General features: G+C 44.4%; 2 protein-coding genes across 5 annotated transcripts; one reads left to right on the top strand and one right to left on the bottom strand.

Annotated features, from left to right (window-relative positions):
* Nucleotides 1–314: 314 nt before the first annotated feature.
* Nucleotides 315–74596, top strand: LOC137521933 (enolase-phosphatase E1-like). Of its 4 annotated transcripts, XR_011022238.1 has the most exons (9): nucleotides 315–457; nucleotides 6960–6992; nucleotides 29955–33691; nucleotides 37589–37645; nucleotides 40190–40249; nucleotides 40944–41195; nucleotides 50325–50514; nucleotides 53620–53934; nucleotides 74432–74596. XR_011022238.1 is itself a non-coding variant. In XM_068241879.1 (8 exons), coding segments are annotated over exons 1-8 (4404 nt in total). In that variant the 5' UTR covers nucleotides 315–455; the 3' UTR covers nucleotides 53789–55551. The 4 variants fall into 4 exon arrangements, 3 of the variants coding, with proteins under 3 accessions (XP_068097980.1, XP_068097978.1, XP_068097979.1); XM_068241879.1 differs by lacking the exon at nucleotides 74432–74596 and having other exon boundaries at nucleotides 50421–50514; nucleotides 53620–55551; XM_068241877.1 differs by lacking the exon at nucleotides 74432–74596 and having other exon boundaries at nucleotides 53620–55551.
* A 3391-nt stretch (nucleotides 74597–77987) lies between these two features.
* On the bottom strand, nucleotides 77988–108967 carry LOC137523054 (beta-1,3-galactosyltransferase 2-like). The gene is made up of 2 exons (XM_068243247.1): nucleotides 108924–108967; nucleotides 77988–79785 (listed from the first exon to the last, which is right to left on the bottom strand). The coding sequence occupies exon 2, from the start codon at nucleotides 79677–79679 to the stop codon at nucleotides 78516–78518; it is 1164 nt and encodes a 387-aa protein (XP_068099348.1). The 5' UTR covers nucleotides 79680–79785; nucleotides 108924–108967; the 3' UTR covers nucleotides 77988–78515.
* Nucleotides 108968–121896: the final 12929 nt, after the last annotated feature.

Raw genomic sequence — 121896 nt, 5'->3', positions numbered from 1 at the left:
CAGTCAGTGACATGACTATGTACTCTGTAAAGTGCTGCAGAAAAATCTGAGTTCTTTGATAATAAATAATAATGAAGGTGCAAAGAACTGAATACACTGATGTATTACATGAACATACAGTACATACTATGTATATGTAGATGTGTGTGTGTGTGTGTGTTGGGCACATATAACTGCAAATAATACAGAGGTGGGTGTGTTCATCCAGAAATGACTACATGTTCCGTGAGCCTCCAGGTGAGCATGTGACTGCTGACCTTTTTCCTGACAGTTGTATCTCTTCCGGGTTGTATCTCTTCCGGTTGCCAGCCACGATGAGCATGCAAAATAGCCCGTGAAGTGATTGCAGATTTTCGTAATCTTCTACAACGTGCTGATGCAACGGGAGGTGAACTTTGTCCTACTCTGGTAGTTGCTTAAGGCGGAAAAGCTTGCTCGGTCATCTTGAACTAAACATGTGAGTAATTCCAACTTGTTGTGACGCCATGTGTGTATGAAGTAGGCTCGCCTCATCCATAAACAGACGGGAGCTAACAGCAGCAAGAAATGATAAATATTGTACTTCCTTGACAGTCTGCTATTCCAAAAATGCAACTGTATGATGGGTAGCAGGAAAAAGAGGCGCAGTGAGAGGGTGGACGAAAAAGGGTGCCACCATAGACTTCAACGCAATTATCATTATTAGTATAGTGAAAAAAAGCAGGTAAAAGGGCGCAGTGAAAAATATTGTTAACAACATTAGAACATTACAGTTTTTGAAGTATGTTATCGTTTTAGAAGCTTGCAATGTTATAGTTTTTGTCATATTATTTAGTTTATATGTACAGACTTTACATTATCAAAGATATTATCGTTTCTATGTGTAAAAGGATGTTCTGCAGAGGGGGTGGTTAGGGTTAGGCTACACCAGGGGGGTGGTTAGGGTTAGGCACCACCGGGGGGGTGGTTAGGATTAGGCACCACCGGGGGGATTAGGATTAGGCAAAACCAGTGGGGTGGGTAGGGTTAGGCACCACTGGGGGGGGGGTGGTTAGGCATCCCTCCCTTCCATTCCACGTGTATTATGCATGTACTGTAGTCCCCCTCTTTCATGAACAGCTCCCTTTGACATCCCTTTTTCGTGAGTTGCTCCCAAGGCCGGTTCTAGACTTTTTGCTGCCCGAGGCAAACTTGTGAGCATGCGCCCCCTCCTCAGTCAGGACAGCAGTGTCACCTCCTCCCTTCTGCTGCGCAAGTCAAATTAACACTGCTACCCTCCTGCCTCCCCCCTCTTCACTCACTGTCAGACTTCTCACACAGCACAACAAGCTGTTTTCCCCAATGATGCTCTCCTGCCTCCCCTCTCCTCACTCACTGTCAGACTCCTCACACAGCACAACAAGCTGTTTTCCCCAATGCTGCTCTCCTGCCTCCCCCCTCCTCACTCACTGTCAGACTCCTCACACAGCACAACAAGCTGCTTTTCCCCAATGATGATCTCTTCACCTCGCTCTCCTCACATCTCCTCCTACTCAGACTGCATGACTTTAGTGTAAACACAGTACATACTGCCCTTGTAATCTCTGCTGCCTGATGCAAGTGTTTCACCTTGCTTCATGAGAGAACCGGCCCTGGTTGCTCCCTATTTCCAGCCTCCTCTTTCATATGTAGCAGCCCCTCTTTCATGTGCAGGTGCCCCCGCGGGCTGTAGCCACCCAAGGCCCGAGCCTTCGCGGCCTTCCCAGAAATCTGGCCCTGCTCACATCGCAGCTATGCCAGCATCACGAGATGCGGGCCGAGCCCAGTGCAGGGCCATTTCTAGTGCAGGGGAACCATGTGTCTATATATGACCTGCATGTAATGTATTAAGAGAATCAAATAGTGCATGGTGACCTTTATTCCAAAGACTGATTTGGACCATTTTCTGTAAGCCCTAGAGATTGTTGGGCGTGAAAATCCCAGTAGATCAGCAATTTCTGAAATACCCAGACCAGCCCTTGTGGCACCAACAACTATGCCTCATTCAGAGTCACTTAAAACCCCCTTTCTTCCCGATTACGAGGTTCTCAGCAACTTGTCTTCACCATGTCTATATACCTAAATGCATTGAGCTTCTGCCATGTGATTGGCTGTTTAGCTCTCAGTGATAACACGCAAGAAAGTGAACAGGTGTAGTACCTAATGAAATGGTCAATGAGTATTTATTGAAATGAATAAAGAGAAAAGCAAATAAAGCAATCAACATAGCAAACAAGCTCATGCAAGGTTCAGAGAATCAGAGAACATAACCACTATTAGGGCCAGAGCAAATGGGCTTTTAAGGGCTTCATTTAAAACCGGGATCAACAGACACCCGCATTGCGATGAATGGGAGCGTTTATCTCAAATTCTCAATGTGTTTACCTCCAGTGTTGGGGCTTGGGTCCCTGGTGCTCAGTCAGGAGCTTAGTGGTTGCACTTTTGGCAAACTTGAGTTATGCTAGGTACACAACACACCATACAATTTTGTGTTAGATAGATGGTTCGATAGATCATTTCTGACATGTCCGATCATATTTTTGATCGTTTTTTTTTATTGATTTCTCATAGAAGTGAATGGAAATAGATAAGAAAAGATAAGTAAATCGAATATTGATCGGAAAATCGAATCGGAAATTGATCGAATGGAAAATCATCAAAAAAAAGCATTGTGTGTACCTAGCATTTGTTTTATTGGAATAAAGCGCCAAAGAGGTGTGAACAGTACACAACTGGTGGACAGAGGTACCTAATAGCATATGAAAGGATTAGAAACAGTTTAAAAGGTGAATCGCCCATGTCTTACTGCATACCCAAGGCACTTGATCACTTTTTTTATTGACCTGAGGAAGCAGGAAATACCTGCAAAATGTGTTGTCCCAATAAAATGAATATCCAAGAAGTGATTGGCGCATATCATCAAGAGAGCTAAGCCAACAATTACCTCTACTTTTAAATTGTTTCTAATCCTTCTATACTGTATACACTTGGGCACCTCCAATCACCAGTTAAGCACAAATTATATGCTTAAAGAAAACCTGAACTGAAAATTAAAAGTCAAAATAAGCATACACAAGTCATACTTACCTCCCATGTAGTCTACTCCTCAATCTCTTTCTCTTCTCCCGCGTCCTGTTTGTCCACTGTGATCAAGGGAATTCTCCATCCTCCATTTTGAAAATGGCCATTACCCCCTAACAGCTTTCTGGTCAGCACACTGTTAAACTGTAACATCGCCCACTTGAGCCATAGGGAAACATGGACATTACCGGGCACATCAGTTCTCCCCTCAGCTATAACTGACAGCAACTGATCTATAACTGACAGCAACTGATATATTTCAGTTCTGACAAAATGTTGTCAGAACTGGAAGGGATCATACTCAGAAGAAAATGAAGAGTTTCTGAGAGGAACTAATGGCAAGGTAACTATTTAATGTTCATTTGAAGTTACCTCATGTGTTTATTTGAAATAATTTTACTCAGTACAGGTTCTCTTTAAAGAGGAACTCCAGTGAAAAGAATGTAATAAAAAAATGCTTCATTTATACAATAATTATGTATAAATGATTTAGACAGTGTTTGCCTATTGTAAAATATTTCCTCTCCCTGATTTACATTCTGACATTTGGTGAAATTCTGACATCACATTGTGACATTTTTACTGCTGGCAGGTGATGTCAGTGGAAGTAGCTGCTGCTTGCTATTTTTCCAGTTGGAAACAGCTGTAAACAACTATTTCCCACATTGCAACGAGAGTCACACACAGGAAACTACCAGGACCATGGCCTCACAGTTTCCTGTGGGAGGGGTTTCACCACAATATCAGCCATACAGAGCCTCCTGATGATCCGTTTGTGAAAAGGAATAGATTTCTCCTGGGAAAGGGGGTATCAGCTACTGATTGGGATGAAGTTCAATTCTTGGTCTGAGTTTCTCTTTAAGGAGAAAAAGAGAAAGACCTGTGCTTAAAGAGCTTGGGGAACCAAAACAACCCACTTGTAAACTTGGCCTACTGAGAGGGTATTACAGCCTAGTGGTGAATGTCTTAGATAGAGATGGTCGAGTAGATGCAAACAACTTAGAGTTGATGCAAATTTATGCAATTTTTATGCACATTTATGCAGCTTGACATTGCATAAATTTGCATCAACTCAAAGTGATTTACATCTACTTGACCATCACTAGTGTTAGCAATAACCAATAGTGCCTTAGGACTGGTGATGAACATAAGACCAGGCAAAATTTGTTTACCACCTATTATCCAATTTTGGTGAGCCTGTCCAGCTTATAGCCTCAGTTTCCTGTTCTTAGCTGACAGGAGTGGTATCCAAGGCATGGTCTTCTGCTGCTGTAGCCCATCTGCTTAAGGTTTGATGTGTTGTATGTTCAGATGGTTTTCTTCATACCATGGGTGTAACGAGTGGTTATCTGAGCGACTGTTGCTTTTCAGTCTTCTTGAACCAGTTTGCTCATTCTCCTCTGACAACAATTCATTGTCGTCCCCACCACTGCCATTCACTGGATATTTTTTTTACTTTTTTTTGAATGATTCTCTGTAAAACCTGGAATTGGCACCTACATTCAAAAAGGGCGCTGGAGGAAGCTGCTAGTGGCATAAAATTACTGCTACTCAATTTCTGAAGTGGAACATGGGCACTTTTTATGATCCAACTAACCTGAAGCGAGGAAATCTGCTTCATGAGTACCCGAGCTGAAGCTCTGGAACAAAATTAGATACTTACCTAAAGAGAAAAAAGCCTCAGGATCCTATTGAGGCTTCCTTCTGTATTCTAACGCCCCCATCGCTGAACGCGGCCCCCCAAACCATTATTGACAAGGCACTGTTGCTAATCACATCGGTGCTGTGCAGTTCCTCTTCCTTAGGCCGGGTTCACATTAGGATGCATCCACCCGTATGCTTGCATTCCGCTCTGTGAGCAGAGAGGGAACGCAAGGTCCCGACATGTCGGGATGTCCGCTCCGATGAGCGGAACGCAGGTAACGGAACAGAGCGGAAAGTAGCAATGTGAACTTTCCCATAGGGAAAGCTTTGCTGCCGCTGACTGCTGCATTCCGCTCATCGGAGCAGAACGTAGGCTGAAAACAGCCTAATGTGAACCGAGCCTTAATACTGGCCGTGCAATAGCCGACTGAGCCCGCCCACGCATGAGCTGTGAGCCGCGGGCTCCGAGATAGTGCGCATGAGCAAGCAGGCTCGTGTGACTACAGCACGGCCATGAACAAGAAAAGAAAGTGGAGCTGCACGGCCCCGATGTGGAGGGGGCCGCGGTCTGCAACTGGGGAGCTTTAGCCAAGCTAGAGAAGCCTCAATAGGATCGTGAGGCTTCCCTCTCTTCAGTGTAAAATCTCGTTTTGAACTCAAGCTACGGCTCGGGTTTACTTTCAGGTTAGAAACTCACCTATGTAGTGGGAAGGCTCTGGATCCTGCTCAGCCTTCTCTGTCCTCGGTGACAGGAAAAAAGGGCACCGGCTGAGAGTGGATGAAAAGGGCGCCACCATGGACTTTAATGAATTTATCGTTAATACGGAGCCCAAAGCAGAAAAAAGGGCACCCTATAAATATCGTTAACAACATTAAAGTTTTTGAAATGTGTTATCGTTTTAGAAGCTTGCACCGTTATAGTTTGTGTCATGTTATTTCGCTTATATGTACAGATTTTACGTTATCAAAGATATTATCATTTCTATTTGTAAGAGGGTGTTTCTGCCGAGGGAGTGGTTAGGGTTAGGAACCACCCGGGGGGGCGTTTAGGGTTATTCAACACCGGGAGGGTGGGGGGTTAGGAACCACCGAGGGGGTTAGGCACCACCAGGGGGGGTGGTTAGGGTTAGGCACCACCAGGGGGTAGTTAGGGTTAGGCACCACCGGGGGAGGGGGTGGTTAGGGTTAGGCACCACAAGGGAAGTGATTAGTTTTAGGCATCACCAGGGAGGGTTCTGTGTGAGAGTAGAGTTGGGTTAAGCTGTATTGTTGAATTACGTAACAATTTTTTTACATTAATATATTTTTGTTATCATCTCGAGTCTGTTTTAAAACTGTATTTATTGTTAACCAATTTTATTAACAATGTTTATCTTTATTGAGATTTGGTTATCCACTGGCCCCAGTTTGTTATCCAGCCGAGCCCTTTTTTCCTGGCGCCCTTTTTTCATGCAACCTTGTCCTCCATGTCCCCTCATTTCACCGCAGTCACTCGGTGAAGTTGCACAACTTCGGGACTCCTCAGCAATCTTTGAAAGTACTTGCGTTCCTGTACGAATGTGCTCGCCATCAGTAGTACTCAGGGATGCAAATACTTCAGACAGCAGCCAGAGGAGGAACAGGGCATTTTTGACCAAGCTGGTGGAAGAACTTCACCAGGACCCTGCGCTGGAACAATGAGATGGAGAGAGGACTGGGTAGGCTAACCTCCACATTGGTTACATAAGTATGTCATTATTATTTTTTCTTCGCTTCAGGTTACTTAAAGAGAAGCCGTGACCAAGAATTGAACTTCATCCCAATCAGTAGCTGATACCCCCTTTACATGAGAAATCTATTCCATCCTTTTCACAAACGGATCATCAGGGGGCTCTGTATGGCCGATTTTGTGGTGAAACCCCTCCCACAGGAAACCGAAAGAACCATGGTCTTGGCAGTTTCCTGTCTGTGAACCTCGTTGCATTGTGGGAAATAGCTGTTTACAGCTGTTTCCAACTGCTAAAAAAGCAAGCAGCAGCTACTTCCACTGACATCACTTGCCAGTAGTAAAAATGTCGCCATGTGATAAATGTCAGAATGTAAATCAGGGAGAGGAAAGCTCTTACAATGAGCAAACACTGACTAAATAATTTATACATAATTATTGTAAAAATGAAGCACTTTTTTATTACATTATTTTCACTGAAGTTCCTCTTTAAATATTTTTTGTACTAATTTTTTCCCCCTATTTTTAACAGGGAGAAGCTTGCAGAACCTGTTCAGGATACAAGGTAAGTTTAAAGCACCAATATTATCTTTAAATCAGCCAACAGGAAGAGGGGTTAGAAGATTATATTGTTAGTTAAATAATATTCTTGTATGAGGATTGGACCTGTCCTCTCGTGTCATTGTGTGACCTAGAGCAGGACTCAGAGCTGGGACAAGGTCCTCCAGCACCCAAGGCTGAGACACCAAAGTGCGCCTCTCCATCCCTCCCACCCCAGCCGTCACACACTGATTGCTATTAGACTAAGAGGGCCACAGGGCCCACAACCTCCCCAACACCTTAATATCTAGTTATCTGGCTTGCAGTCACTGCTATGTATCCCCTTTTCTTATTTCTTTCTGTTTCATACACAATTAAGAATGACAGCTGAATGAATTGTGCTCCCCCTCCTACACTGCGCCCTGAGGCTGGAGCCTCTCCAGCCTATGCCTCGTCCCGGCCCTGGCAGGACTGCTGTGTGACAAGGACAGTGCCATGATATCAGGCGGTACATGTGAAGAATAAAGAGGTTTAGAGTCAAATAGTGTAAGGAGCAGAGTCCACCAGCAGCACAGAGTATATCAGGAGCATGGGCGTATCAGGGTAATATAGCGCCTATGGCAAACACTAAAATTGCGCCCCCTCAGTCAGACCACCTTGTCCCATAATAACAGCTTATTTTCTTGCAATGATACAAGACACCACCCCCCCCCCCCCCCCCAACATAAGTTCCAGAACCAGAAATTCCGAATTACGCCAATGCTGATTACCGAATTCACGGATTTCCGATCGGTTTCCAATTTCCGAGTTTGGATTTCCGAATTCAGGATAGTGGTTTTTTTTTTGTCATTTTTTGCATTCTCTGATTGGACAAATACTTTCGAGTTGTTTCTGCGTTCTCTGATTGGTCCATTGATTTCGAGTTCTGTAATTGGACTAAAATTACCGAATTGCAGTAATGCAGTATTTCTGCAGAAATCCGATTTCCGAGTTCCGTTTCCGATCAGAAATTTGGAAATTTAAATTCCGCAAAATCTGAATGAGCATCCCTATTACTGAGAGGGGATAGCAGCCTAGCTGTAACGATTGGTGTCAGCAAGAGGCACAAATATCTGATTAAGTGGTGATATACAGAATCACCACTAATGCAGATATGTTAGAGTGAAATAGTCAGTATCTTCCTGATGGTAAATCAGCGGAAGGCTCACTAACACGGTAAGTGCCTGAAATGATCTACTCAGACCAGTGTTACACCCCGAACCTTGATTATTGGGGATCCGCAGTATCGCCAATAATACAAGGATAGACCCGATTATATAGCAATCTGCGGAATTGCTAATAATGCGGGTAGATGTAAAGCAGTGGACACACGATCAACATGGAAATAAACAAAGCAGTAAATATTCACAAAGTTGTGGAAATATCCACCACACGGCAATTCCTCAGAGGTGTGGTTACCTCTGAATGGGAACCCCGTGTGTGAGATCCCCCAAAGTGGCAGTGGAGGAATCTCGGCCTCTGGCAGTAACGGTCTGCTAGGGCCGGCGTCTCAGGGAGGCAAGCCTCAGATAATAACCCAACAGTGGGAGACGTTCCACTGAAGGGAGCAAGGTCAGACAGAAAGAGGTTCGGCAACAGTACAGGCGGCAACAGTACAGAGACGTGAGACGAGAGAATAGTCAGGAACCAAGCCAATAGTCATTAAAGGTACGGGCTGGCAGAGTACAGAATCAGGAAGCAGAAGAGAAGTCAAGACAGGCACAGAATCATACACAGAAAATCAATAACAATAATAATCTCCTAGTCTAGGTGTGAAGTCCTTGGTTTCAACACCTGGGATCTAGTCTAAGGTCTGAGTGCTGACACAGGGTATCGCAAACACAGACGAAGTGTGACTGAAGAGCACTTCCTTATATACTGCCTGGGAGAGAAGTCTCCACCCCAGGCAGCAACCAATCAGAGCAGGCTAAAATGTCAGCTGACCTCCAGAGTATAAAGGCGTGTCTGGCGTGCGGCCGCACCCCCTAGAGGCAAGATGGCAGAACCCTGGTGAACAGCATGTTGGTGAGTTTGGAGCAGAGTGCTCGGACGGGTGTGCGCAGCGGATGCGGACGAATTTCCGCATCCCGCGTTGGAAGGTCCGCTTGCCGGACTGGATGTGACCATATTTCCGCAATCCATCCGGCGTTGCAGATTTTTCGTTACAGTACCCCTCCCTCTAGGCGTGGACTCCGGACACGTCCCACCTGGCCTGTCAGGATGGAGCTCATGGAACCGTCTCCTAAGTTTATCAGCATGTAAATCACCTGCTTTGACCCAGGATCTTTCCTCTAGACCGTACCCTCTCCAATGCACCAAATACTGCACTGAACCCTGAACTCGTCTGGAGTCCAAGATCTCCTCAACCTCCCATTCAGGCTCACCATCAACCATGACAGGGTGAGGCGGGAGGGAGTCCACCTGAACAGCTGGTTTCAGGAGTGACACATGAAAGGCTTTCCCCACCTTTAGAGAATGCGGTAACCTGACTCTGTAAGTAACACGATTAACCCTTTCAGAAATTGGATATGGTCCAATATACCTGGGCCCCAGTTTCGCGGATGGCTGCCTCAGAGCTATATGACGAGTTGATACCCAAACCTTGTCTCCTGGTTTAAACTCCCACTCCGCAGACCGTCTCTTATCTGCCTGCCTCTTCTGTATGATGAAAGCCTTTTTTAAATTTTCTCCGACATTAGCCCAAATCCTCTTGAAAGATTCCTGCCACTCCTCCAGGACAGGGAATGGAGAGGTCGACACTGGCAAAGGAGAAAATTTGGGAGATTTCCCATTGACAATTTGAAAAGACGCATAACCAGAGGACTCATTCCTGAGATTGTTATGTGCGAACTCAGCAAATGGTAGAAACTCCGCCCACTGGTGTTGGGCGTCCGCCACATAACATCTCAGGAACTGTTCCAAAGATTGATTGGTCCTCTCTGTCTGGCCGTTGGTCTGTGGATGGTAACCTTATGAAAAGGACAACGACATACCCATCCTCTTACAGAAGGCCCGCCAGAACCTAGAGACAAACTGGACCCCTCTGTCTGAGACAACATTCTCTGGAATGCCGTGTAATTTAAAGATATTTTGAATGAAAAGATCTGCTAGTTTTTGAGCAGTAGGGAAACCACTCAAAGGCACAAAGTGGGCCATCTTACTGAATCTGTCTGTGACCACCCATATGACAGTCTTTCCATTGGAATCTGGAAGTTCTCCCACGAAGTCCATGGAAATATGTGTCCATGGCTCCTGAGGGGAGGGCAGAGACTGCAAAGTTCCAACTGGAGCCAGTCGGGAGGGTTTGCTCCTGGCACAGACGGTACAGGTCTTAACAAATTCCTTGCAATCTTGTTGTAGAGATGGCCACCAGACAGATCTACACAACAATTCTTGGGTTCGGGTAATGCCAGGGTGTCCAGCATTCTTGTGTCCATGAAACAACTGCAGCACTTTGGGACGTAAAGTACAAGGGACATAAAGAACCCCTCTTGGTTTCCCTTCTGGGACTTCTAATTGAAAAGGACTTAAGAGGCTAGGAAGGTCTTCAACTATCTCAGTGGCTGCCAGGATGATCTCTTTCGACAGAATACTTTCTGAGGAAGGAGATGGAGCAGTTTCAGGTTCAAAACAACGAGAAAGGGCGTCCGCTTTAACGTTCTTACTCCCTGGTGTGAATGTAATTATAAAATTAAAACGGCAGAAAAAGAGAGCCCATCTAGCCTGTCTGGGGGTGAGTCTTTTAGCTTTTTCAATGTACTGTAAATTTTTATGATCCGTGTACACAGTAATTACATGCTCCGCCCCCTCTAACCAGTGGCGCCACTCCTCAAAAGCAAGCTTGATGGCTAATAATTCCCTGTTTCCAACATCATAATTTCTCTGGGCAGGGGAGAATTTTCTGGAAAAAAAAGCACAGGGATGAAGCTTGCCCTGAAGTCCTGAACGTTGAGACAATACTGCTCCTACTCCAACCTCCGAGGCATCCACCTCCACTATAAATGGGTAAGCAACATCTACATGACGTAATATGGGAGCAGAACAGAATGCCTCTTTCAGAGAGGAAAATGCCACAACTGCTTCTTCTGACCAATAAGTGGCATCAGCCCCTTTTTTTGTCAAATTAGTAAGCGGAGACACCACCGAAGAGAACCCCTTGATAAATTTTCTATAATAATTTGCGAATCCCAAGAATCTCTGTAGTGCTTTAAGCCCAGATGGTTGTGGCCAATCCCTTACAGCAGAGACCTTCTTGGGATCCATGGACAACCCTGATGTAGAGATAATGTAACCAAGAAAGGCAATCTCCTTTACCTCGAAAACACATTTCTCTAATTTCGCAAACAATTGATTCTCCCTGAGTCTTTGTAACACATACTTTACATGTTGGCGGTGTTCCGTGATATTTTTAGAAAATATCAAGATATCATCTAAGTAGACGATTACAAAGCGACCCAGTACCTCCCTAAAAATCTCGTTGACGAACTCCTGAAAAACTGCAGGAGCGTTACACAACCCAAAGGGCATCACCAAGTATTCGTAATGCCCCTTGGGAGTGTTGAATGCCGTCTTCCATTCATCTTCCTCCCTGATACGGATCAAATTGTAGGCCCCCCTTAGATCCAACTTAGTGAAAACAGAAGCCCCGGGAACCTGTGTAAATAAATTGTCGATTAGCGGTAGTGGATACCGATTCTTAATCGTGATCTTATTTAGACCCCTGTAGTCAATACAGGGGCGCAAACCACCATCTTTTTTCTGAACGAAAAAGAATCCCGCTCCTGCAGGAGATCTTGAAGGGCGGATGAAACCCTTCTGCAAATTTTCCTGAATATACTCGTCCATGGCCAATTTTTCCGGGGACGAGAGGTTGTATAGGTGGCCCCTGGGTGGCATGGTTCCTGGTTTCAAATCTATTGGGCAATCAAAAGGTCTATGGGGGGGTAATTGATCTGCTGCCCTAGGACAAAAGACATCAGCATATTCCTGATATTGTGGAGGTACTCTTTCCACTTGAATCTTAGTAGAACACAAAACTACATTCTGTAAACAATGTTGTGTACAATAAGGCGACCAAGTAGTCAACTGCCCATTCCCCCAATCAAACTGAGAAGAATGTAATCGTAACCAGGGCAACCCTAGTATCACCGTAGAGGTAGACATCTTTAAAACGAAAAACTGTATGACCTCCCTGTGCAGAGCTCCCACTTGCAGCGAGAGGGGAGGTGTCTGACACAGTGGGGACTTTCCTTGCAAAGGAGTGTCATCAATCGCTGTAACATATAAATGTCTTCCTACCGGAAGTACAGGGATATTTAAACTTAAAGCAATGCTTAAATCTAAAAAGTTAGCTGTTGACCCGGAATCTACAAATGCTGTGGTAGGAAATTTCTGCCCTTCCCAATATAGGGAACAGGGCAATAAAAATTTTTCTTGTTTTGGAGGTAAAACAATTCCGCTTAGGGTGGTACCCCCTACCACACCTAAGCCGAGGAGTTTCCCGACTTCCTACCACAGTTTTGTGCAATGTGGCCCTTTTCCCCACAGTACATGCAAAGACCCTCTCTGCGTCTTCTTGACCTTTCCGCCTCCGTGAGGCGCCCGTGGCCTAACTGCATCGGCTCCTCAGTCTCAACTGCTGCCGAGCTACTGGCCCCAGAAGTCCTAGAGTACATGGGGTACCTGCCCTTCTTGTTGTACCTCAGACGCCTATCTATTTTAATAGACAGCGTAATAGCCTCATTTAGATCTTTGGGTTCCGGATGACTAACCATCACGTCAGTTACTGCTTCTGACAACCCATCTAGGTATCTATCCAAGAGTGCATATCGCTCCCATCTAGAGGACACAGCCCACTTCCTAAACTCTGACGCATACTCCTCAGCAGTACTGCGTCCTTGTCTAAGGTTTTTGAGCTTACGTTCGGCCGTGGCGGCACTATCTGGATCATCGTAGATGACCGCCATGGCCTTAAAAAACTCCTGGACAGAAGACAGAGCAGGATGCTCATCAGGTAAGCCATAAGCCCACGTCTGGGAATCTGCATGCAATAGAGTCTTGATAAGAGTGACCTTCTGAGCCTCGGTTCCCGAGGACACAGGTTTCATCTCAAAGTAAGACAGCACTCTGTGACGGAAATTCTGGAAATCTGACCTTGTGCCTGAAACGTTCTCAGGAATGTTCATTTTAGGCTCGCTAAGAGCCGGGGGAGGTAGAACGTTAAGTGGTGATTGTAACCTTTGGACAGTCTCAATTAACTGAGTAATCTAAGCCTGCTGTGCAGTTACAGTAATCTTCAGCTGTTCTAACTCTGCCCTTACAGTCTGAAGCTGGTTTATCACCCCCTCCATCTTACTTCTTTATGGTCTGTGTTTCTGTAACGATTGGTGTCAGCAAGAGGCACAAATATCTGATTAAGTGGTGATATACAGAATCACCACTAATGCAGATATGTTAGAGTGAAATAGTCAGTATCTTCCTGATGGTAAATCAGCGGAAGGCTCACTAACACGGTAAGTGCCTGAAATGATCTACTCAGACCAGTGTTACACCCCGAACCTTGATTATTGGGGATCCGCAGTATCGACAATAATACAAGGATAGACCCGATTATATAGCAATCTGCGGAATTGCTAATAATGCGGGTAGATGTAAAGCAGTGGACACACGATCAACATGGAAATAAACAAAGCAGTAAATATTCACAAAGTTGTGGAAATATTCACCACACGGCAATTCCTCAGAGATGTGGTTACCTCTGAATGGGAACCCCGTGTGTGAGATCCCCCAAAGTGGCAGTGGAGGAATCTCGGCCTCTGGCAGTAACGGTCTGCTAGGGCCGGCGTCTCAGGGAGGCAAGCCTCAGATAATAACCCAACAGTGGGAGACGTTCCACTGAAGGGAGCAAGGTCAGACAGAAAGAGGTTCGGCAACAGTACAGGCGGCAACAGTACAGAGACGTGAGACGAGAGAATAGTCAGGAACCAAGCCAATAGTCGTTAACGGTACGGGCTGGCAGAGTACAGAATCAGGAAGCAGAAGAGAAGTCAAGACAGGCACAGAATCATACACAGAAAATCAATAACAATAAAAATCTCCTAGTCTAGGTGTGAAGTCCTTGGTTTCAACACCTGGGATCTAGTCTAAGGTCTGAGTGCTGACACAGGGTATCGCAAACACAGACGAAGTGTGACTGAAAAGCACTTCCTTATATACTGCCTGGGAGAGAAGTCTCCACCCCAGGCAGCAACCAATCAGAGCAGGCTAAAATGTCAGCTGACCTTCAGGTCAGCTGACACGCTTTCTAAGAGTATAAAGGCGTGTCTGGCGTGCGGCCGCACCCCCTAGAGGCAAGATGGCAGAACCCTGGTGAACAGCATGTTGGTGAGTTTGGAGCAGAGTGCTCGGACGGGTGTGCGCAGCGGAGGCGGACGAATTTCCGCATCCCGCGTTAGAAGGTCCGCTTGCCGAACTGGATGTGACCATATTTCCGCAATCCTTCCGGCGTTGCAGATTTTTCGTTACACTAGCGGTAAATGTGTTAGCAAACATTGTCGTGCCTGTAGCAATTAGTGATGAACATAAGACCAGGCAGAATTTTTTACCCACCTGTTATGCAATTTTGGTGAGCCTGTCTAGCTTATAGCCTCAGTCTTCTGTTCTTAGCTGACAAGAGTAGTGCCCAACACGTGGTCTTCTGCTGCTGCAGCCCATCTGCTTTAAGGTTCGATGTGTTGTATGTTCAGAGATGGTTTTCTTCATACCATGGGTGTAACGAGTGGTTATCTGAGCGACTGTTGCTTTTCAGGCTTCGTTGTTGCTCATTCTCCTCTGACAACAATTCATTGTCGTCCACACCACTGCCATTCACTGGATACTTTTTTTTACCTTTTTTGAATGATTCTCTGTAAACCCTGGAATTGGCACCTACATTCAAAAAGGGCGCTGGAGAAAGCTGCTAGTGGCATAAAATTGCCAATATTCTGCTATTTCATTTCCAAAGTGCCCACTATTTGTGGCTGCAGTTTGTACAGCAAGTGGCCCCAGTACCCCCCAGGCCCCAGCATTGGCTAATTTCCAATTACAGCCACTCATCACGGCTATTAACATGGGCAGCTTGTGATCCAACTTCTTATATCTAACCTAAAGCGAGCAAATCTGCTTCAGTAGCCGAGCTGAAGCTCTGGTACAAAATGAGATACTTACCTAAAGAGGGAAGCCTTAGGATCCTACTGAGGCTTCCTTCTGTATTCTAATGTCCTTTGTTGCTGAGCGCAGCCCTCCAGAAGATTAGTGACAAGGCATTGTCACTAATCAGATCGGTGCTGTGCAACTCCTCTTCCTTATTCCTGGCCGTGCAATAGCCGACTGAGCCCGCCCACGCATGAGCTGTCAGCCGCGGGCTCTGTGCTACTGCGCATGAGCAAGCAGGCTCGCGTGACTACAGCACGGCCGTCGGCCAGGAACAAGGAAGTGGAGCTACGCGGCCCCGATGTGGAGGGGGCCACGGTCTGCAACGGGGAGGGGAGCTTTAGACAAGCGAGAGAAGCCTCAATAGGATTGTGAGGCTTCCCTCTCGTTTTGAACCTGACTCGGGTTCACTTTCAGCTTATATGTTCACCTATGTAGAGGAAAGGCTCTGGATCCTGTAGAGCCTTCCCTATTCTCGGTGACAGGAAAAAAGGGCGTTGGCTGAGGGTGGACCAAAAGGGCGCCGCCATAGACTCTAATGCAATTATCGTTAATACGGTGCCCAAAGTAGAATAAATATCGTTAACAATATTAGAACATTACAGTTTTTCAAATAGGTTATCGTTTTAGAAGCTTTCAACGATATAGTTTTTGTCATCTTATTTTGTTTGCATATACAGATTTTACGTTATCAAATATATTATTGTTTCTATAAGTAAAAGGGTGTTTCTGCAGAGGGAGTGGTTAGTGTTAGGCAACAGCAGGGGGAGTGGTTAGGATTAGGCACCACCCGGGGGGTTTAGACATCACCGGGGGTGTGGTTATGGTTAGACATCACCAGGGGGGTTATGGTTAGGCACCACAATGGGGTGGTTAGGGTTAGGCACCATTGGGAGAGTGGTTACGTTACGGTTAGGCAACATTAGGGGAGTGGTTAGGGTTAGGCACCACCAGGGGGAGTGGTTAGTTTTAGGCATCACCAGGGGAAGGTTCTGTGTGAGAGTAGAGTTGGGTTAAGCTCTATTGTTAAATTATGTTACGATTTTTAACATTAATATATTTTTCTTATCGTCTCGAGTCTGTTTTAAAATGGTATTTATCGTTAACCAATTTTGTTAACAACGTTTATCGTTATTGAGATTTCGTTATCCACTGGCGCCAATTTGTTATCCAGACGGGCCCTTTTTTCCTGGTGCCCTTTTTTCATGCAACCTTGTCCTCCATGTCCCCTCATTTCACCGCAGTCACTGGGTGAAGTTGCACACCTTCGGGACTCCTCAGCAATCTTTGAAAGTACTTGCGTTCCTGTACGAATGTGCTCGCCATCAGTAGTACTCAGGGATGCAAATACTTCAGACAGCAGCCAGAGGAGGAACAGGGCATTTTTGACCAAGCTGGTGGAAGAACTTCACCAGGACCCTGCGCTGGAACAATGGCCTCAATTCACTAAGCTTATATCCTGCCTCAATAACGTTTCTAGAGTTGTCACCATGGTGAGGCATGTAGTATTCAGGAAACATTTTACCTCAGGCAAACCTAAAGGTAAGGCCCGGTTCACACTTGCGGTTCTCTGCCAAACGGACCGGATGACCTGACCGGATCCGGACCGGATCCGGATCGGAACCGTACGGTTCTGATCCGGATCCGATTCGGATCCGGTCAGTTTGCATCAGGTGTTCATCAGGATGCGATCCGGATCCGTTTGGCAAAAGATAGTAGAAAAGGAATAAAAATGTTGGGGTCTGGGAGGTCAGCAGAAGGTGGACCTGTGGAATCAGGCCCTCCGCTGTTTAGCACTCACCTCCACCTCCGACATACTGCCAACATCTCCAGCACGTTTAAAATCACTGCTGCTCCACTCCAAAATGCTTGCCCATGTGTCCCCATCCAAAATCGCCGCTTCAATACGCATAGGAAGTGGGGTAGAACATCCGGATTTTTAGCCAGTGTGTTGTGCGCTCTCCGGTTCTCATAGCTTTGTATTGGCCGGATGGTGCAGTCCGGCTCCGCCCCGGATACGGCTGCCGGAGGAGCCGGACCAAAAAATAGCGCATGTTGGAACGGACGCCGGAGTCCGGATCCGGTCCGGATCCGGTCCGGATCCGGTCCGGCAGAACGGACGCATGTGAACGGACGCATAGGCTTTCATTGCTATGCCGTGCGTCCGTTCCGTCCGTTCTGCAAGCGGTCCGGCTCCGGCACGGCGATTCCGGACGGCCACCGCTAATGTGAACCGGGCCTAAATCTTCTGTCTTTAAGTTAAGTCTTTAATCCTTAAAATAACTCCAGAATTCTAGACAGGCTGTTAATTAACTGCGTGTGAAAATAACTACAAAGGCGGTAACTTAACTACAGAGGCGGTAACTTAATTACAGAGGAGGTAACTTAACTACAGAGGAGGCAACTTAAAGAGGAACTGTCGCGAAAATCTTAAAATTTAAAACACATACAAATAAGAAGTACATTTCTTTCAGAGTAAAATGATCCATAAAATACTTTTCTCCTATGTTCCTGTCACTTACAATAAGAAGTAGAAATTTGTTATTACCAACAGATTTTGGACTAGCCCATCTTCTCATAGGGGGGTTCTCAGGGTTTTCTTTATTTTTAAAAGCACTTAGTGAATGGCAGTTGCTTCGTCCAACTGCCAAAATAGTGCACAGCAAGCAGGGAAGCTGGCCAGCATCAGTGTATACATCTTTTTCAGGGAATGTCTTTATAAAGAATAAAGGCCATGCTGAGAATCCCTTATGGAGAGATGGACTAGCCCAAAACCTGTCGGTAATGTCAGATTTCTACTACATACTGTAAGTGACAGCAACATAGGAGAGAAGTAATTTATGGTTCCTTTTACTTTTAGAGATAAGATAACTCTCTCACTGCGTGGTGTCAAGTTTTCTCTTGCCTTATTATCTCCAGCATGATCTTAGTGAATGGAGGCCAATACGATGGAATAGAGGAACTCCAGTGAAAATAATGTAGTAAAAAAAGTATATCAGGAGAGGAGAGTTAGATAGAGTAAGGAGCAGAGCCCTCCAGCAGCAGAGAGTATATCAGGAGAGGAGAGTTAGAGGAAGGAGCAGAGTCCTCCAGCAGCATAGAGTATATCAGGAGAGGAGAGGTAGATAGAGGAAGGAGCAGAGTCCTCCAGCAGCACAGAGTATATCAGGAGAGGAGAGTTAGAGGAAGGAGCAGAGTCCTCCAGCAGCACAGAGTATATCAGGAGAGGAGAGTTAGATAGAGGAAGGAGCAGAGTCCTCCAGCAACACAGAGTATAACGGGAGAGGAGTATTAGATAGTGGGAGGGGCAGAGTACTCCAGCAGCACATAGTATCATGAGAGGAGAGTTAGATAAAGGAAGGAGCAGAGTCCTCCAGCAGCACAGAGTATATCAGGAGAGGAGAGTTAAATAGAGAAAGGGGCAGAGTCCCTAGGTAAGTATCTTTTATTTTTTTACACTTCAGACTTTAAAGGAGTTCTGTGGGGGGTTGTGGAAGAGAAAAACGGACACTTACCTTTGGCTTCTATCAGCCCCGTGCAGCGGTAATGTCCCACGCCGTCCTCCTCCCATCTGCCATTCTCCGCCGCCGGCCCCGGTCTAAGCGGCATGGGATCCAACTGCGGCTGCGCTAGAGTGGCCGCGCACCCGCTCGCTTCCGCCTGCGTCATCGAAAGCTTACTGCGCAAGCGCAGTACAAGGCTCCGTTGTACTGCGCCTGCGCAGTAAGCTTCAGATGACGCGAGCGGAGGCACGGCAATGCGCATTATTCGTCTGTATGTCAGACGAATAATAGCCCGGTGCCGGCTGCGGGGAACGGCGGATGGGAGCAGGACGTCGTGGGACATTACCGCTGCATGGGGCTCATAGAAGCCCAAGGTAAGTGGCAGTTTTTCTCTTCAGAAACCCCCACAGAACCCCTTTAAGAGTCACAGTGTATATTCCTTATTCAATTAACCACTTGCCGACCGCACACTCATACCGTGCGGCGGCAAAGTGGTAGCTGGAGGACCAGCGACGCACATCTGCGTCGCCAGGTGCCTCCCTAATTAATCAGCAAAGGCTGATCGCGGCTCGCAGACTAAATGTAAACACAGGAGACATTCGTCTCCTTTGTTTACATTGAACAGTGCTGCTGCTACAGCAGCGCCGTAAGGCAGATCGGCGATCCCCGGCCAATCAGCGGCCGGGGATCGCCGCCATGTGACAGAGGACAGCCTGTCACAGGCTGCACAGGACGGATAGCGTCCTGTGCAGCCCCAATCACCAGGGGTGAGAGGGAGGAGAGGGAGGGGGGATTTCACCGCGGAGGGGGGCTTTGAGGTGCCCCCCCGCAACACCCAGGCAGGCAGGAGCGATCAGACCCCCCCTGCACATCATCCCCATAGGGTGGAAAAAAGGGGGGCGATCTGATCGCTCTGCCTGCAACCTGACCTGTGCTGGGGGCTGCAGAGCCCACCCAGCACAGATCATAAAAAAACACGCTGGTCCTTAAGGGGGGGGGGGGGGGGGGGTAAAGGCTGAGTCCTCAAGTGGTTAACTTTTTTTTCTGAGTTTTTTCCTAGCAGATCAGGGCCACCTATAGAGTGATCACAGAGCACCCAACAATTTGCACTGCTTACTATAGTCATGGTGCAGCAAAAAAAACCCTCCTCAACCTCAGTATAAGTAGGTAGGTAGCCAGATTTAGGTGCCCGCAGTATAGATAGCCAGTTATAGGTGCACCCAGTATAGGAAGCCAGGTATAGGTGCTCCCAGTATAGGTGCCTCCAGTATAGGTGGCCAGGTATAGTTGCCCCCAATGTACGTAGCCAAGTATAGTTGCCCCCAGTATAGGAAACCAGGTATAGGTGCCCTCAGTATAGATATCCAAGTATAGGTGCCACTAGTATAGCTAGCCAAGTATAGGCACCCCCCATATAGATAGCCAGGTACTGGTGCCCCCAGTAAATGTAGCCAGGCATAGCTGCCCCCAGAATAAGTGTTTTGCACAACATACATTTATTATTGGTTTGATATTACTTCATGTTTTTCTGAAAGCTAATCATGGCACGTTTGGCACTTAATCTTGTACACAGCTTCCCCCCTTGCTTTTGCAACCTGGGTTCACATACTGACACACTGGGCTTGATTCACAAAACGGATCTAACATAGTTAGCACGCCTAAAATCTTTAAACGTGCTAACTAGGGTGCTAAGTGGTTAACACATGCAAACTACTTAGCACCGTAGTTAGCATGTACAAACTTAGCAGCGTAGTTAGCACATGCAAACTACTTAGCACCGTAGTCAGCACATGCAAACTACTACTTAGCACCATGCTAACTAGAGTGCTAAGTAGTTTGTAGGGATGGGACGAATCCACAATTTCTTCGAATCCGGATCCGAATCTAAAAAGGTTCTCGAATATCTCGAACCTTTCGAATACCGAATCTAACGAATCCTGCACATAAAAATTGTGCGATCCGTGGTATAGTTGCCCGCAGTATAGGTACCCAGGCATAGGTAGCGAGGTAAAGGTGCCTTCAGTATAGCTAGCTAGGTATGGGTGCCTTCAATATTGGTAGCTTTCAGTATAGGTAGCAAGGTATAGGGTCCTGCAGTATAGGTAGCAAGGTATATGGGCCTTCAGTGTAGGTAGCAGGGTATATGGGCCTTCAGTATAGGTAGCAGGGTATATGGGCCTTCAGCATAGGTAGCAGGGTATATGGGCCTTCAGTATAGGTGTCAGGGAATATGGGCCTTCAGTATAGGTAGCAGGGTATATGTGCCTTCAGTATAGGTAGCAGGGTATATGTGCCTTCAGTATAGGTAGGTAGCTAGGTATAGGGGCCTTCAGTATAGGTAGTAAGGTACATGTGCCTTCAGTGTAGGTAGGTAGGTAGGTAGGTAAAGGGACCTTCAGTATAGGTAGCAGGGTATAGGGCCTTAAGTATAGGTAGGTAGGTAGGTATAGGGGCCTTTAGGTAGGTAGGTAGGTAAAGGGACCTTCAGTATAGGTAGCAGAGTATAGGGCCTTAAGTATAGGTAGGTATGTAGGTAGGCAGGTATAGGTAGGTATAGGTGCCTTTAGGTAGGTAGGTACGTATAGGGGGCCTGTAGGTAGGTAGGTATTGAGGCCTGTAGGTAGGTATAGTGGCCTGTAGGTAGGTAGGTAGGTATAGGGGCCTTTAGGTAGGTAGGTAGGTATAGGGGCCTTTAGGTAGGTAGGTAGGTACGTATAGGGGGCCTTTAGGTAGGTATAGGGGCCTTTAGGTAGGTGGGTATAGCGGCCTGTAGGTAGGTAGGTAGGTAGGTAAGGATAGTGGCCGGTAGGTAGGTAGGTATAGTGGCCTGTAGGTAGGTATAGTTGCCTGTAGGTAGGTATAGGTGCCTTTAGGTAGGTAGGTATAGGTGCCTTTAGGTAGGTAGGTATGTATAGGAGGCCTGTAGGTAGGTGGGTAGGTATTGAGGCCTGTGGGTAGGTATAGTGGCCTGTAGGTAGGTAGGTATAGGGGCCTTTAGGTAGGTAGGTAGGTAGGTAGGTATAGGGGCCTTTAGGTAGGTAGGTATAGGGGCCTTTAGGTAGGTAGGTAGGTAGGTAGGTATAGGGGCCTTTAGGTAGGTAGGTATAGGGGCCTGTAGGTAGGTATAGGGGCCTGTAGGTAGGTAGGTATAGCGGCCTGTAGGTAGGTAGGTATAGCGGCCTGTAGGTAGGTAGGTATAGCGGCCTGTAGGTAGGTAGGTATAGCGGCCTGTAGGTAGGTAGGGAGGTATAGAGGCCTGTAGGTAGGTAGGGAGGTATAGAGGCCTGTAGATAGGTAGGGATAGTGGTAGGTAGGTAGGTAGGTAGGTCGAAATCCCTCGCCCTAACGCCAACCCCCCCACGGCCCCCTCCGCCCCCCGTGCCTCCTCCGCTCACCCCTGCAAGAATCTACTCACCTTTCCCGTGGAGCGCAGAGCGGCAGACCTCTTCGTTACATCTTTGTTCCCTCTAGTGGCCGGACCGGCTCTTACTGATGACGTCCTTGTAAGAGCCGGTCACTAGGGGAAACCAGGAAGTCGGCGAGAGGTCTGCCGCTCTGCGCTCCGCGATAGGTGAGTGGATGGAAACTATGCGGGCAGGGGGGGCGAGCGGAGGAGGCGCGGGGGGGGGGGTCGGAGGAGGACGAATGCGAGCGGCGGATGCGCGGCGATGCGGCGTCGGGATTCGGCGGTTTCGTATTGTGGAAAATGGCGTCGGGATTCGAATCCACAAATCTCGAATATTTCCTAATATTCGAGGGATTCGTGGATTCGCAGGATTCGTCGTCCCACCCCTAGTAGTTTGCATGTGCTAACTAAGGTGCTAAGTGGCCACAACTCTGATTACCTTCTTTAGTCCACCTCGCTAGGTCTCAGATCAGCAGTGACCTGCAGGGCCACATTGAAGAGACAGAAGAGCGTTTTCCCTGGTAACAGTGCATATAAAACTACTTCCTGTATATGCACCGCTACGGGAACTGCTCCTCTGTCTGCATCTGGTTCTGATCTGGGGTCTAGCGAGGCGCACTGCCGACTCAAGAAGATAAATGAGCGGAGGGGGAAGGAATGCCATCCCTTGGAAGATGTCACCTGACGCAAGTCAATCGGGCAGCTTCAGGAGCGGACCACCCTGTAGGAGATCGTTTTTCAACTTTTTTTTTTTAAATATATTTTCACCACTTTGCATTGCAAAAAGTCACAAAATTTGATGAAAAAGCTTTATCAAAATTATTTTGTATTTTTTCTTGCTTGCTGGGGGTAGTGTTGGGCGAACAGTGTTCGCCACTGTTCGGGTTCTGCAGAACATCACCCTGTTCGGGTGATGTTCGAGTTCGGCCGAACACCTGACGGTGCTCGGCCAAACCGTTCGGCCATATGGCCGAACTAAGAGCGCATGGCCGAACGTTCCCCGAACGTTCGGCTAGCGCTGTGATTGGCCGAACGGGTCACGTGGTTCGGACCCGAACGCGCTCTGATTGGCCGAACGGTCACGTGGTTCGGGTAAATAAATACCCGAACCACGTCATATCTCCGCCATTTGTCTGTGGGTTTAGCTTTGGGTAGGCAGGCAGGGTAGTTCGCGCTCCAGCCACGCTAGCCAGGGTCCCCCCTGTCATTGTGTCACTGCTGGGAACAGTAGTACACCGCTTGCTCAGCCACACTATATAGCATTCTGTTTACTGCCACTCTGTGTACCTCGCTCAGCCACACTATATAGCATTCTGTTTACTGCCACTCTGTGTCTGCTGGGAATAGTAGTACACCGCTTGCTCAGCCACACTATATAGCATTCTGTTTACTGCCACTCTGTGTACCTCGCTCAGCCACACTATATAGCATTCTGTTTACTGCCACTCTGTGTCTGCTGGGAATAGTGGTACACCGCTCGCTCAGCCACACTATATAGCATTCTGTTCACTGTTCTGTGTCTGCTTGGAATAGTGGTACACCGCTCGCTCAGCCACACTATATAGCATTCTGTTTACTGTTCTGTGTCTGCTGGGAATAGTGGTACACCGCTCGCTCAGCCACACTATATAGCATTCTGTTTACTGTTCTGTGTCTGCTGGGAATAGTGGTACACCGCTCGCTCAGCCACACTATATAGCATTCTGTGCACTGTTCTGTGTCTGCTGGGAATAGTGGTACACCGCTCGCTCAGCCACACTATATAGCATTCTGTTCACTGTTCTGTGTCTGCTGGGAATAGTGGTACACCGCTCGCTCAGCCACACTATATAGCATTCTGTTTACTGTTCTGTGTCTGCTGGGAATAGTGGTACACCGCTCGCTCATCCACACTATATAGCATTCTGTTCACTGTTCTGTGTCTGCTGGGAATAGTGGTACACCGCCCGCTCAGCCACACTATATAGCATTCTGTTCACTGTTCTGTGTCTGCTGGGAATAGTGGTACACCGCTCGCTCAGCCACACTATATAGCATTCTGTTCACTGTTCTGTGTCTGCTGGGAACAGTAGTACACCGCTCGCTCAGCCAGAGTATATAGCATTGTGTTTACTGCCACTCTGTGTACACCGCTCAGCCAGACTATATACCATTGTTTACTGACACTCTGTGTACACCGCTCAGCCAGACTATATACCATTGTTTACTGACACTCTGTGTACACCGCTCAGCCAGACTATATACCATTGTTTACTGCCACTCTGATTCTGCTGGGAACAGTAGTACACCGCTCGCTCAGCCAGACTATATAGCATTGTGTTTACTGCCACTCTGTGTACACCGCTCAGCCAGACTATATACCATTGTTTACTGACACTCTGTGTACACCGCTCAGCCAGACTATATACCATTGTTTACTGAAACTCTGTGTACACCGCTCAGCCAGACTATATACCATTGTTTACTGCCACTCTGATTCTGCTGGGAACAGTAGTACACCGCTCGCTCAGCCAGACTATATACCATTGTTTACTGACACTATATAGCAGACTATATAGCATTGTGTGTACACCGCTCAGCCAGACTATATACCATTGTTTACTGACACTCTGTGTACACCGCTCAGCCAGACTATATACCATTGTTTACTGCCACTCTGATTCTGCTGGGAACAGTAGTACACCGCTCGCTCAGCCAGACTATATACCATTGTTTACTGACACTCTGTGTACACCGCTCAGCCAGACTATATACCATTGTTTACTGCCACTCTGATTCTGCTGGGAACAGTAGTACACCGCTCGCTCAGCCAGACTATATACCATTGTTTACTGACACTATATAGCAGACTATATAGCATTGTGTGTACACCGCTCAGCCAGACTATATACCATTGTTTACTGACACTCTGTGTACACCGCTCAGCCAGACTATATACCATTGTTTACTGCCACTCTGATTCTGCTGGGAACAGTAGTACACCGCTCGCTCAGCCAGACTATATACCATTGTTTACTGACACTCTGTGTACACCGCTCAGCCAGACTATATACCATTGTTTACTGCCACTCTGATTCTGCTGGGAACAGTAGTACACCGCTCGCTCAGCCAGACTATATACCATTGTTTACTGACACTCTGTGTACACCGCTCAGCCAGACTATATACCATTGTTTACTGCCACTCTGATTCTGCTGGGAACAGTAGTACACCGCTCGCTCAGCCAGACTATATACCATTGTTTACTGACACTATATAGCAGACTATATAGCATTGTGTGTACACCGCTCAGCCAGACTATATACCATTGTTTACTGCCACTCTGATTCTGCTGGGAACAGTAGTACACCGCTCGCTCAGCCAGACTATATAGCATTGTGTTTACTGCCACTCTGTGTACACCGCTCAGCCAGACTATATACCATTGTTTACTGACACTCTGTGTACACCGCTCAGCCAGACTATATACCATTGTTTACTGAAACTCTGTGTACACCGCTCAGCCAGACTATATACCATTGTTTACTGCCACTCTGATTCTGCTGGGAACAGTAGTACACCGCTCGCTCAGCCAGACTATATACCATTGTTTACTGACACTCTGTGTACACCGCTCAGCCAGACTATATACCATTGTTTACTGCCACTCTGATTCTGCTGGGAACAGTAGTACACCGCTCGCTCAGCCAGACTATATACCATTGTTTACTGACACTCTGTGTACACCGCTCAGCCAGACTATATACCATTGTTTACTGCCACTCTGATTCTGCTGGGAACAGTAGTACACCGCTCGCTCAGCCAGACTATATAGCATTGTGTTTACTGCCACTCTGTGTACACCGCTCAGCCACACTATATAGCATTGCGTACTCTGCCAGTCAGTGTGTATATTGCTGGGATCAGTAATACTCCACTCACCGTCAACCACTATATGAGCTCAACATGAGTTCCCCAGAGACCTCCGCTGTGAGCAGCACTCCCAACAACAGCAACAGCCAACGCCCCACGCAAGCTATAACATCCACCCCAGCAGCCAGTGGTCAGCAGCAGCCCTCCCCGGAGGAGAACGTTGTGTCCATCAGTCCGTCGCCAGAGCGATTAATGAGGGCTGCCATTGAGGAGATGATGGGGCCTGATGTGGAGGAGGAGGTCTGGCTCAGGCCAGCATCCCAAGTTAATGTTGAGGACGATGAGGGGTCTGTGTCTGGGGATGTTGGGGTGGCAGAGGTGGTGGGTGGGTCAGACTCAGGAGAAGAGTTGTATGATGAGGATGATGATCGGGACCATCTGTATGTGCCTCAGAGTCCGACCCCGGAAAACATGTTGTATCGTGTGTTTAGGTACTAAAATCTGCGTTCCCTCCCAGTAGTGTTGGGCGAACAGTGTTTGCCACTGTTCGGGTTCTGCAGAACATCACCCTGTTCGGGGTGACTATATAGCAGACTATATAGCATTGTGTTTAATGCCACTCTGTGTACACGGCTCAGCCACACTATATAGCATTGTGTTTACTTCCACTCTGTGTCTGCTGGGAACAGTAGTACACCGCTCACCCGCCACTGTATAGCATTGTGCTCTGTGTCACTGCTGACAATAGTGGTACACCGCTCACCCACCACTGTATAGCATTTCTGTACTGCCACTGTACTGCTGCCAGTCAGCGTGTACTTTAAGGATAAGTGAAATGAGGAAGAAATCCGGTGAAAGAGGGAGGGGCAAGGGAAGAGGTGTTTCCCCTGACGGTTCACGTACAGGCCACAGGGGAGCACCCAAGAAAACCCACTCAATACTGCCCATGTTGTCCAGGACAACAACCCTCACAGATCCAAAAGAACAGGACCAGATAATTACTTGGATGACCTCTCAAGCGTCCAGCAGTGGGTTAAGCAGCACCAGCACATCACGCACGAGGTCCGAGTCCTCAGCCAGTTAAAGTCTGGGCTTTCTTTGAAGACTGCACTGAGGATGTTACCATGGCGATTTGCAAGGTGTGCAAGACCCGCCTGAGCAGGGGGAAAAGTATTAACAACCTCTCCACCACCAGCATGAGCCGCCACATTCTATCCAAACATCCCACTCTGTGGGCAAACGCGGCAGGACAGGGTACCACCAGCAACACTGCCTCCCTTGGGTTCACCAGACTCACCACCAGACCCGCCTCAGCAGCAGCAGTAGCCCAGCCATTGCGTGGTTCACAACATTCACAAACATCAGACGATGCTGACACTGTCACTTTCCGGACTAGTGCTCTTGAGGTCTCCCAGTGTTCATCAAACACAACAACCAACAGCCCTTCGGTGTGCAGCGCTACGGTTGAGTTGTCTGTCTCTGAGATGTTTGAGCACAAGAGGAAATTGCCAGCAAATGACCCCCGGGCCGTGGCAGTAACAGCCAGCCAGCATAGCCAAGCTTCTGGCCTGCGAAATGCTGCCATATCGAGTGGTGGAGACAAACAGCTTCAAGGGCATGATGTCAGTGGCCATCCCACGTTACGTTGTTCCCAGCCGCTACCACTTTGCGCGCTCTGCAGTGCCTGAGTTGCATGAGCACGTGGTCAGCTAAATAACCCGAAGCTTGAAGAATGCCGTTGCCTGCAAGGTTCACCTCACCACTGACACCTGGACGAGTGCGTTCGGCCAGGGTCGATACATCTCCCTTACCGCGCACTGGGTGAACCTTGTGGAGCCTGGCAGCGATTCCTCACCTGCTACGGCGCGGGTGTTGCCCACGCCGCAAACAGCTGGATAACAACAGCAGCACCTACCTCTCTGACTCCTTCTCCTCCAACGCATCTCAAAGCTGTACCTCATCCGGAAATGCTAACCCAGCACCAGCAGCAGTAGGATCGTGGAAGCAGTGCAGCACAGCTGTTGGCATGCGTCAGCAAGCGTTGCTGAAGCTGATCTGCCTTGGGGATAAGCAGCACACAGGGGAGGAAATTTGGAGGGGAATAAAGGAACAGACGGATTTGTGGCTGGCACCGCTGGACCTGAAACCGGGCATGAAGCTAGACACCTGGCACGAACTGGCAATGTACGCAATAGAGGTGCTGGCTTGCCCGGCAGCCAGCGTTATGTCGGAACGCTGTTTCAGTGCTGCCGGAGGCATCATCACAGATCGGCGTATCCGCCTCTCCACAGAAAATGCAGACCGTCTGACTCAAATTAAAATGAATCAATCCTGGATTGGAAACGACTACGCAACACTCCTGGACCCCAACCAAGTAACATGACCGATGAACATCTGGGATGGTTTAGCGTTTCCGGTCCCTGTTTATTGAACCTCTCATCTGTATTACATTTATGACTGCATGGCGGCAAAAAGCATTGCTGCTATATCCGCACGCTTTTTGTCCTCATGCAAGGCCTGGGTTGTTGTGTCTCACAAAGCGTGGCCTTCTCCTCCTGCGCCTCCTCCTGTTCCATCACGTGTGCTGCTGCTGCTGCTGCTGCTGCTGGGTTACCGTTGCCGCGTGGTCCCTGTTTATGGAACCTCTTATCTTTATTACATTTATGACTACATGGCGGTACAAAGCATGCTATCCGCACGCTTTTTGTCCTCATGCAAGGCCTGGGTTGTTGTGTCTCACAAAGCGTGGCCTTCTCCTCCTGCGCCTCCTCCTGTTCCATCACGTGTGCTGCTGCTGCTGCTGCTGCTGGGTTAGCGTTGCCGGTCCCTGTTTATGGAACCTCTTATCTTTATTACATTTATGACTACATGGCGGTACAAAGCATGCTATCCGCACGCTTTTTGTCCTCATGCAAGGCCTGGGTTGTTGTGTCTCACAAAGCGTGGCCTTCTCCTCCTGCGCCTCCTCCTGTTCCATCACGTGTGCTGCTGCTGCTGCTGCTGCTGGGTTAGCGTTGCCGCGTGGTCCCTGTTTATTGAACCTCTTATCTTTATTACATTTATGACTACATGGCGGTACAAAGCATGCTCTCCGCACGCTTTTTGTCCTCATGCAAGGCCTGGGTTGTTGTGTCTCACAAAGCGTGGCCTTCTCCTCCTGCGCCTCCTCCTGTTCCATCACGTGTGCTGCTGCTGGGTTAGCGTTGCCGCGTGGTCCCTGTTTATTGAACCACTTATCTTTATTACATTTATGACTGCATGGTGGTACAAAGCATGCTATCCGCACGCTTCTTGTCCTCATGCAAGGCCTGGGTTGTTGTGTCTCAAAGCGTGGCCTTCTCCTCCTGCGCCACCCTCCTCCTGTTCCATCACGTGTGCTGCTGCTGGGTTAGCATTACCGGTCCCTTTTCCTGGAACCTCTTATATGTATTACATTTATGACTGCATGCCGACAAAAAGCATGTTACCTGTGCAAAGAAAACAGACATTTCCCGCATTTAAAAGACAGTTTTCCCTTTGAAACTTTAAAATCGATTTTCTCAAAAACTATAAGCTCTTTTTGCTAAATTTTTTTTTCCTCTTGTACCCACTCCCAAGGTGCACATACCCTGTAAATTTGGGGTATGTAGCATGTAAGGAGGCTTTACAAAGCACAAAAGTTCGGGTCCCCATTGACTTCCATTATGTTCGGAGTTCGGGTCGAACACCCGAACATCGCGGACATGTTCGGCCTGTTCGGCCCGAACCCGAACATCTAGATGTTCGCCCAACACTAGCTGGGGGTTAGAAGCCATTTTATTGACATGGTGTGAAAAGATCAACTATGATAAAACTCAGGAAAACAAGAGAATTACATAGACTGTTGAGGAGACTGGAATAAGCTATCACATCTGGATAATAAATGTCTGTGATAGGGATTTTATTGCACTGAATGTACATTAATATAGCATTCGTTCATATTTTTAACTATGTACTGTATCTTGTGTCTATTTTTCAGTTTTCCTACAGATCCCGATCAACATTGTTTCAAACACATTGAAGAAACTCAACTAAAAAATAGCATCCCGGCACAACAACAAGGAACGACACCATTCCGTGATCCGAACAACTCATGGTTCATACTTCGCCAAAACCAATATGCAAAACCTAAGAACAAGGTTGAGGAATCAAATGTTCCTACAAACAAACAGCAGGTAGAATCAAATGCTGAGCATCTCACCAGCGAGAAGCAGACCAAGAAAAACATTGAACCACACAGTCTGAAAAGTCCACTGAAGGACCAAGTAGAACTTTTGAAAAATGAGAAAGCCAGTCAACAATATGATGCACACATTGAAGACCCCAATAAATCAAACAAGAAATCGGATAAGGTTGTTCTGGGCACCCAGCCTTTTGTGGAAGTAGAGCAGGTTGTGACTCCTGATGAGGATATTAAAACCTGTGGTGTAAGAAACAGTTTACCTAAAACTGAAACAAAACAAGTTACAAAGCTAGATGGAGAAGAGTCCACTGGAAACAATGCTTTTATTTCACATCAAAGCAAGTATGTATCTGAAGAACTCAGTTCAGCTACATCTTCTTCTGATGGGTTTGATGGAAGGCCAGCCATGCAGGAAAGGTTTGAAGGGACCAGTCCAGCAACATTATCTTCTGAAGAACTTGAAGGCAGGTCATCAAATCAGGAGGGAGTTGAAGAAACCAATTTGGCTAGAGTATCTTCAGATGAGCTTGAAGACAAGTCATCAAAGCAGAAGAGAGTTAGTCAGGCTACATTGTCTTCTGATCGACCTGAAGGGATCCCAACAAAACATGAAAAGGTTGAAGAAACCAATCTGACTACAGTATCTTCTGAACAACTTGAAGGCAAGTTATCAAAGCAGGAGAGATTTGAGGAAACCAGTCTGGCTGCAGTTCCTTTTGATAGACTTGAAGGCTGCCCAGAAGAGCCGGAAAGGGGTAAAGAAATAATTTTGGCTACAGTATCTTCTGAAGAGTTTGATAGCATCCCAAAAAAGTCAGAGAGGTTTAGAGAAACCAATCGTGTTACAGTGTTTTCTGATGAGCTTGAAGGAAGGCCAACTATTCAAGAAATATTTGAAGAGATTGGTCAAGCTACAGGGTCTCCTGATGAACTTGAAAGAAGGTCATCAAAACACGAAAGAGTTGTAAAAAGCAGTCAGGCTACAGTGTCATTTGATGGACCTGAAGGGAGACCAACAAAGTGGGAAAGGGTTATAGAGAATGATCCCGCTACAGTGTCCTGTATGTTTGAAGACAGGCCATCAAAGCAGGAAAGAATTGAGGAAATCAGTTTGGTTACAGTGTCTTCTGAAGAGCTTGACAACATTCCAACAAACCTAGAAAGGTTAAAAGAAACCGATCCTGTAATAGTGTCTTCTGAGGAGTTTGAAGAAAGGCCAACCATGCAGGAAAGGCTTGAAGAAAACAATCCAGCCACAGTATCTTCCGAACAACTTGAAGGCAAGTTATCAAAGCAGGAGAGCGTTGAAGAAACCAGTCTTGCTGCAGTGCCTTTTGATAGGCTCAAAGGCTGGCCAGCAGAGCAGGAAAGGATCAAAGAAGTCATTTTGGCTACAGTATCTTCCGAAGAGCTTGACAGCATCTCAACTAAGCCAGAAAAGTTTAGAGAAGTCAATCCTGTTACAGTGTTTTCTGATGAGCTTAAAGAGGTTTTAGCCATGCAGGAAAGGTTTGAAGAGACCAGTCCAGCAACAGTATCTCCTGAAGAACTTGAAGACAAGTCATCAAAGCAGGAGAGATTTAAAGAAACCAGTCACTTTACAATGTCTTCTGATCGACCTGAAGGGATCCCAACAAAGCAGGAAAGGGTTGAAGAAACCAATCTGACAACAGTGTCTTCTGAACAACTTGAAGGCAGGTCATCAAAGCAGGAGATATTTGAGGAAACCAGTGTGGCTGCAGTGCCTTTTGATAGACTTGAAGGCTGCCCAGCAGAGCAGGAAAGGGTTGAACATATCAATTTGGCTACAGTATCTTCTGAAGAGCTTTACAGCATCCCAGCAAAGCCAGAGAGGTTTAGAAAAATCAATCCTGTTACAAAGTTTTCTGATGAGCTTGACGAAAGGACAACTATTCAAGAAATGCTTGAAGATATTGGTCAAGCTAAGGTGTTTTCTGATGAACTTGAAGGCAGGTCATCAAAGCAGGAAAGAGTTAAAGAAACCAGTCAAGTGTCTTTTAATGTACTTAAAGACATCCAAACAAAGTCAGAAAAAATGGAAGAAACCAAACTGGGTAGATTGTTTTCTGATGAGCTTGAAGGCAGGTCATCAAAGCAGGAAAGAATTGAGGAAATCAGTTTGGTTACAGTGTCTTCTGAAGAGCTTGACAACATTCCAACAAACCTAGAAAGGTTAAAAGAAACCGATCCTGTAATAGTGTCTTCTGAGGAGTTTGAAGAAAGGCCAACCATGCAGGAAAGGCTTGAAGAAAACAATCCAGCCACAGTATCTTCCGAACAACTTGAAGGCAAGTTATCAAAGCAGGAGAGCGTTGAAGAAACCAGTCTTGCTGCAGTGCCTTTTGATAGGCTCAAAGGCTGGCCAGCAGAGCAGGAAAGGGTCAAAGAAGTCATTTTGGCTACAGTATCTTCCGAAGAGCTTGACAGCATCTCAACTAAGCCAGAAAAGTTTAGAGAAGTCAATCCTGTTACAGTGTTTTCTGATGAGCTTAAAGAGGTTTTAGCCATGCAGGAAAGGTTTGAAGAGACCAGTCCAGCAACAGTATCTCCTGAAGAACTTGAAGACAAGTCATCAAAGCAGGAGAGATTTAAAGAAACCAGTCACTTTACAATGTCTTCTGATCGACCTGAAGGGATCCCAACAAAGCAGGAAAGGGTTGAAGAAACCAATCTGACAACAGTGTCTTCTGAACAACTTGAAGGCAGGTCATCAAAGCAGGAGATATTTGAGGAAACCAGTCTGGCTGCAGTGCCTTTTGATAGACTTGAAGGCTGCCCAGCAGAGCAGGAAAGGGTTGAACATATCAATTTGGCTACAGTATCTTCTGAAGAGCTTTACAGCATCCCAGCAAAGCCAGAGAGGTTTAGAAAAATCAATCCTGTTACAAAGTTTTTTGATGAGCTTGACGAAAGGACAACTATTCAAGAAATGCTTGAAGATATTGGTCAAGCTAAGGTGTTTTCTGATGAACTTGAAGGCAGGTCATCAAAGCAGAAAAGAGTTAAAGAAACCAGTCAAGTGTCTTTTAATGTACTTAAAGACATCCAAACAAAGTCAGAAAAAATGGAAGAAACCAAACTGGGTAGATTGTTTTCTGATGAGCTTGAAGGCAGGTCATCAAAGCAGGAAGGAATTGAAGAAACCAGTCAGGCTACAGAGTCTTCTGATAGACTCAAAGGGAGCCTAATAAAGCAGAAAAGGGTTAAAGAACCCAATCTGGCTACAGTTTCTCGTGAGCTTGAAGGCAGGCCATCAAAGCCAACAAGATTTGAAGAAAACAGTATGGCTACAATGTCTCATGTCAGGCTTAAAGGCTGTTCAGTCAACCTTGATGGTGATGTAGAAAGTCCCACGTCAGAATCATCGCATCCCACACCAACACAAAGAAACCTTGAATATGATGGGGAGACCTATGAAAACAAAAGGCACAACACCAGTCATGGGCATGGACAGGAAGAAACATGGTCTGATCTTCCATGGAAGATATTCAATGGCCTCAGACAGATACTCGGTAAGTGCATTGTTTTTGTTTTAATTTATAACAAGTAATCACAACCCTTTTTGTATTTCTCTGAATAAAACAACGGTTGGAACAGTTACTATGACAGCATAATCATTAATTAGTCCAACAACTAGTATAGGAAAATCCCAACTTTTATTATATGTCTTCACACAGAACACGTTTTTTTTTTTGCCAATGTGCCCACCTCAGATGTGGCAAAAGAGAGTTGGAAAAAAACCTTTTCTCCATTGTCTGTTTATTATACAGGGTGGGAGGAGGCACCCCTGTATGAGTGAGCAATAAACAATAATCATAGTATTAGTAAGGAACAGTCTTAGCTCGATATGGAGGTTAAAGTTTTCATTTATTGGACATCAATACAAACAACGCATTTCTCGGGATACACCTGCTTGGTGCCTATGCCAGGCGCTCGTCATCTGTGCTTTTGTGGAAAGCAACACTGTTTTATTAACCTGAAGAAGCCAGTGAATCCCGAGAAATGCATTGTTTATTTTGGTGTCCAATAAATGAAATCTTTAACCTCTGTATTGAAGTAAGACTGTTACTTACTAACACCATCATTACGGTTCATTATTCACTCATTGTTGGGTGCCTCCTCCCATCCTGTATAGTCTAGTTTCTCCTTCAGAGGCAATGCCTGTAACCGATTTCCAGTGTTTCCAGAGGACTATTCAGTTGGAGTGTGACCCAAGTCCATAAGAGGATCGCTCCCTCGCCATCCTCCTCCGCTCCTGGGTCATCTGGAATTGGCTTGGCAAAGTCCTGTAGTCTGGAGCATACTGCACATGTGCGGCCCGGCTGTGCACCCCTTCGCACTCCCGCGTGGCCAAAGGGGCCCAACTTTAGGACTTTGTGGGGCCAATTCCAGATGATCCAGGTAGGTCAGGAGGATGCAGATGGATCGATTAGCCCAGAGGGTTTGGAAGAAGACCCAGGTATGTATATATATCTCTCCACTGCTGATCTCAGGTACCCTTTAAAGGGACTCAAAAATGGTAAAAAAATGTAGCGAACAATCGTATTTTCGATCAGATCATTCAGATAAAACTACATTAAAAGAAATAAGCTGATGGACTCAATGAATCCCCAAATCATTTATTTGAAGAAGTGATTGATTGGCATGGTGGATTTTTAAATATTAATAATTATGACTGGTTTTGATATTGTGAATACTTTGGACCTGTTAATGTTATAGATTGATTAAATACTGTGTGATCTGAATGTTCTGATTGAAAATATGATAGTTTTTTTAAATATACTACTGTTAATAAACAGCTTTACACTTTAAAGGACAACTGAAGCAAGAGTTATAGGGAGGCTGCCATATTTATTTCCTTTTCAACAGTACCAGTTGCCTGGCAGCCCTGCTGATCCTCTGTCTCTAATAAGTTTAGCCACAGACCCTGAACAAGCATGCAGCATATCAATTGTTTATAGCATTATTGTCAGATCTGACAAGATTAGCTGCATGCTTGTTTCTGGTGTGATACAGACACTACTGCAGCCAAATAGACCAGGAGGGCTGCCAGGCAACTGGTATTGTTTAACAGGAAACAAATATGGAAGCCTCCATATACGTCTCACTTCAAAACATTTCTTCCAAAGTCAGCACAGCCATCAGCCAGGAAATGGTAGCACATGTCATGCTTCCCTCTGCTGTCGTGCTTTATGGAGATGCTGATTTCATTTTCCAGCAGGACTTGTCACTTGCCCATCCTGCCAAAAGCACCAATACCTGGTTTAATGGCAATGGCATCACTGTGCTTGAGTGGCCAGCCAATTCGCCTGACCTAAATCCCACAGAGAATCTGTAGGGTAGTGTCAAGAGGAAGATGAGAGACATCAGACCACACCTCCCAACTTTTTGAGATGAGAAAGGACACTTAAGCCACACCCCTGATCACGCCCCTTCACAACCCTAGTCACGCATACCATAAAGATTTCATAAGACAAATATGTTATTTTATAATTCAAACCACACTGGTCCTTTCTATCCTGGTTAATTTTCCTTCATATTAACATTTTAAAATTAGTAATATATCAATTTAAAGGATGGAAATAAAGTTTAGAGTCAATCAAACACATTTTTTAGTAGAGAAATATACATAGAAAGAGGGACAAAGTCCAGAAAGAGGGACAAATGAGGGAGAAAGAGGGACAGGGCTCCCAAAGAGGGACTGTCCCTCCAAAAGAGGGACAGTTGGGAGCTATGCATCAGACCCAAAAATGAGCTGAAGGCAGCTATTAATAGGGCTGGTGCTACCAAAGAAAGTCTAGAGGGCAATTGCCCCAGGGCCCTAAATGCTGCTGCCCCCCCCCCCCTCAGGTCTCCCTGTAAGCATAGCAACTCACCTGTCCTACCGCACTGCTATGAGGGGAGATCTTGGGGGGAGGGGGTGGCAGGGGAGTCTACCAGGGCCTCATTGTGGGTGGCTATCAAAGCATCCTTGGCCTTCCATAACACCTCATAACACCTAGCCACAGGCTAATCGCCTCCATGCCACGCCGCACGGAAGGAGTCGTTTGTGCAAAAGGAGCTCCACCCAAGTATTGAGTGCGTACATGGACCTAGTAGAGATGGGACTAATCTTAAACTTTCTCGAATATGAATCCAAAAAGTTTCTCAAGTTTTTTGAATCTAACAAATCCTGTATATACTGTAAGAATTGTGTGATATATGTAAAGGTGGCCACACACCATACCATTTTTCAAATATCTGTTCAATTTCAGAATTGTTATCAATTTTTCTGACTGATTGTAACATTTCAGAAATATGACCAATGTACCACACACCTATGTTCAATTTTTCCCCAATTATGATAAAAATGATTGGAAACTCTGAGAAAGTTGCTAGGATGTGTATATTAAGAAATTGACAATCTAACACACACCATACAATCTTTAGAAAAGCTGAAGAAAATTTTCCAGCATTACGGATCGCTAAAAATCAAAAAGAAAACGGGAAATCCGATCGGATTTTTTTTAAGTCGAATGAAAAAAAAAAGTTTTTTGATTTTGTTCGGGAGATCCGATCATATTTATCGAATTTTTGTAAAATTGGATCATTTTATTGTATTGTGTGTGTGGCCACCTTAAGAGTAGTAGTTAGATTTAGAATAGTATTTTCTAAAGGTGGCCACACACCATACAATTTTTCAAATATCTGTTCAATTTAAGAATTGCATTAAAATTTTCTGACTGATGGTAACATTCAAAAATATGACTAATGTACCACACACCTATGTTCAATTTTCCCCCAATTATGATAAAACTGATTGGAAACTGAGAAAATTGCTAGGGTGTGTATATTAATAAAGTGACAATCTAACACACCCCAGACAATCTTTAGAAAAATTGAAGAACATTTTCCAGCATTCCGGATCGATAAAAATTGAAAAGAAAACGGGAAATCCGATTGGATTTTTAAGTCAAATGAAAAAAAAAACTTTAGATTTTTTTTAGGGTCAATTTATTGTATCGTGTGTGGCCTTTGGTCTAACTACTATTCTTATACGGGTCACACAAATCTTATGTGCAGGATTCGTTAGATTCGAAAAACTCAAGAAAATTGAGAATCTTTTTAGATTCAGATTTGGGATTTGCCCAGTCTCTGCTATATGGTAGACCAACATTTCTGTATTAAAATCATTTTCTTTTAGTTGTATTATGCAATACTTAATTTCACTTTTTGAATTGAATTACTGACGAAAATGAACTTGTCAATGCTATTCTAATTAATTGAGATACACCTCATAGCGCATCATTTACTTGTCAAGTAATGTGCTTAGGAGTAAACCAGTGTGGGCACTAAATACCTTGCTTTTGTTTGTTATTTATTTTCTTTTTTTTTTTAGGTATCATTTTGAAATTTCTTCTCTTCCTCAGGTCCACTGATGCGTTCATGTTTGATGTGTTTAATGTCCCAGCCCAGGAGGGCACATAGTAAGTTATTCACACACCACATGTGCACATTACCGATTGGCTACAAATAAATACAGCATAGATGAACTCAAATGTGCCCTATTTCTCGGAGTATAAGATGCTCCAGAATATAAGAGGCACCTAGGTTTAGAGTGCAAAAACCAAGGAAAACATTACTAAACCTGGTGCGGCCATAGTCCAGGAGCATATTGTACATGTTCTCCCTCAATTATTGTGTCCTCCTGTGTCTCCTTCTATCCCGAGTGTGTCACTTCCTGTCCCCAGTGTGGCTCCTTTTGTCCCCTGCTTTGCCTCCTCTGTCCCCCATTTTGCCTCCACTCCCGGCACCCCCCTTGCCGTGTGTCTGAGACTTCCCTGTGTAGTTGCCTCTGCCCCCGTATGTAAGTATGACAAGCGGCAGTCAGGGGCGTAACTAGGACCCGCTGGGCCCTGCAGAAATTCTGAGCGGGCCCCCCCCCTCTGGGGCCCGCTCAGGTCTGTTTTGGGGGGCTGGAGGGGTCGCAGCATAAGGGGAAAGCCATACTGCACATCGGCGGGGAGGGGGGACAGTTCCCCCCCTCGCCTTGGGCTTTCCCCTCTGCTCTCCAGCATCAATAAGCGTGTATGCAGGCGGAGGGCAGCGGCAGATCCACATACCTTCCTTGTGTTCCAGCGCGCATGTTTCTCTTTCTAGTGTCTGATGCTACTTCCTGTTTATGCCGGAAGAGGAACATCCACAATGGAATGCAAGGAAGGTATGTGGATCTGCCGCTGCCGGCACACACACGCTTATTGATGCTGGAGGGGAGCGCAGAGGGGAGAGCCCGAGATATGGGGAGGAGGGACTGTCCCCCCTCCCCGCTGAACTATAGCATAGCTTTCCCCCCATGCTGCGACCCCTCCAGCCCCCCAAAATGGCCCTGAGCTGGTGAACACAGTCCTCTCCTGCACAGCTCCCCTAGTGTCTGCTTCGTGCAGGAATGGAAAGGTCTGTGTTCGCTGCTGGAACTGCTGATGAGGTGAGCTACACTGCCACTTCTCATACTTCCACACAGGGGCAGAGGACGATACAGGGGGAGTGGGAGACTTGGGGAGGGGGGGAGGGGCAATGCAAGGAGTCCCGATGTTGCGGTGCGTTGGCGGTTCATTTCAGCAGCGTTCATAATTTGGGTACTCCCTGTATTCTTCATATAAGACGCAGGGACTTTTTCTCACCATTTTTGGGGGAGAAAAAGTGCATATTATATGCTGAAAAAAATACGGCAATTCTACAGTAGCCTCCAACTTGAATCGCAGTAAACACAAAAATATGTTACACTGTCATCACCACTATGCAGATTAATGAAACTTTTTGTAATGCCCTGTGGTGGTCCTCTTGATTGAGGATTCTTTCATATTATATCATTGCAGTTGCGCATGCAAAACCACATGTGAACAAAAAGACATGTGACTATCAAGCTCAACCTCCGTGCACCTCCAATCAGAGGAAGAAAAAGTGAATGCATGAAGTGGCCTTGTGATGCTGCATCTGCCACTTTGCCCGCCCGACGAAGCCCTTCATGTAATATGCACCCGACTCCACCTGCCAAAAGCTTTATCTCAAAAAAAATCTCAAAAAGCATGTATGGGAGCTTTGCTATTAACCGGCAAAGACGGCACAAATTGATACGAAATTATGGATGGATTACCTTTCCATGCAAAATTAATCACGCATTTCCCTGAAATTTGCATCGTAATTGAGAAGTACAATGCAAAATTACGATTATGCAAAATTTTTGCTCATCTATAGCCTCTACCTGTGATTTTAGTATCCTCCCCCTCCTGGTAGTCCAGAATCATACCGTAATGTTCAAAAAGTAAAACTGTTGCTGCCGTTTGTAGCACCCCCGACAATGATTCAGCTCTTGGTAGACTCAGACATCAAACATATGCCAAGCAGTATGCTTAACTCTCCTGGCGGCAGCCCTGAGCTACGCTCGAGCTAGCCGCCGCAGAGGATCACAGGGCCCCGGGTGGATTTTTTAAAATAAAATTTGCTCTTTATGCTTAAGCTAGCACTTGGCTAGCTAACTATGTCCCCCAAGTTTCGCAGCTCTCCACCGATCCCCCCTGATCGCCGCCGGTATATGTACCCCCCAGGGATTCCACAATGGCGCAGCCTCCCAATCAGCTCCAGGCTTTGCTATGGGGAGGATCGGGACTGCGCATGACGTCATGACGTCAGACATCATGTCCGATCGTCCCCATAGCAACGAGTGAAGCTGAATGGTGAAGCTGCGGCTCTCGCGGGATCGCGGAGGGGTAAATATTGGCGGCGGCGATCGAGGGTTTAGATAGGTGCGGCGGGGCTTGGGGGACATAGTTAGCTAGCGAAGTGTTAGCTGAACCATTACAAAACACATTTTTTTTAAAAAAAATCCTCACGCGGACGCAGCCTCTGAAACTGCGTACCGCCAGGGAGGTTAAGGGGAAAACTGGTCTCAAAATACCTTGTGTGCTTTTTATTTTTTCTAATTTGTATTGGTGGTATTTGGAAATAGCTGATACCACCCTTTTCTTCCTCAGGTCTCTTACTTGGCAGCTTCTTGATGTGTTTTTTTATCTCCCAGCTCCCAGGGGTCCAAGGTAAGTTTATTCAAGCAACACTTGTGCAAATTGCTGATTGGCTAAAACACTGCACAGATAATGGAGATGTAATCAAAAAAGAGGATGTATATGGTTGGCACCAAACGCTAGCTGACAGCTGACACAATGTGGTTGCTCCTATTGCTGGCCGTGCTCACAGTCCAGAGGTATAATTCACAGGGTAGCAGAAAGAACAGAGATGGAGCACCGGCTCTTGCTATTCGGATTTTATTGCAAACACATAGGCATTACAGGTAACCAGATAGGTGAGGGTGAAGGTACCGGCCTGACAGCCGTTTCGCGGCAACTGCCGCTTTCTCAAAGGCACAAAAGGTATCCGTTTTTTTCTCAAAAGGCACAAAAGGTATACCTTTTGTGCCTTTGAGAAAGCGGCAGTTGCCGCGAAACGGCTGTCAGGCCGGTACCTTCACCCTCACCTATCTGGTTACCTGTAATGCCTATGTGTTTGCAATAAAATCCGAATAGCAAGAGCCGGTGCTCCATCTCTGTTCTTTCTGCTACCCTGTGGATAATGGAGATGTCTTTCCAGACTCCCAAACCTGCTCAAAGGCCTTGTTCACATTATAAATTGGCAGCGCTATCGAAAGCGCTGAGCGATTAATGTGCTTTTTTTAAAATACTACATTCAGAATGCTGCATTTTGCTTTACTTTCATATTTCTCTTATTTTGCAGCTGAAGATGCTGTGTGGTTGATTCTCTGGTTCTGCAGGGAAAGTTCCCTATATGGGAAGAGCCTGGAAGTCAAAAATGGCATTGACTTCTTTTGTAAGATCCCTGAGGCTGAAGGACCTGTGAATGTGACTTGTGAAGATGGGGTATCTCAGGCTTTTTTGATGTCAAACTGCACAGCTGTCCTCACTCCAGATACAGACCGAACGTTCTTCTTAGAAGGAGTTGGTTATCAGATTGTTATAACTGGCAAAGGTAAGTCCATTGCCATTCACTATGATATCAGTGGCACAATCAGAAGAGCTGTTGAGTGTGTGGACAAGTTATTATCTCTTATATGGGTGGGCAAGTGGGGGCACCCGAGACAACCTCTCTATATCTGCTTGAGAAAATGATTGGAGTGGGAAGGGGGTTGTGCATGCAGTCAAGGTCTGGCAGGTGTGTGCGTAGGGCCTTGGATGTAGAGGAACCTTGTCCCAACAATGTTTGGGAAGCACCAAAATGGGGCCTGTAAACTGAAGAGCAATATAAAGGGGCGACAGAAGACATGTACTGAGAAGTGGGAACCTCTAAAAGCTGTGATGGGAGGAGGTAGAAAGGGGACAATGTGATGGTGGGACATACTTTTAGACACTGGTTGGCCAGGGTATACTGTGGGACATAAACTTCAAATACATGCCCTCTTTTGTTCAGATGCCAAGCACTGCCTTTTTTCCTAGCATGGTTCCTGCTGGTCTCCAGGTCTGGTTACTTCTACCGTGACAACCCTCCAACTCCACTTCCAATATGTCTGCTTTGCCATGCACCTTCCAGCTGCAGTTACCAGTGGTGGTTACTAAAGTCCATTTGTTATCAGCTTTGGATATTTTGTCACAGGATGAAGCTGAAAAATGGCTCATGCAGCTCCTGTACAAACTCTGGACCTGTGCTCATTTCTATTTCCCTTCCGAGTTGTAGCAGCTTGGGGGGACACGTAACGCCAGCGGCTGAATTACCCTTTTATTTTTACTAATTTGTGCAGTGCTGAGCTGTAACTCCGAGCACGCATATCAGGCACACAGGTCTGGTGCTAAAACGATCGTCGCAGGGTTGTGCCGAAATCAGCTGCTACGAGTTACTATGTGGTTATATAGGGACAGGAGGAGCAGGACAGGCAGGCTCTAAAGGTGCATTCAGAGAATCCATGATTTGCCAACATCTTCCGAGGTGCTTCTGGGGAATAAAGCTGAGTGGATATCTGCCATCTGAACCCCCCCCCCCCCTTCCCATGTGTTTATTTTTCATGCCTGGAAATACACAAATATGATCAATGTTACATTAACGGTTATGACAAGACTAACTGATCCACAAGACAGCTCAAAGCACAGCAAGGTTTTTATGTATATTTATGAGTTTCTTATACTTAGTGTTCTTACTCTGTATCACATATGCAAAGTAGGAAAGTTCAAATACGCTCTACCCCCCTCACCTCCAACCGGTCGGTGCAGGATCTGGGAAGCCAAACCAGTCAATATGTGAAGAAGGATCCGCAGACCAGACCAGGTAGATGAAAAAGGCTGGAAAAATTTTATTTGAAAAATTCCACAAACAGTGCAATAAAAAAGACAGAAAGTGCTAACGCGTATCGGGCCTACAATCTGCCCTTAATCATAGCTGAAGTAAATCTGCCTAAAAAGGGCTTATATGCAGGTGGGGAAAGGAAAAACTCCACCCACTCACCATACAGCCCAAATCTTAAAGGTGCAATACAATGTTATAATACACAAACATGTTACAGACGTATTTAATAACAACAGTATAGAATTTAAGAAAAAGTAAAAAAGGGTTACCACTGAGTATATGTATATATGATACTAGCTGATTGCCCGGCGTTGCCCGGGTATGTATTTGGCTAGTGTTGGCTCCGCCCACTTTTTCTAACCATAACACACAATTACTCAATGACCAAGTTTGTGAGCTTTGCGGTCTTTGGAAACAATAATTTGCATTGAAATGAAAAAAATCTGATTGGCTGTTTGTGGCTCCACCCCTTTTCTGAATTTGAACCCCAGTCACCCAATGACCAACTGTAGCAGGTTTGAGGCCTGTGCCATTAACAGTGCAAGAATGGCAGCAATTAAATATTCCCCTTGAGAAGCAATAGGTGAAGTTTGATTCACTTTTGTAGGCTCCACCCACTTTTCTGAATATTTAACCCAGTCACCCAGTGACCAACTGTGCAAAGTTTGAGAACCCTACCATTAACAGTGTAAGTATGGCTGCAGTTTACATTTTCCCAGTGAAATTTGCATTTGTCTCCACCCACTAATGACGTGGAACTGCCTGTGTATGTATTTGACCGGTTTTGGCTCCGCCCACTTTTTCTAACCCTAATGCACGAACACTCAATGACCAAGTTTGTGAACTTCGGGGTCTTTGGCATCAATAATTTGTATATTCCCATAGAAATTAAACAAATCAGATTGGCTGTCTGTGGCTGCACTCCTCTCCAACATTTGAACCCCAGTCACCCAATGACCAACTATAGCAGGTTTGAGGCATCTGCTACAGCCCCGTTTCTATGGGTGTGTGATACGTGCAATCGCCCGGGGTGCTTTATTGTGCGGCAGGAGGGGGGGCGCCGGAGCGGGGGAACGGACATAATAGTTATAACTCACCTTCTTCATCCGTTCCCCGCAGTTTCAATATCTTTCCTCTCCCGGCGTCCGTCGCCTGGTAACAGCGCCCCCTGTGATGACATACCGCATGTCATCACAGGAAGCACTGTGACTAATGAGATAGATGCCGGGAAAGGAAGGACATTGAAGCAGCGCGGGTTCGGCGGAAGCAGGTGAGTTATTACTATTATGTTCGCTCCCCCCGCTCCTGCGCCCAACTCATACCGCCCATACCAACTAACCTAAACTGTGGGAACCTACCTAACTAACCTAAACTGCAGGAACCTACCTATTTATCCTACACTGCAGGAACCTACCTACCTAACTAACCTATACTGTGGGAACCTACCTAACTAACCTATACTGCGGGAACCTACCTAACTAACCTATACTGCGGGAACCTACCTAACTAACCTATACTGCGGGAACCTACCTAGCCAAGCTATACTGTAGGAACCTACCTAACTATCCTATACTGCGGGAACCTACCTAACTAACCTATACTGCGGGAACCTACCTAACTAACCTATACTGTGGGAACCTACCTAACTAACCTATACTGCGAGAACCTACCTAGCCAAGCTATACTGTGGGAACCTACCTAACTATCCTATACTGCGGGAACTTACCTAACTAACCTATACTGCGGGAACCTACCTAACTAACCTATACTGCGGGAACCTACCTAGCCAAGCTATACTGCGGGAACCTACCTAACTATCCTAAACTGCAGGAACCTACCTATCTAACCCATACTGGGGGGACCTACCTATCTAACCTATACTGGGGGAACCTACCTATTGAACCTATACTGGGGGAACCTACCGATCTAACCCATACTGGGGGAACCTACCTATCGAACCTATACTGCGGGAACCTACCTATCTAACCTATACTGCGGGCACCTACCTATCTAAACTATACTGGGGGCACCTACCTATCTAACCCACACTGGTGGCAACTATACGGGCTACCCTATACTGGAGGCACCAACGTAGATAACCTATAAAGCAGGCACCTACCTATCTAACCTACACTGGGGGCAACTATGCAGGCTACCCTATACTGGAGGCACCTACGTAGCTAACCTGTTCAACCTGTACTGCGGGCACCTATGCCTGGCTCCATGGGGGTGGGGTGGGGGGCGATTTTTACACCCTCGCCCTGGGTGAAATTTAGCCTAGAAACTGCTCTGATCTGCTAATACCAGTGTAAAAATGGCAGCAATTTAAATATTCCTTTTGAAAATCAACAGGTGAATTTTGACTATTTTGGCTATTTTGGCTATTATAGGCTCCACCCACTTCCCTGAATATTAATCTCAGTCACCCAGTGACCATCTTGGCAAAGTTTGAGATCCCTGCCATTAACAGTGAAGAAGGGCTGCAGTTTACATTTTCCCATTGAAATTTGTTTTTGGCTCCGCCCACTTTTTGTAAACTGGACACACAGTCACTCAATGACCATGTTTGTGAGCTTTGGGTCCTTGGCATCAATAATTTGTATTTTCCCAGTGAAATGAAACATCTGATTGGCTGTTTGTGGCTCTATCACAGGCATGGGCAAACTTGGCCCTCCAGCTGTTAAGGAACTACAAATCCCACAATGCATTTGCCTTTATGAGTCATGACTGTGGCTGTCAGACTCCTGCAATGCATTGTGGGACTTGTAGTTCCTCAACAGCTGGAGGGCCAAGTTTGCCCATGCCTCCTCTATCCCCTTTTCTGAATTTGAACCCCAGTGACCCAATGATCAACTGTACCAGGTTTGAGGCTTGTGCCATTAACAGTGCAAGAATGGCAGCAATTTTAATATTCCCTTTGAAAATCAACAGGTGAATTTTGATTGTTTTTTTTAGGCTCCACCCACTTTTCTGTATAATAATCTGTGCCATTAACAGTGCAAGAATGGCAGCAATGTAAATATTCCCCTTGAAAATCAAAAGATGAATTTTGATTGGCTGCTGTACACTCCACCCACTTTCCTAAATATTAATCCTAGTCACCCAGTGGCCAACTGTGTCAAGTTTGAGAACCCTGCCAATAACAGAATGGCTGAAATCAATCTAACAAATCTGATTGGCTGTTTGTGGCTCCACCGCCTTTAGTGAATTTGGTCCCCAGTCACCCAATTACTGACTGTATCAGGTTTGAGGCCTCTGCCATTAACAGTGTAAGAATGGTAGCAATGTAAATATTCCCCATGAAAATCAATAGCTGAATTTTGATTGGCTGTTGTAGGCTCCACCCACATTTCTGAATAATAATCCCAGGCACCCAGTGGCCAATTGTATCAAGTTTGGGAACCCTGCCATGTAAAAAATTAAGTTTCTGGCACCGCCCACTTTTTGTAACCTTGACATATAGTCACTCAATTACCAAGTTTATCAGCTTTGGGATCCTTGGTATCAATACTTTGTATATCTGATTGGCTGTTTGTGGCTCCGCCCCTTTCTGAATTTGAACCCCAGTCACCCAGTGCCCAGCTGTACCAGGTTTGAGGCATCTGCTATTAACAGTATAAGAATGGTTGCAGTTTAAATATTCCCTTTGACAATCAAAAGTTGAATTTTGATTGGCTGTTGTAGGCTCTACCCACTTCCCAAAATCCTAATCACATTCACTCAATGACCAACTGTGCAAAGTTTGACAACCCTGCCATTAACAGTGTAAGAATGGCTGCAGTTTATATTTTCCCAGTAAAATGTGTTTTTGGCTCCACCCACTTTGTGTAACCTTGTCACACAGTCACTCAATGACCAATTTTGTGAGCTTTCAGGTTCCTGGCATCAAAATTGTGTGAATGGAAGCAGTTTATCCAGCAAAGAAATCTGATTGGCTGTTTGTGGCCCCGCCCCTTTAGTGAATTTGGACCCCAGTCACCTAATGACTGACTGCAGCAAGTCTGAAGCCTCTGCCATAAACAGTGTAAGAATGGCAGCAGTTTAAATATTCCCCTTTAAACGCAATAGGTGAATTTTGATTGGCTGTTGTAGGCTCCACCCACTTTCCAAAATCTTAATCTTATTCACCCAGTGGCGAAGTGTGGCAAGTTTGAGAACCCTGCGATTAACAGTGTAAGAATGGCTGCATTTTTTCCCATTTAAAAGGAATGGCTGAATTTTGATTGGCTGTTTTATGCTCCACCCGCTTTTCCTGGATTTGTAACCTCGGTCACCAAGTGACCAACTGTGCCAAGTGTGGGGACTCTGGCTTGATTACTGTGAGAATGGCAGCCTTTTACATTTTTTCCATTGACTTGAATGGGTGGAATCTGATTTGCTGTTTGTAGCTCCGCCCAGGTGGGCAGGGGGGCCGCGAGACCCCCAGAACCTATCATCCCAGGTAGTAAGGAACCTGTATACCAAGTTTCGTTCAAATCGGTCAAGGGGTTTTCGAGTGATCGCGGCACATACACACACACACACACACATACACACACACACACACACACACACACATACATCCGATTTTATATATATAGATATAATCGAATGCACATAGTAAAATATAGAGTATAAATGTAATGAATATAGTAAATATAGTAAAAAAAGGAGGAAGAAAAACGAGCATTATCATGGGAAATGGGATCATAACACAAGTGTGCAGTTACACCAAAGCATATACAAATATTAATACGTATACACTAAACTTAGATCCCAACGCTTATTTAAACCATCTGGCACACGAGTGCCCATTCGATGGATCCAATAAGCTTCTCTCCTAAGAAGTAAACTATAGATATCCCCTCCTCTAATAGGACATGTAACACGCTCCACCCCTTGGAAAATAAAGGACGAAAGGTCGCCCTTATGGACTGTTTCGAAATGTTTCGAAACAGACGATTTCCTAAAAGTGTTCCAATTGGTTCCGCAATAGTGCTCCGCTATTCGGGCTCTGAGATTACGGGTAGTACACCCTACATACTGTATACGGCATGCAACACAAGAAATCACATAAACAGTGTATTTGGTATTACAATTTACATATTGCTTAATTGGAAAATCCTTATTGGCTGCAAATGAAAAAATTGCAGTACCTCGCCTATGACAGTGGCAATAGTGGCAGGTTGAAAAGCCACATGGATATGAACCCACTGTGGTAAGCCAAGTGGGTGTGCGCATGGATGAAGGGGATCGAAAAAGACTAGGGGAGAGGATTGATCCTAAAGTGCGGGCTTTTCTAGCCGAAAAACGACAACCATCATTAACGATTTTTCTAAGCCTGGTATCTGAATGTAACACAGGGATGTATTGTTTTACAATTTTCGTAATCTTATCAAACTCAAGGCTATAATCGGTAACAAAAGTTGGCTTGCCCACTCCATCATTGTTTCGATTGGTGTGTTTCAGCAAATCTGAGCGTGGTCTTCTAGTGCCCCTAGAGCGTCCCACAGCCAGTTGTCGTTTATTATACCCCCTGCACCTTAACCTTTCTTCAACTAATGAAAATTCTTGATCGAGTACATCTATGTTTGAGCAGTTTCTAACTGCCCTTGTAAATTCCCCGGTGGGGATGGCATTAATGGTATGCCTAGGATGACATGAATTTGCAAGTAAAATCGAGTTTCCTGCTGTCGGTTTGCGATACGTTCGTGTTGAGACCGTGTGGGAAATAGGGTCTGCAGTTAAAGTCAGATCCAAATAATCAATTTTGAGGAAATCAAAATTATCTATCTACAGGACACACGACATGTTCTATCTAGTTTTGACGGTTTTGTGTGGAAATCAGAGTATCTATGGATTACTATGGATGTTACATCCCTGTATTCGTCCATTCCACATACTTTGGCCCTAGAGGCTCTAGATTTTCATCTCCGTAAATATTCATCGTTCGATGTCCCTTTGCAGGTTTTCCTTGGGAGGGCCGTCGAGTACCTCCTCACACACAATTATTTCATGTTTGATTTGGGGTTTTATCTCCAGAGATGCGGAGCTTCTATGGGGGCAAAGTTTTCCCCCTCCCTTGCAAACCTGTACATGGGTTGGTGGGAGGAGCTCCGCATCTTTGGAGATGATAACCCCTATGCCTGCCATATTATTTGGTATGGCAGATTTATTGACGATTTGCTTTTGGTGTGGGGGGGTCCTCCGGCCCTCCTGGGGGATTTTTTGGCCTATGCCAACGAAAATGATCTTAATTTGAGATTTACCATGAACTCTGATTTCCTCAAAATTGATTATTTGGATCTGACTTTAACTGCAGACCCTATTTCCCACACGGTCTCAACACGAACGTATCGCAAACCGACAGCAGGAAACTCGATTTTACTTGCAAATTCATGTCATCCTAGGCATACCATTAATGTCATCCCCACCGGGGAATTTACAAGGGCAGTTAGAAACTGCTCAAACATAGATGTACTCGATCAAGAATTTTCATTAGTTGAAGAAAGGTTAAGGTGCAGGGGGTATAATAAACGACAACTGGCTGTGGGACGCTCTAGGGGCACTAGAAGACCACGCTCAGATTTGCTGAAACACACCAATCGAAACAATGATGGAGTGGGCAAGCCAACTTTTGTTACCGATTATAGCCTTGAGTTTGATAAGATTACGAAAATTGTAAAACAATACATCCCTGTGTTACATTCAGATACCAGGCTTAGAAAAATCGTTAATGATGGTTGTCGTTTTTCGGCTAGAAAAGCCCGCACTTTAGGATCAATCCTCTCCCCTAGTCTTTTTCGATCCCCTTCATCCATGCGCACACCCACTTGGCTTACCACAGTGGGTTCATATCCATGTGGCTTTTCAACCTGCCACTATTGCCACTGTCATAGGTGAGGTACTGCAATTTTTTCATTTGCAGCCAATAAGGATTTTCCAATTAAGCAATATGTAAATTGTAATACCAAATACACTGTTTATGTGATTTCTTGTGTTGCATGCCGTATACAGTATGTAGGGTGTACTACCCGTAATCTCAGAGCCCGAATAGCGGAGCACTATTGCGGAACCAATTGGAACACTTTTAGGAAATCGTCTGTTTCGAAACATTTCGAAACAGTCCATAAGGGCGACCTTTCGTCCTTTATTTTCCAAGGGGTGGAGCGTGTTACATGTCCTATTAGAGGAGGGGATATCTATAGTTTACTTCTTAGGAGAGAAGCTTATTGGATCCATCGAATGGGCACTCGTGTGCCAGATGGTTTAAATAAGCGTTGGGATCTAAGTTTAGTGTATACGTATTAATATTTGTATATGCTTTGGTGTAACTGCACACTTGTGTTATGATCCCATTTCCCATGATAATGCTCGTTTTTCTTCCTCCTTTTTTTACTATATTTACTATATTCATTACATTTATACTCTATATTTTACTATGTGCATTCGATTATATATCATATATACATATACTCAGTGGTAACCCTTTTTTACTTTTTCTTAAATTCTATACTGTTGTTATTAAATACGTCTGTAACATGTTTGTGTATTATAACATTGTATTGCACCTTTAAGATTTGGGCTGTATGGTGAGTGGGTGGAGTTTTTCCTTTCCCCACCTGCATATAAGCCCTTTTTTAGGCAGATTTACTTCAGCTATGATTAAGGGCAGATTGTAGGCCCGATACGCGTTAGCACTTTCTGTCTTTTTTATTGCACTGTTTGTGGAATTTTTCAAATAAAATTTTTCCAGCCTTTTTCATCTACCTGGTCTGGTCTGCGGATCCTTCTTCACATATTGTCTGTATCACATATGTTATATCATATTTTTTTATGTTGCAGTGAACTTTACCAGCAAAGAGGAGGGGCTGAAACATCTATTCCTTGATAAACCTGAAATAATACCCGATATAATTTCCACATCTCCATCCCCACCAGAGTCATCTATGGAACTTCCAGCAATGCTGTTCTTCAATCTTCCTACTCTTGGTCTTCTAATACTAATATGCCTATTTGTTTGGATTGTATGGAGGTAAGGGACAATTTCTGTCCCCTTAAAAAAAAAAAATTATACTGTCTCTCTCTCTCTCTCTCTCTGTCTCTCTCTCTCTCTCTCTCTCTCCCTCTCTCCTTTTTTCTCACGCTTCCCCTGTCCCCCTCTCTCCCTCTGTTTTTCCACTGCCTACTGTGAGTGAAAGCTAAACAGGAAGAAAAAAATTACAGTGCATTTTTACTCTGGATGAATGTACATCGTATACATACATAGTTAAAATGTTATCATTTTTTTGCAATGGCAATTTTCTCAATTCCTTGTTTGAACTTAATTTAGTGAGGCATCTCAGGGCACAAAACCAATATAAAATTTGCATCAAATTAAAATCATTAGCATCTCACTGACCACCTTTGCGCTGAACTGAATATAATTTGGGATCCAGCAAAAAGGCCTTTGCTTTATTAATTACTTAAAGAGGAACTCCAGCCTAAACAAACATACTGTCATTAAGTTACATTAGTTATGTTAATTAACCACTTCCGGATACCGGGTGGTTTGGCTGATCTGTGCTGCGGGGGCTCTTCAGCCCGCAGCACAGATCAGAAATCAGGCAGGGCGATCAGACCTCCCCCCTTTTTTCCCCACTAGGGGGATGTCCTGCTGGGGGGGTCTGATCGCCGCCGCGCTGCTGTGCCTAGCGGGGGGGGGGCTCCTCAAAGCCCCCCTCCGCAGCACTAGTCCTCCCTCTGCCTCCTTCCCTCCCTCTCCCGTCCCCTGTGTGCGGCGCAGGACGGAAAGCCGTCCTGCGCCGGATAGGATAGGCTTCAGCCTATCAGGTGCCGGCGGTCCCCGGCCAATCAGAGGCCGGGGATCGCCGATCTCTGCCACGGCGCTGCTGCGCAGCAGCGCCGTTTACATGTAAACACCGGGGAAGATCTTCCCCGTGTGTTTACATTTACCCTGCGAGCTGCGATCGGCGGCTCGCAGGGTGCTCACGGAGACACCCTCCGTGAACTGACATGGAACGGCCGCTCGTATCCATGGAAACCACTTCAGGATTCAGGGGCGTAGTTAAGCGTACGCAGAATCCTGAAGTGGTTAAAATAGATAGGTAATATAATCTCTTACCCCCCTGTTTTAAAAGAACAGGCAAAGGAGGTGACAGGGAGCATGAGACACAGTTCCAACTGTCCTGTGTCCTGATCACCTCTCCCAGTTGCTAGGCAACGTGAATAACATCATAGTAAATCCCATCATGCTCTGCACAGCATCAGGGAAAAAAGGCCCGGGCTTTTTTTCTTTGATGGGTGGAGCTTAGATAAAAATGCAGCTAAAAATGATGCTTTGGTATAAAAAACAAAGTTCGGATGCTGTGAAACTATCAAAGAAACACCAAGCCTTTTCAGTTCTGCTGAGTAGATTTTTAGTCCGGAGGTTCACTTTAAAGTACACCTGATCTGAATTTAAAGGCACCCTGAGCAGACGCCGTGGGTAGGCATATAAGCATACCTACGGCTATTTGGTTATGAGGAGACTCTCACCTTCCCCTTAGGTAAGCGCTCCTGCTTCCAAACTGGCCTCTATTAATTACATTGTAACCGGCAACTCTGAGGCAGGGAACACACTTGTCTGTTTTCGTTCGCGTTTTCTGCACAGAAAAACTGAGAACTCATGTTAATCAATGGGCTAATACACACTTAATATGTTGTTCACGCGCAGAAAAAAACTGACATTCTGCATCCTGATTCTGCACATTTTGTTAGTTTTCTCTATCAATTACAACAGCTGCTGTGAAAAAAATGCGCACGTTTTCCTGCATAGAAACACACTTGGTGTGCAGAAAAAGTATGCAGGAAACCGCGCGCAGAAAACTGAAAGACAAGTGTGTTCACTGCCTGAACTAAAGTTGCACTGTGACCCGAACCAGGAAGCCTGCGGGTCCCCTCTGCGCATTTGCAGGCTTCCTGGCTAAGAACAGTTAAAGGGGACCCAAACCAAACATTTTTTTTTTTATTCAAAATATTTTGTTGCACCACCCTGACACATACAAAGATAAATAACAAGTCCTTCAAGCCTATGAGCATTTCAGTGCATGCTTTTCACCCTTCTCTTTTCACAACTAGGGTTATACAGGTGGCAGCCATTACTTCTGAGCTTAGTAGGAGGTTTTAGATCATGGGTGTGTTTGTCATCAGCTACCCTCCCTCACAGGGGCGTCGTCTATGTGAAATCTCACACAAGCTGAGATCACCTCCCCTGTGACATCATCAGTAAAAGCCTTTGTTTTGTTTTTGTTTGTTTTTTATCTCCTCCACCAGTCTGCCGGATTCTGTCCCAGCAATATGTAAGGAAGGGAGGAGTTCCTCCAATAAATGTAAAATATTTTATATTTGTCATCATGCAGCTGAAAAAAGGCTACTATTTATTATTATAAGTTAGAAAATAGATTTTATTTTTGAAATCTTGTATTTTTAATTTGGGTCCACTTTAAGAACAGTTTAAGAAGGAAACTGTGCTATCTAGTGATTTCTTAAGACGTGTGAATCAGTTCTGCACGAATTTCTCAAAACCTACTAATATTTTGTCTCAGGGGGGACATTTATCAAGAGTGTCTGAGACAAAATATTGGTAGATTTTTAGAAATCCGTGCAGAACTTTCTCTCTTTTAAGAAATAACTATTAAGTAGAATTTAAGAATGTTCTTATTATCATGCAGAACTGTTCCTCCTGCTGGTTAGAACTGTTTAAGAAAAAAAACCTGTCAGTTGCACCTTGATGACCCTCACTCTTGATAAATGTCCCGCTCGGTGTTATACTGAAGTGCAATAAACTGACATTTTCAGTCTGCTGAAGCCGTACATGAATGCTTCCTTGCTACTCTGCATATGCGCAGTGCAGCCACACTCGTGCACAGAGGGGAGTAAAGCCAAAAGCAACCTTCAACATTAAAGTCAAAGTTTGTTTAGAGGGTCATAAATGGAAGTGTCACTCATCATATTAAAGCAACTGTACAAAATGGTTTTGAAGGTAGACAGGGCTGTTTATACTTGAATTGTCTTTTTACCTTCCTCCCCGCCATTATGTACGATTTCAGTCCACGGTTGTGTTTGATGACATTTATTTTATTCCTCTTATTTCTTGCAGGACTGGTGGACAGTCCTCTGATGAAGAGACAAACAAAGAAAATGATCCATTGACCGGTGGCAACGCTGAGTCAGTTCCCAAGCCAACCTTAAATGGTGCAAATGGACATGTGAATGTCCACATTCCCGAAGACACCACGGAAGAACCTTTGGAAGAAACCAGTAATTGACACTTTCAGCTGTATTTCTAGTGTCAAACTTAAACCATTCGAGTCTCTCTCTAGGAGTCTCTAAAGAGGATCTCATCAACATTTCTCAACTCTCCAATAGCCTCTTATTAAGACAATTGGACCCATTTTGGCGTCAGTAGGCCACGGTAGTGAATCCTTATCTTCTTTGCTTTTAACTCCATATCTTTCAGTATATGGGGTAACAGCGGATACCACTAAAGTTAATAGGTCAATGACAGAATACTTTTGCCCATGTGCTGTCAAGGCAACTGTTTCTTAACATTATTTAAGCATGTACCCCTTCTTTACGTTTGCCTAGCAACCTCAGTTATGGGTGACATCATCTAAAGAACCTCTTGATACATTTAATGGCCCATACTCACGGGCTACAGGTCGCCCGTGAGTATGGGCCGTCGCACAGGCGCGCACCCCGAACTGTCGCTCGTCGCTGATGTCGCCAGGCGATTGAACCGCTCAATCACCTGGCTACTCCGCCGCAACTGTCGCTAGTCCGCGCGAGTACGCGGACTAGCGACAGCAACATACATAAATAATACGGAGCTTCCGGCAGGGGGGAGGAGGAACGTCGGCGACAGCTTCCGTCGCACCGCTGGTTCCTCTTCCACGTGTGTACGCGGAGGGACCTGGCGAGGAGCTGTCGCCGGAATGTCGCGCACACGCTCACGTGTGCTGGCGACAGGCCAAAAAGTTGCCCGTGGGTATGGGCCATTACGGATTGACTGTGCAAAGTTCAAGAAACATCAGAGGTGAACTCTGGCCCCGAACTTTCACCCTTGTGCACATTTCTAACTACTATGAGTGTAATTTGTTGAAGGTATATACGCACTGAGGAAGTACATATTGGCCTCTATTCAATTCACTTTTTCTTCTAATTTTTTTCTCCTATTTTCAAACCTTATCAATAAAAATGCCTTTAGAGCTACCAGCAAGCAAGAAAATATTTAGCATGATTTTGACAGTACTTTTTCACTTACTTTTTGGTGCTTTTCAGTTGCAGAGTACTGAAAGTTATTTTAAACAGAAGATGACTAATATATCTCCAATGAGAAAACTCAGGAGAAAAAGTGAATTGAACAAAAACTTTTATTTAGAACTTTAGAAGCTTAAAGTTAACATGAAATAGGGAAACGATTAGATATTTACCTCAGTCCAGGGAAGTTTCAGGATGGTCCAAAGGATTCTCTATCATCCTTGTGCCTATGAATCCATGGCTGGGACTCTCTAAGCATATGCAACAAGGACTGGTTGGATATGCTCTTGTGGCCATGTACAAGCCTGGCTGCACTGCACATACCTAAGTAAGGTCTGTGCCCTCCCAGTAGTACGAAACCACTTGTGCATGCAAGGAGGAAACAAAAACATCTATAAGCAGCTTTGTGGTTCCTGGGTATGCTTTGATTGTACTCCGATCATACACAGATGGGAGTGTGGCCACCAACAAGAAGAGGGCCCTGGCCTGGAGCGGTAGGGGCCAAGGAGAACATGAGAAGCCTTTGGACCATCCACGGGTTTGCTCCCCTGGCGTTACAATAAAATCGCCAGGGGGGCAGCGCAGCACTTTTTTTAATTTTTTCTTTTTTTTTAACACCATGTAGCTAGCCTAGCGCTAGCTACATGATAGACACTGTGCAGTGGCATCCCCCCACCCCTTCTGATCGCCTCCGGTGATCAGAGCAAACAGGAGATCCCGTTCAGAATGGGATTTCCTGTTTGGCTTCCCCCGTCGCCATGGCAACGATCGGGATGACGTCATCGACCTCATCCACGTCATGGCATCTGGGGGAGTCCCGATCCACCGCTTAGCGCTGCCTGGTGGTGATTGGCCAGGCTGCGCAAGGGTTCGGGGGGGGGGGGTGCGGCGCAGCGTGGCGGGTAGCGGCAAATTGGCACAGAACGGCGGCGATCGTTTTTTACATGCAGCTAGCAAAGTGCTAGCTGCGTGTAACAAACAAATTATGCAAATCGGCCCACCAGGGCCTGAGATATCCTCCGCGGCAGCTTACCCCGAGCTCAGCTCGGGATTATCGCCCAGGAGGTTAAAAAAATCCTGAAAACAGTTTTTTGTTGTACCCTTCATAGTTTAAATTTTGTATATATCGGCACCTGGGCTTTATTTGAAAAAGGTTAAAGTACCACTACCACAAAAAAATGTGAAATTTAAATTGCATGTGTATGCATATGTATAAAATGTACATTTATTCCAGTTTTTCAATTTTTTCTTTCCTACGTCGCTGTCACTTATAATGGCTTGTAAAAATCTAACAGATCCTGTGATCAAGGATGCGTTTCGCTGGGCAGCGCCTTTGCACTCTTCTTCACCGGCCCTCCTGACCCGGAAGTAGGTTCGGGGGGTCATTACGCCGTAACAGAGGGGGCTGGAGGAGAATGGAATGGTAGGCATAAGGAGAGTTGCCTACACATGCCTGCTCCCTCCATTTTTTAATTTTAAGGAGGACTAAGGTATACTTTAACCCTCCTGGCGGTCTAATGTTTTCCGCCAGGAGGCAGCGCAGCAGGTTTTTTTTTTTTTTTTTTTTAAATCATGTAGCCGCTGCTCAGCGGCATCCCCCCGCCCGCTTCGATCAGGAAATCCCGTTCAAAGAACGGGATTTCCTGGAGGGCTTCCCCCGTCACCATGGCGACGGGGCGGGATGACGTCACCGACATCAGCGACGTTGTGACGTCATTGGGGGTCCAGATCCACCCCTCAGCGCTGCCTGGCGCTGATTGGCCAGGCAGCGCACGGGCTCTGGGGGGGGAGCGCGCGGCGGATAGCGGCGATCGAGCGCGGGGTTACCGCCAGGAAGGTTAAGTGTCCCAGAGCTAAAATACATGAACTATTGACCCTTTTCTATCTCTCCCTGCCCTCAGAAGTTGGATTCTGCCAGGAAAACTTTTATGGCTGTAATTTGCTTATCAGTGATGCTTGCTATATTCCCCGACAAGCTACCGACAAGACAAAATCTGTCACTTCCATGCCTAGAAATTAGCTCTTTCAGGCAGCAAAATAAAACAACTAAAACCACCTGGTTATTAATATGTTTTGCATTGTAAATACACATGTATATCTCATCATGCCACAAGTCGACTCGGGTACACTTTAACAATTTGGGGGGCGGATGCCTCTCCCTGACCTGCAACTCCATCTGGGAGACTTTCCTCCACTTTTTTCTTAGGAAGGAAGTAGGTACATTTCTGTAAATGGAACAGACAGTACCTTTTTTGTTCTTTGTTGGTTTTTTTTTTTTTGGGGGGGGGGGGGTGTTAATACAGTTTCTTATTTTCTGCCTCGTATCTGTATGGGACTAAACACCTCTCTCCTAGTCTTCCACCAATGCTGGTTTATAAATGGTTTATGAACCCTTGCAATAGAAAAAAAACGTAAATAGAAGGGACTCGAGACAAGTTCTTAGCAGGAATAGTACTGTATGCATGCATGCTTATCTCATCACGTCAGTTCAGGTTCACTTTAGCAGCTCTCCGGGCAGAAATGTTCTCCTAGATCTGCAGATGCTCTCAGGGCCAGTGCTTGCCTTTTGTACATTTATTATATTTTTGAATAATTGAAATCAATAAATCACTTTTAAAGTAAATCTGGGGTGAAAATAAAATGATGAGATAAACAGTTGTATCTATCCTCCTACTCCAGGAAATTATATTTCACAGTTTTATTTTATGCTTAAACATTAACCAAGTAGATAACTGTATTAGAAAAGAGCTAGGCTCTGCATAAAAAAAAAAACAAGGACTTTCTAGACACTGGCAAGCTCATTTCTGGGCTTGCAAGCACATTGCTGATCACCTGCAACATCCAAGTTAAAGACAAAGGAGTGCTGCCTGTTCTGTCTTTAATAGTCCAGGCGATTCCAGCACCACAGACTGTTATTGGTACAGGCTGCAAGTATTTCAGAGCTATTAGGTCTATGCCCCGCCCCCTTGCAGTCTGCAGTCTGAACAGCAGGGTAGTGCAATGCAAGCAGCCTTTGCCCCACCCAGAGAGGCATAGACCGACTCCTAGTATATTGCTGTGTCTGGTCCTATGATCAAAAGGATCCTTAGATTCAAAAGCATTATTCCCCATAAGAAAAGAACATCTTATCTACACAGCATAGCCTATTGATACGGAACATCTTCGATAAAATAGATTTTTGGTTCCTCATTTTGACAGATATGAGAACAAACCACAAAAAAATCAGTGCATCCATTGTGGACATATTTATAGGGGTATGAGGTGCAGCTAACATGGGGGAAAGGGGTGGACCACCAGTGGAATCCCCCTGTACTGCTGCACTCAACTTGTCAGAACCAAACAACAGAATGGAAATTCCCTCAAGCAAGCTGCCATCTAACGTTTGTAGACTTCTGGAGGCTTTTGAGTTCCTTCCTGCTAATCACTATCTTTCCTGAAAGATTTTGCATTAGTTCATGTAGATTGTTCTGCACGGCAATGGAAATAGAGGTGTACATTTTATATCTCAGATCAGAATCAACTTTATTGGCCAAGTATGCTGTGGACATACCCAGAATTGGTTGTGGTTCACATGGCCGTGGCAGGAGAGCGTGATACATGAGACAGACACATACATACATAGCATTGGGGGGTGGGGGGGGGGGCAGTACATAGAAACAGGCATAGCATCAAGAGAACACTGATACAGGCAAAGGGGGCAGCAGGACTCAGATCAGAGGAGCAGGTGCTGCCCAGGAGGGCCTGGAAGTTCAGGGTGGGTTTCTGGAGAACTGTGCTGTCCATGAACTAGAAGGGCCCGGGTGGGCAGGTGTACAGCAGGTGGACTTGCTGGGGGTAAAAGGTGTTCCTGTGCCTTGTGGTTCTGCAGGGGATGGTTCTAAGGTGGCAGCCCGATGGGAGGGGTTTAAAGAAGCTGCTACCTGGGTGGGAGGGATCTTGTGAAATCATGATGGTTCTTTTCTTCATTCTGGTGGTGTGGATGAGGTCAAGCAGAGGCAGAGGCATACCAATGATCTTCTCCTCTTACAGCAGTCGATTGGCAGGAAAGGTTTAGGTTTTAGTTACAAGGAGATTGTTGCACTTTTCCGTCCAGTGAGGTTTGGATACTCCATAAGTTAATTGTGGTTTCATGATGTTTTTAGGACTATACATGAGACCAAGCAAACATGACAAGTCTCTGCAGTGTTCTAAGCAATTTTTTATGCTTTTTTGGTTTTCTTTATATGTTTTTATGCAAACCTAACATGTGGTCAATTAATTTAGATTAACCTTTTTACAGGTAAAAAAAAATAGAATATCGTATAAACGTCCATTTATTTCAGTAATTCAACTTAAAAGGTGAAACTAATCTATGAAACAGACTCAATGGGCTTGATTCACAAAAGCGTGATAACTCAGTTATCACGCCTAAAAGCTTTTCACGTGCAAACTAGGGTGCTAAGTAGTTAGCACTGTAAACTACTTAGCACCGTAGTTAGCACGTGCAAAGCATGTTAGCAGCACCCTAGTTAGCACATGCAAACTATAGTGCTAAGTAGTTTGCACATGCTAACTACGGTGCTAAGTAGTTTCTACATGCTAACTACTTAGCACCCTAGTTAGCACGTGCAAAGCATGTTAGCACATGCAAAGTGGCTTTTCACTGGCATGCTAACACTTTGCATGCTTTAGGGAATCAAGCCCATTACATGCAAATGGACTTTTGCTCGATATTCTAATTTTTGAGTATCACCTGTATTTTTATCTTGTTAGACTGGATATCAGAGAGGTTCCCATATGTCCTCAGTAGGGTTTCCTCTATCAGTTCACCATCATAACCTAGAGTGCCATCATCTGGGCACAGGCTGTCTAGGCAAAGGCCTGGGGTGCCCTCTAGGTGGCAGGCCATTACATTCCACCTCTGTAAAAATGAAATTTGGCTCGGGCAGTCTGCAGTGCACAGTGTATTCCATTCCCCATAATGTATTCCAGCATTCCAGTGTCTGCTGTTTTGTAATCTTTGAGTAATGCTATGTTTGTTCCACAGTGGGGTGGATCCCACTTATCCTACTCCCTCCCTCTAGAATTTCCATATTTTTTTTCAGACTAATTTGTTTTTGCTTCCTGTATTGCACTTTTTTGTGTTGAGCTTCTGTTAGCTTTTGCATGCTGATAATATATATTTCTATATGTGTGCAAACATACAACAACAAGAACAAATAAACATATGTAGAGGATCTAAAAAGTTTGTGTGTGTGTTTCTTAACAAAATACATTTGACATTGTTAGTTTTAACAAGCGGCGGTCCAGAACTCGAGGGCCATAGTTAACTGCTTCGCCAAAATCACGTCGTTCAGCAACCTGTTCTCATTGTGTCATACTTTGGAGCGTGCAGGCTTTAAGTAGAAGTATTTGTGGTTTCTTTCCGCTTTAACAGATTAATCACAATTTGCGGCGTGTAATTGTTTCCTTAACAAGATACTGCGCCTGATAATCTTGCAACACACATCCTGTCAAATCTTTAACCACTTCCAAGGGACCCAAGCCCCTATATAGATGAACCTCCCCATAAGGGATGTGTGTAACAGAGTGATCTGAGGGTAAGCGGCAATTTACTAATTGTTCCATTTTTTTTTTTTTTTTTTTAACTAGACATTTTATGAATTATTTGCCATACAGGTGTACTTTTTAACAGGTTTTACTTCTTTCTTTTTCACTGTTTTAGTTCCCAATCTGCAAGAATACCACAGGTCCACAACACATTTTATTTTTATTTTTTGATTGTGTATCATGAATGATATCACTGTGCTATCATTCAACAGTATTTCTTGTATGTTTTATGTTTTTGATAAGTTTTTGATATTTTTCTATGTTCGTGAACATTTTTATACAGATACATTTTTACACAATGGCCTCAATTCACTAAGCTTATCTCCTGTCTTTAATTAAGTCTCTGGACTGTTTCTAGAGTTATCACGAGGTTTCCACGATGTGCCTTATCAATCGAGCTGCTGATGCGGCTCGATTGATAAGATCCGACAGGTCGGATCTCGCCACCGCCGATTCCCTGCTCGTTCCCCACGAGGGGACAATGGCAGGGAATCGAGCGGAAGATAAGCGGCGCCGACCGGGATGAGCGGGGATCGAATCCGACGCATGCGCAGGTGATCGGGGACGCGACTGGTACGCGCGGTGATGCGGAAGAGGCGATCCGGCGGCTAATCGAGCCGCCGGATCGCCTCGTGTAGACGAGGCTTAAAGTTAACTCTTCTGTCTGTAAGTTAAGGTGAGATCTCTAAAGTGAATGTTTCAATCCGTAAAATAACTACGGATTACGGAATTCTAAAGTTAAAGACAGACTGTTCATTAACTGCATGTCAAAGTAACTACAGAAGAGGCAACTTTAAGGACTGAAGTGATAAGATAACTCTCTCACTGTGAAAACTTATCTCTACACCTTAAAGAGGATCTGTAACGTCAAAAGATCCCCTGGGGGGTACTCACCTCGGGTGGGGGAAGCCTCCGGATCCTAATGAGGCTTCCTACGCCGTCCTCCGTCCCTCAGGGGTCTCGCTGCAGCCCTCCGAAAAAGATGACGTCAATATTTACCTTCCTGGCTCCTGCGCAGGCGCTCTGACGGCTGTCGGCTCCGAAGTAGGCGGAAATACCCGATCGCCGTCGGGTCTGCTCTACTGTGCAGGCGCAAGTTTCCGGCGCCTGCGCAGTAGAGCGGACCCGACTGAGATCGGGTATTTCCGTGTAGTTCGGAGCCGAAAGCAGCCACAGCGCCCCCGCTGGAGCCTGGTAAGGTAAATATTGAACTCACCGTCGGGTCTGTCGCCGGCTGTTCGGAGGGCTGCAGCGAGACCCCCGTGGGACAGAGGACGGCGTGGGAAGCCTCATTAGGATCCGGAGGCTTCCCCCACCCGAGGTGAGTACCCCCCAAGGGATCTTTTTGATGTTACAGAGTGTCTTTAATAAGGCAAGCTTCTTTAATGGGCCCATACAGTGGTCGATTTCAGCCATCCATCGATCGATCAGAAATCGATACTATTGAATTAGCCGATCGATTGATTTGCGGCCAGTTTCGATCGATTTGACCTATCTGACAGTATGGAAAATCTAGGTCGATGTGCTGCTGGCAGCAGATCCATGGTCCATAGAGTTGCATTGGATCTAATGGTCCAGTAATGAATTTAGATCGATTTCCAATAGATTCATTCTGAAATGTATTGGCAATCTGTTCCTAGTGTGTGGCACACATCAGATAGATTCCTGTCAGATTCTGTCTGATGATCGAATCTGCTGCAAATCTATAAGTGCATGGCCACCTTTAGTGAATTAACACCAAACATACCGATCGTTGTGCAGTGATAAGTTTTCTCTTGCCTTATTATCACCGGCATGATCTTAGTGAATTGAGGCCAAAATTTCATAGGCAGTGTAATCGTAAAACAGCAGAGGCGCCAGTAAGTATAAAATAATTCTTTTGAAAACGTTTAAAAAAGGAGGGATGTGGGTGGATTCTCCTCCCTTAAGCAGAGACCAGCCAATGAGCCGTTGACAAACAACCGTATTATTTATTAGGGATTCTCCAGGTAATGCAACGCGTTTCACGGGCAAAGCTCCCGCTTCATCAGGCAATCAAAACGGAGAAAAACTGGGGAAAAGAACAAGGGGACAAAACAAACAGGGGGACTAAGCCAGAGGACACTCCACAGTATAGACATAACACATGTTATATAATTTAAATATTGAACATAATTAAAGGTTTTTTGCTGCATCAATCATGAAAACAATAAATAAATAAAGTGCGAATGCGTCCGTCACAATAATAATAATAATAAACAGCTTGATAGACAGTCTATGCTGTATGCAGAGAAAGAGAGGAAATCTGACATAATTGAAAGTTATTGTTATACCCAATACTCAATTGTTATACTCAATAGAATGGATTATATTGAGGAATCCAACCGACTACTTGACAACCCCTTACATTATACCAAATTAGATACTGATCCCACCCTGAAACAATTCATTAATCTGGCCTACATGAATGGAATTATAACCAAAAACGAACGGAGCTTCATCGTTAATAACCATCCTACTACACCGTTTTTTTTATTATCTTCCAAAAATTCACAAAAACCTCACTAAACCACCAGGCAGACCGATTATATCTGGCATTGGCTCCATCACCAGTAACCTCTCCAAATTCATTGATCAACACTTACAGCCACTAGTACAAGCTCTACCATCATATCTAAAAGACTCCCAACACTTGATTGATCTACTCAAATCCATCCCATGGCAATCAGACTATATATGGTTAACCTGCGACGTTTCCTCACTCTACACCAACATTCCACACGCATTTGGACTTCAGTCACTCGAACATTTTCTATCCACCAACCCAATTATGCCCATATCACAACAACAATTCATTAAACATTGTGCAGAATTCAATTTATATCGCAACGTCTTTTCATTTGCTGACAAATATTACCATCAGATTACCGGTACGGCCATGGGAAGTTCCTTTGCGCCCTCGTACGCTAATTTGACCATGGGACTTTTAGAACAATTGAAATTTAGTGAACCACACCCCTTTAGTCAAAACATCGTTCTATATAAAAGATATATAGATGATCTCATTTTCATCTGGAAAGGCGACCACCTCTCAACACCATACTCACACAATCGAATTTTTGGACCTGGTTCTATATTACACCGACAATACTATCAAAACAAAAACCCATTTCAAACAAGTCGATTCAAATAATTATATACACTTTGACAGCTTTCATCATCGCCCATGGACTACCAATACACCATATTGCCAATACAAAAGGATATTCCGAAACTGTACCGAGTTTTCTGAATTCCAGACACAATCCGACATTCTTACAAAAAAATTCATCGAACATAAATATCCAAAAAAGCTTATAAAAGACGCCAAACGTAAAGTCACAATAACTTCTGCCCCTCCCCCCCACACAGTCAAGACCATAGACTCCTTTCCTAGATTCATCACCAACTACAGTAACCAAAACAAACAGATACGTTCAATTTTACAAAATAGGTGGGAAATTCTGACACAAGACCTGTTTCTTAAACCATCATTACCCAAAAATCCCTTACTCACCTTTAGAAGAGCTCCTAATTTGCGTAGCATACTGGCACCCAGTAGATTTAGATCCATCAATAATCTAAGAACCCGGACCACTCAACATACAAATCAGGGCTCGGCCCCCTGTAAACATACACGCTGTACAGCTTGCCAATTCATTAACACTACAGAAAAGTTCCAATCAAACAGTACCAATCAGGAATACATGATCAAACAGAACATTTCATGCACATCGAGAAATGTGATATACCTCATGTCCTGTCCATGTAAACTTCAATATGTAGGTCGCATCACTCAATTAGTCCGAGAACGAGTAGGTCAACACAAGAGAAACATTTTAAAACAATTTCCCATGCACAGCGTCTCGAGACATTTCAGTACCCACCACGGCGGTGACCCACAATTCCTCACTATAACTCTTATAGAATCCACACAGGCACCAAATATTGTTGAGGTGTTAAGACAAAAAGAAATGTTCTGGATTCAGATCTTGAGGACCCTGGTCCCTGAGGGCCTCAATGAAGTATTGGAAAAACTATTTTAACTTTACGATTTATCGCTCTCTTTTAATTTTTTCATTAATTTTAGGTCTTCCCCCGTGTATCTTCTCCTAGGATTAGATACCAACAGTTTTACACAACCTTATTGAATGGTGCTAGCGGAATCTCTTCATCTTTTGTTTTATGTTTATATTTTGTCTGTTTATCTTCATAGTGCACTTGCCATCAGTGTAATATGTGTATAATGTTCTAACTTTTGTCATTCTGATACAATATTGTTACCACCCTGCAGAACCTCACATATACAGTAAATTAACATATCATAGCAATATAAAAGATAAAAGATATAATGTGGTTTATTTTCCAAATAGTTCCCTGTCTTTCAATGAATTACCACTGGGTGGCTGAATCGCACCACTTATAATATAAAGTAGTTACCATGAGAACTTAGTCATCTTTATGTGTTCAATCACTTAAAGAGGAACTCCAGTGAAAATAATTTAATATAAAAAGGTGCTTAATTTTTACAATAATTATGTATACATGATTTAGTCAGAGTTTGCTCATTGTAAAATCTTTCCTCTCCCAGATTCACATTCTGACATGTATTACATGGTGACATTGTTACTGTGGGCAGATTATGTAGCTGTTCTGGCTTTAACAGACAGCTATAAACAGCCATTTCCTGTGTGTGTCATTGTTACATTGTGGCAGTTTGCCCAGAGTACCGTACGGTACCAGAGCCTCTTGTGGGAGGGGTTTCAGCACAAAATCAGTCATACAGCGCCCCCTGATGGTCTGTTTGTGAAAATCATTATATTTTTCATGTAAAAGTGGGTATCAGCTACTGATTGGGATAAAGTTCAATTCTTGGTCGGAGTTTCTCTTTAAATTTCTTCATTAATAATAATGTTTTTTTACCATCCTCTATTTTTTTAACTACTAGTCCATATTTCCATATATATATATATATGTATTTATTTGGATACATAGTTGCTTGTCACATTGACAACACGTCCCAGTCTGCCACAACATGACGGCCGCTACTTTAGCCATATACCACGCATGCACGCATCCCTATACCGAACGGAGGCGACGTCATGGCCGCATCCGCCTAGACTTCAAAGATTGTTACAGGCATTTCCTGAGCGGATGCGACGTCAATGACGCATCCGCTTCCGCAGTAGCCAGATCTGACGGGAGCGTGCTTTGCACTGCTCCGAGTGGTCAGATGAAACACAGTGCAACCGGAAGTCGTCCGAGCAGGACGTACCCGGCACGCACATCCACCCATCATCCCGGCTTGGCGCCAAGAGTAGCACTTAAATGAGACACCGCTCACAGCAGACCTCTATAGAGGCGCTCTAACTTGGACATGACCTGCTAATGGTAAGCTACACTGTTTTTCTTTTTTATGCCACACATGTCTATGAAAAGCTTTTTACTGTCACACATTTTTTTATGGAAAGCTTAATTTTAGTATATATGCATATAGACATTGGTTGTGAGTCAGAATTCCTCTCTCTTATTTTCCACACTACATAGACTGTTTATTAAGCCGTTTATTATTATTATTGTATACACGGACGCATTGGCACTTTATTGATTTATTGTATTTTATGATTTATACAGCAAAAAAACTTTCAATTATGTCAGATTTCCTCTCTTTCCCTGCATACAGCATAGACTGTCTATCAAGCCGTTTATTATTATTATTATTATTATTATTATTGTGACGGACGTATTGGCACTTTATTTATTTATTGTTTTCATGATTGATGCAGCAAAAAACCTTTAATTATGTTCAATATTTAAATTATATAACATGTGTTATGTCTATACTGTGGAGTGTCCTCTGGCTTAGTCCCCCTGTTTGTTTTGTCCCCTTGTTCTTTTCCCCAGTTTTTCTCCGTTCTGATTGCCTGATGAAGCGGGAGCTTTGCCCGTGAAACGCGTTGCATTACCTGGAGAATCCCTAATAAATAATACGGTTGTTTGTCAACGGCTCATTGGCTGGTCTCTGCTTAAGGGAGGTGAAGCCACCCACATCCCTCCTTTTTTAAACGCTTTTAAAAGAATTCTTTTATACTTACTGGCGCCTCTGCTGTTTGACGATTGCATGGATTGAGTCCACCCTGGGTGGAGGGGTGCATCCCCATCTTTATTTCTTGTCTACAGAGAGCGACATTTTAATACCTGAGTGGGGTCAGGTTATAGTTCTCCCCACCTGCCGTTTCAGTGGTTGCCTGTGTGGTAACCCAATTTTGTGAGTATATCAATAACTGATTACTTTTGTTTCCAATTATCCTGACATACTACACCATATCGGGCTCCCGGTCTCATTTGTGTTTTTTTCATAAGCTATTTCATAGGCGGTGATTGCACAATGCACTTTTTTTGATTATTGAATGTAGCACTCTGCCTGTAGTGATGGTCATGTCTAGGAGAAATCATAGAGAGGCATGTGATTTGTTTGATCAGCTGATAGATTTGCAAAGCTCTGATTTGCTGTGATCATATCCTGCTTTAGCACATGCTAATGCTCTGATTTCTGAATCATGCAGCCTTTGCAGAACCAATAAGGTTTCTCCCATCTAGGCAGGGTTGCCACCTTATCCCTTTCAATACCGACACATATGAATTATACATGCCTTGTGGCTTGTTAGATGCAGTTTAGACGCTGATTCTGCGTGAGCAGCCCTAGAACCTGTATAACTTAGATGTGCTGGTATTTAAAGGGATGAAATGGCAACCCTGCATCTCGGGAAGTATTTAATAAAATATTTGAATGGTTATTTCCCCCCTCTCCGAGCATCTGGCCATGCCACAACCATGTGACCATCCTTTATGCTTTCCACGCTGGAGTGCAAACAAGGAAGTAATGCTAAGATACTAAAAGCAGATCTCTAGAATTCTGGGGACATCTAGTGGATAACTTTAAGTACTGCAGTTGGCCTGATTGTTTAATTGGACTACAGTAACAGACAGACAAACAACCTGCTAAAACCAACTTAATTGGCAGTACCTCTCTAAAGTGCATGGAATGTGACTAGCATGGGTGTACTTAAAACATCAAGTCACGGAGATGCTCTGAAGACCTTATTCCTATCCTAACACACCACAAATATCACAAGTTAGATCAAGTGTCACCAGGGCAGATTCTACACTGAATTGCACTGCCCCCCCCCTCCCCCCCCCCCATGGACTTGCGAGCCCATACTACATCCCCAGTATAGGTAGTCAGGTATGGGTTCCCCCAAAATAGGTAGGCAGGCATGAGTGTCCCAGTATAGGTAGCCAGCTGTGGGTGTCCGCCAGTATAGGTAGCTAGCTATAGGTGCCTCCAGTATAGGTTAGCCAGGCATAAGTGCCCCAGTATAGGTAGTCAGCTATAGGTGCTCCCAGTATAAGTTAGCTAGGTATAGGTGCTCCCAGTATAGGAAGCCAGGTATAGGTGCTCCCAGTATAGGGTGCCAGGTATAGGTGCTCCCAGAATAGGTGCCTTCAGTATAGGTAGCTAAGTAAAGGTGCCTTCATTATAGGTAACTAGGTATAGGTGCAGCCAGTATAGGTTAGCTAGGTATAGGTGCTTCAGTATAGGTAGCTAGATATAGGTACCTTCAGTATAGGTATAGGTGCCTTCAGTATAGGTAGCCAGGTATAGGTGCCTTCAGTATAGGTAGCTAGGTATAGGTGCCTTCAGTATATGTAGATAGGTATAGGTGCCTTCAGTATAGGTGCCTTCAGTATGCCAAACATAGGACCTTGAAGCGGATTCTGAAGCGAATTGGAAGCCAGTGAAGAGATTTGCATAGGGGAGTCGTGGAGACAGAGCGGTGGGAGGAGTTGATTAGTCTAGCTGCTGCGTTCATGATGGATTGTAAGGGGTCGATGCAGTTTTGAGGAAGGCCTGACAGGAGGGAGTTACAGTAGTCCAGGCGGGAAAGGTATATAAATACTGACAGATTAACGATACCAGGTTCACAACCGGAGTACAGAGTACAAGGCACATTTTCCTGTGGTTCTACCAATCTGGTATATCTGATCATGCGTGCTAAATGCCCCAATGTTATGTACGTGGGAGAAACTGGACAAACTCTGCGCAAACGTATGAATGGACACAGGCACACTATTAACAGTACCAAATCTGAACTCCCAGTTGCTAAACACTTTCATTCCAACGGACACAGCATGTATGATCTTCGTGTCACTGCCCTGAAGGGAGGCTTCATAACGTCAAATGATCGATTAATAGCAGAAACCAAATGTATAAATTGGTTCAAAGCAATGGATAAAGGCTTGAATAAGGACACAACTTTTTATATTGGTATGAGGCTGATGATATTGAAACTCTTTCTCAGCCTCTATACCTAAACTTGTGAACTCAGAATTTACGATACCTCTGTGTCAGTCCAACTCCCAGGTCTGTGAGCATGGAGTAAACAAGGATCCTTATCTCAGCTAACAACCTCTCACCCCATTTAGATGTTCTGTTTCACGTAAGGCATCTTAATTACATGTATTTATGCTTGAAAAAAATCTATGTTTTCCCTCTTGATGTTGCATGTACAGGTCCTTCTCAAAAAATTAGTATATTGTGATAAAGTTCATTATTTTCTGTAATGTACTGATAAACATTAGACTTTCATATATTTTAGATTCATTACACATAACTGAAGTAGTTCAAGCCTTTTATTGTTTTAATATTGATGATTTTGGCATACACTCATGAAAACCCCAAATTCCTATCTCAAAAAATTAGCATATCATGAAAAGGTTCTCTAAACGAGCTATTAACCTAATCATCTGAATCAACTAATTAACTCTAAACACCTTCAAAAGATTCCTGAGGCTTTTAAAAACTCCCACCCTGGTTCATTACTCAAAACCGCATTTATGGGTAAGACTGCCGACCTGACTGCTGTCCAGAAGGCCATCATTGACACCCTCAAGCAAGAGGGTAAGACACAGAAAGAAATTTCTCAATGAATAGGCTGTTCCCAGAGTGCTGTATCAAGGCACCTCAGTGGGAAGTCTGTGGGAAGGAAAAAGTGTGGCAGAAAACGCTGCACAACGAGAAGAGGTGACCGGACCCTGAGGAAGATTGTGGAAAAGGACCAATTCCAGACTTTGGGGGACCTGCGGAAGCAGTGGACTGAGTCTGGAGTAGAAACATCCAGAGCCACCGTGTACAGGCGTGTGCAGGAAATGGGCTACAGGTGCCGCATTAACCAGGTCAAGTCACTCTTGAACCAGAAACAGCGGCAGAAGCGCCTGACCTGGGCTACAGAGAAGCAGCACTGGACTGTTGCTCAGTGGTCCAAAGTACTTTTTTCAGGTGGAAGCAACTTTTGCATGTCATTCGGAAATCAAGGTGCCAGAGTCTGGAGGAAGACTGGGGAGAGGGAAATGCCTGAAGTCCAGTGTCAAGTACCCCCAGTCAGTGATGGTCTGGGGTGCCATGTCAGCTGCTGGTGTTGGTGCACTGTGTTTTATCAAGGGCAGGGTCAATGCAGCTAGCTATCAGGAGATTTTGGAGCACTTCATGCTTCCATCTGCTGAAAAGCTTTATGGAGATGAAGATTTCATTTTTCAGCACGACCTGGCACCTGCTCACAGTGCCAAACCACTGGTAAATGGTTTACTGACCATGGTATTACTGTGCTCAATTGGCCTGCCAACTCTCCTGACCTGAACCCCATAGAGAATCTGTGGGATATTGTGAAGAGAAAGTTGAGAGATGCAAGACCCAACACTCTGGATGAGCTTAAGGCCGCTATCGAAGCATCCTGGGCCTCCATAACACCTGAGCAGTGCCACAGGCTGATTGCCTCCATGCCACGCCACATTGAAGCAGTCATTTCTGCAAAAGGATTCCCGGCCAAGTATTGAGTGCATAACGGAACATCATTATTCGAAGGTTGACTTTTTTTGTTTAAAAAAAACGTTTCTTTTATTTGTCGGATGAAATATGCTAATTTTTTGAGATAGGAAATTAGGGTTTTCATGAGCTGTATGCCAAAATCATCAATATTAAAAACAATAAAAGGCTTGAACTACTTCAGTTGTGTGTAATGAATCTAAAATATATGAAAGTCTAATGTTTATCAGTACATTACAGAAAATAATGAACTTTATCACAATATGCTAATTTTTTGAGAAGGACCTGTATAAAGCTGTCTGTACTATCAGCCTGCAAGCAGACAGGATGTAAGCCTGATGAAGGCTGCAAGGCCAAAAGCTTGCTTATTCTTATTCTTTTTAGTTAGCCAATAAATGGTATCATCCCAATTTAAAACGTATATAAATACATCCAAAGAAAACTTCCTAATACAGCTAGGCATTCATATACCAAATCCTTCCTAATTATTAACCCCCTTCAGAAACATAGAAAAAGTAACATTCTGAATACAAAAATATTACATTATATCACCATACGATATTTGAACGCTTTGATGCTTTGATATCTTGACACTTTAATGCTAAACTATGCTTTGTCATTACGTTTATTAGGTTTGTTACGTTTGTTATGTTGGCTATGGGTCACATGCTGGCTTACATTATTGTCTGTTATTTTTTTTCCTAAGATGAGAGTGACACAGTCATCATCAATACTTGTAATTGTATCTTCTACAAATATTGAACATGTCAATGCATTGTGCAAATGTTCAGTTTTAATTATAATGCATGTATTATTTCTTTTAAAATACCAATAAAAAGTATCTATTAATAATAATCATCATCTATTGATGTATATGGTACTGATACATTTATTTCATTACTAGCTGATGCCCCGGCGTTGCCCAGGTATGTATTTGGCTGGTTTTGGCTCCGCCCACTTTTCTTACCCTGAGGCTTGGTTTCCACTTGTGCGATTTGTGTCAGATTTTTCTCTCAGAAAATTCACATTGATTTTGCAACTAATGGTAGTGAATGGGGCTGTTTCCATTCAATGCGAATTTTCGTTAGCGCTCGTACGCGTGAAAAAAATCTGAGGTCCTGTATCATTTTTCCAGACATCGTATACGATTCGCGTACAATGCTTTGTATAGGCAATGCAAATTTTTGCGTTATTTGCCCAAAAATTCACATTAGATCCATGGTTACAGGAAGTTGTCAGCAGTCATGACTAACATGTTACTAGGCAGATTATGTTATATTTAACTAATGCATTAAATTTTCGCATTAAAAACGCATACAAATTTGCATGCAAATTTTCACCAATCAGAAAAATCTTATACGATTTTTTGCAGGTGAAAATGTCACGCTATAGTGGAAACGTAGCCTAACACACAATTACTGAATTACTGAATGACTTAGTTTGTGAGCTTTGTGGTCTTTGGCATCAATAATTTGCATTGAAATGAAACAAATCTGATTGGCTGTGGCTCCACCCCTTTTCTGAATTTGAACCCCAGTCACCTAATGACCAACTGTACCAGGTTTGAGGCCTGTGCCATTCACAGTGCAAGAATGTCAGCAATGTAAATATTCCCTTTGAAAATCAATAGGTGAATTTTGATTGGCTTTTGTAGGCTCCACCCACTTTTCTGAATATTAATCCCAGTTACTCAGTGTCCAACTGTGCAAAGTTTGAGAACCCTGCCATTATCAGTGTAAGAATGGCTGCAGTTTACATTTCCCAGTGAAATTTGAATTTGTCTCCGCCCACTTTTTGGTTATGGGAATAAAAAGTATCCTATACCTTATTCCAGGTAATGTACTATGTGTGTGCCAAATTTCATTCAAATCCGTTCAGCCATTGTTGCGTGATCGAGTAACAAACATCCAAACATCCAAACTTTCGCATTTATAATATTAGTGAGATTGACATGTGCAGTAATAATATGGTAGGATATTAGGGTTTGTCCACACAAGCAACTGTGGGTCGTTTTCCACCGGACGCGGTGCTCAGCATTGGCCATTCAAGTGAGTGGCAGCGGTTGTTCTTTACTTTTACTGTCGTTTGCACAAATGACGCGTTCTGATCCCAATCTTTCCCATCGTTTCAGCCGATCCTGGAAGATACATGCAGCTTCCAGGGTCGCCTACCACCAAGACTCCATGTCCCCCTATAGGGCCGGATTTGTACTTTTTACCGCCCAAGGCCACTATCACCAGCTGCCCGCGGTCCGACAGCATCCTAAACTCCCCCCCGCAACATGGCAGGGATTAGATTGTAGGTTCCTCTGAGGACAGTTTGTGATTAGTAATGGCAGGGATTCAATTGTAAGCTCCTTGGCGAGTAGCGCATTCGGTGAGTGACAGGCGGATCAGAGATCACTGTACGTGCCCATTCACTGCCCCTTCATCCCCCGAGTGCCAGATCCGGCTGTTTGTAGCCACCCGATGTTATGTGCAAACTCTGTGTAGCAAGACAAATGCTTGGCAGGGTAACTGCTACTACCTCCCTTCTACCCACAGACCGCCCCTTGCTTTCCTGGTGCCCTAGGCCATGGCCTATGGGCCTTGCCTGAAATCCGGCCATGCCTATAGGGGGTAAAAAACGCAAATCGCTGCCGAAAGCCGTCAAATGCTTTTTTCTGCACACTTGAAGGAAAACATTTGACCGAGACACCATAGATGCTGGCCAGTTGTCTGTGTGAACCAGCATTAAAGGAAAAGTCCGAGGAGGATAAAAATAAAAAATCCACTTACCCGGGGCTTTCCCCAGCCCCTGGCAGCTGTCCTGTGCCCTCGTCGCAGCTCCGGTGGCTCCCGGTCCCCTCCGGTGGAAAAAAACAACCTTGCCAGGTAGCTTCCAGGTCGGCTTCTTCTGCGCTCCAGGATGTGGTTCACTGAGTCGCACTGACATTAATCGGACTGTAATGCGTAGGCGCAGAGCTACTGTGCCTGTGCAGTACAGTCTGGATGACGTCAGCGTCAGCGCGCCTTCGGGGAGCGGAGCTGCAGCGAGGGCACAGGACGGCTGCCAGGGGCTGGAGGAAGCACCAGGTAAGTGGATATTTTTTTTTTTATCCTCCTCGGATGTATCCTTTAAGACTATGGCAGGGATTATATTGTGAGCTTCTCTGAGGACAGAGAGAGAAGATGGATAGAGATTAGAGAACATTAAAGAGAGGGTGGACAGAGGGGTGGGTGAGCCGAGAAAAAGAAAGAGCAAAGAAACAGCCTTATGCTGTTATATACACAATTACGCCGACCAGTATATTATATGGACATTGCACACAATATTCATATACTACAGTTATTATGTTTTCAAAATATGCATATTACTGTACATCCATCTGTGTACTTATATAACTGAGCTTTTGAGGCTTCATAATGTTCTGCATCCCCCGCTGTATCCAATCGTCACTTTAACCTTCCTGGCGGCCGGTAACCCCGAACGTAGTTCGGGGTAAGTCGCGCAGGAGGTTTTCTCAGGCCCTACTGGGCCGAATTTACTTAATTTTTTTTGCTGGACGCAGCTAGCACTTTGCTAGCTGCGTCAGCACACCGATCGCCGCCGCCCCACGCTCGATCGCCGCTATCCGTCGTGCAGCGCCAATCAGTGCCAGGCAGCACCGAGGGGTGGATCGGAACTCCCAATGACGTCACAACGTCTCCATGGCGACAGGGGAAGCCCTCCAGGAAATCCCGTTCTTTGAAAAAAAAAACAAAAAAAACTGCTGCGCTGCCTCCTGGCGGAAATAATTAAACCGCCAGGAGGGTTAAACACCATTATCCTTCTGTATTCAGGCAGAAATGCAGGCAGCTTGGACACAAAAAAATCAGAGTGGAGAGAATGAGAAGGGCCGCAAGTATTATATAGGCCCTACATGGAACTGTGGCAACCTGAGGTAAAGTTGTAGTAGAGCTATTTAGTTTTCCATCTGTGAGGTAGCAGGGATCCTGATTGGCTGAAGTATTGCTGCATAAAGGTGGTGTTTTGATAAGGGTGCTGATTGGTCGGCTCAGGTGTTGAGGGGAACTCTGCCAGGTGTTGCTGGGGTCAAACATTGTTGCAACAACCAATGGCAGGCATCTAAGGTGTATATAAAGGGGTCCGTTTGCAGGCTAATTAGCTGCCTTTGTTCCAGAAGCGGTCTGGGCGAGCTCCCCACCCTGTTTGCTAAGAAGAGATCGTCGTGGTCAAATCTTTATTGGTTGATGCCACGTCTGGAAGGTATGGACGAGATTGCTCGTTGGGGTCCTACTGGAGTTGTTTCAGTTTTATGTGGTCCGAACCATAGTGGTGGATCATATGATGAGTTGTTTTATGTTTCATTTTAATAAAGTTATCTTTTATTGAGTTATTTTGGACCTCAACTAATTTATTTAATTTAACCAATAAAGATGGCCACAGCCTTAAAATGCCAGCCTGGGGTGTCCACTGTCCTTTATTTGTTTATTTATTTCTGTTATACAGCTTTTAAGCTAAATAAGTCATTGTGTTGCCTTCAGTTCCATTGTACCGCTGGGCAGCGCATCACAGGAATCACAGTGCCTGACGTTCCAAAAGAGCAGACACCTGTCTGCCATGTCCCTGCTTCAGTGAACAAAAGTTTACTGCTTGCAAGTGTGCAGAGTGACTTAAGATTATATGGAACACGTGACAGCCGCAAAGGAACAACACGGAACACGCCTGTGCTGGCCAGCGCTGCCTTCCTTGTCGCCAGTGACTCATGCCTCCTCTGCTCTGCTCTCAAGCCCGGTGTCATTTCCAGGAAACCGAAGGAAGGGGCGGAGCCGGAGGACAGACAAGGATTGCCAGAGGCAAGAAAAGACAGAGCTTCAGGTACACTACAATGGCTGCTCCACTGCCGATTCTGCGGTACTGCTCTCCATCCGCCCCAGACCTTCAGGCGCCCTAGGCACCGGCCTATGTTGCCTTTGCTGAAATCCAACCCTAGCCGCCAATAGATAAAACTACGCTGCACATGTAGCTGCCTAAGCCTGATATGGTGTAGTTTTAATGCCGGGGGCTCCCTTGCAGGTGACACAATCGCACGTCCCTGCCGCCACAAACAAAAACATCTCCTGACCGAGCTATTTTCATTGGCTCCTTAGCGCTATGAGCCAATCACAGTGATAAGGATAACATTTTTTTTTTAAAGGCTCTGGTTCTTAACCCCCCTGGCAGTAAGCAGATGCGGTGGCTGCGTCTGCGGGAGGGATTTTTTAATTAAATTTTTTTTTTTATGTTAGCTAGCACTAGGCTAGCTAACTGTGGCCCCCAAGTCCCCCGACACTGGTCTGAGCCCCCTGATCGCCACCGGCAACACTCACCCATCCGCGATCCCGTGAGAGCCGCAACTTCCCAATTAGCCTCACTCGTCGCTATGGCGACGATCAGACATGATGTCATCGATGTCATGACGTCATGCGCAGTTCCGATACTCCCCATAGCAAAGCCGCGTGCTGAATGGGAGGCTGCGCCATCGCGGGATCCCTGGGGGTATGTATACCGGAGGTGATCGTGGGCAATCGGAGGGGACCGGAGGGACTTTGGCACAAGAGTTAGCTAGCGAAGTGCTAGCTTAATAAAATGCAAAACATTTTATTCAAAAAAATCCTCCCGGGGTGGTGTGTTCCCCTGCGGCGGCTAGCTAGGGGTCAGAGTCCTCAATGAGTTAAACAGAAGATGAATTGTCTCCTAGGTGAAAACCTAGGAGAAAAAGTGAATGTCCCAGTGGATTTTTTTCATGCTAGGACTTTGCATCTTATACATACCTGATACCTGGGGCTTTCTCCAGCCCCCTTCAGGCCAATGGCTCCCTTGCCATTCTTCTCCTCAATTCTCCGACAGCCTATATGGTGAATCCACCAGTTGGGGTGAGTCGGCACAGGAGCAGAGCGCTGCCAGCAATGGGAGAGATGGAGGGTGCATGCACAGCCAGGCCACGCATGCGCTAAACACTTCAGCCGCTGGACCTATTGGGTAGGCTATCGGAGGACTGAGGCGAGGGAGCCATCAGCCTGAAATAAAATAAAAAAATGCAATACATTCTGTTGTAAATACTGGATTCAGAAAGATTTGGTTTATTGAGAAAGTTGTAAAATCTCCTAGCAAGACCTGCTTTGCATGATTTTTTCTAGGTCCACCTTTAGCATACATTTCTTAATACTGCTTTAAAGTGAACTTGACATGAAAAAGAAACCAATAAATATGCATCGAAGAACTACTAAATCACCATACGTTCATCTACGAATGCCATTTCACCGGAAGCCCATCATGAGTATTTCAGCAGAGCGAGAATGCTAAAGTGGAGTGCGGAGCGTGCTATACTCCCCAGTCGTACCATGGGATCCCTTTTCAACTGTCGCACTATCTCTATGACGCCCTCTAGTGGTGCCACTAGACTAGAGGGAGACATAGACATCAGACTGTGTGACAGACAGGGCTGAAGAAGGATCCTGGGCCCCGGTGCCACCAACTGGTGGGTGGAGCACGTTTCAGTCTGCTCTGCATATAAGGGGGAGAGGCTGCTGGGGGGACATCCCCCTGTCTATTGTGGGGAGAGGTGATGCTAATACTGGGACACATTTGGCTGTTATGCGGGGGGGGGGGGGTCTTGATACTAGGAGCACATCTGGCTGTCTATGCTGGGGAGGTGGTCTGCTAATACTGGGGGTACATCTGGCTATCAATGATGGGAAGGTGACTAGTAATACTGCCTAATCATGAACATAAAAAATAGGTCCTAAACAGCAGTCTAGAAAAAGCAGAGGTGCTAAGTCCGACGCAACAACAATATAGAACACAATATTCTGGTGTTCAGTCCACATTAGTACACACATAGGATATCAAAAAACAGCTTCTGACACTTAAAAAATACACTCGTTTGTCAAATCTCTGTAGGCCTTCACCACACCCCACACAGATGCCCACTCAAACTGTCATCAATTGTATATTAGTAGAGTCATCTGGTCTCACCAGCTAAACTGCATTTATTCCTAAAGAAGGGGGATCACCTTGTGCCTTAATAATGTCCGAGTCTGAACGAAACCGGTCGGGGACTGCCGCTAGGAGGCAGTAGCAAGTTGAAGTCACGTGAGACGGAGCCAGTTGTGTGCGGGAGCGACGGAGCCGGAGTTATCCTTATGCACGCAGCAACGGCAAGTTTACCCGTAATACACATGTTCGTTTGTATGCTCCTTAGCCAGACTTACATGTATTCAACTTGAACTGAATGTTTTATTTTATGGTTTTAGCGGACAATAAATATTTTAAGTGGTTTTACACTATTTGCGACATTTCTTTGCACGGTCTATGAGAACTCCATATCACTCTGGAGGACTGAATGCGGTTTAGCCAGTGAGACAAGATGACTCTACTAACATACGTCCAATGACAGTTTTATTTGTCAAACAAACCCGGACGAGTGGGCACCAGTGTAGGTGTGATGAAGGCTTGCAGAGATTTGACAAACGAGTGTATTTTTCAAGCATCAGAAGCTGTCTTCGACATCATATCAGCGTACTACTGTGGACTGAGCGCTAGAACATTGTGTTCTGTATTTGAGACTGCCTTATCATGTTTGGAGATTGGGTGGGGGGGGGGGGGTGGGGGTGGGGGGGCTGTCTAATTACGTATTTAGGAAATTCTTGTGTGTGCGTGGGGGGGGGGGGGGGGCATGGTTCCCAACTGTTTCTCTTTTGGAGGGACTGTCCCTCTTTGGGAACCAAATATCTCTGTCCCTCTTTGTTCCTCATGTGTCCCCCTTTTAGGACTGATTTACATGTTTATTTAAATATATGTATTTTGCTACTGAAAAATGTGTTTAATTGACTCTAAACTTTATTCAAATCCTTTAGATTATTTTTCTTAGTTTCAAATGTTAATATGAAGGAAAATGAACCAGGATAGAAAGGACTAGTTTGATTCGAATTATAGAATAACATATTTTTGTTATGAAATCTTTATAGCATGTGTGACTAGGGGTGTGCTGGGGGCGTGGTTAGAGGTGTGGAAAGGGTGTGGCTTTCTGATCTCAAAAAGTTGGGAGGTATGTTGCGGGAGGGAGGGGTAGATTACGTTGACTCAGAAACAATAAAGTGTGAGCATCCCATGTCTAGAACATATTTCATCTACAGATTTCAATTTCATATCAGGTTTGCTTTAAAAAAAAAAATTAAAAAGCATTTAGCAGCCTTAATGAATCCTCCCTGATGTGTTTTCAGTCAGGCACATTTGTGTTTGTTTTGTTGTAACCTGGTCCAATAATCGATTATCTCCCAGGGCTTCAGCTGGTGCGAGGTAACAATCTGTTTGTAGATGCAGTCTGAGTACGCAACTTTCCAAAGATTGAAATCTCCTCGATTGGGTGAGGCTACGGGCTCAAGTCCTAACTTCTTAAGGCAAAGGCCTATGTAGACATCTTCTAGATAGAACCATCTAACGGTTGGGGAGATCTCCGCTATCTTACATGCCAGGTCCGACGAGAACACATAGCCAGTCCCTGAACAGTACAAGGGGTATTGGTTCTCTGGGTACTCTTCTGGGGAGGCATACCATTTACTGTCTTTGTTACGGTTAGGTCCCTCATTGACCATTAAATATCCCGTGAAGTAGTTCAGTCTTGGTGGTTGGTCTGGTTTCAGAATACTGTGAATTAAATATTCTGTATTGACGAACATGTCGCTATCTGTTTTCATCACATAGATAGCAGACTTACAGTATGTAGCAACCCAATATAAGCCCATGAGAACCTTCTCAGTCAAGTTTCTGTAGACATCCAAATAATCCTGTTGAATAATGTCATGGTACTCATGACTTTCCTCCACCAGAGACATTTGGCTATCATTACTCCACTGAGCATCTTTGCCTATGAAAAACAGCCGTAATACCTTGATTCCAGGTGGAACGTTCTCCTTCCCCCATGTTTGTCTGATAGCCTGCCTGGCTTCTTTCTGCTGCCTTTCCACAGTGACCAGTAAAACCAGGAATGGGGCATCGTCTTTACATTTATCAGGCTCGTTAATGAGGTACTCGTACACATGAAAGGTTCTTTGATGTTCTTGAGTTGAATTACTCTCTGGCAGACTCGTTGTACTGATAGAACAATTTTTAGATGTAGCTGTCCATATTTTAGTGAAATTATTATAAGCTTCCAATACTAACTGGTCTGTTTCATTATTCCTAATGGTTGATCTGCCTTTTCCAAGAATCCTAGAGAGGGCAGAAACCATGTAATGTATCTCAGTCTTGGGCCCTACCAAACTCAGTGAGATCCAACCCAAGCTACTTAACGCCAGCAAGGTCAACGTAGAGAGCACTAAGACCAAAAACAACACATGGAGTATATTGCATTTGCTGGCTGAAGGGCAGTTGTTCCTTCTCAACATAGTAGAGTATTCAGATGTTCTCCATCATTTTCAACTGTCTGAGGGCAGAACAGGTACTTTTCCAGAAGATATCACCATGATATCTTTACGTCTTGGATTGGTTGATCTGAAAAACACATAATGCAGGGAAAGAGGGAAAATTATAAGTACAGATTCCAAAACCCATGAGTGACAAACGTCGCATACTCAAAAGCAAATTAGTCCTCATGCGCAAAGAGTAATATTTTTGTTATTACATTTTTTTTTTACATGTCACAGTATTTTATCAACTGGTCTAAGTTGTTTAAAGCACACCGGAACTGGATTTTTACTTCCCCAGGGCTTCCTCCAGCCCAAACCCTTTCATACACCTCAGTGTCCTCTGGGTGGCCCTTCTTTCACCCCAGCTAAAGTGTCTGATCCGGCTGGGTTGCATGCTGTGGGGCATGCGCTGTCCTGGGGGCGAGCATCTTCTCCACTTTGCTACCACAGCTGGGAGAGTTCTGCGCATGCACAGTTTGGGAAGACTTGTAACTGCGCATGTGCAAAACACTGCCAGATAAGGAAGGCAGAGTGCGTGACATGTGCAGAGCTTCCTCTCCTATTGGTTAGATGCGGAACTGTCTCTACATTGAGTGAGCAGCTACACTTAAACACACGGTTTGTGTATGCACCATGCGGGAGGGAGGCTGGTTCTGTCCTGCCAGCACATCTTTAAAGGACAACTGAAGTGAGAATAATATGGAGCCTGCCATATTTATTTCCTTTTATACAATACCAGTTGCCTCGCAGCCCTGCTGGTCTATTTGGCTGCGGTAGTGTCTGAATTACACCAGAAACAAGCATGGGGCTAATCTTGTAAGGTCAAACAATAATGGTCAGAAACACCTGATCTGCTGCATGCTTGTTTAGGGTCTACGGCTAGATGTATTAGAAGAAGAGGATCAGCAGGGCTGCCAGGCAACTGGTATTGCTTAACCACTTTGTCCACCTTGACGTATAAAAACGTCAAGGAGGACAGGCACGCTCCTGCGCGCTCCCGCGTCCGATCGTGCGCGTGCACGCACACTCCCGGCCGCGGATTCGGTAGCCACGGAATCAATGTATCGGGCTATGGAGCCCGATCACTGATTCCTCTCCCCCGCTGAAAAAGCGACAGCTTCTCTCGAAAGCTTCGCTTTTTCTGAAGCTATGTCCCTCTAAGCGTACATTGTACGCTTAGAGTGATGTCATGTAAACAAACTCAAGATTGCCATCTTGTGGCCAAAAAGTAAAACTACAAGTAAAAGTAAAAAAACATTACAATACACCAATATTTCCCCAAATAAAACACTTTTATATCCCACCCTCCCAAAAATGCCCACATAAAATGTTTAAGAAAAAAAAACAAAAAACATTACTATAAAAAAAACAACACATAAATATTTACCTAAGGGTCTAAACTTTTTAAATATCTATATAAAGATGAAATATTTCTCACTATTTTTTTTTTATAAGCTTGTAAATAGTGATGAATGCAAAACGGAAAAAATGCTCTTTTATTTCCAAATAAAATATTGTTGCGATACATTGTGATAGGGACATAATTTAAAAGGTGAAATAACCGTGACAAATGGGCAATTACAATACGTGGGTTTTAATTATGGAGGCATGTATTATTTTAAAACTATAATGGCCGAAAACTGACAAATAATGAATGTTTTCATTTTTTTCTTATTCTTCCTGTTAAAATGCATTTACAGTAAGGTAGCCCTTAGTAAAATGTAAACCCCAAAGAAAGCCTAATTGGTGGCGGAAAAAACAAGATATAGATCAGTTCATTGTGATAAGTAGTGATAAAGTTATAGGCTAATGAATGGGAGGTGAACATTGCTCGGATGCATGAAGTGAAAACGACTGAGAGCTTAAGTGGTTAAAAGGGAAAAAAAATATTTCAGCCTTCATATACCTCTCACTTCAGCTGTTCTTTAAAGTACAATATTGTGATGCCCTATTGCTAAATCATAGTGTTAAAAAATATACTATTTTTTTTTCTAATTGATTCAACTTTTTGTAGGAAAGGTTAACCATTTCACCTCGAAGGGTTTTTCCCCTTAAAAAAACAAAGTAATTTTCACCCGTCAGCGATCCTTCCATTTATTCACCTATAACTTTATTACTACTTATCACAACAAAACAATCTATATCTTGTTTTTTTCGCCACTGATTAGGCTTTCTTTGGGGGGTACTTTTTGCTAAGAATTATATTATTCTAACTCAGATTTAATGGGAATCATAAGAAAAAAATTGAAAAAAAACATTATTTCTCAGTTTTCGGCCATTATAGTTTCAAAATAAAACATGCTACCATAATTAAAACCCACACATTTTATTTGCCCATTTATCTCAGTTATTGCAACGTTTACAATTTTTCCCTAGTACAATGCATGGCGCCAATATTTTATTTGGAAATAAAGGTGCATGTTTTCAGTTTTGCATCTATCCCTAATTACAAGCCCATAATTTATAAAGTACTAGCTGATTGCCCGGCGTTGCCCGGGTATGTATTTGGCTGGTGTTGGCTCCGCCCATTTTTCTAGCCCTAACACACAAAATTAAAAAATATGATTGGCTGTTTGTGGCTCCACACCCTTTTCTGAATTTGAACCCCAGTCACCCAATGACCAACTGTACCAGGTTTGAGGCCTGAGCCATTAACAGTGCAAGAAAGGTAGCAATTAAATATTCCCCTTGAAAAGCAATAGGTGAAGTTTGATTCACTTTTGTAGGCTCCACCCACTTTTCTGAATATTAATCTCAGTCACCCAGTGACCAACTGTGCAAAGTTTGAGAACCCTGCCATTAACAGTGTAAGAATGGCTGCAGTTTACATTTTCCCAGGGAAATTTGTATTTGTCTCCACCCACTGATGACCCGGCGTTGCCTGTGTATGTATTTGACTGGTGTTGGCTCCGCCTACTTTCTAGCCCTAACGCACAAACACTCAATGACCGAGTTTGTGAGCTTTGGGGTCCTAGGCATCAATAATTTGTATATTCCCATGAAATGAAACAAATCAGATAGGCTGTTTGTGGCTTCACCCCCTCTCCAGCATTTGAACTCCAGTCACCCAATGATCAACTGTAGCAGGTTTGAAGCATCTGCTATTGGCAGTGTAAAAATGGCAGCAATTTAAATATTCCCCTTGAAAATCAACAGGTGAATTTTTATTGGCTATTATAGGCTCCACCCACTTCCCTGAATATTAATCTCAGTCACCCAGTGCCCATCTGGGCAAAGTTTGAGAACCCTGCCATTAACAGTGTAAGAATGGCTGCAGATTATATTTTCCCAGTGAAATTTGGTTTTGGTTCCGCTCACTTTTTGTAACCTGGGCGCACAGTCACTCAATGACCAATTTTGTGAGCTTTGGGGTCCTTGGCATCGATAATGTGTACTTTCCCATAAAATGAAACAAATCTGATTGACTGTTTGTGGCTCTGTCCCCTTTTCTGAATTTGAACCCCAGTGACCCAATGACCAACTGTACCAGGTTTGAGGCTTGTGCCATTAACAGTGCAAGAATGGCAGCAATTTTAATATTCTCCTTGAAAAGCAATAAGTGATTTTTGATTGGCATTTTTAGGCTGCACCCACTTTTCTGAATATTAATCCCAGTCACCCAGTAACCAGCTGTGCAAAGTTTGAGAACCCTGCCATTAACAGTGAGGAAAGGCTGCAGTTTACAATTTCCCTGAAAAATCTTTTTGTAGCCTTGACACACAGTCACTCAATGATCTAGTTTGTGAGCTTTTGGGTTCCTGGCATCAAAATTCTGCTAATGGAAGCAGTTTATCCAGCAAAGAAATCTGATTGGCAGTGTTTGGCTCCACCCCTTTACTGAATTTGAACCCCAGACACTTAATGACCGACTGTAGCAGGTTTGAGGCCTCTGCCATTAACAGTGTAAGAATGGCTGCAGTTTCAATATTCCCCTTGAAAATCAATAGGTGAATTTTGAATGGCTCTTGTAGGCTCCACCTACTTTTCCGAATATTAATCCCAGTCACCCAGTGACCAACTGTGTGACGTTTGAGAACCCTGCCATTAACAGTGTAAGAAAAGCTGCAGTTTATATTTTCCAATGTAAAAAGTTAGTTGTTTTTGGCTCCGCCCACTATTTCTAACCTTAACCACTTGAGGACCCAGCCTTTACCCCCCCTTAAGGACCAGCACTGTTTACAGAGATCTGTGCTGGGTGGGCTCTACAGCCCCCAGCACAGATCAACCATTAGGCAGAGCGACCAGATCGCCCCCCTTTTTTCCCCACTAGGGGGATGATGTGCTGGGGAGGTCTGATCGCTCCTGCCTGCGTGTGGCTGAGGGGGGGCAGGATTCCTCCTCTCCTCCCTCCCTGCCCCGGAGATCGAAGGCTGCACAGGAACGGATCTGTCCTGTGCAGCCTCTAACAGGCTCCTGCCTGTCATGTGACAGCGATCCCCGGCCGCTGATTGGCTGGGGATCGCTGATCTGGTACAACGCTGCTACTGTTAGCAGCGTTGTACAAATGTAAACAAAGCGGATTATTTCCACTTGTGTTTACATTTAGCCTGCGAGCCGCGATCGGCGGCCCGCAGGCTATTCACGGAGCCCCCCGCCGTGAATTGACAGGAAGCAGCCGCTCGCGCAAGCGGCTGCTTCCTGATTAATTAGCCTGCAGCCAGCGACGCAGATGTGTGTCGCTGGTCCTGCAGCTACCACTTTGCTGACGCGCGTTATGAGCAGGCGGACGGCAAGTGGTTAACATACAGTCACTCTATGACCAATTTTATGAGCTTTGGGGTCCTTGGCATAAATAAGTTGCATTTTACCATTGAAATTAAACAAATCTGATTGGCTGCTTTTGGCCCGCTCCCTTCAGAATTTAAACCCCAGTCTCCCAGTGACTGACTGTAGCAGATTTGAGGCCTCTGCCATTAAGAGTGTATGAATGGCAGCAATATAAATATTCCCCTTGAAAATCAAAAGGCGAATTTTGATTGGCTGCTGTAGGCTCCACCCACTTTCCTGAATATTAGTCCCAGTCATCTAGTGGCCAACTGTGTCACGTTTGAGAACCCTGCCAATAAGAGACCGGCTGAAATCAATCTAACAAATCTGATTGGCTGTTTGTGGCTTTAGTGAATTTGGACCCCAGTCACCCAATGACTGACTGTATCAGGTTTGAGGCCTCTGCCATTAACAGTGTAAGAATGGTAGCAATGTAAATATTCCCTTTGAAAATCAATAGGTCAATTTTGATTGGCTGCTGTAGGCTCCACCCACATTTCTGAATATTCATCCCAGTCACCCAGTGGCTAATTGTGTAACGTTTGGGAACCCTGCCATGTGAAAAAGTTAGTTGTTGGCACCGGCCACTTTTTCTAACCTTGACATACAGTCACTCAGTTATCAAATTTATCAGCTTTGAGGTCTTTGGTATCAATACTTTGTATATTCCCATTGAAAAATAAACAAATCTGGCTGTTTGTGGCTCCGCCCCCTTTCTTAATTTGAACCCTAGTCACCCAATGACTGACTGTATCAGGTTTGAGGCATTTGCTATTAACAGCATAAGAATGGTAGCAGCTTAAATTTTTCCATTGAAAATCAAAAGGTGATTTTTTATTGGCTGTTGTAGACTCCACCCACCTTCCAAAATCTTAATCTCATTCACCCAGTGACCAACTGTGCAAAGTTTGAGAGCCCTGCCATTAACAGTGTAAGAATGGCTGCAATTTATATTTTCCAGTGAAATTAGTTTTAGCTCCGCCCACTTTTTGTAACCTTGACACACAGTCACCCAGTGACCAAGTTTGTGAGCTTTCAGGTTCCTGGCATCAAAAATGTGTGAATGGAAGCAGTTTATCCACCAAGGAAATCTGATTGGCTGTAGGTGGCCCCGCCCTTTTAGTGAATTTGGACCCCAGTCACCCAATGACCAACTGTAGCAGGTTTGAAGCCTCTGCCATTAACAGTGTAAGAATAGCAGCAGTTTAAATATTCCCCTTGAAAATCAATAGGTTAATTTTGATTGGCTGTTGTAGGCTCCTCCCATTTTCTTGAAACTTAATCGCATTCACCCTGTGATCAACTGTGGCAAGTTTGAGAACACTGCGATTAACAGTCTAAGGCTCCCTGCACACTGCAAATCCGTTTTCCGATTCCGATTCCGATTCTGTTTCCGATTCCGATTCCGTTTCCGATTTTCCTTGAATACATTCAACAGAAAAACGGATCAAAAAACGCAGCATGCAGTTAAGATTAAAAATCTGAATCGGAATCGGATGTAAAAACAGATTAAAAATCTGAATCTGAATCTGATTTGCTTGCAGTGTGCAAGAGGCCTTAGAATGGCTGCAGTTTCCATTTTCCCATTTAAAATGAATGGCTGAAATTTGATTGGCTGTGTTATGCTCCGCCCACTTTTCCTGGATTTGAAACCTCGGTCACCAAGTGACCAACTGTGCCAAGTGTGGGGACTCTGGCTTGATTACTGCGAGAATGGCAGCCTTTTCCATTTTTTCCATTGACTTGAATGGGTGAAATCTGATTGGCTGTTTGTAGCTCCGCCCACGTGTGCAGGGGGGACCCGAGACCCCCAGAACATATCATCCCAGGTAGTAAGGGATCTGTGTATCAAGTTTCGTTCAAATCGGTCAAGGCGTTTTCGCGTGATCGCGGCACATACATACACATACACACACACACACACACACACACACACACACACACATACATACATACACACATCCGATTTTATATATATAGATTTGTAGTATACAGTTTTTATATACATATTAAAAAGTTCAGTCCCTAAGGTAACTATGTATGTATTTTTTTATTAGTAATTAAAAAAAAATGGTAACTTTAGGGGAGTGTGAGAGGTCAGGGGTTAATTTAAAAAGAAAAAAAAAGGTAACTAGGGGTCATGAACTTAAAAAAATAAAATAAAAATAAAATAAAAGGGGGGATGTAATATTACAATTTGGCCACAAGATGTCCTCAGTGGTGACTTCAGCTTACCGTACTATTAGTACGGAAACAGAAGCACTACGTGGACGGGATTTATGAATGGCAGAGCTGTCTGAATATACGGCTGCGGCCATTCACAACAGGACTTAGATCAATGAATGGGATTTGTGTTCCCATTTATTGATCTAGCGGCTAACGATCGGCGGGAATGAGTGGTGGGACCTACCGCAGAGGGGGGGGGGGGGGGGGGTGCGGCGGGAGGGACGTAGTAGATACGCCCCTGCACAGAGTTGTGACATTTTGCAGGGGCGTAGTTACTCGTCCTGGCAGAGGGGAAATGGTTAATACCCCTATACCAAATTTAAAAAAAAAACTTTTTGGGGAGGACCAAATAAATTTAACATTGCCAAAGCAAGACATTAGCAATAGCATGGGAGGGAGTCGTTGGGCGATTATACAGGTGGGGAGGGTATAGTTGGGGTATACAGTCCAAAGGGGTTTTTAGAATATAAGGGACAGTATAGGGGATTGGGGTATACACTGGTGACACCTATATCACTTGAGGGAGGGGAAGAGAAGACATCTGGGCCTCCCTTGATGTTAACTTCCTCCCGATTGCCTAACGCAGAGTGGCCAGGGACGTGCAGGCGCAATGGCCGGCAACAGGCTCGATAACTGAAAGCAAAACTGAGCTGCGGTAGAAGTCCCAGGTGAGTAAAACTGCTTTTTTTTTTTTTTTGTAAGATGACTTTAGATGACCTTTAAAAAGGAAGTGAAGCGAAAAGAGTAAAAAATAAATCAGCACATTGCAACACAAAGTTAAAAAAATAGAAGAGGGGTCAAGAAATGATTGATATTCGTCATGTCATTTGTTCATGTTGTTTGATCCACAATCAAGTAGAGTCACCTTTCGACAGGAAATACAGGACAACCGTTTACAGTACGTCTTACCAACATTCACAGTTTTTGCCCTCGTTGGTGCTCTGCTGATAATCACACACAGGAAGTACCGGTGATCTTCTGATAGACAAAGGGAAGTGAAAGTGAATGGGGCGGCTGTCGGGGAAAGTGTCCGCTCTCCATGTTTCACTATCTGATTGCCAGTAGGCGTGTTAAAATTCAGGTTTGCCGTTAGAACAGGCTGAACGGTTTCTGACAACCATCATTTGCATGTAATGTTGTTTATCCACCACCCCATTTTACTTTAAAGAGGAACTGTCGCGAAAATCTTAACATTTAAAACACATACAAATAAGAAGTACATTTCTTTCTGAGTAAAATGAGCCATAAAGTACTTTTCTCCTATATTGCTGTCACTTACAGTATTAGAAATCTGACATTACCGACAGGTTTTGGGCTAGTCCATCTCTCCATAGGGCATTCTCAGCATGGCCTTTATTCTTTATAAAGACATTCCCTGAAAAAAAGATTGATATAAAGATGCTGGCCAGCCTCCCTGCTTGCTGCACACTTTTTTGGCAGTTGGACGGAGCAATTGCCATTCACTAAATGCTTTTAAAATTAAGAAAACCCTTCGAACCTCCCCTCCCCCTTGAGAAGATGGGCTAGTGCAAAATCTGTTGGTTCTGTCAGATTTCTCTTACTGTAAAGTAACCAAGCAGCTCAGGGTGACCTAAACTACAAATGTTCACTTATAGCTGAATTATTGCAAACTTCCTTCTGTTTTAAGAAGGCAATTACACTACGCTTTGCTTTTTTAGTAGGAGGGCTTTTTGGTTCCTTTTATCCACCTATACATGCCGAGTGGTTTGGGTCACCCTGAGCTGCTTGGTTACTCTGCTGTACTGGTCCAAGCCCTATCTCATACAGCCATATCAACCCCTGCTATGTACTGAAGAGGACCAAAAGTCTGAAACAGGATGTCTACATGTGGGTCTGATATAACTGTGTAAAACTTAAAGCTATAAGCTTGCTATACACCAGCGGCTCTGGATGCTTGCTTGGCTTAACAAGGGCGAAAAGGGATAATTTGCATATTTAGTGGTAGTGCATTGTGGGTAGCCACAAATGTTCACTTATAACTGAATTATTGCAAATTTCCTTCTGTTTTAAGAAGGTAATTACACCAAGCTCTTACTGTAAGTGAGAGCAACATAGGAGAAAAGTAATTTATGGCTCATTTTACTCTGGAAGAAATGAACTTTTTATTTGTATGTATATTAAATTTTAAGATTTCCGCGACAGTTCCTCTTTACCCCATTCAGGTTCCGTCGTTTTCACGTGAGAAATGTTCACCTCCCATTCATTAGCCTATAACTTTATCACTACTTATCACAATGTACTGATCTATATCTTGTTTTTTCCGCCACCAATTAGGCTTTCTTTGGGGGGTACATTTTGCTAAGAGCCACTTTACTGTAAATGCATTTTAACAGGAAGAATAAGAAAAAAATGGAAAAATTCATTATTTCTCAGTTTTTAGCCATTATAGTTTTAAAATAATACATGCCTCCATAATTAAAACTCACTTATTGTATTTGCCCATATGTCCCAGTTATTACACCGTTAAAATTATGTCCCTATCACAATGTATGGCGACAATATTTTATTTGGAAATAAAGGTGCATTTTTTCCATTTTGCATCTGTCACTATTTACAAGTTTAAAATAAAAAAAAAAAATATAGAAATATTTCATCTTTACATTGATATTTAAAAACTTTAGACCCTTAGGTAAATATTTACATGTTTTTTTTTTTTTTTTATTGTAATGGTTTTTTTTTTTTTTATAGTAAACATTTTATTTGGGTAGTTTTGGGAGGGTGGGAGGTAAACAATAGATTTATAATGTAAATGTGTGTTAATTTGTATTTTTTTTTCTTACAGGTGTAGTATTACTTTTTGGCCACAAGATGGCGGCCATGAGTTTGTTTACATGACGTCACTCTAAGCGTAACACACGCTTAGAGTGACTCATCGGAGAGGGAACGGCCAGTAAAGGCGCAGCTTCCAAGAGAAGCTGTCGCTTTTTCAGCGGGGGAGAGGAATCAATGATCGGGCACCATAGCCCGATACATTGATTCCCTGGCTACCGAATCCGCGGCCGGGAGTGCGCGTGCATGCGCGAGATCGGCCGCGGGAGCGCGCATGGTTCCAGGACGTAGAAACTACGTCCAGGAACCAAAATAGGTTAATCTACTTCCTTATCTCACATTTTGAATATGTGATTAGGACAAGACGGCTGATTCATGGAAAAGCCTCAGGCAGATGTTTTGCGTTCACCTGTCCTCCTACGCCAAGCTGCTCCAGAGCTTGCACAATGGAAGAGTGGCCTCCCTGCGCAGTAGCACCACCCCGCTCGGGCTTTACTGGAAAAAGCTGAGCATGATTGGGTCCGTGCTATTGCGCAGTCTCAGGCGGTTTGCGCATGTGCAGTAGCATGGGCCCAATCCGACGGAGCTTTTTCATTTTTCCAGAGCCGAGCAGGTCGTGCTAGTGCGTATGCACAAGCAGGTTTTTGGGGGCCCAAAGCTAGAATGAGCCAATGGAGGAGTAGGGGGTAGCCTGAGCCTCTGGAGCATCCAAAGGCTTCCCCCTCCCAATGTGAGTTAATGCAAATTGTATGATCATAGCATCAGCTGATGCATATCATTCACAGATCTATATGTACTCAACATTGTGACATGCATCCCTCACTGCAAGGAACCTCAAATGATTTAAGGATTGCACTGCATAAATCCTTTCAAAAAAAAAAAAAAAGGCAGGGCTGGTTCTCTCATGAAGCAAGGTGAAACACTTGCATCAGGAACAAAGATTACAGAGGCAGCATGTTTGTACTCTGTGTTTACACTTAAAACATGCAGTCAGAGTAGGAAGAGAAGCAAGAGGAGGGCAAGGTGAAGAGGTCATCACTGGTGAAAAGCAGCTTGTTGTGCTGTGTGAGGAGTCTGACAGTGAGTGAGGAGGGGGGAGACAGGAGAGCCGCAGTGTTTCATGTGATTTGCACAGCAGAAGGGAGGAGATGGCATTGCTGTCCTGACTGAGGAGGAATGGAGTGGCTCCAGGTGAGCAGTTTGTTTGTCACAGACTCACAGCCAGCTAGTGTGCTATTGTGTTTCAGCTGCAGCATGTCATATGAGAACATTAAATGAAGCAGAGTAAATTGTTGGGTGCTGTGTGAACACTCCAAATCGGGGGGGGGGGCAGAGGTCGGCGGATCCTCAAAAGCTTGCCTAAGGCACCAAAAAGTCTAGAACTGAGAGAGAGACTTTACTTTTCTATCAAATGAACTGCACAGACTGGCGACAGATGTACTGGCAGACTTTACTAAACAGACATTTTATAGGGAATACACTAGATTGGAGCCGTGATAGTCGAGCTTTGAAAGAGTCACACTAACCTGCAGCTTGGTTAAATATTAATCAGCTGTTTGATATTCGCAACTTTGTTGCTATTGAATTTCTATATCTACGGTGACCTGGGCAAACAGCCAGGCGCATACAGAATGTGTGATTAATGCCATTAATGCCATCTGTCCAGCGAAGCATGCCCGGCACACGAGGGGCAGAAGGAAGAGAAACAATAAAAATACTATGACTGTGACCTGGCTATTTTTTTTTAGAAATTAGGACTCTGCAGCTTTAAGTGCTAGCTGCAGAGCTGTGCAAGTCAGCACACAAGTGACCCCCTCTTTTCTGCCCATCAACAGAGCTTTCTTTTTTCTTTTTTTTATAAACATACCTATTTTTTTGTATAATTTTTGTATTCCTCCCCCCCCCCCCCCCCCCCCCTCCTCCCACCAGCCAATCAGCGTGATTGGCTCTCATAGGCATCAGCCTTTGAGAGCCGATCACTCCTTTGTCTCCCAAGGGGACAGCTGAGTGACACGGCTGTCCCAGATCACAGCGCTGTGCAGTGTAAATAGACGGCTAACAGTCTCCTAGCTGCAATAGCCACTGGTAGACTGATGCCGGAGGGGAGCTCTGTCATTCAAGTGGAGATGCGCACGATCTCCTGCAAATCCCCGCCCCAGGACTTGACAGGCAGTCAGGCAATCCAAAATATTATAATCAATCCTACTTTATCTTTTCCAGAAGAGTAATCAGTCCCCATGTCCCCTGGCTCTTATTTCGTACATCAGCCGCAAAAGAGAAGTTGCCGTTCCTTTACTTTCCTCCCCTTCTCCTCAGATGCAGCTTATTCAGCCTGATTGGCTGAAGCCTCTGTCCCTCCCACGCCTGCTCCTGATTGGCCACCTTAGTGTGCCACTGTCCGCCCCCTTCCCCCACTGCAGCCGCATCCATGGACATCCCTGCTGCGTCTATGGGGACCCCCAAACTTCCGCTTCGAGGGGAATCCCCCACACACGCACACACACACTGCTGCCACATGGGCATCCACCCTCTACCCTGCAGAATCCCCCCTCCTCCCTGCAGCATTACAGATCAGGGAGGAATAAAGGCAGCGCACACAGACTCACCTCATCATGGTTCCAGGCGCTGGAGTTCCTGTCTATACTCTCTGCACTACCGTTGCCCTGTACATTAGGTTGCCACCTAATCCTTTTAAATACCAGCACATATGAATTATACATGCCTTGTGGCTAGTTAGATGCAGTTTAGGTATTGATTATGTGTGAGTAGCCCCAGAACCTGTATAACTCATATCTGTCGATATTTAAAGGGATAAAGTGGCAACCCTACCTGTATGGCGGTATTGCAGAGAGTATAGACGGGAACTTCAGCGCCTGGAACCATGATGAGGTGATTATGTGCGCTGCCTTTATTGCTCCTCGCTTCGATCTGCAGTGCTGCGGGAAGTAAGGGGAGGAAATTACATCAGGATTGGCTTCAGCCTGGGGGTCCCAAGATGGCCCCTGCCAGTAACAGAAATCACCTAAATGTACTATTTAAAAATAACTGCAATCAAAATGTGGACAGTGCAATACGTCTATTATGTAAGTAGAGCAAGTATTTATTTTCTTACATATGTGTTTTTTTTTTCTGGCATAGTGTGGCTAATACAGTAGCTCCTCTTTAAAGGACAACTGTAACAAGAGGTATATAGAGTCTGCCATATTTATTTCCTTTTAAACAATACCAGTTGCCTGGCAGCCCTAGGCTGCAGTAGTGTCTAAATCACACCAGAAACAAGCATGCAGCTAATATTGTCAGATCTGACGATAATGTCAGAAACATCTCATCTGCTGCATGCTTGTTCAGGGGCTATGGCTGAATGTATTAGAGCAGAGTTCCCCAACCCTGTCCTCAAGGCCCACCAACAGTGCATGTTTTGCAGAAAACCACACACAATCACAGGTGGGGTAATTAGTGTCTCAGCAGAGCTGATTAACTACCTCTGTGGCTTTCCACAAAACATGCACTGTTGGTGGGCCTTGAGGACAGGGTTGGGGAACTCTGTATTAGAGGCAGAGGATCAGCAGGATAACCAGGCAACTGGTATTGTTTAAAAGGAAATAAATATAGCAGCCTACATATACCTCACTTCAGTTGTCCCAGTGTTCTCCCCAGGCTCTTTTATGCGGACGCTCCACCCGGCTAGTATTGGTGACCACCCGGCTGTCATCGGCTCACCTCCTCCTATGCTGTAAGCAGAGTTGCTCACAGAAGCACCGGCCCTGCATTCTCTCATCTCGACCCACCCGGCTACGTTTTCATGCCACCCGGCTACTATCACATGCCACCCGGCTGGAAAAAAATTCTGGGGAGACCACTGTTGTCCTTTAACCTCCTTCCTCATCTAAATCAGCAGTGTCATGGATTTTTATATTTGTCTGTCGGTGGCCATACATCTATAGATTTTGTGGCTGATCGACCGTCCAATTCGATCAATTTTTATCGAATTGGATGAAAATCGGTGCCACCAAAAGCATGCCCTATCGACGATGCAACCAATTTTGGCCCGCTCTCCACGAGCTATAACGCGACGCGCTGGCAACCTCATGGGGGGCGGGCCGAGGCATAGGCTGGAGAGGCTCCAGCCTCAGGGCGCAGTGTAGAAAGGGGCGCAGAATTTATTCAGCTGTCATTCCTAATTGTGTTTGAAGCAGAAAGAAATAAGAAAAGGGGATACATGGCAGTGACTGCAAGCCAGATAACTAGATATTAAGGTGTTGGGGAGGTTGTGGGGGCCCTGGGGTGCCTCTTAGTCTAATAGCAATCAGTGTTTGATGGCTCGGGTGGCAGGGATGGAGGGGCGCACTTTGGTGTCTCAGCCTTGGGTGCTGGAGGACCTTGTCCCGGCTGGGGCGCGAATCCGGAATGAGTGTGGACACAATGGTGGATGGCGACAGGTAAAGTATAACTACAGGGCAGTGGTGGAGCTAAGGAGCTATGGCCTCACTTCACAAAGGTGTGCTAACTTAGTTAGCTTGCCTAAAGGCTTTGGACATGCAAACTGGGATGCTAAGTAGTTTGCACGTCTAAAGCTCTGACTGATTGCGTGCAAAGTTTAGTGCTGCGCGTGAAACGGCGCACCGGTGGCCCGTTATAGTCGCACCTGGTGCAACGTTTCACGTGCAGCACTACACTTTGCTCGCGAGCGCATATTAGCATGAGCAAACTACCTTTAGGCGTGCTAACACTTAACACCCTTTTGTGAATCAAGCCCTATGGGTCCCGGTGTGAATTTTACATGGGCCCCCCCCCCCAAGCACTCTATACATAACAATTGATACAACACAAATACAAAACAGCCAATGACAGCCACAGTGTCAGATGTGCAAGAAGGGGATGGGGAACCGCTTGTTAATGATTACTACTATTCAAAGTATGTATTAGTCTATAGAAGTGATCATTACCAGCACAGGACCAATAAAAAGCTAATACTGCGGTTGAGGGAGGGGCCCAGTGCGGTTGAGACCAATGCAACCCCTATTGCTATGCCACTGCTGCAGACGGCATCAGGGGAGAGGGGGATACATGTAAACTACGGGGGGTAGCAGCTGGGGGCAACGAGATGGCATCACAAGCCCTATTGCCGAAAGGATTCACACTGAAGTAAATCGGGAATCCGCCTGCGGTTCATGGCGGCCAACAGATCTGTCTCTGATCAGGTTTGATCAGATAGTGATCTGTCTATTGGTCGATTGCCCTGGATTGCATTAAACCACTTCACCCCAAAGCGGTTTTTACCCTAACGGACAAGAGCGATTTTCACCTTTCCGTGCTCATCCCTTTCATTTGCCAATAGCTTAATCACTACTTATCACAATGAAATGATCTATACCTTGTTTTTTCCACCACCAATTAGGCTTATTGGGGTTGATATTTGTTTTCAGTAATTACTTTATTTTTTATGCATTTTAAAGGGAAAAACAAGGGAAAAATGAGAAAATACATGATTTCTCCAATTTCATCCCCTATAGTTTTAATATAAACACTGCTACTGTGCATAAAACCCACACATTTTATCTGCCTATTTGTCCTGGTTATCACAAGATTTTAATTATGTCCCCAGTACAAAGTATGGTGACAAGATATTATTTGGAAATAAAGGTATATATTTTCTATGGTGTTTTTTCCCTCACTTATCTCACGTGCATGCGCATGGGAACACGCGGGAACGCACGTGCAGGGGAGCGCGCGCGTGCAAGAACACAGCAGCAGCAGCACTGTTTAACTTATAAAAACATCCTGGAGCCGTGAAGAGGCTCTAGCAGGACGTTGTTATAAGTCTGGTTGTCATTAAGTGGTTAAAGTAAACCAGAGATCACGATATGTAAAGATTCAATTCTTACTCACTGCTTCCTCCAGCTCCATAAACACGTATGAGTCCCCTCCGACTCCGTCATCCCGCGGTCTGCCGCTCAGCTGCAATCAGCCCTGGTAACTTGCTCAGTCGCATCAGTCTGGGTCAGTGGCGTATCTAGGCAAGGCAGCGCCCATTGCGCCCCCCCCAGCACCCCCCCCACACACACACACACACACACACACACCTACAATCAACAGCATCCGGTCTCACCTTTTTGGCCAGGGTAACCCCATCATGCATTCAGAACACACACGCACACACAGATACCAGAATGTAACAGTCACTATGAAATAAATGAGGCTATCCTTCTGATCCTCTGCCTCTAATACTTTAAGGCAGGGAACATACTTGACTGTTTTCATGCGCGTTTTCTGCACAGAAGAACTGAAAACTCATGTTAATCAAGGGGCTAGTTCACACTTAATGTGTTTTTCTTGCACAGAAAAAAAAAACTGACATTCTGCATGATAATTCTGCTCATTTTGTCAGTTTTCTGTATCAATTACATTAACTGTTGTGAAAAAAGCACACATTTTTCTGCATAGAAACACACTTGGTGTGCAGAAAATGTGCGCAGAAAAAGCTGAGTTGAAAACTGAAAAACAAGTGTGATCCCTGCCTTAGCCACAGACCCTGAACAAGCATGCAGATCAAATATCTATGACACATCTGACAAGATTAGCTGCATGCATGTTTCAGGTGTGTGATTTAGACCCTAGTGACCAGAAGGATCAGCAGGATTTCCATGCAACTGGTATTGTTTAAAAGGAAATAAATATGGCAGCCACCACTCTCATATGAATGAAAGCAATGAAACATTTTCAGTGACGATAATAACATAATAAAAGGCTGACAACCTATTAAATATTAGTAGATAGATACTGAGCTAGAAATATAATGCATTTAACAACTGAGGTACACTGTACAAGAGAGACGTTGTTAAATCTGGCCACAGAGATGCCAGCAGGATAATGGTTAAAGTGCAGAGAGTGTCATAAATAAAAGTAAGTAAACAGCACACTGAGATAAGGCTGAGGAATGTGTGAATGACAGAGAGGAGAATTAATAGATCTTGTAACCTCCAGACCCCTAGCATCTGCCGCTATCTCAGGGGACTGAGACATGATCAGGGAGAGTGGGAAAAGTTTGGAGCTCACCTCTCAATAGCCTCTAATGTAGATATAAGACAAAGGCTGAGACGGACAGGCTGCTGGATGATTGTTACTCCCTTAGACTCAGGAATGCTGTCAGCAGCACTGCGCCCCCCTGATGATTGAAGAGGGAGGTCGCCTGGGGCACATGTCATGCCTGCATCCCTCCAGATACGCGTCTGGTCTGGGTCTAGTGTGCATGCATGGGAGGTCCGTGCAAGCCTGTTACCAGGGCTGATCGCCGCTGGATGGCAGACCACAGGAGGACGGCGAGGGACTCGCACGTGTTTATGGAGCTGGAGGAAGCCCCGGGTAAGCATAGAATCTTTACATATCATGATCTCTGGTTTACTTTAATCATGGCCGGATTTTTCTTTTGTAAATATATGTACACCAGTTTTTGGCATTCGCACCTTTATAGTGAGTGACCCTCCCAGTAATAACATTCTAAACACCAAACACCTTTCACACACAACAGGGAGCAGAGAAGAGGACGATAACAGCCAACGGCGCTGGCCAAATACCTAGAGCCAAGCCCAGACTGAACTATAAGGGAAGTAGCCATCAAGGTGTCCACACCCTACATAACTGTGTTTACCAAATCTGGGCAGAGCAGAAAAATGTGCTGCACCAAAATCAACAGATAATACTAAACCAATTCTGAGAATAAAGTCAAAATCTCTGCTGAGGCTCTGGCCCATCTGCATTGCCGCGGGCCTCCCCAGCTCAGCAGCTGCTGCTTAACCGGTTCAGCACCGCAGTCCGAAAATCTCATGCATCCGAGCAACGTTCACCTCCCATTCATTCGCCTATAACTTTATTGCTACTTATCACAATGAATTGATCTATATCTTGTTTTTTCCGCCACTAATTAGGCTTTCTTTGGGTGCTACATTTTGCTAAGAATTATTTTTTTCTAAATCTATTTTAACAGGAAGATTAAGAAAGAAATGAAAAAAATTCATTATTTCTCAGTTTTTGGCCATTATAGTTTGAAATTAATATACGCTACCGTAATTAAAACTCATGTATTTTATTTGGCCATCTGTCCCGGCTATTACACCGTTTAAACGATGTCCCTATCACAATTTATGGTGCCGATATTTCATTTAGAAATAAAGGTGCATTTTTTCAATTTGCGTCCATCACTATTTATCTATATATATAAAATTGTGTGTGTGTGTGTGTGTGTGTGTGTGTGTGTGTGTGTGTGTGTGTGTGTGTGTGTGTGTGTGTGTGTGTGTGTGTGTGTGTGTGTGTGTGTGTGTGTGTGTGTGTGTGTGTGTGTGTGTGTGTGTGTGTGTGTGTGTGTGTGTGTGTGTGTGTGTGTGTGTGTGTGTGTGTGTGTGTGTGTGTGTGTGTGTGTGTGTGTGTGCGCCGCGAAAACGCCTTGACCGATTTGAACGAAACTTGGTATACAGATCCCTTACTACCTGGGATGATATGTTCTGGGGTCTCGCGGCCCCCCTGCACATGTGGGCGGAGCTACAAACAGCCAATCAGATTTCACCCATTCAAGTCAATGGAAAAAATGGAAAAGGCTGCCATTCTCACAGTAATCAAGCCAGAGTCCCCACACTTGGCACAGTTGGTCACTTGGTGACCGAGGTTACGAATCCAGGAAAAGTGGGAGGAGCATAACACAGCCAATCAAATTTCAGCCATTCATTTTAAATGGGAAAATGTAAACTGCAGCCATTCTTAGACTGTTAATCGCAGGGTTCTCAAACTTGCCACAGTTGGTCACTGGGTGAATGAGATTAAGATTTTGGAAGGTGGGTGGAGTCTACAACAGCCAATAAAAATTCACCTTTTGATTTTCAATGGAAATATTTAAGCTGCTACCATTCTTATACTGTTAATAGCAAATGCCTCAAACCTGATACAGTCAGTCATTGGGTGACTAGGGTTCAAATTCAGAAAGGGGGCGGAGCCACAAACAGCCATATTTGTTTATTTTTCAATGGAAATATACAAAGTATTGATACCAAGGACCCCAAAGCTGATAAATTTGATAACTGAGTGACTGTATGTCAAGGTTAGAAAAAGTGGCCGGTGCCAACAACTAAATTTTTCACATGGCAGGGTTCCCAAACTTTACACAATTAGCCACTGGGTGACTGGGATGAATATTCAGAAATGTGGGTGGGGCCTACAGCGCCAATCAAAATTGACCTATTGATTTTCAAGGGGAATATTTACATTGCTACCATTCTTACACTGTTAATGGCAGAGGCCTCAAACCTGATACAGTCAGTCATTGGGTGACTGGGGTCCAAATTCACTAAAGCCACAAACAGCCAATCAGATTTGTTAGATTGATTTCAGCCGGTCTCTTATTGGCAGGGTTCTCAAACGTGACACAGTTGGCCACTAGGTGACTGGGACTAATATTCAGGAAAGTGGGTGGAGCCTACAGCAGCCAATCAAAATTCACCTTTTGATTTTCAAGGGGAATATTTACATTGCTTCCATTCATACACTCTTAATGGCAGAGGCCTCAAATCTGGTACAGTCAGTCACTGGGAGACTGGGGTTTAAATTCTGAAGGGAGCGGGCCAAAAGCAGCCAATTAGATTTGTTTAATTTCAATGGTAAAATGCAACTTATGTATGCCAAGGACCCCAAAGCTCATAAACTTGGTCATTGAGTGACTGTATGTTAACCACTTGCCGACCGCGCACTCATAACGCGCGTCGGCAAAGTGGCAGCTGCAGGGCCAGCGACGCACATCTGCGTCGCCGGCTGCAGGCTAATTAAATAGGAAGCAGCCGCTCGCGCGAGTGGCTGCTTCCTGTCAATTCACGGCGGGGGCTGAATAGCCTGCGGGCCGCCGATCGCGGCTCGCAGGCTAAATGTAAACACAAGCGGAAATAATCCGCTTTGTTTACATTTGTACAACGCTGCTAACAGTAGCAGCGTTGTACCAGATCAGCGATCCCTGGCCAATCAGCGGCCGGGGATCGCTGTCACATGACAGGCAGGAGCCTGTTAGAGGCTGCACAGGACTGATTCGTTCCTGTGCAGCCTCTGATCTCCGGGGCAGGGAGGGAGGAGAGGGAGAGGGGGAATCCTGCGGTGGAGGGGGCTTTGAGGTGCCCCCCCTCCCCGCCAGCCACACGCAGGCAGGAGCGATCAGACCCCCCCAGCACATCATCCCCCTAGTGGGGAAAAAAGGGGGCGATCTGGTCGCTCTTCCTAACGGTTGATCTGTGCTGGGGCTGTAGAGCCCACCCAGCACAGAACTCTGTAAACAGCGCTGGTCCTTAAGGGGGGTAAAGGCTAGGTTCTCAAGTGGTTAAGGTTAGAAATAGTGGGCGGAGCCAAAAACAACTAACTTTTTACATTGCAAAATATAAACTGCAGCTTTTCTTACATTGTTAATGGCAGGGTTCTCAAACTTCACACAGTTGGTCACTGGGTGACTGGGATTAATATTCGGAAAAGTAGGTGGAGCCTACAAGAGCCAATCAAAATTCACCTATTGATTGAAACTGCAGCCATTCTTACACTGTTAATGGCAGAGGCCTCAAACCTGCTACAGTCGGTCATTAAGTGTCTGGGGTTCAAATTCAGTAAAGGGGCAGAGCCAAACACTGCCAATCAGATTTATTTGCTGGATAAACTGCTTCCATTAGCAGAATTTTGATGCTAGGAACCCAAAAGCTCACAAACTTGATCATTGAGTGACTGTGTGTCAAGGTTACAAAAACTGGGTGGAGTCAAAGACAGATTTTTCAGGGAAATTGTAAACTGCAGCCTTTCCTCACTGTTAATGGCAGGGTTCTCAAACTTTGCTGGGTGACTGGGATTAATATTCAGAAAACTGGGTGAAGCCTAAAAATGCCAATCAAAAATCACTTATTGCTTTTCAAGGAGAATATTAAAATTGCTGCCATTCTTGCACTGTTAATGGCACAAGCCTCAAACCTGGTACAGTTGGTCATTGGGTCACTGGGGTTCAAATTCAGAAAAGGGGACAGAGCCACAAACAGTCAATCAGATTTGTTTCATTTCATGGGAAAGTACACATTATCGATGCCAAGGACCCCAAAGCTCACAAAATTGGTCATTGAGTGACTGTGTGTCCAGGTTACAAAAAGTGGGCGGAACCAAAACCAAATTTCACTGGGAAAATATAAACTGCAGACATTCTTACACTGTTAATGGCAGGGTTCTTAAACTTAGCCCAGATGGTCACTGGGTGACTGAGATTAATATTCAGGGAAGTGGGTGGAGCCTATAATAGCCAATAAAAATTCACCTGTTGATTTTCAAGGGGAATATTTAAATTGCTGCCATTTTTACACTGCCAATAGCAGATGCTTTAAACCTGCTACAGTTGATCATTGGGTGACTGGAGTTCAAATGCTGGAGAGGGGTTGAAGCCGCAAACAGCCAATCTGATTTGTTTCATTGCATGGGAATATACAAATTATTGATGCCAAGGACCCCAAAGCTCACAAACTCGGTCATTGAGTGTTTGTGCGTTAGGGCTAGAAAGTACGCGGAGCCAAAAACAGTCAAATACATACACAGGCAACGCCGGGTCATCAGTGGGTGGAGACAAATACAAATTTCCCTGGGAAAATGTAAACTGCAGCCATTCTTACACTGTTAATGGCAGGTTTCTCAAACTTTGCACAGTTGGTCACTGGGTGACTGAGATTAATATTCAGAAAAGTGGGTGGAGCCTACAAAAGTGAATCAAACTTCACCTATTGCTTTTCAAGGGGAATATTTAATTGCTACCATTCTTGCACTGTTAATGGCACAGGCCTCAAACCTGGTACAGTTGGTCATTGGGTGACTGGGGTTCAAATTCAGAAAAGAGGGTGGAGCCACAAACAGCCAATCAGATTTTTTAATTTCAATGCAAATTATTTATACCAAAGACCGCAAAGCTCACACACTTGGTCATTGAGTAATTGTGTGTTAGGGCTAGAAAAAAATGGGTGGAGACAACACCAGCCAAATACATACCCGGGCAATGCCGGGCAATCAGCTAGTAAGCTTATAATTTTAAATAATATGATAACATATTCTCTTGACATGCATATTTAAAAAGTTCAGACTCTTGGGTAACTATTTATGTTGTTTTTGTTTTTTTTTTTAATTGTATTTTTTATTTTTATTTTTAATTAAAAAAAAAGTGTATGTGGGTAATTTTTGGTGTGGGAGGAAAACTGTTAATTTTAAATGTAAAATAATATTTTTTTTTTTTATTAAAAATGTATGTTGTTCAGTTTACTATTTGGCCACAAGATGGCCACAGTGAAAAAAGTCCTGGATGCGAACGATCTCGCATCCAGGAACTAAAATGCTGGGGAGATGTTTCCTGGGTGCAGAAATACCACGCTCTCTGGAGAGAAAGCGTCGGTATTTCTGCGGGGAAGATAGATCGGTGAATGGGAATTATATTCCCACTCACTGATCGGGGGGCTAGCGGCGGGCAGCGGGAGCGCGCGCGGGGGCGCGCCCGATCGCGCGCACCAGCCGGCGGCAGCAGCAGTGCCTATCTGGACGAGGAAGCTCGCCCAGATAGGCCGAATCGGGGCGGGCTGCAGTACTGCATGTGGACAGGCCTGGATTTACCTCATTGGAGCCTATAGGCACAAATGTCCTGGCATCTTGGACTTCGCCCTCCATGAACCTACAAACCCCCGCTGCAAGTGTGCTGCCTGTCCCAGCTGTCACCTTTCCCTCCTTCCCTGCCCAGGAGAACTCACAGAGAAGCATGTGATCAGTTTGATCAGCTAATAGATTTTTAAGGTTCTGATTTTCTATGATGGCTTCCTGGTTTAGCAAATGGCCAGCAAATCAGAACCTTACAAATCTATCAGCTGATCAACTGACCACATGCTTCTCCGTGAGTTCTCCTAGGCAGGGCCATCCCTAGCCAGAAGTACCCTCGCTATTAGGAAGCTAGAGGTGCCCCTGACTGAAGGGAGATCTCATCAGTGGAATGCCAAGAGTCGGGTGAGTAGCTTCCCATTTACAATCTCATCAGGACACTACATAGGGACGGAAAGAGGGAGGCACTCAGGGAGAGAAATGAGACACGTACGTTAAAAAAGGGCGTCGGGAAAAGAGGCCACAGGGTTTTAAACGATAAGCATGAATAACGTTTAAAAAAATTGTGCTATATTTCGTTTAAAAATAATGTTTTATAAAGTTATAAATCATTAAATAATGTGTATGAAATCGGCAATTGTAAAAACGTTAATCTTCCCTGTTTAAAAAGTGAAATGTATAATGACGTTTTATAAAAGATTAATAAGAATTTTACAAAAACTATACCTAACCTTACTCTCACACAGAACCCTCCCTGTACCTATCCCTAACCCCTAGACCCCCCTGGTGGTGCCTAACCCTAAGACCCCCCTGGTGGTGCCTAAACCTAAGACCCCCCTGGTGGTGCCTAAACCTAAGACCCCCCTGGTGGTGCCTAAACCTAAGACCCCCCTGGTGGTGCCTAAACATAAGACCCCCCTGGTGGTGCCTAAACCTAAGACCCCCCTGGTGGTGCCTAAACCTAAGACCCCCCTGGTGGTGCCTGAACCTAAGACCCCCCTGGTGGTGCCTAAACCTAAGACCCCCCTGGTGGTGCCTAAACATAAGACCCCCCTGGTGGTGCCTAAACCTAAGACCCCCCTGGTGGTGCCTAAACCTAAGACCCCCCTGGTGGTGCCTAAACCTAAGACCCCCCTGGTGGTGCCTAAACCTAAGACAGCCCTGGTGGTGCCTAAACCTAAGACCCCCCTGGTGGTGCCTGAACCTAAGACCCCCCTGGTGGTGCCTAAACCTAAGACCCCCCTGGTGGTGCCTAAACCTAAGACCCCCCTGGTGGTGGCTAAACCTAAGACCCCCCCTGGTGGTGCCTAAACCTAAGACCCCCCCTGGTGGTGCCTAAACCTAAGACCCCCCCTGGTGGTGCCTAAACCTAAGACAGCCCTGGTGGTGCCTAAACCTAAGACCCCCCTGGTGGTGCCTAAACCTAAGACCCCCCTGGTGGTGCCTAAACCTAAGACCCCCCCTGGTGGTGCCTAAACCTAAGACCCCCTGGTGGTGCCTAAAACGAAGACCCCCCCCCTGGTGGTGCCTAAACCTAAGACCCCCCTGGTGGTGCCTAAACCTAAGACCCCCCTCGTGGTGCCTAACCCTAAGAACCCCCCTGTGATAAGCATTAATAACGTTTTAAAAAAAAATATTGTGCTGTTTTTCATTTAAAAATAATGTTTAAAAAAAGATATTGTACTGTTTTTCGTTTAAAAATGTTTAAAAAAATTATAAATCATTAAATAATGTGTAATCACGAGAAGCAGTTATAAAACATTAAAAGTCTCCGGGCGCCGCTTGTAAAACGTTATTTTTCTCCGGCGCCCCTTTTTCCTGTTGGGCGCCCATTAAACGATATTTATTATGGGAGTGAATGGCAGCGCCCTTTATTATTATTATTATTATTATTATTTATTGTATTTATATAGCGCCAACATATTATGCAGCGCTGCACAATAGATAAAAGGGGTAACATACAAGGTAGGACATACAGGAAACTCACATCAAAACAAGATCATGCAAATGATTTGATAATACAGTGTCATAGGTCAAAATAGAGATTGTTCTAGTCCACAAAAGGGGTGATTGTCAGTAAGATTGCATAATCAAGCTGGAAACACTAAGGGAGAGGGCCCTGCCAGAGGCTTACAATCTAAAGGGTGGGGGTGGAGACAATAGGTGCATCTGTTGAGAGGGTGTCTAACAGAACATATGGTGCTGGTGTAGGGGGGTATGCGAGCATGAAAGGGTGAGTCTTGAGAGCTTGTGTGAAGGTATTAAAGGTGGGGGCAAGTCTGGTGGCTGGAGGGAGTGAGTTCCAGAGAGTAGGGGCAGCCCTGGTGAGGTCCTGCAATCATGCATGTTTGTTTTTATTTGATGGAGTGGCTTGTGGGCTGTGCAGTTCAGATTCAAAGGCAGAGATGATCTAGTTAGATAGCAATAGTGTTCAGCAATACAAGTAAATCACAACAAAGATAATGTTACCTTAATGTGGTGCTTATTTCTGCTGAATTACTGGTGAATTCTGGTAGTAGTAAAAATGTTTCTGTACCGTGTTAGCCAAACAATATATGTAGGTAGAAAAAAACAAAGTCTTGTAAAAGTAATACCTTTTAATGGCTAACTGATAAAGTTAAATAATAAAAAAGAAAAGCTTGCATTATTTAACTTTATCAGTTAGCCATTAAAAGGTATTACTTTTACAAGACTTTGTTTTTTTCTACCTACATATGGTGAATTCTGGTAAATTCATTTTTTCGCCCTTTGAAAGCTGCCCTTAGAAAGAGAACCTATTTGTCGGCGAACCGACAAAAGAATGAGCTCTCAGATACACAGAGCTAATCAGGAAGGCCTGGTCAGCTGGCAGACAATATGCTAATTAATAGAGGTGGGCTTGTCTCCTGCAAGTTCAAACAGATCTGTATGTGATACAGGCTTTGATGGAAATTGCAGGCCAGCCACCAGGAAGTAAAGTGTGAACAAACAATGCCAGAATTCAATAGTAATTACAATAATGTCTGTAATGTTACTCAGGTGCTAACACTATTACATAGGAAGCTCAAGAAAGCAAAAGTGATCAAATACAAAAGATGGAAATTATCAGACATACACAGGCAATGCAGGATGAGATTAAGCGTGTGGTTGCAGATTTCAGTGCAGTTCAGATTCAAAGATGGAAATTATCAGACATACCTGTTGAGAAAGGATGAAGATGATCAGGAAAAATCAGGGAAATTGCAGATCGGGTTGCAGATGCAAGTATTATGAGTCATAGATGAGTCAGTGGGTTAGGAGTCATAAATTGAATTCTGGTAAATTCATTTTTTCGCCCTTTGAAAGCTGCCCTTAGAAAGCGAACCTATTTGTCGGTGAACCTGCCTCATGCGCCCAAACTTCCTGCCTCCAGTGAGATGCCTTTCCATCATCAGGCACTTGTAGACACATGCCTACAGTGTCTTATGGTAAATCTGGCAATGTAGGTGGAGGTTTTTGAAGAGCTTTGGCAGACCTTGGAAACATGGCAGTTACTGGAGAGGGGGGCAGAGGGTCACCTGTGTCCCAAGTACGTCAAATTAGGTAAGTATTTAACCCTGAAACCTGCAGCATTGAGGGCTGGGGCACACTAGAACGATTTTGGGTGGATTTTTGAGGCTCTGACAAGTCGATGGTGGTGATCCCACTAGTGAGCTTGCGATTTTGGAAATCGTAAGCGCAGGACGTGCAGGATTTTGCAAGCGTTTTGGCTCCAATACATAGGGCCTGATTCACAAAGCGGTGCTAACAGTTAGCACGCTAGTGAAAAGCCCTTTATCACGCCTAAACTCTGTTTAGGCATGATGAGTTTAGGTGTGATAAGTTTAGGTGTGATAAGTTTAGGCATGATACGTTTAGGTATGATAAGTTTTTAGGCGTGATAAGTTTAAGCACCAACTGGGTTAGCACCGCAGTGCACAGCTGATCAAATGTTTTGCGCTAGCAAAGTCTGGTGCACTTCGCATAGAGTTTAATGGTGCTGCTTTGCGTGCGGGACTTTGCACGCTATCTACACTTATCTAAACTTATCATGCCTAAACTTATCATGCCTAAACTGAGTTTAGGCATGATAAAATGGTTATCACGCCTAAAGTCTTTAACTGGGTTATCACCGCTTTGTAAATCGAGCCCTATGAGTTCAGAGGTGTTACTACAGGGGAGCAGCTCCTACAATCGCAGGGGGGCCCAGAGCTGTGAGGGGCCCTCAACTTCTACTTCACTCCCTCCGATAAAGGGGTCCATCCTCCAGATCAGGTGTTTTTGTGACTACACTTGTTATGTGTGTGAAGATTACAATGTCCACACTTGTTTTATGACCCTTGCAAGATGGGCCCCCAGGGTATGCAGTGTTCTCCCCAGAATATTTTTCCAGCCGGGTGGCATGAGATAGTAGCCGGGTGGCATGAAAATGTAGCCGAGTGGCATGAAAAAGTAGCCGGGTGGGGCGATATGAGAATGCAGGGCCGGTGCTTCTGTGAGCAACTCTGCTTACAGCAGAGGAGGAGGTGAGCCGATGACAGCCGGGTGCTCGCCAAAACTAGCCGGGTGGAGCGCCCGGCTAAAAGAGCCTGGGGAGAACACTGGTATGTGGGCCACCATGCCACTGTATGAGTTACCTTAATTGCCGGAAAACACAGCACAAATTGCCAACAAAACACTTACACAAAGCGCTAACAATTGTGATAGTGCTTTGCGATTTCTAGTGTGCCCCTGGCCTAAAGGTGCCCATACACTCGTCAGATTGGCAGCAGACAGATAAGAAATGCATCTGATGATCTATCTGATGCGTTTTTAGAACATTTTTTACCAGGATAGAATTCCAATAGATTTCAGTTTGAAATCTGTTGAAATTCGATCTGATGGCATTTTTTTGCCATCAGATTTCCATTAAGGCCAATGCAAACTGATAAGCAATCTCATCAGATCGACCTAAATTTTCCACCCTGCTAGTTCGATGGAAATCCATCGAAATCGATCGAAATCGGCCGTCGATCGGTCGATTGGCCAGAAAATCGGCTGAGTGTATGGGCTGCTTTTGACAGGGAAACAGTAAATAAGGGCGCAGGTGGCTAGTGGACAAATCGGGCGCAGCCATTCACTTCCATAATAATTATAGTTTACTGGGCGCCGAACAGGAAAAAAGGGCGCCCGAGAATAATAACGTTTACCAACGGCGCCCGAAGATTTTTCATGTTTTATAACTGCTTGTGATGATTTACGTTTCTTATTTCAATAAAACATTATTTTAAAAGTTATCCCTTAGTGTTTGTAAAACATTATTATTCACGAAACAAAGCGATCAGTACGTAACGTAAATTGTACTATATTTTATCCCTTACTGTTTTTAAAACATTATTCTACACACAATACAGTGTTCTCTAAGGAGGGTCTTAGGTTTAGGCACCATCAGGGGGGTCTTAGGTTTAGGAACCAACAGGGGGGTCTTAGGTTTAGGCACCAACAGGGGGGTCTAGAGGTTAGGGGTAGGTACAGGGAGGGTTAGTTAGTAATTTTTTTTTTAAACGTTATTATATGTTTCACTATTTAAACGGAAGATTAACGTTTTTACAATTGCCGATTTCATGCACATTATTTAATGATTTATAACTTTATAAAACATTAATTTTAAACAAAATACAGTACAATTCATTTTTAAACGTTATCCATGCTTATCGTTTAAAACCCCGCGCCCTTTTTTTCCCAGCGCCCCTTTTTAACGTACGCCTAAGACAGAGCCTGTCCTGAGATTTTCAGCCCTTACACCAAAAATTAGAATACGGAACTTCGGGAAAGGAAAGTTACATAGCTATTTGTGTTGAAAAAAAGACATACGTCCATCGAGTTCAACCAGAAAGATAAGATCTACAAATACAATAAATACAACGACTTATCTCCCAAGCTGACGAAACAACGTGGGAATGTCAAGGAAAATGTTTAAACGCACCAACACCCCCCTCCCCCCCCCCTTCCCCCTTATACTGTAAATGAATCTTTCCTGTTCCTTTTCCTAATGTTGCGAAAATCTTGAAATTTAAAACACATACAAATAAGAAGTATGTTTCTTCCAGAGTAAAATGAGCCATAAATGACTTTTCTCCTATGTTGCTGTCACTTACAGTAGGCAATAGGAATCTAACATTACCGGCAGGTTTTGGGCTAGTCCATCTCTCTATAGGGGATTCATTTTACTCTGGAAGAAACGTACTTCTTAAAGGACAACTATCGATACCCAAGTGTTCTAAAATGACAGTGTACAAATAATGTCTAAGTAGCTGTGTAAACATTTTCCTACTTTTCATGTTAAATATCAGAGGCAAAAGCTGTAATTTATTGAGGGTAGGATTTAGCTATATTGGGACAAATCAATTGCAGAAAGGGTGTCTGCTTCAATGCACAGCCAGAGTTGCATATCAGACTACAGAAAGCAAATATCAAACATATCAAACTCTGAAAGCAAAAACTGTATAAAAAGCTGTGACAATTAGTTACATTTCCTCTGCTCTCTTCAGACACAGGACACAGAAGCTGCAGCTGTTCTCTCTGTCACACATAGAGTTACACATAAAGTTAACTGATAAAAGTATGAGGGGAATTTCCCCTCTCCTCATGGCTCAGTCTGCCTTCAGTGTTGGTGTCAGTAAAGTTTGAAAGTATTTTGATAACAGTAAACAAAGAGGTTGCTACTAAAATGTATACACCAGTACTTAGCAGCACTTCCCAAACAATTCCTGTGTCAATTGAAAAAATATGTGAATCAATTAAATTTTAAGATTTTTGCGACAGAGGTCCTTTACTTACAGGAGAGAACTGCACGACTGATGAAGCCATGAAGTCATCGTGGATTGCACGTAATCATGGCCAGTTTTTCTTTTGTAAATATATATGTACACCAGTTTTTGGCATTTGTACCTTTATGGCCCTGGCCCTCCCAGTAATAACCTTCTAAACACCAAACACCTTTCACACACAATAGGGAGCAGAGAAGAGGAAGATAACAGCCAACGGCGCTGGCCAAATACCAAGAGCCAAGCCTAGCCTGTCCGATAAGGGAACAAGCCATCAAGGTCTTCACACCCTACATAACTGTGTTTATCAATTCTGGGCAGAGCAGAACATTTTAAATCTGCTGCACCAAAAAGATGATACTAAACCAATTCTGAGGATAAAGGCAGTCTGGACCATGATCAGTAGGAGAAGAAATGTTGAGTGGCTTGGCAACAGAACTGAATATTGTGCAAAAATTCATTTATTTCAGGGATTCAATTTAAAAGGTGAAACTAATATATGTAATAGGGCTGGTGCACACCAGAGTGCTTCTGAAGTGTTTTTTAAAACGCTTGCAGGGGGAAAACCGCTTGGCTAATGAAAATGGATGGGTTGGTGCACACCAGAGCAGTTCGTTTTTTTCCACAAACGCAAACTCGGGGGCTGCAGCATTTTTTAGATTTCTGAGGCATTTCTGCCTCAATGTTAAAGTATAGGAAAGTGGAAAACCACTCTGAAAAACGCTAGATCAGAGCGGTTTTCCAGGCATTTTTGTTACAGAAGCTGTTCAGTAACAGCTTTACTGTAACAATAGCTGATATCTGCTACACAAAAATGCTTCAAAAAATGCTAGGCATGTTTAGAAAACCTCTCTAAACATGCCTAGAATCGCTCTGAAATCTGCTTCAAAAACCTCTAGCGTTTTGCAGATCTGCCAGAGGTTATTGGTGTGCACTGGGCCATAGACTTCATTACATGCAAAGTGAGATATTTCAAGCCCTTACTTGTTACAATTTTGACGATTATGGCTTACAGCTTATGAGAAGGTGAGAACCCCAAAACCAAAATCTCAGCCTATTAGAATATTGCGAAAAGGTTCAATATTCTCGGCTTAGTGTCAGACTCTAATCAGCTAATTCATCCAAAACTCTTGCAAAGGGATCCTATTTCATATGTTAGTTTGCCCTTTTAAGTTGAATTACTGAAATAAATAGACTTTTGCACAGTATTCTAATTATTCGAGTTTCACCTGAAAACGTCTGCAACAGGGGTTGGGATAGCAAAAAAAAATAAAAAAAATTTTACTCGTTTTTTAATGTCAATTGGCAAAGACTTTAGGCCTGTACACACATCAGATGAAACTCAGCCAAGGCAGCCAATAACGGCCACCCATGCCGATAATCCAGCATGCGTATGGCAGCCCCCAAAGCCCGCGATCCGTCCTGGAAGATCACTTCGACCAAATGATGGGAGATAGCATTGTTTTAACCACTTACTCCGCCCGCCATGCAACGTCACTCCCGTGCTGCTCTGCTACCCAATAAAGTACAGAACAAGAAACTGTCAAGTGATGCATCTGCAACCAAGCGACGCGACTGCACGGCCCCTCGGCCCTGCAATGTTGCCCAAGGGACCAGGTCCCGATTCCCGTCAGGCAATATTGAATGAGAGTGTGTATGGGCCTGTCCAGTTTTTATAACTGTCTCTTCTTCCCTATCTAGGGCTTATCTCAAAACCATAAAGTTTAATGGAGTCCCAGGTGAAAGGCTGGAGACACAAAAAATCTGTAAAACCCCAAAATAACGTCCAGCGTTAAGAAAATTCATTCAGCAGAAAGAGAAAGTTTCATCTTGTAAAGAACCGGCCCTCAAAAATTCGGACATTTTTGACAGGTTTATAACATCACATCCAAAAAACCCAACATTTCGGAGTCTTGACAAAGGGGCCCTGGAAGCTCTGAAATACTGGCTTTTTTTCTGAAATGTTTTTCTATAAAATGTAAGATTATATACAAGATCGGCCTAATGACATTTAAATCACTACATAATCTGGGCCCTGGATGCATGAAAGAAATGTTGCAGCTGCGTAGCAATCCCTGTAATCTCAGATCTACAAATTCTAATAATCTAGTCATACCCAGAGTCCATCCGAAAACTTTTGTTCCAAGAGCCTACTGTCATGCTGCTCCTATGTTATGGAACTCCTTACCTCAGCAGATTAGGACAGCTCCATCTCTGGACGTGTTTAAATCCAGACTTAAAACACACCTGTTCAGTTTGGCATTTGCAGAAATATAACTTTTGTTGTGTGAATACTTCACCCTACTACCAATTACTGAATCTGAGAGAGCCTAAGCGCTTTGAGTCCTATTGGAGAAAAGCGCTATAGAAATGTTATTGTTATTGTGGTTACGTGACGGAATAAGCAGACTTGCTTCAGTGTCTTTTGAAGTTCTGGCTTTTTGGACTTTATTTAACCACTTCAGCCCTCAGTCGTTTTCACTTTATGCATCCAAGCAATGATCACCTCCCATCCATTAGCCTATAACTTTTTCACTACTTATCACAATGAACTGATCTATATCTTGTTTTTCCGCGACCAATTAGGCTTTCTTTGGGTGGTACATTTTGCTAAGAGCTACTTTACTGTAAATGCATTTTAACAGGAAGAATAAGAAAAAAACTGAAACAATTCATTATTTCTCAGTTTTCGGCCATTATAGTTTTAAAATAATATATGCCTCCATAATTAAAACCCACGCATTGTATTTGCCTAATAGTCACAGTTATTACACCATTTAAATTATGTCCCTATCACAATGTATGGCAACAATATTTTATTTGGAAATAAAAGTGCATTTTTTCCGTTCTGCATCCATCACTGTTTACAAGCTTATAATAAAAAAAAAAATTTGAAATATTTCATCTTTACATTGATATTAAAAAAGTTTAGACCCTTAGGTAAATATTTATGTGATTTTTTTTTATTGTAATGTTTTTTTTATTATTATTAAACATTTTATTTGGGTATTTTTGGGAGGGTGGGATGTAAATAGTAATTTTTGTAATGTAAATATATGTTTATTTTTTTTATTTTTTCATGTAGATGTAGTTTTACTTTTTGGCCACAAGATGGCAACCTTCGGTTTGTTTACATGACGTCACTCTAAGCATAACATGTACGCTTAGAGGGACGTAGGGGGGGACGTAGGAGGTAGAAAAGCTAGGATTCCGAGAGAAGCTGTCACTTTTTCTGCGGGAGAGAGGAATCAGTGATCGGGCACCATGGCCCGATTCACTGATTCTCTGGCTAACGAACCACGGGCCGGGAGCACGCAATCGGCCGTGGGAGCGTGCGGGAGCGCACATGGACTCCTGGACGTAGCTTCTACGTACAGGAGGCGAAAGTAGTTAATTTGGGCCATCTGATCGAGGTAGGTGTGCAAGTTATTCACTTCTCTCCTACTACTCATAATTGCTCATTTCTGATAATTTTACCTTACGAGTACACACCCTTCTATCCTTGTGGATCAACCGATTTTCTTTAAAGGAAACCTAAAGCAGAAAAATGAATGAAATTTGACACACACATAGTAAACCACCTGGAATAACATATAGGATACTTTTTATCCCCATAACCAAAAAATGGGTGGACAAATACAAATTTCACTGGGAAAATGTAAACTGCAGCCATTCTTACACTGTTAATGGCAGGGTTCTCAAACTTGGAAGAGTTGGTCACTGGGTGACTGGGATTAATATTTAGAAAAGTGAGTGGAGCCTACAAAAGCCAATCAAAATTCCCCTATTGATTTTCAAGGGGAATATTTACATTGCTGCCATTCTTGCACTGCCTCAAACCTGGTACAGTTGGTCATTGGGTGACTGGGGTTCAAATTCAGAAAAGGGGGTGGAGCCACAAACAGCCAATCATATTTGTTTAATTTCAATGCAAATTATTGATGCCAAAGAACGCAAAGCTCACAAACTTGGCCATTGAGTAATTGAGTGTTAGAGTTAGAAAAAGTTGGCGCAGCCAACACCAGCCAAATACATACCCGGGTAATGCCAAGTCATCAGTGGGCGGAGACAAATACAAATTTCACTGGGAAATTGTAAACTGCAGCCATTCTTACACTGTTAAAGGCAGGGTTCTCAAACTTTGCACAGTTGGTCACTGGGTGACTGGGATAACTGTTCAGAAAAGTGGGTGGAGCCTACAAAAGCCAATCAAAATTCACCTATTGATTATCAAGGGGAATATTTCATTGCTGCCTTTCTTGCACTGTTAATGGCACAAGCCTCAAACCTGGTACAGTTGATCATTGGGTCACTGGGGTTTAAATTCAGAAAAGGGGGTGGAGCCACAAACAGCCAATCAGATTTGTTTCATTTCAATGCAAATTATTGATGTCATTGACCGCAAAGCTCACAAACTTGGTCATTGAGTAATTAAGTGATTGTGGGTTAGGGTTTGAAAAACACCAGCCAAATACACGCCAGGGCCATCAGCTAATATATATATATATATAGGTGCATACATTTAGGCACTGTTGTCATTTTATTTATTCAAAAACCTTTAGAACTAATTATTGGAACTCAAATTGGCTTGGTAAGCTCAGTGACCCCTGACCTACATACACAGGTGAATCCAATTATGAGAAAAAGTATTTAAGGGGGTCAATTGTAAGTTTCCCTCCTCTTTTACTTTCCTCTGAAGAGTAGAAAACATGGGGGTCTCAAAAGAACTCTCAAATGACCTGAAGACAAAGATTGTTCACCATCATGGTTTAGGGGAAGGATACAGAAAGCTGTCTCTGAGATTTCAGCTGTCTGTTTCCACAGTTAGGAACATATTGAGGAAATGGAAGACCACAGGCTCAGTTCAAGTTAAGGCTTGAAGTGGCAGACCAAGAAAAATTTCAGATAAACAGAAGCAACGAAAGGTGAGAACAATCAGAGTCAACCCACAGACCAGCACCAAAGACCTACATTATCATCTTGCTGCAGATGGAGTCACTGTGCATCATTCAACCATTTGGCACACTTTACACAAGGAGATGCTGTATGCGAGAGTGATGCAGAGGAAGCCTTTTCTCTGCCCACAGCACAAACAAAGGTGCTTGAGGTATGCTAAAGCACATTTGGACAAGCCAGCTTCATTTTGGAATAAGGCAGTGGCGTAGCTAAGGAGCTGTGGGCCCCAATGCAAGTTTTACGATGGGGCCCCCCAAGTACTCTACACATAACAATTGATACGGTGCACCAAAACCTGCTAATGGCAACGACAGTGTCAGAGGGGCAAGAAGGGGATGGGGAACAGTCTGTTAATGATTACCACTATTCAAAGCATCTATAGAAGTGATTATTATGAGCACAGGACCAATAGAGAGCTTATACTGTAGTTGAGGGAGGGCCCTTTGGGGCCCCTCTGGCCCAGGGGCTGCGATGCGGTCGCTACCTCTGCACCCCCTATTGCTACGCCCCTGGAATAAGGTGCTGTGTACTGATGAATCTAAAATTGAGTTATTTGAGCATAACAAGGGGTGTTATGCATGGAGGAAAGTGAACACAGCATTCCAAGAACAACACCTGCTACCTACAGTAAAATATGGTGGTGGTTCCATCGCGCTGTGGGGCTGTGTGGCCAGTGCAGGGACTGGGAATCTTGTCAAAGTCGAGGGATGCATGGATTCAACTCAGTATCAGCAGATTCTGGAGATCAATGTTCAGGAATCAGTGACAAAGCTGAAGCTGATGGTGCGCTGGGGCTGGATCTTTCAACAAGACAACGACCCTAAACACTGCTCATAATCCACTAAGGCATTCATGCAGAGAAACAAGTAAAACGTTCTGGAATGGCCATCTCAGTCCCCAAACCTGAATATAATTGAAAATCTGTGGTGTGAGTTAAAGAGAGCTGTCCATGCTCGGAAGCCATCAAACCTGAATGAACTAGAGATGTTTTTTAAAGAGAAATGGTCCAAAATACCTTCAACCAGAACCCAGGCTCTCATTGGAATCTACAGGAAGCGTTAGTGGCTGTAATTTCTGCAAAAGGAGGATCTACTAAATATTGATTTCATTTCTTTTTGTGGCGCCCAAATGTATGCACCTGCCTAATTTTGTTTAAACAATTATTGCACACTTTCTGTAAATGCAATAAACTTCATTTCACTTTTCAAACATCACTGTGTGTGTCTCCTATATGATATATTTAACTGACATTTTTTATCATAACAACCAACCAACAATCTATACAGGAAAATCATGACGATTAACAATGTTGCCCAAACTTTCGCATCCCACTGTGCATACACCCAAAAGAGGCGCTGAGAAAAAAATGGCGCACGGTGTTGGTGACATCGTTTGAACTTACAACGCTATTTAGCGTTAATAACAATAACAATGCTGCTATTAAAATAAATTGTTAAATACCGTTTGCTTGGAGCAGTGTTGCAGAAGTCTCTGCGGGTGGAGCGCAGGGAGGGGGATCCGACTTCTAGCCCCCCTTCCTCACCTCGGGGCACCCTTCCATTCAGTTTGTTAGTGGCAGAAGATACAGCGACAGTCTCCCCAGGCTCTGGCAAACATTAGAGCTGCAGGTCTACGCTGTCCTCTTCTTCTCTGCAATGCCGATCACACTACTTCCTGATTCAGTGTGAGCGGCACTCACTCAATCAGGAAGACCTGAAGCTCTAACGTTTGCTGAAGACCGGAGCCTGGGGAGGTGAGTGTTCAGCTGTATCTTCCGCTGCGTTGACTCTGCTAGTGAGAGGAGTGGTCTCCCGAGGTGAGGGACAGAGGATAGGAGTTGGCCCCCAGTCCCTGTGCAAATCTGCTATACTTTGCCACCGGGCAGCTATTGCCTCCTCCCGCCCCACCACAGGCAGCCAGCAATTAAAACGATAATTAACCTCTAGCTGACCGCGTCACGCCGATGGGCGTGTCCGCAGCCCCAGGACCACCTAACGCCGATCGGCGTAAAGTCCTGGGGCTCTGTTTTGCAGGAGATTGCGCGCAGGCTGCGCGCGTCTCCTGCTTGGTGGGTGGAGCGGAGCTCCGCCTTCAGTCTCCGAGCGGGACTGTTAGACGCCGAGTTCGCCGTCTAATCACTGGTACAGCGCTGCGATCAGCAGCAGCGCTGTACTGGGGACAGCCGTGTGACACGGCTGTCCCCTTCAGAGGCACAGGCGTGATCGGCTGTCATAGGCTGAAGCCTAAGACAGCTGATCACAGGGATTGGCTGGCGGGGGGAATAGAATAGTTAAAAAAAAAACACACACACCTGGTCTTTAGGGGTTTTAATACTGCAGTCCTCAAGAGGATAACCCATTTAACAAAACTATAAATAGCCCTGCCCCATAATTTCCTCCCTGAGTGTCCATGCGCCATAGTGTAGGCTTGAAAACGGTAAATTAATTTTTTCATACATTTGAATGGCGCGCTAGAAAGTAGCTGCAGAACTATGCGCCGTATTTTACTGACACGCCCACTGTATATATATATATATATATATATATATATATATATATATATATATATATATATATATATATATATACAGCGCATGCCAATTTTACTGTTACTACAACCAGTGGATTACCACCTATTCCCCTGTTAGCATCACCACGGTAACACGCACATTGCTATGGTAACACGTGGTCTTATATTGACACACACATACACCTCTCCCATTATTCATACAGCTATTAATGTAAAGGGTAATAAGCTCGTTTGGACTTTGGATAAGGAAAAGAAAAAATGTACATATGAGCAAATAGCAAATAGATAAGGACTAAGTAAAAAGAACAAATAGGGAGAGGGGAAAAGGCAAGTAATATTCAACCTTAATAAACTGCCCGCTAAAAGTCGATAAAATATTTTAAAGAGTGAAATGATCTGCAAATAAGCCGTGTAAATGGTGTGAGCTTCTGTTACATAGCTTTAGCTTCCAGAGATAATATACACACGTAGCAGAAAGTCAAAGAGAACCGGTTGTTTAGATCTGTAGAGTAAGTTAAACATACTGAATTAATAGCTAGTGACATTGACTACTAAGACTTCATAAACCACAGCAAAAAATATCTGTCATATGGCCGGGGCTGATCGACTTGTGCGAGGAATCAATCGCAAGGCTTAACAAGGCTGATTTATCTGCAGAGAAAACTAAAGTAAGGCAGCATGGTGGCGTAGTGGTTAGTACTCTCGCCTTGCAGCGCTGGGTCCCTAAATCCCAGCCAGGGCACTATCTGCACAGAGTTGGTATGCTCTCCCCGTGTCTGTGCGGGTTTCCTCCAGGCACTCCAATGTCCTCCCTCACCCCAAAAACACACAGATAAGGTAACCGGCTTCCCCCTAAATTGGCCCTAGACTACGATACATACACAACACAATACATACATAGACATATGATTAACCATTTTCCCTCCCCCGGGACGAGTAACTACGTCCCTGCAAACTGCCATAACTCTGTGCAGGGACGTAGGTACTACGTCCCTCCCGCCACGCCCCCCCCGCTCGCCCCCCCTGCGCTTGGTACCGCCGCTCATTACCGCCGATCGCCCGCCGCTAGATCAATGAATGGGAAAACAAATCGGAGCTGAAGTCACTACTGAGGACATCTTGTGGTCAAATTGTAATATTACATCCCCCTTTTTTTTCAGTTTATTATCCCTAGTTACCTTCTTTATTATTATTTTATTTTTAAGTTTTAAAAGTTTTATTAATGAATATAGTGAATATTAACAGCACTTGAATAGACCCTTAAGCAAGGGCAATGTTACATTATAAAATCAATTTGTAAGTAACAAAGAAACAAGATTAACAACAAGATTATTTTTTATTATTATTATTAACCCCTGACCTCCCACACTCCCCTAAAGTTACTATTTTTTTTTATTTATTTTTTTTAATAAAATTTTTTTTACAAAATTAAAAAAAAATACATAAATAGTTACCTTAGGGACTGAAATTTTTTAATATGTATACAAAAACTGTATACTACAATTACTTTATAAATTATGGGCCTGTAATTGGGGATAGACGCAAAACTTAAAAAATGCACCTTTATTTCCAAATGAAATATTGGCGCCATACATTGTACTAGGGAAAAAGTTTAAACGTTGCAATAAACAATACGAATGGGAAAATAAAATGTGTGGGTTTTAATTACGGTAGCATGTTTCATTTTGAAAATATAATGGCTGAAAACTGAGAAATAATGTTTTTTTTTCAATTTTTTTCTTATTCTTCTTATTAAAACTGAGTTAGAAGAAAATAATTTTTAGCAAAAAGTACCCCCCAAAGAAAGCCTATACAGTGGCAAAAAAACAAGATATAGATTGTTTCGCTGTAATAAGTAGTAATAAAGTTATAGGTGAATGAATGGAAGGAGCGCTGATGGGTGAAAACTGCTGGGTTTTTTTAGCAGAAAAACCCTTTGAGGTGAAGAGGTTAACCTATTTTGGTCCCTGGATGTAGAAACTACGTCCAGGAACCATGCGCGCTATCGCGCGCTCCCGCGGCCGATCGTTCGCGTGCACGCACACTCCCGGCCGCGGATTCGGTAGCCACGGAATCAATGTATCGGGCTATGGTGCCCGATCACTAATTCCTCTCCCCCGCGGAAAAAGCAACAGCTTCTCTCGGAAGCTGTGCTTTTTCTGGCCGTTCCCTCCCCGATGAGTCACTCTAAGCGTGTGTTACGCTTAGAGTGATGTCATGTAAACAAACTCATGGCTGCCATCTTGTGGCCAAAAAGTAAAACTACAACTAAAATTAAAAAAGAATTAAAAATAACACACAATTACATTATAAAACTATACTTTACATCCCACCCTCCCAAAAATACCCAAATAAAATGTTTAATATAAAAAAAAAACCATTACAATAAAAAAAAACATGTAAATATTTACCTAAGGGTCTAAACTTTTTAAATATCAATGTAAAGATGAAATATTTCTATATTTTTTTATTTTAAACTTGTAAATAGTGATAGATGCAAAACGGAAAAAATGCACCTTTATTTCCAAATAAAATATTGTCGCCATACATTGTGATAGGGACATAATTTTAACGGTGTAATAACCGGGACATATGGGCAAATACAATACGTGAGTTTTAATTATGGAGGCATGTATTATTTTAAAACTATAATGGCTGAAAACTGAGAAATAATGATTTTTTTCTGTTTTTTTCTTATTCTTCCTGTTAAAATACATTTACAGTAAAGTGGCTCTTAGCAAAATGTACCCCCCAAAGAAAGCCTAATTGGTGGCGGAAAAAACAAGATATAGATCAGTTCATTGTGATAAGTAGTGATAAAGTTATAGGCTAATGAATGGGAGGTGAACATTTCTCAAGTGAAAACGACGGAACGCGAATGGGTTAAGGTAGGCAGGGCCGGATTTCTGCAAAGGCCACAAAGGTCACGGCCTAGGGCGGAAAAAAATCAGAAGGATAAAAGGGCGGCAGGACCTGAGAGAGATCAGAGGCTGCATGTCAAAATAAATAATTTCTCCTGCTCCAAAGCGCCCCGGCTTTGCTGCACACACAGTCAGAATTCCAGAGCTCCATGTATTTTCCTTACTTCGTGGTGTGCGATGAGACAGTGCTATCTACTGAACATACAAGCTTCAGTTTATTGCCAGGGGTGAGAGAAACATGGATCACAATGTAGACAATTTCTGATCCAGTAAAAGTAAACATTTTAACAGAATTATTTCCACTTTACAACTCAAGCTGGGCTAAACAATGTATTGCTGGTCAGACTCTGTTAATGACTTGAGCCATTCCTTCTCCTCTCTCCCCCTGGATTGTAAATCTTAAACAGAAAGATAAGGGTTTGTTTTTCCTTAGAGAGATTTATAGCAGCCCCTTCTAAGCTAAATCTTAACCCCTTGCTGACTCATTTTAAAGGCAGCAGCAGGGCCGGCCCTAGACTTTTTGCCGCCTGAGGCAAATTTTAAAAAAATTGCCACCGCCGCCCCTTCCCCCCCCCCCCCCCCCGAGAGGGGGGGGGGCACGCTCTGGGGGGCCGCCGAACTGGAGGGGTAGCTGGCAGGACGGGGGTATTGGGCCAGCGGCGGGGAGGGGGGTCGGACCCCCCCCCTCCCTCGCCTGGGTCCCCGTCCTCCGCTCCCTTCCAGCCTAAATAGACGCAGCCGAAGTGTAAGAGGCACGGGCGGGGAAGACACTCACCTCTTCCTAGCGTGTGCTCCACTGACGTCACTTCCTGCAGCGTCCTGCAGGAAGTGATGTCAGTGGAGCGCACGCTGGAGCGAGGAGGAGGTGAGTGTCCTCCCCGCCCGTGCCTCTTACACTTCGGCTGCGTCTATTTAGGCTGGAAGGGAGCGGAGGACGGGGACCCAGGCGAGGGAGGGGGGGGGTCCGACCCCCCTCCCCGCCGCTGGCCCAATACCCCCGTCCTGCCAGCTACCCCTCCAGCTCGGCGGGCCGGCTCCCCGCACCCACAGACGGGCGGGTGCCGCACTGCCGCCCCTGGAAATTTGCCGCCTGAGGCAAAAGTTTCACCCCGCCTCATGAGCGGGCCGGCCCTGGGCAGCAGTAGTCTAGTATGAGATAGACAATTTCTCTATAATTATAATTGCAAATGTACTGTTGTATACTTTTGTATTGTTACATTCTGTTTTGTATACCAAAAGTAATAACATACACTAAAAATTAAAATATATATATATTTGTACCGTGTTGGCAAACAGTAAAAAAACACCTGTGAAAGAATCAGTACAATAAATACTATAAAATAGATGCAACAGATCTGTGATTACAGAAGAGCAGAGAAGGAGATGAACGCCGCTCTGCTACTTCATGCCTGGTACATGCCATGCAATTTGCCATCAGATAGATGGGTTCAAATTGATTATTTCTGACAGGTCTAATCTGATTTCTGATCATTTTTCTAATCGACTTTGTATAAGTGATCGGAAAATCGATTCAACCCATCTATCTGGTGCGTACCAGGCATTAGGGACTCACTGCTCTAACAGGAAAAACAATCATTCATCATTTTTCAGAGAGAAAACATTCATAGGTATCCTGCAAACAAGTGATCGTTAGGGTGCATACACACATCAGACTATAGTCTTTGGAAAAAGAAAGATCACAGTCCAATCTTACCACCCTTCATGTAGTATGAGAGCCATACCTACACAATCTATACTATGGAGCTGAACTCCCCATCAGACAGAAATCTTTGCAAGATGCTGCACACACAGATGCTGTACAGACACAAAAGATCAGTATCTGCAAAAGATCTGTTCCTGCCAAAGATCCGTTCCTGCAAATTGCATTCATAGTCTATGAGATCTGCAGATCATCATACACACCTTGTTTAACTGACATTCATCTGCAGATCAGACAATCATCTGCAGGTCTGAAAATCCATCCTGGTGGATCGGATCTGCAGATGAATGTCTGTTAAACAAGGTGTGTATGATGATCTGCAGACATCATAGACTATGAATGCATTTTGCAGGAACAGATCTTTTGCAGATAGTGATCTTTTGAATGTGTACAGCATCTTTGTGTGCAGCATCTTGCAAAGATTTCTGTCTGATGGGGAGTTCAGCTCCATAGGATAGACTGTGTAGGTATGGCTCTCATACTACATGAAAGGGGGTAAAATTGGTCTGTGATCTTTCATTTTCCTAAAGGCTCATACACACATCAGACCACAGTCTTTGGAAAATGAAAGATCACAGACCAATTTTACCCCCTTCCATGGAGTATGAGAGCCATACCTACACAGTCTATTCTATGGAGCTGAACTCCCCATCAGATAAAAATCTTTGCAAGATGCTGAACACGTTCAAAAGATCAATATCTGCAAAAGATCTGTTCCTGCAAAAGATCCGTTCCTGCAAAATGCATTCATAGTCTATGATATCTGCAGATCCTCATACACACCTTGTTTAACAGACAATTATCTGCAGATCAGACAATCATCTGCAGATCTGAAGATCCATCCTGGTGAATCTGATCTG

This window comes from Hyperolius riggenbachi, chromosome 6, assembly GCF_040937935.1.
Source record: "Hyperolius riggenbachi isolate aHypRig1 chromosome 6, aHypRig1.pri, whole genome shotgun sequence".
Taxonomy (NCBI): domain Eukaryota; kingdom Metazoa; phylum Chordata; class Amphibia; order Anura; family Hyperoliidae; genus Hyperolius; species Hyperolius riggenbachi.
This window is presented reverse-complemented; position numbering and strand designations above follow the sequence as displayed.

Coding starts and splice junctions, on each gene's coding strand:
- LOC137523054 (XM_068243247.1), bottom strand. CDS start 79,679: ATGTTGAGAAGGAACAACTGCCCTTCAGCCAGCAAATGCAATATACTC.
- LOC137521933 (XM_068241877.1), top strand. Junction 6,993..29,954: donor GAACCTGTTCAGGATACAAG/GTAAGTTTAAAG, acceptor TCTATTTTTCAG/TTTTCCTACAGATCCCGATC. Junction 41,196..50,324: donor GATTGTTATAACTGGCAAAG/GTAAGTCCATTG, acceptor TTTATGTTGCAG/TGAACTTTACCAGCAAAGAG.